The sequence below is a fragment of the Cricetulus griseus genome, chromosome 10 (genome assembly GCF_003668045.3).
Source record: "Cricetulus griseus strain 17A/GY chromosome 10, alternate assembly CriGri-PICRH-1.0, whole genome shotgun sequence".
NCBI lineage: Eukaryota > Metazoa > Chordata > Mammalia > Rodentia > Cricetidae > Cricetulus > Cricetulus griseus.
Genome location: NC_048603.1, coordinates 4704062 through 4848240, shown reverse-complemented (window position 1 = coordinate 4848240; position 144179 = coordinate 4704062). Strand labels below are relative to the sequence as shown.

At 36.7% G+C, this 144179-nt stretch overlaps 1 long non-coding RNA gene across 1 annotated transcript; it reads right to left on the bottom strand.

The window, feature by feature from the left end:
* Positions 1–39199: 39199 nt before the first annotated feature.
* LOC118238677 lies at positions 39200–110917 on the bottom strand. The gene is made up of 3 exons (XR_004771328.1): positions 110750–110917; positions 95963–96030; positions 39200–39828 (listed from the first exon to the last, which is right to left on the bottom strand). It is a non-coding gene; the product is annotated as an uncharacterized LOC118238677 (long non-coding RNA).
* Positions 110918–144179: the final 33262 nt, after the last annotated feature.

Below are 144179 nucleotides of genomic sequence, written 5' to 3'. Positions count from 1 at the left end.
AAGTTTGAGAAGAAACCACCATGTTTATACAGAACATTGGTATAGGATATGTTAGGTCTCTTTGGTTCTTAGATTAAATGACTTTTCCAATTAAACTTATGTATCTTATTTACGTTCTGCCAGCAGAGCCTGTGGAAGTCTGCTAAGATCAGGGATGAAGAATGTGATGCTAGGGAATTACGTAGGCAACTAAGATTGCCTTATACAACTCACCGCCACACTGTAACGGCAACTTCATCCTGGGGAATTCAGGGAATCAGTGTTGAACATGATCACACTTTTCTAGCCAAAGGGTGACAAACTGGAGAATTAATACACCGACCACTCTAGTCGGTACAAGGTAGCTCCCAATAGACATTTATACTGTCTCTTTCTTATTTATAGGGCAGGATTTAGCCACCAGAGAGAGCCCTCGGACAAGAGGAAGTGGCTCAGCATGTTTTCAATGACTCAATCTGGATAGATGTGGCAAAGAGCATCAGCTACCTTGGGTTAGTGTACTTTTTAAAATTCTACCTCTACTGGATAACTTCATTTCATTATATTACCAAAGTGTTTGAGTATGCTAAGGATTTTGATCTTTCTCCTACTGACAGAGCACATTTATCAGTAAAGCTCACCATTTTCAGTTCTCTAACAGGGGAGGAGAGCCTTATCCTCAAAGGCCTGGATGAAATATTTGTTCTATCACTGTGCTTGCTACTGGATTTTACTTTACTTCATCATGTTGTTTTAATGTGTGATGCATAATTCTCTTTTACCAAAATCAATAGTATTTATCCATGATTATAAATTATACTGACCTAAATCATTGCATTTCCCTAAGTGGTTTAAAAGGATTTTTTCACATATTGAATGCCCCATTGTACTGAGTTTAAAAGGATCTATTCCAACAACACAGAAGTCTAATCTTAAAGCTTTCTGAGTTACATGGTCAAGCACCTAAAAACATTAGAAATATTCTCCTTAAACAAATGATTATTGCAGATGTTCTATTTTTCAAAAATTTATGAGTCCTACTTACACATAAAATCATATATGTACTATAATCGAAGTACATTTTTGGTTACATATTGGTGATACAGTTTACGTTTGTTTAATTTGATTTTCAAATATTCTAGAATTTAGAATTTTAGAATTGTCCTCTGAAATTTTAGAGGATGCATATTTTTTCAAAGCCTGAAGGAGACCTAGGAATATATGTTGGATACTGAGAGATAAGCTTTCCACAGTTTTTCAACAAATTTTTAAAGAAAATAACAAACTTGCATTAAAGGAACAATGCTTACTTTGGCCTAGTTCTGTAGTTATTTACTGCGTATATCAAGAATCCTTCAAAGGTAAATAATATCTTATAATTCCTCTTTATCAATCAATACCTTCCTGCAAACATGCTAGCAATTGTGTAAAAAAAATGATCATTAATCTCTTTCAGTATCAGAAAAATTATCTTTGAAACTGAAAACTCTGGGGCTTCTGAATTGTTAACAGCACAGACAGTAAGAGCAACCAAAAGAAATGTATTCTATTTGAAGAAAAAGGTGTTGGACATTGTAGTAGAAGAGAACTTGGTTCACTACAATATTTGCATTTTACAAATAATGAAAATGGTTCCTACATAACTGAAATAGACTGAAATTCAATGACTGTAAAGAAATGAACTTAAATATATCTAATCTTCTGATCACATGTACAATGTAAAAAGGCAATAAGAAACTCCCTCCACCTCATTTCTCAAATTCAGGGACTAAATAAATCAGCAAATGGGATTCAGAATATTATATACTAGATATCACCCAGTAGTTTATTGACCCACTCCTCTACTAGACAAGTAAGAATAAGAGGCAATTATAATCTGCTTCCTTTTGGTACTGCTTGGAAAACAATAACATAAAAAAAATGGAATCACCAAGTCATTACTTAAGGAAGATTTATTTAGTGTCTACATGTATCATAACTCTGTCTATACTGAAGTATATAGTAATCACAACAACCAAAACTCTTTTCTGAGGCTATCTTCCAGTTGCCAAGATAGAGTGACTTGATTATTAAAATTAATCAATTGGGTGAGGATTATAGAATGAGAGAGGAAGAGAGATCAAAAGGAAGGAATGGAAGACAGCAAAGACAGTTGGGAGACAGGAAGAGACTGAGCTCTGTGGGCAGTGGAGAGATTGGAGTGAAAGAGTTGGGAAAGGGGTACGGAGAAAAGTGGGGGATGAGAAAAATAAGAAAATGTAATGAAAGTTACAATGAGTAGTAGGGAGAACAAGAATCTAAAATATTAAGAATGATTTAATAATAAAAGTCTCAAACGAAGACCTGAAAAGAGATAAGAGTTGAGTACATGAATGAGAATAATTTCTAAGGAACTGGTCCTAGGGTGCTGTCATAACTGGAGAAAAACATCGTAACAGCCCAGAGGAAGCAAGAATGAGATGGGTAGGGGTGAGGACAGTGTTGTCATGGAGTTTTCCTTCTTAAATATCATGGTGACCATCTTGACATTTTTGGTGTTTCTCATGAGTGAAGTGAGGAGTTGTCAGAGAGATATGATTGGGGATTTTGAAAAGACATAAATTAATGGTGACATTGACCAGAGACTATAAAGAAGACAACAATAAACTGGGAAAACTGTTGATAGAATAACATAAGACAGGAGGAACAACCATGGCTTGGAGCCAGGTGGAAGCCATGAGGCTGGACAGAGTGTTCACACTCTGGTTTTATGTTCTCTGTGTGCCTCATGATTTTCGCTGAAAGTTTTGATGTGAGGTGTGAAAGATACGGAGGCATAGGCAGTGGAGCATAAGCCTTAGAAATCTTGAAATGATGAGGAAAGAACAGTGGTGAATTCAATGAGGTCAACCTGTACTGAGGTCATATTCCCAAGGAGGATGTTAAGACTGTCGAATGTTTTGAAACAGATGTTGTGGAATATTTGAAGTGAGAATGGCATGAAAATTTATCCACAGCTTCTGAGCTCTCAGCCTTCTCAACACATCAAGTATTAAAACGAACTGATAAGCCCCTTGGCAGAAAGCACAGAATTGCTTCCTAACCTACATGTGGTAAATGGACCAAGCATATCCTTCCCCGATCCCTGCTGTCCATTTCTTCATTAAACTCCTGTGAGGCTACTGCCCTTCACTGACACACACTAAATTCAGTCCTTACATTATGGTTTTGGACTATCTCCCAGAGTATAAGCCTGTTTCTCAAATCGATTCATCATGTTATTAATAGTTCTTTGATAATTTATCAATTCTACAATGTAGAAGTTTCATAAAAAAACAGAGAAAATTCTAAAAAACTACAAATGTTTTAAAACACATTAAAACTAACCAGGCGATGGTAGCCCACACCTTTAATCCCAGTACTGAAGAGCAGAGGCAGGTGGATGGATCTATGTGAGTTCAAGGTCAGCCTGGTTTCAAAGCTACCCAGAGGAACCGTACCTGGAAGCTCCCACACCCCCACCAAAAAAAAAAAAAAAAAAAAAAAAAAAAAAAAAAAAAAAAAACCAAAACCACATTAAGCTTAAACAAGCTATATACCAGATATGATTAACATTTGTTAGGAGTACTAATTTTATGTCTGTTTATATAGTGTGAATTTATGATTTGAAGGTTTTTGTTTGTTTGTTTTAGTTCAAATTAGGAACAAGCTTGTTTCACATGTCAATCCCTTCTCCCACTCCCTCCCCTCCCCTTCCCCCTACCCCTACCTACCCCCCACCCTATTCACCATTCACACTCCACTCCCCAGGCAGGGTAGAGCCCTCGACAGGGGCTCCCCAAAGTCCACCACATCATCCTGGGCCGGCCCTAGGCCCTCCCCTATGTGTCCAGGCCAAGAGTGCATCCATTCAGGTGGGATGGGTTCCCAAAGTCCCTTCTTACACTAGGGAAAAATACTAATCCACTACCAGGGGCCCCCTAGAGTGTGGAGGCCTCCTCATTGACATCCATGTTCAGGGGTCTGGATCAGTCTTGTACTGGCCTCCTAGACAGTAGTCTGGAGTCCATATGCTCCCCCTTGTTCAGGCCAGCTGTTTCTGTGGGCTTCACCAGCCTGGTGAATCTAACCCTTGATTAGAAGTTTTTATGTGGCATTTTTAGCCCTTCAGTTTTAGAGACAAGTATTTATAATTACTATGTGGGAACTTACCATGGAAGTTGCCTGCAAGTATCCTTACACAGCCACCATCTTCAGTCATGATACAGAAAATCCATGATAAGTTCTTTAAAGGAGCAAAGCAATAATAATATTTAAAAATTTAGACAATCTCATCATCCACTACATGTGAAACTTTTTCTGTTTTTTAGTATGAAGACAAAGACAAGAATAGGAAGAAAAACTAACAAATATATTTTAATTTTAAAAAATGAGATGAAAAAGAAGTTTGTTCTCCCAGTTTGTCTAAAAATAAATGTTCAAATCTGTGAATACCATTTTTCTACTTTAACTCCATAATTAAGGCAGATATTTAGCAAAGCTTTTATAGTTCAAAACTTTTGTTAATCACATGTTTATGCTTGGATGTTATAAAACTATCGATTTATGATAAGCATCTTTGAAGGCTATTTTTGAAACTTCAATGACACAATATGTGATTTTAAGTGTATTTAAATATATTTAATATTTATTTTTATTATTTCAGTCATGTATATGTGTTTCTGTCTGTCTCTGTCTTTCTACCTCTCTCACTCTTCTCTCTTGCCCCGCCCCCTCTGTCTGTCATGTGTGTGTGTGTGTGTGTGTTTATATGTGTGTGTGTGTGTGTGTGTGTGTGTGTGTGTGTGTGTGTGTGTGTGTGTGTGTGTGTGTGTTGCACATGAATACAAAGGCATGAGGAGGCAGAGCTTGGAATTTCCTGGAGCTAGCATTATGGGTGGTTGTCAGCAATGTCTTCTTCTAGGCACTAATACAAAACTCATGTTCTCTACAACCACTGTGCCATCTCTCCAGCTCCAAACATGTGTGTTCTTTTAATAACAAGGTGTTTGAACATCTGTTTAATTGAAACTGTCAAATTCTTGGTTGTTTTATTCCTGTCTGAGGCACATGCAGAGACGATGAAAATAAATGGCTGTATTTGTCTTTAAGTGGATATTACTGATGTTAAAATATTAGTGCCATAACAAGGCACAAAGCATCAGACTTTTGAGGATACAATATGAGTTATTTAAGATAGTCTGAAGAGGAATAAACAGTAGCCATCTAAAAAGTGCATAGGAAACATGCTGAAATCACAAAAAAGCAAAGCTCGCATGTGTTAGACTCCAGACAGAGGTCCTCTAAATCAGACGTTTATGGAGTTGAAAGAATTTCCACATGTGCGATTCCAGAAAGAGAACTGCCAAAAATTAGTTCAGACTGGCTGGAGAACGAAGCAGATGCTTATTGTTCAAGTTAATTTCCACTTACACCAGGGAATTAGGACTCTGAAGCCAATGAAACCCATTTAAACGCCAAAGCAGGTTAACTACATTTCTAATGTACATTGCATTTATTGTATTAATTTTTCTTATTTTTTGTATTGTAAGTGAATTATAATATAACGTAGACTACACCTACTTGAGGGATCGTTTTTATTTCCATAATTTTCTTCTCATAATAAACCAGCAGGGGCTCAATTCAGTCTTGTAACCTAGCCACAAAAGTTTTATTCTTTAGTATCTAAGACTTTGTGCTACATAATAGGCCTTCTGTTGAGAATTTAATTTTTCTATTATCTCATTTTCTCTAATTTTTAATAATATGAATGCATCATTTTATAAACATTCAGTTTATTATTTTAAGATATTACACATAAAGATTCTTTTTCAAATTATTAATCCTTCCACCTCTCTTTGCTTAATATTTAGCCGGAGTTTGAGGCAATTTTAATATGTCTTCAAAATCTGTACTGTGTTTCTCAACAGAGCTGTTTTGTGTTTAATTGGAAATGAATAATATTGCTCTTGTTTTTAATTTCAATGTTTTAGAAAGTGTGTATTTTATTTCCATTCTTATGATTGATTCAAATTGTACATGGCAAAATATTTTCAGGTCATTTTTTTTTCTACCCAAGTGGTCTATATTAAACTACTACACCACTTTCTGAATTGATATCATGGTTTTAGGTTTCCTTTTAATGAATCCGTTACTACTCTGAGTCGTATCCTCTATTTCTCAGGCTCACTTGCAAACTTTCTTCCAACAGACTAAGGGTTTGCATTTCTCTCTTCTGAGAATCTTAGATATCTCCCCACAGTCAGACCCACACCAAGTCTCCTAGTGCTGATGCCCAACAGGCTACATCAATGTTCTACGTTATCTTTAAATTCAGCTTGCATTCGGGACATTGGGTAATTGACATCCTTGCTTGGGAATCTGAGGATGCATTCTACAGTAGCTTTTCCGTTATACTTTGAAGATTTGAGTGTGAGCTGGGAGAGGAACGCTTTCACTATCACCATATTCTTCACAAGCAGAAACTTTAAGTCTGAACATAAAATAGTCTCTTTTCTTCATCTACTTCTCCCTTTCTCTCAATCGAATATGAACACAAAACACACAAAACGCCCCCCCCCAGTATTAGCAGCAAGGTATGAAAGAAAATTTTAAGTCTTTGAATATTTGAAAGGACGAAATGTTAATGGTGCTTAGTTAATATTTTGGCAACTGGATTGACTGGAGTGTGAGTAAATGAGCTGGGGGCATCTCTTCAAAGTTTTCATTTGGATGAACTATATTGATCTTGATCAGCATTGGGTGTCTAATTAGAGTATCAAATTGGTCTATACATTATTTCTTTTGTTTTGTTTGTCTTTGGATATATATATATATATATATATATATATATATATATATAATTGAAATTAGAAACAATTTTATTTTACATATCAATCCTACTTTCCTCTCTGTCCCATCCTCCCATACCCCCCTCATTCACTCTCCAGGGAGGATGATGAACGGGGAGGAGAACATGAGGGATCAGGAAGATATAAGTTGGGAGTGGAATATAGGAGAGCAAGAAAAGGGACACATCAATGACCCCAACTAGGACCCTAAGCAATAGTGGAGAGGTTACCTTAAATCCCATTTCCTATAATGAGAATTATGACTACCTTAAACGGCACCTTAGAGCCTTCATCCAGTAGTTGATGGAGAGAGAAGCAGAGATCCACAGCCAAGCACTGAGCCAAAATCCTCAAATCCAGTTTCAGAGAGAGAAGAATGATGCACAAAGCCATCAAGACCATGCTGGGAAAAACCCAGAAACAGCTGACCTGAGAAAGTGGGAGCTCATGGACCCTACATCTGGCAGCTGGAGAACCTGCATAAGACCAAACCAGGCCCCCTGAATGTGTGTGTCAGTTAGGAGCACTGGGAAGTCTATGGGGCCTCTGGCAGTGGAACCAGGAAATATCCCTAGTGCACAAACAAACTTTGGGAGCCCATTTCCAATGGAGGGATACTCTCTTAGCCTAGATACACAGGGGAGGGCCTAGGCCCTGCCCCAAATGACTATACCTTCTTAGATTTTATTCATCCAATGTTGTTTTAACTAAAGAAAACTTGTATATTTCTTTTTATCAATAACAATTAAATGACTGATCATCTACATTTATCTATATATCTGTCAATTGTCTATCATCTAGGCAGTGTTTCGCATTCTTAGAAGATCTCATTGCAATTTATTTGTAATAATAACAAAACTCTTGATAACTTCACAAATCAGTGCAATAGAATAAAAATGTCCTTGAAGGGGAAAAGCACACTATAAATATATGAACAATAATGTTAAAATAATATAGACCATGTATTGACATGAGGTTTGAACAAGAAAACAATGTTCTATCATGTACTTAATTTTTTATTTGAATTTGAATTTACATTTACAAAGTAATGTGAAGATGAAGGAATGAACATTTCCATGATGGTGGCAGAGCAAAGGGATTTAAAAGTCATCTCTACTTCAAAATCTTCCCAGTATATAAATTCCAGGTGTTTTCTAAATGGAATATGGAATACTGAATTACAAGACAACGTACCCTTAGACATTTCTGAAGAGACCTTCTTGAATTTGGTATACACAGGATTTCTTAATGACTAACCATGGTATACCATGTTTAATCAGAAAGTGTGAGATACTGGTATACATTTTGGTCTCTCTTCTTCAAAAATATAACTCATTAAGAGTCTAAAAGAATGCCACAATATAGATGCAGACATTTTCAAAATGCATAGAGATTAAAAATCTATTTATTAAATATGCAATCAAGTGATTGTATCAACCACAGGAAGAAGAGAAACAGATATAAAGCAGAAAATTAAAAAAATGCTAGCATGAATACTTCATAAATAGGAAAATCAAAATTTCTGGGTAAAATGTGTTGTTGTGTTCCAATCACTTTGTCAACAGAGTCACAGAAACTAAAGCAATGTTCTCGTGCTACTATTGACCTAAAAAATGTGTGTAAATAAAGCAGTAAAGTGGCTCTAAGTGGGACCAAATCTCCCTGTGATGGAAGATGGGAGCAGCACAGATTTTTATTGGCAGGAGATCTCCCTTGTCTGTGCTCAAAGCCACTTTGTCATGTGTGTTCTAGAAACAGCCCTTTCGGGATCTCTGTGGGCATTTATTGTCAAAAGGCAAAATAGTAGAAGAAAACTAGTGAAGCAAATTATGGCCCCTGCTGCTGTAGTTGGTTGTCAGAAGGCCATTGATACTCATCGTTAACCTTTTCCACTGCAAATTCTGTGTTTATTTTCCCCAAAGCCACAATCTTGCTCATCAGCAGTGACTTTCCTGGTAATAGAACCCCCAAGGGAGCTGCCAATCTTACTCAGCAGCTGCTGGCAAGCATGTGGAGCCCCAGGAAATCTCTGTCATGCTGATGGGGGATGTAAAATGGTCCAGCCGCTTTTGAGGATGCTATCACGACTTTCATAAACCCAAACGCACACTGCCAAAAGTAGTCAGCGATCCTGTTTCTTAATATTCAGCCAAATGAGTTATAAACTAACACACAGTTAAAATACTGTAGATGGTTGTAAATAGAAATTTTACTTAGTATTTGAGGCCAGTCAAGATATCCTTCGGTAGGTAAATAGGTGGATTATATAATAATACAACCAGATAACTGAGCATGGTCAGTGCTATAATGAAATGAGCTATCAGTGTTATTCAGAATCTGACTGGAGTCCCGCGGCTCTATTTTTGGTATAAATCAGAAATGCGTACAGAATAGTTTTTCAAGCACTGGTAGTCGGGATCCTCCAGGCCAAAGATTTAGCAGCCAAGCTGACTGCTCACTCAGAGGCTTATAGCTCCAAGGCTTGAGAAGGAGAGACTTAGATTCCAAACCTTATGTGCTGGGTACTGACATTAGAGTTTATGGTTCTGGTTTCTCAGTGCCAGTGTCTCAGCGCTTGGCTCTAAGTAACAGCCATCCTCTGCAGCAGTCAGCAGCTTTCGGTGCCAGCTCGCATTACAGCTTCTAAGCTCTGGATGCCAGAACCCTCTGCCTTTATTTAAACCCTGGCAGGGCTTAGGCAGGAGCCTGCAATGTCCTCCCCGCCACCTTCTCCATTCAGTGGTCTTGGCTCTCTGACTTCCTTCACCTTTTCTGTGCTTCCACCGTCTCAGTCTTCCCTCTCTTGGATTTGTTGCTGGCTGTTTCTGCCGTGGGCCACTCAGCACCTTTTCGGCTTCCCTCCCGCAACCACTGCTGTCCTCTGATACTGCATATTTTCTTCTTGTTACCAAGCAGCCTGCTCCACTTAGGATAAAAACCACAGGGAGGCCAAGAAAGTGCCACTTCACAGAAGTCTTTTGTTCAACCAGATGTTGAAGCTCCAGGGGACAGACCTGGAGGATGCTGGCTGGCTGACTCCCAAAAGGAGTTTAACAGCCTCATTATATAACCTTCGAGGGAAGGGCATCCTGGGTGTGAAGGGCCAAAGAAGTATTGTATGTATACCAATACCAACCTATGAATATTGTTTCAGTCCACCAATCAGACACATCTCACGGTGTTACTAAGGGGGTTCTACTCTTCCCTTCTTGAGTGATACTACTGACCGAGTTTTAAGGTCATCTAAAGTTCACTGTGGATTGTCTTGCTTCAAATGTTGGTGTAGGTTACCTGCTGGGATAGGGCCTAAAATAAAGAATCCTAGGACTGCAGTCATGGCTATAGCTGGGATGGTCTTTAAGCTCAAGTGTTGTCTGAGGGTTTATAAAATATCCAAAACAGCTGGGATGCCGTAAAAGCCATTGCCAATGAAGGAGCAATATTGGCTGACAATTCCGGTCTCCAGGCTATTCAAAACAAGGGAATGGTCTGTGCAGCCAGGAAAGCCATAAGCATCCTTTTATTAAAAAGTCAGCTCATTTACACACAAAAATCACATTATAGGATATTTATTTATTTATTGCAAATAGATTTTCAAAACCGTATGCTCTGGTTATGATCCTCTCTCAACTCCCCTCAGATTTTCCTCTTTCTAGTCTTCCCCAAATCACAATTTTTCTTTCTCTCTCTCATTAGAATACAAACAGACAAATAATAATAATAATAATAATAATAATAATAATAATAATAATTCATAAAAACAAACTAGAATATAACAAAAAGAAGAGACACAGAAATAGCTCAAGAAATATACATATGAAAAGAGACATATTGAAACCCCACAAAAACACAAAACCAGAAATATATAGGAAATGATCTGTGAGGGGGAAAAACAGCCCTGACAAAGCATTATGAGAAAAAGATTCTCCAAAAAAAGGCACTGAGTTTGTATTGTTTTGGTTTGGTCCTACAAGTGTTTTGTATGCTCAGTTAGACTCCATTGGAGAGAACTAAGTTTCCTTTGTGAGCAGTTACCAATAGGATACAGCTCCGGGTTAGGGATATGGGCTTCTGGGACCCCACCTGGCTTAGTCCTGTACAAATCTGGGCACACTGTCACAGTCTTTCTGAACTCCTATGTACATTGTTTCTGCTGTCTCTAGAAGGCCTTATTTTGCTGGTGTGCTCCATCCACTCTGGCTCTTGCACTCTTTCTTTATCTCTTCCACAATGTTCCCTGGTACCCAAGGTAGAAGATTTGATAGAGACACCCAATTTAGGACTGCATGCTCTCAGGTCTCTAACTCTCTGTACATCATCCAGCTGTGTGTCTCTGTATTTATTCCCATGCACACTATAAGATACATATAATAAAAACTTAAGGAGAGCTCAACTGAAAACTAACATTCTCAAAGAACTTAGCAGGATTTCACAATGTGCAACAGGGCATAGCATGTTTCCTGAGTACACTAGGAAGATTTGAGTCATTCTAATCCATCAACTAAAAAAAAATGAAAAGACCATGAAAAAAATAAATAAAGTATATTGCTAAGTTTAAGAAACCAGCCAGGATAGTCCATATACTATATAATCCAGCTTACAGGTTAGGAATAAAAACTAGACAAAGAACATTCTGGATTTTAAGAATTAGAAGGGAAAGATGAGTAGCTGTTACATAAGAGCTTTATGGCAATGAAAATAAAAATAGTCAATGTGATGCCATCATGGTAGATTTGTAGCATTTTAGGCTTGTTCAACCTCATAGAGTTTGGCTTGCAAAGACGCTAATGAGCCAATGGAGGTTCATAGAGAACAGCAAACAGCACTTTGTTGGTATGTGATACAGATGGCAGAGAAATCATGAGTTTGCAAAATGTAGCCATGCAGACACTCTCTGTCACTCTGTGCCTTAGCAGTTCTACTGCAAAGCTAAGACTGCTTGAAAACACAGTGTCTTTAATTTTGAAAAATGACTCATTGAAACTGATGCAGAGGCTGCCCTGCCCTGAGCTGGAAGCAAGACACTGCAGAGAATAATATCCCTGCAGAGAAAAAATCCTTCCCTGACAAGCAACTAAATGACAAGTTTGCACAGAAATGGCATTTGTCTTGAAATACGGGGAAAATGTGTGTCAATGTGGATGAAGGAGCAGTTTCAGTACAGTACCACGTGACTGTCATAACTTCACACTGAGGAAAAGATGTCATTCCTGGCCTCCCAAAGAGAAACTATAGAGAGTGATCCTAAATACAGCTCTCCAAAATGAGACACAGGAAATGAACCCAGCTTAGAGTCAACATAGAGTTTATTATTTGACATCACTGATATCTTATTTTAATGTCAATACAGGATAAAGCATTTGATTCTATTGACTATTTATAAGTATTTCTTAGTGTATATAACACTTTAAATAATTTTAAAAGAGACTATGAAATATGGATGTCAACGAGATGATAAAATTGACAGCTATTTTTATATAAAAGCCATATTAAATGAAGGAGATATTGCTCTAACTTCCATTTCTTTGTGTAGTATAAGAATCATGTAATATGAATTAGCCATCTATTGAAATATCCACAAATAATAATATCCAAAAATTAAAGCTATATTTCATGTTCAGGCAGGATTTTACAGGTAAAGAAACTTCTTACAGGTAAGAAACTCAGGAGTACTCTTCTGTTCTTCCCCCAACTCAACCTCCCTGTCAGATAATATAATAGAGGGAGACATTAGAAGTTTAAAGAGAAATCAGGCACTAAGGAAATGTCTGGAGAGCTACAACAATGACACAAACTAACAATCTAAGCAACAGGGGAGAGGCTACCTTAAATGCCCTCTCCTGATAATGAGATTGATGACTAATTCATATGCCATCGCATAGCCCTTATCCAGAAGCTGGTGGAAGTAGAAGCAGATACCCACAGCTAAACCTTAAACTGAACTGAAATCCAGGTTCAGAGAAGGAGGACTGATAAGCAAAGGGGTCCAGACCCCCTGAATGTGGGTGTCAGTGAGGAGACCTTGGAAATCTACGGGGCCTCTTGTAGTGGATCGGTACTTATCGTTACCATAAGAATGGACTTTAGGAACCCATCCAACATGGAGGGATACTCCCTGAGCCTAGACACAAGGGGGTTGGCCTAGGCCTTATCCCAAAGAATATGACAGACTTTGAAGACCCCCCCCCATGGAAGGCCTCACCCTTCCTGGGGAGCATAAAGGGTATGGGATGGGTAGGGCTTTAGTTGCGGGGGCGGGGGGCAAGGGAGGAAGGGAGGGAGAGGGACCTGGGATTGACATGTAAAATAATTTTCTTGCTAATAAAAAAAAGAAAGAAAAAAAAGAAACTCGGGAGTAAAAATAAAATAATTATTCCATGTGAGCAAGCATATTTCAAAGAAAAATCCAGGTGATTTCTCAAAAACTATTTCTATCCACATCACTTGTCTTCATGTGCCTTCAGCCACATGTTAATCATTTTGAGTGGAAAAGTTTGAGAAATCAAAAATTAAATTCGGATGGTCATATTCCCCTAAAATGTGAGAATTATTTGACTATGGAAGAAGATACATACTATTGGTTCAGCCACTGGTCTCTACATTGCAGTGAGAAGTATAAAAAAAATCTACACAGAGAAATCCTGTCTTGAAAAGCCAAAAAAAAAAAAAAAAAGTCATGTGTCAGAATTAAAATTCCCAACAGTGAGCCTTAACAAACCAAATTCACCATAAGGAACTTCAGGGTGACTAGACATGAGATATTCTTGTACCATGTAGAGGAAACTACCCAAAACTGACAATGAAGAAAGAGGCTATGCAGCCAAGGCAAAGTTGTATACCGTTAATGGATCACTACTCTTTTGACAAAACAAAGCAAAAGTCCTTTGCCTGTTGATGGCAAACACTCTGAGTAGTGACTGCCAAAGCTTCAGGAAACACAAAGTAATGAAGAGAAACGTAGGTGGTTTAGCAATTATTACATTCCGTTATTTTAAAATGTTGGAGGTGAGTCAAGAAAGTGTATTTTCATTATAATATAGTATGGTAAAAAAACCATATTCATTGCAATGTTTTTCCTGATTTGCCTCATCCTGAGATAAATAGTATGAAAAATCAAGGGGCTATTCCACATATTTAAGGTAAACCATAGCCATATGCATTGCAATTACATACATGTAAATATGGAGTAGTGAAATCTTATTTCCAAAAAAAAAATCCATTTTGATAAAATTGGACTTGAAGGTCCTCCAATCCAACCCCCCTTCCATGAGTACAATTGTATCATATTTCTCAGAGGCGGTATTCTTGAAAGTGTGGTTTCCTTTGCTAATTCCACATTCCCACTTGTTGGTTATATATCCAACTGCACTTGCCTCATTATGCATTGAATCAACTCGCACAAATTGGCCGTCAAGGAGAAACACTGTCACATACTTTTTACATCCTTCATTATAGACGATAATTACCCAGCATTCAATGTTATTCTATTTGTTCTTCAATCGTGATCTTCTCCCTAAATACTGCTTATATATTCTCCATTTTATTTAATGACAATTCCACAATTTCTTATTTCTCAGACTAAGGTCCCTACAGTTAACTCAAATAGTTTACTTGCTTATAAGGGATGTAAGCCAACAGGAAAGCCCCTATTTCCAGCGTGAGCTGCCAGTACTTTTGCTGTAATGACAAAGACCCATGTTATAATAGCCCCTGCCTAATGTATTATGAAGCCCTCTAATCCATTGTTTCTTTCCATTGAATATTATATTCCACATTCCACATTCAACATACGGCAGATCATTCTACTCCTTAAAAAAATCCTGGGATGATTTCCAATTTCACTGAAGTTCAAGCCAAAGCCTGTGCAATGATCTAGAAGACCTTCCAGGATCTGCCACCTACAGCTCTCATGGCTACTCCAAGCTAACTTCGAAAACACCCTGACCCCAATTTACAGAGGATAAAGAAGTCTGCTTACTATAAATCAAACATTGCTTTTAAAAGAAACATATTAGAAAACATACCTTGATCGCTTATGAGCTTGGCGACCTCCACAAAACCAGAAATACAGCTGGCTTCAGGGATGTTCAGCACAGGTCTTTACTATTCCCTGTGCCCTGGCTTTCTGTTTCTCAAAACTTTTTTTGTTTCTATATTTTTCAGACTGATTTACTTCACCTTATAGGAAACGTTTCTTCCTAGCTTGTCTTACATAATTTTCCAGTTATAGCCCTTCAATGCAAGAAGGACCTTTGCTGTGATTACAGTCTAATAAAAGACTAAATGGAGGAAACAGACATTTTTATTAAAATCCCAGCTCTCAATCTTATTAACCATGTAATTTTAGAAAGTTACTTAATTGCTCTGGACTTTCTTAGTTCTGCTTGTAAAAGGTGATAATAATAGCAGCTATCCGAATCCTAATAAAGGCAAATATGTTAAGCTGTGCTAAGGCTGAGAAATTCTGTCACTCAGCTCAGCTTAATAGAAGAATGGTTTTATTTTTTGTACTTATAAAACTGTATTTGGAATAGATTCAGGGGGTTCCTTCAATTCAACATGTTTTCACATTCCAGATTGGAAGAAATATATACAAAACAGACTTACAAGTATTATGAGAAAATATTTAATATGCATATACAAATTTTCTTCAGGTAGCATGTAAAAATGTAATATGACTAGTTTCCTAGCCTTTTCAATTTTTCAAAGCACAACAGCAGATAACACACATTTAATTGTCAGAGATAAAGTGAGAGCAATAGCTGTAGGATGTTTACATCTTTGCATTTCATTTGAAAACACTAAAAGTTGAATTGCTGACTGCACACAGGAAAACCATACACTACAAGACCATGATGGGACAGAGCTAGAGTGTCTTGGAAAGCTTGAATCTATAGAAACAGATTACTTAACAGATGCCTGTTTGAGTACCTAAATATGTCAGCACAACCGAAGAGAAGAAAGGGATTAATGACTCTTGAGTTGAGAAAATTTATATATTGAAAACTGTAATGATTCAGGAGCTAACTGAACCAGTACATTACCTGGTACACAAATAAGGTACAATCCTACGAATAAAGTTTCCACTCATAAAGCCATGTGATTTACTGAAAATATATCATTACACCTTTGGAATCCAGATATTTATTGCTATCATATATCTTTCTATTTGTAATGGTGAGTTAAAACATGTGTTACTGTGATTAAGTGCAAGATTGGACAAATTTCATTTTCTTTGTAATTCTAGCATGAAAGTTTGTCAACAACACCTTCAACTCAACCCAGAAACCATCAAGAAATTAATCAATTCATTATATATGGAGTTGTGAATTCACAAGATTATAAAAATATGTATTTTAACAATATTTAAAAAGTATGTTCATATGATTGGTACAATGTTGCTAAGGTTTTAAATATGCTAATATTCATAATTTTGTGTATCAAATACACAGAGTAAATAATAAATTGAGATTTTTCTCAAATTTTCAAAGGTAGAAATTTATTATGGTTTTTGTCAGCCCTCTTAAGTTGAAAAGGAAACAAAAGCAAGAAAAGTGGAGTTTTGAGTTCATTAGAAATATGTATGTATTTCTTAACCTAAAGGCTAAGCTGTTTTCTCCTATGACAGAATACAGTTCTGTACACTTTAAGCAAGTTTAGGACACACACCTATCTGTACATATGTGAGACATGAGAATGCTTTCATATTTACACAAATAGTAATTAAGACTTGGGAGGTGCTAATGGCTTTTATTGAATTATACCTAAATTTCAACATGCCAAATCCTTATGACTCATTTATTGTACATATTATCATGAAGATTTCATTCAAATACTTATTATGGAAAACAAAGAAGTTTAGCATAGATATCAAATCTTAAAGCTAGTGTCCTTCTATTTGTCAGCACTTGCAAAATATATTTTATAGATGCTCAATTGAAATAACAATGATATCTCACAAACCCTTTGTGGTGGTATAATTTATTTCCTTAGAGGCATGAATAAAATCTTTTTTCTCTTATGAAATATAAACTGAACAAGGGTACAGAGTCCATATTGAGTTTTTGCCTTACTTTGTCTTGAGATCACAGATAGCAGTTTCTGACTCAATAAATACATGAGAGTTTCATGATGTCCATGATAAGACTTATTAATCTATACATGAAAAATATTGAAGGTTTAGGAAGCTTGACAGTGAGACTTGTATTATGGGTCTGAGTTTCAATTCAAAGAGTACAGATCATAGAATTCATAGTCTCTCCTTTCCCTACACAAGCTTTGAAAAGGCTTTATTGTAGAGAATAGGTAGATAGATGATAGATTATAGATCTATAGATAGATAGATAGATAGATAGATAGATAGATAGATAAGCCACTTAGTTTAAATTTCAGCAGAATTTAAACATTCAGAATATTGTCCAAGTGTGACAAATTGAATTCCTTTCAATTACCATTTCTTCCAAGTCTCAGAAAACAGCTGCTGTGTCTTGAAGCTCAGTGAATCTGTGGATTCTGGCTTTTTCTACTGAATGTTAATGTTAACCATGGAAAGACTATGGATTTGCCTCACCTACCTATATTCCATTCATTCAACCATTCAAGGAGTCAAATGAGGTTCCATCAGGGAAGACACAGTACACTTTTTCTACTCTGTCAGTTCAGGAATATTTTCATTGTTTCTGCATTACCAATTATTTATAGAACCAGGAAAGCCATCCATATACCAAGTTTCAAACAGTTTTTGCATTTCTTTCTTGGTGCATATGCAGACGTGTAATCTCTATGCTTATAATAACTTTTAATCTATGATAAAGCCATCAAGTGGCTTCAATAGCAGTCAAACATATGTAAAATTATCACTTTAGTACAATTGCCAATTTCTGCAATTCTCACCATTATTCATATTTTTGAAAATTATTGTCTCTGTAGCCATCTTGAGGGTGTTGAACAAGAAAGTGTTGATGTGTCTTTCTCACATTTCTTTCATGACTGAAAGCATCCTGAGACTTATTCTGGTCACACAATACATGAACAACTTTGAAATAATGCATAATTAAATATGTTGTACAGTTTGAGTATAGCTTTCAATTATTTAAGTTTGTAAGTTCTTTATATAATTGAAATACATACTCATTTTCATTTAAAATTTAAGAACATGTCATTTCTCTTTCATCCTTGATAATTGCCTTCTTTATTTAAGAATGTAAATGTATTTATGAATGTAAAATATTTATAATTGTAAATATTTAATTTTTTCATTTTTATTTTTTATTTCATTTTACATTCCAACCGCAGTTCTCCCTCCCATGCCCTTTTGCTTCTTCCCACACCCTCTTACCTCCTCCCACCCTCCCCTACCTTATCTATACTCCCACCCCTAGTCCACTCCTCCTCACTGGTTAGGTCTTCCATGAGGAGTCAAGACAGTCTGGCACAATAGGTTGGGGCAGGGCCAGGCCCCTTTCCCATGCATTAAGACTGAGCATGGTATCCCACCCAAGGGAATGGGCTCTAACAAGCCAGCTCATGTACCAAGATTATATTGTGGTCCTACTGCCAGGGGACCCTCAGCTAGTTCAAGCTTCACAACTGTCTCCACATATGGAGGGCCTAGTTTGGTCTTGTGGAGTCTCCACAATGTCTTTATACTGAAAAAGTTTTGATTTTGGTGAAGTCCATCTTTTTCTATTTCCTCTTTTTTTTTATAAAATAGTAATCAAATAATATGTCTGAGATCATTAAATTTTCCTGTTTCCATCTTGTACACATTTCAAGAAATGTACTTTTAGTTTAAGTATGGATATGAGAACTTGCATGAGCTGCAGTTGCTCATAAATGAATTTGCTCCCTTGGAGCTTGAATAATAGGAGGTTGGGAGGCTGCGGATGCAAAGACTGAGCAAACCCTGATCCTCTGCAAAAGCAGTTTGTGCTGTTGATCACGGAGGCATTTTTCAGTCACCTTTTACATATTTTTAAGATTTAGTTGTATTATATATAAAGCTTTGATCCAGTCTTCACTTTTCTACTTTGTGCCATACATAATTATTTTCTCATCTGACAATCCATCAATCTTGCCCTTTCTTTTCCAGCTTTCTACAAAAGCTCTTGGTATATTGACATGGATTGAATTCTATCTGTAGACATTTTGAAGAATATTTTATGATTATCGATGTGAATTTTCCAAATCATGACCATGACAAATCATTCCTCTCCTTACACCATTAACATCCATCCAGCTTTATAGTTTTCAACACAAGTCATGCATCACACATGATAAATTTATTCCTTCCTACGCTGCTATTTTTGTTACTATGTTAAAAAAATTGATGTTTCTCTTCAGAGACCCCTTCAGGTTTCAGGATGATGAGAACTCCAGTTCTTTTTTACTCCAACTCACAAGTGCTGTAATCACAGACACACACCATCTTACTTGCTTAAAACTATTTTGTTTTAATTTACCCTTCAACTGTTTAATTCTTGACTATGCAATAGAGTTGATTTTCTGTGCTGATGTACCTTTACAACTTTGAAAATGATGATATTCTAATGGCCTTCTGTTGTATTTGTAAACCATTAACACACAAAGGCACAATGGCCTTTTCAAAGTTTAGTTACCTTTTGTAAAATTTGAAAGCTTTTTAATTAACTCTTATTTTTGTTTTCCTAGCTCAAATGTCTAGTATAATATTGAAGAGAAATACTGAAGGTACCATGCTGATATTTTTTCCCAGAATTTAGCTAAGGATTCCAGTTTACCAGTTTTGTTAGCATTTACTCAATCGACTTCATTTACGAATGTTTAATATTAACCGTTATGTCTGTCTTAGGCTAGACAAGTACTCTAAAACCAAACCACACTGCCAGCCCTTCATTAACCCTAACTCTGTTTCTCCAAGTAGAGATTAAATTTACCCACAACTTTAAAATATTTCTTCCTTACTGTCTATCTGCATACTGGCCTGACTACACAGTAACAGTTGGTTGGCACAGAATTCTTGAGTACTTGCTGCTCCAAAATTGAAAAGCAAACACACATAAGTTGGAAGAAATTAAAATCAAACAAATATCCACTATATGGTCTTCTTCTATTCCTGAATAGTATTATTGCTATTCTCTTTATCTTGAAAAGGTGTATATGTCATATGATTGAATAACATGCTAAGTTATATAGTAAAATAGATTTTAATCAAATATGATGTATTTATAAATGCCTTTATAAATTATATATAAATGCCTTTCCTAGAGTTAAAATATAAATTATAAGCCTAAATACAAAAATGCAATTATTGTTCATATTTTATTATATATAGTTCTTCTGCGGCAAATGTTGGTTGTTCATGATCTCATAATTTCTATTGCTGGGCTGATAACTTGAAAATGATTCAAAGGACTGACAAGAAATAAAAGGAAATAAAGTTATTGCTTGAAACTGAATTACTCTGTTCATAATCTACTATAACTTATTCAGTCATTAGGTTAACAAGTTGTCTTGATTATTAATGGAATGGCATGAAGTCTCAGACCCTAACTTTTACACAGTAGGTAAACATCACAATAACTGTGCTTAAGAGTTACTGGTATGCGTTGGATATAGACATGAAGATTTTCACACGATAGAAATATAGCATAACTGAAGACATGTGGGCTGTAAGCAACCATACAATTATCAGATTATGGTAGCCTAATATTTGCACTGTCGTTATACTGATAAGAATATTGAATATTGACTTGTATATTGAAGTCATTTATGACAGAAAATGGAATAATTAATGATGACGATGGGGGATAATTTGTGAATAGAAGGGAAATAAGAGGGAATGTCATGTAAAAATGTAAAAAACGAGTGAGGTGGGATCTGCTCAAGCTCAGAAGAGAAGACATAACTAGATAGAAAAAGTGGAGTTCTATTGCAACAGAAATGTTGTGTATGTAAATGTAAATGTATGTAAATGGTGTTAGTTGACTAGATAGATTATCTGAAAACAAATTAGTTCTTAAGTTTTAACTAAATAGCTAAGCATCATTTTCAACAATGAACCAGCCTTAGGTCTATACACTGCTATTCTTGTAATACTGGAGGGAAGATTTAGAAGAATGTAAAGTCTGTATATATGCATAAATTTTTTGAGACCTCAAAAGTTGAGAAGCCAATTTCTGCTCACTAATAAAACTGAAAGTTTTAGTATTGCTAAGCACTACACTATGCTACACCACAATCACACTATACTATTGCACAGCACTGTTCAATACATTGCACTATTGCTATTAACTACATGGGGTGTTGAATATTTCCATGGAAAATGGGAATAGACAGGCCCAGTTATCAGCCCCAAGTCCTACTAAGTTAAATCATCTCCAGATATCCTCTTTTCCGTGTCAGTAGTTTTTGCTAAATGTCCTATTAACATATAGCTATGTAGGAAAGCACATCTGTGCTTCTTATTCCCCAGTGTATCTATGAAATGTGAATGTTAAATAGGTTAATAAAATGAAAAGTGGAAAAATAGAAATAACCAAGAACCTAGGGATAGAAAAGAGGTTTCCATGGTAAGAACAGTACCGTCAAACACAGACAAATATCAACTGACTGTAAATATTGGCCACACTTGAAACAAACCTGTCTGTTAGTGTCTCTCTTACTCATACCTCAAAAGCAAGTCTACATTTTATCAGAACTCCTATCCCAAACCTAATACAAAAATGCAACTGATGCCAAAATCCAGCCAAGGCTCACATTATTACCCAAATAATTTATCCAAGCCGAGAGCATTGTCAGCTGCAAATACTTACTCATAAAACAAATTCAATTATGATTGTAGTTTAGAAAAGTAACTTCCTATGGCCAACTTTGGTCTCGAGGCTGTGATCTGTGCTCACAAAACAGGGGCAAAAATTATAAAACATTTAAAAATTGCAGCAGACTGCCTCCTCCTAAAATACATAACCTCAAAATATCCCATCTCTTCTTGTAGCCAAAGAGATTATAAACCAGAGAAAAGGGAGTGAGCTTGCTGTGTATAGTTTTGTTTATATGGTGAAATTGTATTCAAGGCCTAGAACAGCATTTGGCACCTGGTGGGGATTCAGAAATATCCTTCTCATTCTCTGATTGTGTCCGACACTTCACACATGGATGCTCATCCAATCATACAATGTGCCAGATTTCTCTCTTGGAGTGCTCAAACCTTGTGTGTCTATACAGGGTAAGTCTAGAGAGTTGAAAAAGAGGAGGTTTAAATGAAGAATAGTAAATCTACAGGGTCATCAGCTGGGATTTTCTTGCACAATCTTTCCCATCCTTTTTGTAGCTGTACAGACTGAAAAGTCAGAGATATTAACATCCAAAAAACCTAACTCCAATTTAACTGTAAAATTAATATTAAGGTAAAAGAAACTAGAGAATGAGGAAGCTATGCTAACTCTCAGCATCATTTGCTTTGTAAAATTATATTTTCAATATGATTTTTCTTGGAGTGGTTTGAAAATTATTCTGTACGTTTTGCAATATCCATAAGATAAAAATTCTAATAAAACTACAGTATCCAGGAAATACATTAACATATTGTTTTGATAATGCATGTGTTTAAATGTGTTATATTTTTCTCTGCCAAAATATGCTAGGAATTAAATATTCTCTTATATTTTTTGAGAACGAGGCTAATAAAATGAACATATTAATCAAGCTATATTACATATAAAATTAAGTAAATATGTCTTTCACCCTGATGTATCATGATTAATATACTTCTGTCTCTACATGTGACATGTTACTGTGCAGTTTTTCTATATTCAAGCAACACTGTTCTATTTGGTTGTAGTTGTGAAAGTCTAATTATACAATTTGCACCATATAATTTTCTATGAATTCATTTCATACAAAAAAACTATCTCCCATAAAACAGTTTACATTTTGATCTACAATAAATGCCAATAACAAAGATTATTTTATCATATAAACTACAAAAATATGCTCAAGCTTCTGAAATTTATGTTTCACATTAATGTTCTCATTATCTGCATGTCAAGAGCATCCTAGTTAACTGAATCTTGAAGGCAAAAACATTCTCATTCCCCTGAATGCTGTCACTTTCTTTGATGCAGACATAAACAGAAATTAGTTGCTTCTCCCTTCACCACAGCAATGCTAAACTGACCAGAACTAAGCAAGTCAATGAACTCTCATTACTTTTCTTCAGTGTATGAAAGGTTATTCGATAAAACCACGAGTGTACCTCACAAAAATTACAGTTGGCCAAATACAAATGAAATTATTAAGACTGACTATATAAGAGTGTATAAGATTGATAGAAAACTAAAAGACACTAATAATGTATCGTTGTTGTTAAGGACTGAAATCAATTAAGATGATCCCTTTGGCATCATCTGGACAAGATTTCACCCAGATTTGAATTCTCTACATTACTCTCACTGTTATCTGCCTGTTGAATGAGTCTGAGTCCATGCCTGTTTCATTGCTGTCTTGTGAATCTGCCCCTATGTAAGACCCTATTGCTGGTAACACCACATACCTCAGACACAGGTCTTGCATGCATCCAGCTGGAACACTGATGTGGAAACAACTTCCCTGAGAACTAGCTCTCGCAGTATAATAAACTTCTCTCTACCCTGCCAAGGGAAAGAAGGAACTCAGTCAGTCTCAGCTAGAGTGTAAGTTAGTGCAGCCACTGTGGAGAGCATCATTGAAGCACCTCTACAACGTCAACATACATCTACAATGTCGTCTACCTATTAATCTACTGGAGTGCCATCCAACACATTCAGCCTATTATTTAGGCTTTAAGATGTCCTGAGTAGTAAGATTGTTTTACACTGTAAGTTCTGGTATGACTGGAAATAGTAACAGTAAAATGCTTTGGTGAGGTTTGATTTCTCTTATGAGTTAGGACATTCTAATGGAACACACTTCAGCTGCATTCAAGGAGTTGTTTATGTAAATTGGATGAAAACCTGAAATGCAAGTAACCTTGTGCTTCCAATCTGAGCTAACAATGAGACTTAAGCCATATTTTACGCATTCTTAGAGTGATTAGAAAATATTGAACCCTAATCATCTTGTCATATGTAATAATTTGTGACACATACATGCATTTTTTTACATATACGTATGTAGATATAATTTAAATGTCATCCTCGGGTTTTTTCTAGCAGTGAACACTATCTCATCAGAAACTCCTAGAAAATTTTAGAATTTTATTCTAACCTGTTACCATCATTTTTACCTGTAACATTTTTACAAAGTTCCACACTACCTGTCATGAATAAGCTATGCTGATGTTTAAATATGTTAAATTTGTTGATCTTTGGTATCTTCTTTAAAAAATAAAGACCAAAATCATGACTCACATATTTTTGCTTGGAACACAAAATAAATGTCCAAATTTGACTGACAGCTTGACATTTAAGATGATAGACTAGTCTGAGACAAAAACTTTACTTCGTCTCTCACCACTAATAGTCAATGTGTCCATAAACAATAACTTCCACATTTTTGTAACTGTGTGTCAAAGGCAAAATGATAGGTCAGGACACAGACCCTTGGAACACAGAGATTTCCTGGTTTGCTCTATAAGAACGACACAAAGGGACAAACTCTTATATGGAATGTATAGCTCCTTAGGGTGTTGTAAAAGTAAATAAAAAAACTGAGTACATTTGCCAAATGTACAGATTTATATATTACAAACACAATTTATTTTATTTTATGGATCATAAAAGCCAAAGTTTCCAATGACTTTTTCATAAGAGGTTGGGTTGAAACACATCCCTCATCTCCTTCCAACTTCCCTACCAATCTTGTGGAACAGGTCACTGTCCAGTATTCACTATTCTACATGCTAATCTTATTATATAATACTCTTTCCATCTATCCAATAAAAATCACACACCTCCCATTGGCCAAATTCCAGTTTCCTACCTTCTATACCTACTCATCCCCCATATAGGGTCCCCACGCTCTCCCCACACACAGAGTAATATAAGATGCTCATATTTCTGAACTTTGGTTAAGTCAGTTAATGTAATATTCCCTGATTCTACCCATTTTCCTGCATATTTAATTTGCCTTTCCAGGTCTCACTCTTACAGTTAACGTAATGTCGTCTCGTTCAATCCAGTTTTCAACAAATTAACATTTCATGCTTTCTTATGACTAAATAATAAATAACTTTACACATATCCACTTTTTCTTTGTTCACTCAATCTACGAATGGAGCCTAGAAGGAATCCATGCCTTAGCTCTTGAGATTAGAGCATTAACAAGCCCTTTTCATAAATAGCAGTTTATTGCACTTTGAGAGCTAGTTCTTGGGGAAGATGCTTCTACACCAGTTCCAGCGGGATGCACGTAAGACCTGTGTCTGAGGTCTGTGATTTTCTCAGCAATAGGTTCTTACATTTAAGATCTGGGAGGCAACCAAAGGCAAGAACAATAACCTCTATTATTTTGGTAGTCTTTTAAACTTCTGTATTCAACTGGAATGGAGGCTTCCCATATCTTATGCTTTATTTTTCTGGGGATCATTATCAGCAGCAAGCAGCCTAACATCATTGAGCAGTATATATAAATTTATCTACAGTACGAAAAAGACTGAGACAAATATATGGTTTCTCATACATGGAACTGTTATACAACATACCATTTGAGGAATTTATTTCCTTTCCAGCTACTTGTAGATAAGGAGAGAGATACCAAGTTAAGGTTGAATATTTTTCATGGGCCAGTGTTTTTAGATGCTCCCAGTTTATGGCATAAAAAGAATTCATATTCTTATCAAAATTTTATTTTGAGAATTGACTTTGCTGGAGGAAATGCTATAATATCATACCCTAAACCAGATTTATTAACAATTAAAAGACATTGAGTCTGAAACATTACTCAAGAGGCAAAGTCCAAGCTTCCTTCTGTCTAGACAGTTGTAGATTAAACCGTCAGAGTCATTAGATTACCAAATCTACAGTATGGGAACATAATGTGTTGAGGGAATTCAATAGAAAGGTAAGAAGGAGTATCAGAATGCCAAACTGAAAAGTCCATGAGTCTTACATTTTCTAATGACTTTCAGCCACTTAAAGAGAAAAACAAAAGCATTGGTGGCTTAACGCAGATAAAGAGTGGAGGAAGGTCATTTGTTCCATACTTATACGACAAAAGTGTAAAGCTATGCTCTAATAATGTGTCTGGATTTTCAAAATGCTTACAATCACTGTGAGGGTTTTGTGTTCATAATGCTTTTCCAGTCAGGTATGCAGGTCAATGCCACACATTTCTACCAGCTGTGACAAAGCAAAAGATGGGGCTCCTATAATCATGTGTTTACCAGGAAATTGGTTATCTTACTTTCATTTCTAATTCATTGTCTGTAGGTAGTCATATGATCCCAAGCCACAATGTGAACTGCAAATTGTTTTCCAGTCATTTGACTGGAGGAAGACAACAATAGACATTAAAAGGAAAAATTGGAATCTCTTATAAGCCTGTGCAAACAAAACTGCCAAACACCCCAGGAATGCAAAATGCTATTTGTAACGTGATAATTTGCTTTTACTTATATAATACTTATATAATATTAATACTGATTAATTCATCTGAGAAAAGCAATAGTGATAGGATTTTTACTGAGATGAGATTATTACATATAAAATAGAGAAAATGTGAGGAAAATTGAAACCAAGGCAGAGCATTCTCCAAATTCTGTTCTTTCTCTTGGCAATTACCACATGATCTTTTATTTTCCTTGCTTCACACTTTCCTTGCTCTTAGTTTTTTCCTACTATAATTATATAAGTAATAAAACTATAGAAATAACATCAAAATGGTCATTTACCCTTTAAGAACTAGAAATAATTAATGACTACTGAGAGAGGATAAATTAATTCTTCAAGGGATCAACCCTTGTTTGTTTTCCAATATGAATTGGTAAGCCCTGAAATCATATACACACAAGCCATGCTAATCAGAATCAGCATATTGTATATAGATATTTATAATAGGAGCATGTGGTTGTGGTTCTATAAAAACAGCAATGAAAGAAACAGAGGACATCAGACGGAATAAAAGAAGAACACTGGAGAGGTTTGAGAGATGGAACATTGAAGGAAGATATGGAAAGGAGAAAGAAAAACAATTGAATTTTATTTGAAAATTTTAAAAATGAATGGTAAAAATATCTATGCAGAATGGTATTACCACTAACTCATAGCAATTTGAAAAAATTAAAAGTGTCCAGCATGATGGCTTGCACTGTAAAGATATCCACCGAATGACCTAAACTCAATCCCTGAGTCCCACATGGTGGGAGTTGAAAACAAATTCCCTTAAGTTGTCTTCAGCCCTGTGACCTCCACACATTATCAATGGGATGCATATATATATATATATATATATATATATATATATATATATATACACACACAAACACACACACACACTTCCACTCTAACAATTTTTTTAATTGTCAGATTTTGTGCATTGTTGACAAAAGAATTAGTGAATGTTTTCATGATTTATAACTAAATCAATTTACACGGAACTGTACTGAGGAAAGGGTTCCATTTACTGAGTTCTTTTGTCCTCCTAGAATTACAACACAATCTACAGAGCCATGCTCTACCAAACTGATATATTTTCCATAGTGCTAGTAGTATGGAATGAAGAGTAGCCATGCATATAACTATCAATTATTCACACAGTGTTTTATGACTTTTCTCTGTCTTGTTGGCAGGTCAATTATAAAAGATCTCACTTCTGAGTTTTACTTTCTATACATGGTCAAAAAGACAGATGAAAGATCACAGGTTTCAGATAGTACTTTGTGGAGGATAATCAATGAAGATGAACAGCATAGAGTAGGAAGAATTGCTTAGGAAAGGTACATGTTTGTCACTATAGACATCCTCTCAAAATTTGGTTGTCAAATTATTAATAAATACCTGAAAACACCTTACCAAACCAAACATGTAAAAATGTTTGCTGACTTCTTATTCCCTAAATATAGGTGCAACAATTTTCACTATTGGGTATTATTAGCAAAAAATGTAGGATTCTAGTAACTGAGGAATTTCTGTGAGTTACAGACAATAATGCAATAATGTCATGTTTGTAAGACGGATTTTGATATCCATTGAATTTGGAAAACTTAGAGATTCTAAAACCAAAACCACATACACACACACACACACACACACACACACACACACACACACACACATACACACACACACACACCTAAGCACTCCTTTATCTACAGTCTTTCTTATTTGCAGACACAGTTATTCAGATTTAACCAATGTCTGCAAACACTAAATGAAAATTAAAGAATAAGCAACCATTCTACAGTCTTCTTCATACCAAAACACAAATCCTTTATTTCTAGTGTATTCATACTGTATAAATTACCCTCAACGTCATCACTTATTAGCTATCTCTGCTTTCTAATCAATAGTTCCAGCACTGCAGCACATTTCTTCAGTAAAGTCTTAATGATTCTACCACAAGTGAAATAGTAGTAGTTCTAATTTGCATAATCCAAAGAAAAGCCAAAGAGCTTCTTATTAAACATTCAAGTGAAAGCCTAATAAGAGTGGAAAAATGACCAGAAGTCAAATTTCTACAACTTTTTTACAGTATATTATTATTTTCTTTAATAGGTCTTGTTAATGAAGTACTCTGTTGTATAAACTGTACATTACTATAGTTGTACAGATACAGGACAAGAAACATTATACATTATTTGTAGTATTTGATACTATTTTTGGTTCCAAGTATCCACTAAATGGTTTGTCCTGGTGGTTCAAGTGATAATGACCCCCATAAGCTCAGAAAGAGTGGCATTATTTGAAAAGATTAGGACACTGTGTTCTTGTAGGTATAGTCTTGTTAGGGGAAGTGTGTCACAATGAGTGGGTGTTGAGAATTCAGAATCTCAAACCTAGTCCAGTGCTGCTCTCTCTGACTGCTTCCTGGTGTCTATTCACAGCAATAGAACACTGCATAAGAAAGAGTGTTCCTTGGGCTGGAGAGATCGCTCAGCCATTAAAGGCTAGGCTCACAACCAAAAATAAAAGGAAGACTAACTTTCATAAATAAATGGAGAGTACTGTGGATGTTTATAGATACATTGTTGTGCTTTCTCAAAAGTATACCTCTAAAGTCACATCATGTGACAATAAAAGTCATGAAATTCCTGCCTAGGATTAATTTTGATAATGAATACAGAAATTGGTACATTGATATATTGTTCACCTTCATCAGTAAAGATACTAATACCAAGTTCTGAAAAAAATGGAATCCACATATCAACAAAATAAAAACAATCAGCCTATCACCTCTAGATTATAACACTGATCTGTTGACTGTAATTATAAACAGGAAAAGCAAGTTCTACAGAATCTTATGAGTACATGTTTAGTTTTACTAGGTACTTTTGGAAAATTAATAAAGGAAGGGGTTTAGCTTAGGAAAGAATAAGCCAGTTTATAAGCAAATATTAAAGATCACAGGCATTTTCACTTGGGTAGGGTTGGAGAAACCAATTATCTTTTAGACCTTCAATATTAAGAAATGCAACTTTAGAAAACTTTTAAAAATTAAAGCTATGTAAATTACCTTGTCTGAATAAAGTAATAATTGTCTCAGGAAAGAGATAAGGTGCAGGGTGTGGACTCCCAAATTATTGGAGAGAAAGCCTCCAGGTAGCTGCTATTAACTTCAAAGGGAGGGAATGGGAGTAGAAGGAAAAAAAGGTCTGGATTTAGAGTCTTGGAAGGTCTAAAAACAAAACTCGGGTGTGGTAATCAGAACAAGGCTAGGGCTAAAAGAAAACACAACAGAAGCCAAGTAATTTTGAATGAATCCTATTAAAGAAAAATATTGGGTCTGGATTAATAAAGGCTTATATTTTCTAGTTTGAAAATCCCTTTAGGCCAACAAGTTTCCAAGGCTTTGAATATTCCACGGATCTAAGTTAAGATTAGCCACCAAGAAAAACACACATGCCATCAATGACCAAAGAAAATGAACAAGTGGAAGCCCATCAGAAGGCATTTCAGGGAGGTCTAAACATGTGGACATGTACAGGTGCAACATAGCAACATCCAGCATGTATTCTCCATTCTATTTCATATTCCTCATGGGATAATGTTTATAATAAATTGCCCTGTTATGATAACTGCACAAAGGAATTAGTAATAGCAAATACCTAGTAGTAGATCACAAGGCAGTGTGGAGAATGCTAGTTGTAATCATTTGTTTATATTATTTAAAATAAGAGAAACATGTTTAAAATTCAGTGAAGTTCTTGAGAAGTTTTTCAATGTTAGTCTCTAGATTCAATTCCTCACATGACAAAACGTATCAAAAATACTTTGAGTGACTTAGCTTTATATCTATTGCTCTGAAGGGATACTACAACCAAGGCAACTTATAGAACAAAGAGGTAGGGGGAGGAGGGCTACAGTTAAAGATGGTGAGTCCAAGGCAAACATGCAATGATCATGGCAGCAGACAGGCAAGCATGGTACTAGGGCAGTATCTGAGATCATTCATCTGCTCTACAATCTCAGAGAGAAAAGAAACCTGAAATAGTATGAGCTTTTGGAACCTCAAATCTTGCCCCCAGTGGCATATCTCCCCCAATAAGGCCACACCTCCTTATCCTTCCCAAAGAGTTTGGCCAACTAGGCTCCATACATTTAACTTATGAAACTAAGGTGGCCATCCTCACCCAAACCTCCATGTTAGCCGAACAAACGTTTGTTGAGCCAAGTTGTAAGCTATAGAAAGTTATTGGAACAAGTGAAATTGCAATGAGTCATGAAGAACAAAAGCCATGCCTCCATATGGATTAAGGGATGACTAAACTACAGGATGTAAAAGTTAATGTAATAGGAAAAAAAGATGAAAGAGGATTTAAAGCTGGAAATTTCAGGTTTCATGAATCTTAAAGGCATGATACGATAATTTAAATGACTTTATACAAAAAATCGTGGATAAGATGATATGAGAGCAAAAGTTTAGGACCAAAATATAGCAGTGTAGATTTAAGAATTTTCTGTGGACCTTACTGTTTGTTTGTTTGTTTTTCCTAATTGAGATGTAAACACATTGGTGGGTTCAAAGGATGAAGGTAACTTGGTCTCAATTGATTACATCAAGAATTAATCAGGACCATAGTAAGAAGTAACCTTGGGAACTATCGGTTTAATTTTCTAAATCAGCTAGAAGATATTTTCATTAATCCAGGAAGACACTGGGGCTTGAATGATGGGAGCTGAAGGAGCTAAGCAGGAGCCAGGATCAGATATACTTTTGAGGTGAATCCCATGAAAACTGTCACTCTTCTTAATGTCCTGGGATATTTGATTAACCAAAAATATAGTAAGAAAAAAACAAAGCAGATACATAAACAAACAGAAGAATAAACGTGGCAAAGTTTTTTGGGGAAAGACCATGAACTCTCAACACTACACAGAAAACTGCAGTCAACTAAGGGATATCCAAAGTGGGAGAAATAGTTTTCCCCATGAAAGAGGACACCACTTAGTTGTCCAATACAAAATGGTCAGCCCTAAAAACATATATACAAGTAATGATAATTAAGGAAGGAGGGGCTATGAATTTGAAAGACAGAATGAAGTGGTTTTATTGGAAGTTTCGGGGGTAGGCAATAGAGGAAGGGAAATGACATAGTATTAAAATCTCAAAAAGAAAAGAAAAAAAGATAGATCTGTTTCTTCTGATGGATAAACCAGAGCAGGGAGGTTATTTCCAAACAAATTGAATTTAGATTGCTAGTAAACACACATTGAAATATCATTTGCAAATACATTTCAGAAACTTTAATTAAGAGTTAAACCTTAAGTAGCTCATGAAATCACATAATAGGACAAGGTAGGTGGAGAAGAAATGATGTAAGAGATGAGATGGATTTTATGCTCCTAAACATTTAAAGGCTGATTAAGAGGTCAGGAAGTAGCATGCTTAATGAGACTGAGTATAAAGAAGAGAGAGAAGTAACTCCTGTGCTAGCTAAAAGGTTATATGAGGTCAACTGAAGTCTTCATTTTGCTACTCTGGAAATGTCATGTCGGGCATCTACACTGATAGCAATTAATGAGAGAAGAAAGAAATAGAAAAAATGAAAAAATAGATGGAAATGATGAAGCAATGCTTCTAAGAGGGAAAAAATGAAAAGTTTGTGAAGATGAAATTAAGATTTTGGACTTAGATAAGAATATAAATAATTCATCAGAGGAATAGTAGGGCCATAATTGCATGTTTTAAGTGACTGGCTAACAAGCAGTGTAGAGGCTAGTGGCAGTGCTTTTTGGTAAGGTCATTTGTAGACAAGATTTTTCAGATACATCTTTGGGTTGGCAAGCATATAATTAAGAAAGTGGTCCCAAGAGAAAGATGATGAGAATTAGGAAGGTAGACAAGTGCTCACTGCTGGCAGAGCTCCCAAAACCACTTCAGGGTGATCCAACAGGGGAATGCTAGTGGGTAGATTTTACTTCACAATTTCTGATGGTGTAAGCATAATGCGTCTGCTCTTTATACTGCTTTTATATTTTCTTTCTGTTGTTTCTATTGGCAAAATTGCATGGGCTTTTTTATTTTTTTTAGCAATGTTAGCAAAATACAAAGGTTAGCACTTAGTAGCTCTGTGTATAGCCAAAGGCAGAAAACAAGCCATTCATTTGGCTGATGCTGATGCCGATGGTTCCAGAAGTAATCTGGGGCTGATCTGGCAGATGAAATGGCAGCTCCCCAGACATGAGGCAGCAGCAGCTCTTCTGTTCTCCTAAAAGCTAAAGTTGGACTCTGCCTCCCAAGCCCATCCAGTGGCAGTATAAGACTTTAGGAAAAGAATCCACCTGCACCTATCTTGATTGAAATGGAACTCCATTTCTTAACTGATAAAATATTATCAAGATCCTAAGGCAAATCCACTGTACTAGAAGGTACAAAAACAAAAGCTGAGTTTCTCAGATCACATGTATACTTGTTATATTGACGAGAAAAATCTTTAGGGACTGTAACATGAGGAAACTAGAATGCGTTTTGACCACACGGATTGTAGACGAGCAGCAGAACAGCTAGTTATATGCTAGGTATTCAACCTTTGATCAAGACTGAAGATTAAACTCAAGAAGTGACCATGGTGATATAAGTGACTCAGAAGTTCTGTGCTAGAAAACAAGGTGAAAGTGTGTAGAGGAAACAAACAGAAATTTTGAGGTGAAAGAATCAATCAAATAATTAAAATAAAAAACCCCAATGGACAGTAGTATAAATATACAACACCACACATTTCGGGGGAAAAAAATCAAATTTACCTCAGTCACAATTGTTAAGCTTCGAAGAACAAATGATAACAAATACTGGTGTGAGTACAGGGAAAGAACAATGATTCACTATTGGATAGAACCTCTAACTGGTGTAGCCACTGTGTAAATTGGTGTAGAAGTTTTTCAAGAACCTAAAATACATATATTCTATAAGCTAACCACACCTCTATTGTGCATATTCTTAAGAAATGCTATTATCTACTATAGAGACACTTCTTTTTGACATTCATTACTCCCCTCGTCACAATAGCTAGTAAATGGAAACATTCTAGATGCCTTTCATCATCCATTTATAAATGGATGATGAAAATGTGATTCTTATACAGAATTGAATATTATTCAGCAGTAAAAATTAAAAAAAATGAAATTCACAGGAAAATGGTTGGAATTGGAAATCATCATCTTGAGTTGGTAACTCTGAGACAGACCTGTAGAGTTCTCTCTCTCATATTTAGATGCTAGCTTTGAATCTTTAGGCATGGGTGCTCAAATTGGTGTATCCAGGAAAGGGAGGAAACTAGTAAGGGGATCATGGGGGGATTTCATGGAAAATGGGATAAAACACTCAGAGTGTGAAGGGAGAAGAGGAATAATGAAATATAACAATTAAATAATGAAGATTTAAAATGGATGGGGATGGGAGCACACTTCACTGGTAAAGAGACAAACAAACAAGAAATCAGAGAACAGAAACCATCTTATTAAGCAAAAGGGGAAAGACAGCAGCCAATTTTGAAGGTGTTACAGTTGTCACTTAAGAAAAAACTGTGCACAAAGCAAAGACACCAAGCAATAGGGTTCAAGCAGAGGTATTATTATTATTATTATTATTATTATTATTATTATTAGGGAAAGGGTTTATAAACGGGGAAAGGGAAGGGGGAGTCAGGCATCCAGAGACAGGAGCAGCAGGAGAGAGGACGGAGGGGGAGAAAGAGGAGAGACGGGTGACAGAGATGGAAACAGAGGGGGAGAGAGAAACAGACAGAATGAGGAAGAGAAAGAAGAAAAGAGAGAAAGATAGGAGGTGGGCAGGGCCCTTTTAAAAGGAAACATAGTGAATGTGCACAGGTGGTGCTCTTAGTGTCTGCAACTGAGGTTGTATCCTGTTAGAATCCCAATTACAGGCCAGTACAGATGCCTGAATACATACAGTTACAAGAAGTGGTATCCAGTTGTTGTATAGAGCCAAGGAATCAAATACAGCATGGATCCAGGATGGAGGTTGTTGTTGATTAATGAGAAAACCAAGAAGGTACTCCATGCAAAGGAAGACACATAATTTTTGACAAAGGTGCCAAAAGCATGCAATAGATGGTTTTTGAAAACCTGAATGTCTAACTGTAGAAGAACTGAATTAGTTCTACCTCTCTCACACTGCATGGCAACCAATTTTTATGAATCAAGGACTTAAAAGTTAGGTCTTACACTTTGAAACAAATTCATGAAAACAAGGAAAATGTTTCATGTAACTGTTTTTAAAGACTGTTTTAAAAGACTCTGATAATGAAAAAAAATAGTATCAAGAATTAACAAAAGGGATTCCATAAAATTTCTAAAATATTTCTGTGCAGTTCATGGAAATCTGTATGGACATTTCTCATGAAAACTGGAAGTAGGAGCCCACCAGTGGTTATCACACACCTTGATTTACAACTGAAGGTCTCTAGTGAACTTGGGTTAGACATCCTTCAGATGCATCTGTGTCATTGTCCTATTCAAAGACATCAGCAAATGATGGTTAGCCTTGATATCCATCAGCAGATGAATAAATAATGAGAGGTTATTCTGTTGCCAACAAAAATGATGTACTTTTATGCATGCAAAAATGACTATGCTGGCTACTCACTATCACAAGCAATATAAACAAGCCTCAGAAGTAAAAATACTGTATTACCTTTCATATAGAATATCTAGATTTTAATTCATAGGTGAATGAGTAGGTATGTCATAATCTTAGACATAGGAAAAAAGGAAGAATTGGAAGAGTGGAAAGCAGGGCTAATTGAATGGACGTGACATTAAAGCATAAAGGGTATAACGTGATGGGGAGGGCTCCTCCTGAATGCTGTGAATATGTCTTTCTCTTACTGGTCGATGGATAAAGCTGTTTTGCCCAATACTCTGTCAGGATCTAGCCAGGCAGGAGCTACCAGACTAGGAGAATTCTTGGAAGAGAAAAGCAGAGAGTCACTAGAGAGACGCCATGTAGCCGCCAAAGGATTATGGGTAAGCCACAGACTCCTGGCAATATATAGTATAATAGAAAAGGGTTAATAGTTAAGAGAGAGCTAGCCAATAACAAGTTTGAGCCACCAGCCCGTTTTTACTTAATATAAGCCTCTGTGTGTTTATTTGGGACTAAGGGGCTAGGGGACCAGGTGGGACAAAATCCTCCATCTATAGAAAAGTAAGGTAGGGTCATAAATAGAAAAGGACAATAGGAAAACAAGATGAATAAAGAACAAGGTGTGAATAAAAATGACCAAAAGAATCCTGCATGTATGTGTGCTATGTTTTTTAAGTTAGTACATAAATACAATAAAATTCATCTGTACGAGGTGGTGTAACTGAGTCAATTGTCATGCTACTTTTATTTATGAAAGGCTTTGTGTTATAAACTAATGAATGGAATAGTGGTACCTACAATTGACACTATTGATACCTGTATAGAAAATACAGTTACTTGCACAACTATTATTATGCCATGATGTATGTCATCAAGGTTCAGTTAATATTTTTACTTTATCATAGGAAATAGCAGTGGAAACTCTATATGATTTAATTTTAGATTGTTTAAGATTAACTGTCAAACTTTACCAGATTTGATAGCTCTTTTTTAATCAATTTTGTGCCTTTGAAATGCAAATTAAATTGAAAGATTTTATGAATAGTCCTACAATAGGAGACACAGTGACTCATGTGTTATTTTCATTAATTTTCTCAAAATAAAAAAGTGATACTATCTCATTGCATGAAAAGGTATTTGTGTTTTTTCTTAAAGTAGAATGCAATAGGATTGGGATCCCTCAAGGAGGTGCAAGCCTCTAAAGAAAGTAGGCAAATTTCTATGGAAACAAGCTTTAGCTGCAGGGAAAGTCATAAATTAGAATGCTTGTATAGAGAAACTTGGATTTTTGCAACACACAGCTGTCAGATTACCTTGCTAGCTGATTTTTTGAAGTTTATTATTTCTGTTAGAATTACCCCACACTTTCTGTTTATTTGCCATGTTTTAGGTACCTGTTCTCTAGATAATTCTTTTCAGCAATGAGGAATTTTATTTTAAAACACAGAATGTCTGTTTGCATCAAAAATTTTAATACTGTCTACCCTCAGTTTTCCTTCAATTGTTCAGTGATTGCAAATTACTTTTAAAATCTTTAACAGCTCACTTTATTTAAATGTACAATGCCACAGACAATCCAACCTGAAAGTGGCAAATCATACAAAAATTTTAGTATTAAAAAATTATCTTCAGAAGTGGCTATACCTTATAGATAGTTTACATCTACCTGTCATTTTTTTAAAATTTAAATTAGAAACAAGATTTTTTTATATACCAATCCCCATTCCCTCTCCCTCCCCTCCTCCCCTGCCCCCCTCAACACCCTATATATCTAATACCATCTCTGCACCCCAGGGAGAGTGAGGCCTTCCCTGGGGTTCTTCAGAGTCTGTCATATCTTTTGGGACAGGGCCTAGGCCCTCCCCCATGTGTCTAGGCTGAGAGAGTATCCCTCTATGTGAAATGGGCTCCCAAAGTCCATTCCTACGCTAGGGATAAGTACTGATCTACTACAAGAGGTCCCATAGATTCCCCAGGCCTCCACATTGACACCCACATTCATGAGGTCTGGATCAGTTCCATGCTGGTTTCCCAGTGATCAGTCTGGGGACCAAGAGCTCCCTCTTGTTCAGCTCAGCTGTTTCTGTGGGTTTCACCAATGTGGTCTTGACCCCTTTGCTCATCACTCCTCCTTCTCTGTAACTGGATTTCAGTTCAGTTCAGTGTTTAGCTGTGGGTGTCTGCTTCATCAGCTGCCGGATGAAGGCTCCAGGATGGTATATAAAACTTGTATCGGCCTATCATTTTATGATGTGTTTATATTACCAAAATAGCTTATGAATAAATGATCATATTCATTATAAAAGTAACAGAACACTTTCTTCATTTGTGATGGGCATATTTTTGATAAACGTCAGATACTGGGGATCACAGTTGCAACTAGGACTAGTATCCAACAGTATCAGAGTCACTTAGTTTGTCTTATAAAAGGCATGAGTCATATAGATCAGGATTCCATCATCCTGTTTGGTTAAATTTTCTGAGGAAATGCTTGCCTGGCTTTTGAACGGCTACAATGTTTATTTATAACTAATTGACTGAATTTTGTTTTGGTAGAACTACTGTTTTGTTTTCTTTTTGTGTAGTTTGCATTGGCCAACTCCTAATGAGATACTACATATCTAGAATTATTTAAAAAATTTCAAGGGATGCTTAAAATTCAAGTCAAAGTAAAAGGAAGTTCTCTATTTCTAACAAGAAGGATGTCACACATTACTACAACATTAGTTTCTAATCCAAAACCTCTGAAATAGTAAATTTTTATCCTGCCCAACCACAGCAATGGGCAGTGTTGCAAAGCATCTTAGCATGTATGAACCTCCTCAGCTCCATCCATCTCTGTTTGTTGTAGTTGCAAATGTCCCCTTAACTAATATCCAGGTCTCTAAGGTCCTCATTTTTTCATTATGACAGAAACTTAAGGGAACAAAATAGTAACGCTGTTGAATATTAAAACTAAAACTAAGGAAATTGAAAGTTCAAGTGCAGAGGAATAGTGGCAAAACAAATGTATAATTCAAAAGCAAACATTTTGCTGTCTAGGATAAAGAGGCTAAGCTAGTAAAGCCAGGTCTGAGTGAAGGAATGTTAGAGTCAAAGGAGAGAAAAGCTAATAGAGAAGTGACGGAGGCAGAGGCCTCAGAGAAAGGGTGGAGATTAAAATAAGAACCTGGTCCTTTAATGCCATGTGTTTAGAAACACATTCCCTATAACTTCCCAGTAGTTGTCTACCACCTGAAGCATCTCTTAAAGTTGCTACTGTTCTTCACCCTTCCTTGTAAGAAGTACAGAGATAACAGGAAGTCTTGATCCATTATTTGACCTCCAATGATATCCGAATAAGAAATAATGGTTTTGCCACATCCAGCATGGCCTTGTGTCACCTGAAACTCCCCAGACCCAGATCTCTATCATTCACTTTATTCAAGTGCTTTGCTTTTTCTCCTCTCCCAACAATGGTTTAATTGGTTCACATCAGTATCAGTATATAGTAATTTTTGTGTGTATTATTTCTACCTAGCTTTCTTCTGCCCCTACTCTCACATAGCCTGCCTTACCCTAAATTTTCCTTGTATGTAAGATTAATGATATTTTCCTGAAGGTTCTATTTTTTGCTAAAATACTACGACCATCGTATTTAGCATTTCCATAACAAACTCAGAGCTTCGCTGTACATGGTAACACAGGCCTTTAATGCCAGCACTTAGGAGTCAGAGGCTGGTGGATCTTTATAAGATGAAGGTCAGCCTGGACTACAGAGGGAATTCCAGGACAGGTAAAGCTATACAGAGAAACCCTGTCTGGAGAAAAAAGTGAAGAAAAGAAAAAAAGCAAACCAACAAAACCAAATTCAGTTTTTTTGTATTTGGAATTTTATATCAGTTAATTAAGTTATATCTAAGATTTTAAGGCATTATCATTTAATCTAAAACAGAAATTTTATATAGAAAGATATATAGACAGAAAGATATAGATAGATAGATAGATAGATAGATAGATAGATAGATAGATAGATATAGATATGGGTAAATAAATACCATCGTAAACAATATAATAAGAACAAGTGACATTCTTTTTGCTTAATATAACTTTCTTAATATATAACTCACTAAATACCTCACTCTGTAATTTGTTGTAAATGTCTGTTCTCAAATATTACGTTAAGAATGAAATAAAAGCCAATAAGACCCTATCTTTCATCTCATCTTCAAATTTAATTCCAATTTTTTATTACCTACTTATAAAATGTGAACATAATTCTTAGTATACATGCCATGTGTGTTGTTGTGTTAGCCATGCAAAGTGAGCTTGTATAAACAGCAGTAAGATTCAGGTGATGCCAATGGATTTACTTTAGAGAATCCAGTATCTTCACATGTTGACAAGTCTGAAATGAGCAGACTTCCACCATATAAGGAAACCCAAGTTAATGTTATTTTCTTTGCTTGTCTGCTGAGTTTCATCATAAGCTTGTGGTCGCTCACTGTTCATGCTGCCCCTTGTGTAAACGTTCATTTGTCAACAGTTTCTCTTTTGACGGACATTATGTAGACGAGGCTGTGGTGGTAAACAGTTACCTTTGTGAAAAAGAGAATGTCACTGGTTCCAGATTTGTAAAACTTAAAAGTATACAGATACTACAATAGTGTTCCAGCTTTCTTAGCACTTGACAGATCTGGTACATCTGTGACCTCTATTCACTCTGAGATCTATTCTTAAGTCTTCATTTGCATGAGGATTTAGAAGTCTACATCAAGGGATTCTGAAAAAAAAAGCAGATAAAGTTAATCTGATTCCATGCAGTTTAGATAAAAGAAAGGTCTTAGAAAACAGACTGCACAGGTGCTGAGCCATCCAACACACAGGTGACAATGCAAAAGAAAAGAAAAAAATTTCAAATGGTTACATACCCATTGACTGACCATAAGCCCCACTGAATACACTGTGAGCGTTCTACAACTCTCTCCCCACAATGAAGCAATGTCCTGTGTTTAACATTGTCAAGAAACCATGAACAAGGAAGAGAAGTGAAATACGTGGCAATGTTAACTTTAAAATGTTCTTTGGTATGAAAAGACAGAAGCATAGCTCATACTTACGATGAACACATTTAGAATAGTTCTACTGGTTGAAATATTAAAATGTTCTGTCTTATTAAAATATGTCCCACAATATTCAAACCCTGTACATTCTTTTTCCTATTCATCAAATAAGACTGTAATTTAACAGCAGGGAAATTCTTGTATTGAATTATAGTGGCTTTGCTGGTATCTTCACAGTGTATAATGACATTTGTAAATCATCTTAATTCTTACTTAGGTATATAATACAAATAGGTATATATTGGAAGATAATGCCTTCTGCCTATGATTCAATTTCTTTTGCAACAATTTTTGCTTTTCCTCAGTAGTATTTATGAAAATATAGCAATATTTTATGACATCTTTTATTCTTTTAAAGAAAATGAGATGCATGCAAAGAGCCAATTCCACTGATTAAAAATGTACATTTTGCAAATTTAATGTAAGATGGGTATAGTATGCCCAAAGCAAGAACTGCTTTTCAAACAATATGCTTGTGTTTTTCATCATGCAGAGAAAAGATGCAGAACAGCAGCTGGCTTACACTTCTGGAGTCGGAGATCCTGCCTTGCATTCTGAATGACTCTTTCCAGACGAGTAGACCTGAACAAGATAGTTCCCTAAATTACTATGTCTGCTAATATGCTTATGGTAATTACAGCTACTTTCTGGTTACTTTTAAAGTGAAAAGAGCATCATACTCTTTAAAGCACAAAGCTTGGTACAGGTCTTAGCTCTTTATAATGCTTCTCATGTGCTGGATATCTGAAAAATCCCAAATTCCACCAAGATATTCAACAGTGATAGCCTTGCCATTTCTAAAGGTTGCTGCCATGAGGGTAGGAAGCAGAAATTATTGTTGGTGTTTTTATGTCAACTAAGAAATTTTATTCCCCTGAGGGTAACTGAGACATATAATCTGGCCTTATCATTGGTAAAGGTTTTCAATGACTCTTTAGAGATTTGCAAAGGTCTCCCTTTTATTAGGAAAATTGATCTTGGATTATGAAGGTCAGCAAAGTCTGGACTTTGGTTCCTGTGAACACTACACAGTCAGCTGCACAGGAGCTACCTACTTTGTGAGTTAACCCCATCTCTGTTTGCATCTGTGGCCTTTGGAAGAATGCACACTCAAAGTGCTCAGCACTTACCTTCAACTGTGTAAAACAGAGTTTTAAAACGACATGACATGATGTGTGTGTTGTGAAATTTGTTTTCTAGGCCAACAGGTCTAAGGACTGGGGAGAATCAAAATGGCTAAGGTGAACGTATAGGCAAATAGGAGACTTTATGGCTGCCACTAAAAATTGCTGTTCCCCTCAACTGAAGAGGACACAAATGCATCTTGCAGGCTTGCTTCTAGCCATGATCAAGAGCACTACCTTGTCATATGACCTTTCCTCAACCAGCTAAGGCTCATTTGTCTAACACTTTACACATGTCAAAATTTAACTTTTAGTGTGGGTGCCAGTTAGGAGGCCTGGGCAGTCTATGTGACCTCTAACAATGGAAACACTATTTATTTCTAGTGCACAAATGGACATTGGGAGCCCATTCCCTATGGAGGGATACTATTTCACCACAGATACATGAAGGAGGACCTAAGCCCTCCCCCAAATGATGTGGCAGACTTTGCTGGTCCCCCTTGAAGGCCTCACCTTCCTTGGGGGGGTGAGTTGGAGGGGTTGGTAGGGGGCATGGGAAGATGAGAGGGAGAGGGAATGGGGGGTTATATGTAAAATGATTGTAAATTATTAAATAAAACAGTAGATAAAAAAAGAATGACTGACAGCCACAATGAACAGGACAGAATTGTTGTTATGAAATTGAAGCATTAAAATATTTTGTAATAAAAAATTTAACTTTTAGAATTCTATGAAGGATGTCAAGGAAATTCATATTTTCTTAACCTCCTTGCTCAAAACCTATGGAAATGAACAGAAAATAATAGAAATAAAAACACTCTCTATGCTGAGAAAGTGTTCTAACATGACACAGAAGAATAATAGTCCATTTCAAAGTAATTAGAAACGAAGTGAAATATTCCAAACATCTGCAGACACCTTTCCAGTTGGGAAAACAATATATTGCAGCAACTAAGAAAGAGGGTTATGTGGGTACTGTTAAGAAACATTACCAAGAAAGATGACAGGGAGACGTTCCTTGGGTGAGAGACAAATTGATCTTGTGGAATATGCCTTTCCCCAATAAAATAAAAAAAAAAACACAGCACAAGGATATGTAATATATGGATTTACTGAGTAAGACATTTTTTTTCTGTTACCTCTTTTCTTATAAGGAAATCCTAAACTGGAAGGAATTATACAATGACACTTCAAAGCATATGATATTAACAAAAACTGTAACATATCGCTCCAGATAGGACTTTAATGTGATAGCCAGTATCAACAAGATAAGAGAGAAAGGTGGAAGAAATCTGTGGAGTCCATGTAGCAGTAAGTTTAAAGGGAAATTTCTCCATTAGAAAAGCTCCCACTACCTCTACCCTTCCTTATTCTTCTCCATCAAATAAAGCCTAAACCATTACAGAAATTAGCATCCCCAAGATCTACAGCTTAATTTTTAATAGACTAACACGCCTCTGATGGAGGTGAAGAACATGTAAAGAGAAATGGGTCAATTTCGGCAATTAAAAAATAATGATGTATGTTTGGTGTCTTGCCTCAATATATGTGTATACACAACATGAATGCAATATTCACAGAGACCAAAGAATATTGTGGATCCCTTGGATCAGCAGCCATAGGGAGCAGCCACATGGATGCTGGGAATTTTTCCTAGAAGTACAGAATTTGACATTTTGATATTTATTCCAAAACAAATAGAAGACGGGACAATACTGCATGTAAGAAACCAGCTAGAGAAAAATAAATGGCTAGAGGTATACAGTGATGTATTTATTGAAGACAAATACAGTGACAGCCAATGTTTATCAGTACTTACTGGAGCAGATTTGGAGGATCCTCCTATTTGCACAATGTATGTATGTATGTATGTATGTATGTATGTATGTATGTGTAGTATTTATGTATGTGTATGTATGTAGCATTATGTAGTATGTATGTATGTATGTATGTGCATGCAGTATGTATGTGTATGCATGTATGTATATATGTATGTATGTATGTATGTATATATGTATGTATGTATGTATGGCCATTTCTGGCAAAACAAAGTTTTCCAAAGTTACAAAAAATTGAGAGAGGGATATGTTTGTGACTACAGGGGTGGAGCTAAATGGGAGATATGACGATGGATATAATCATACTTCATTGGATATGTGTATAAAATTCCCAAGATTAAAAAAACTATAATTAAATATTATACATGCCCTAAGTTTTCTACTGCTATCAACATCAAAAATGTTTTGAGGAGACAGCGGTAGAGACTCCAGGAGACTGAACTAGACACTACATATGTGGGAGACAGTTCTGAAGCTTGAACTATCAGATGGGCTCCTGGCATTAGGACCAAGATACAAACCTAGTACATGAGCCAGCTTGTTGGAGCCCATTCTTGGGCGGGATTCCATTCCCAGCCTTAATTCATGGGAGAGAGACTTGACCCTGAACCAACCTGTTTGGTCAGACATTGTTGACTCCTCATGGGAGCCCTTACCAGGGAGGAGGAGTGGACTGGGGGTAAGATGCAGGGGAGGCAAGCAAGGGGTGAGAAGAGGGTTGGGAGGGAGAACTGTGGTTGCAATGTCAAATGAAATTTAAAAGAATAAACTGGAGAAGGGGGAAGGGACAAGATCTCCTAAGCTAATTGGGAGCATGGGGGGGGGAGAGGAGAGGGAGTTAGAAGAAAAAGAAGGGGAGAGAAGGAGGGAGAGGAAGACATGAGGGAACAGGAGAAGCTAGAGATCTAGTCAGGAGACGAATAGAGAACAAGAAAAGAGATACCATAATAGATGGAGCCATTATAGGTTTAAAGAAAATTCTGACACTAGGGAAATGTCCAGAGATCTACAAGGTTGACCCCAACTAACAATCTAAGCAAAGACTACCTTAAATGCCATTCTCTGATAATAAGATTGATAACTACCTTATATGCCATCCTAGAACCTTCATCCAGTAGCTGATGGAAGCAGAAGCAGATACCCATAGCTAGACACTGAGCTGAACTCTGGAATCCAGTTGCAAAGAGGGAGGAGTGATGAGCAAAGGGGTCAAGACCAGGCTGGAGAAACCCACAGAAACAGCTGACCTGAACAAGGGGGAGCTCATGGTCCCCAGACTGATAGCTGGGAAAACAGCATAGGACTGTTCCAGACCCCCTGAACGAGGAGCTCAGTTTGGAAGTCTGAGCAATCTATGGGGCCTCTGGCAGTGGATCACTATTTATCCCTAGCATACGAATGGACTTTGGGATCCCAGTCCACATTGAGGGGTACTCCCTCAGCCTAGACACATGTGGGAGGGTCTCAGCCCTGCTCCAAGTGATATGACAGACTTTTAAGATCCCCCATGGAAGGCCTCTCCTCCCTGGGGAGCAGAAAGGGGTTGGGATGGGGGCTGGTGGGGGTCAGGGGAGGCTGGGAGGGAGAGGAAACTGGGATCGCCATGTTAAATAAACTTGTTTCTAATTTAAATAAAAATGTTTAGGGGAATAAATGGATTTTTTTGTCTTAAATGAGTCTGTTGCATTAGACACAGAGAATTAGACTTGACACTATTATCATGGGAAATCAGGGCAGGAACTCAAGGCAGGTGCCTTAACGCAGGAGCAGAAGCAAAGACTATTAGATACACTATTTACTTGTTTTGTGTCCATGGCCTTTCAATCCTGATTCCTTATATAACCTAAGACCATCTGGCCAGAGGTGACACTGTGGAATGCCCACCAAAATTAATTGAGAAAATGCCCTATTTTCTTAAATGTGAATCTTAATGAAATATTCTTTTAAAGTGAGGTTATTCTAGAAGACCCTAGCTATGAAAGAAGCAAACAGAAAACCAAGAACATTGAAAAGCCACCAGGAAAGAAATAAGCTCAGCATGCATGAGGCTTTGAATTTCATGTGTAGTATCAAACAAGTCTTTATCCTCTACCCGTGTGCGTGTGTGCGTGTGTGCGTGTGTGTGTGTGTGTGTGTGTGTGTGTGTGTGTGTGTGTGTGTGTAAACTTACAGCTATATATAACCACATATCAACTTTTAAAAATAGATATTCAAAATTCCCACTGGACATACTCTTTTTGTTTCATTTTCTAATGACAATCAATGCTCTAGTGTTTACTAAATATAGGACATGGTTTGGAGTCACAGAACCATGGTTCTGGTGCTAATTAAACCAGCAAATGATGTAGGAAAAAAATCTTTACTCTGTGTAGCCGGAAGCTTCCTAAACTGGATTATATTGACTGACTTCAACTGAACTGCATAATCTACATTACTTGATATTTCCCTAAAGAGAGTGCATGGGTGTTTTATCTTTGACTCCCAAGGCTGGTAAACTTCAAAGATGAATCTGTTGGTTTTCTCACAAATTCTCAATTACTGTGCTAAGAAATTAAAAAGAGATTCCCAAATTGTCAAATAAGCATTTCTATATACCCATCTTTGCCATCATAGGCTTGACCCCAAATAAAACCCTAAGTAGATTCGTAGCTATGCTTTGACAAATACAATGGAGTGTTTGTTTGATAGTAGAATTACTAGAGAAGCAGAAAAATTGAAACTGTAGTGTTTCAAGCACCAGAGTTGGTGTGGATATACTGTGGATTTGTATCCTGTCTTCTGTAACTTGCCATATGGTGGGAAGGTTGCCATTCATCAAGTTTCATTAAAAATGTGTTATATATGATAGCAATTTATATTTTGTGATAGTGTTAACACTAAATCATGTGAATGATATGATTACAGTAAGTTCAATCATGAAAACTGCAACGAAAACACTCCTATCTCCTCATCTCTTAATTCGGACTCTATTAGTCTTGCATTATGTGCAGTTAGGAATTAGCAATCACTTATGCTTTCTGCTTTACAATGTATTTTTTACTTAAATTCTTTAATTACTACTCATATTTACATATCCATCCCTCCATTTCCCTCACCCTCCCATTCTCCCATGTTCCCCACCAACCCCCCCCAACCCATCACCCAACTCCTCCCCACGGTTAGTGAGGCCCTCAACCAGGGACCATTAAAGTCTGTCATATTGTTTAGGGGAGGGCCTAGGCTCTCCTTGCTGTATCTGGGCTGCAATAGTATCCATTGGAAATGGTCTCCCAAAGTCCATTTGTACTCTAGGGTTAAAGACTGGCTCCAGTGTTAGAGGTCCCATAGACTGTCTTGGCCTCCTAGCTGCCACCCACATTCAGAGGGCTTGGTTCAGTCCAAAGCTGGCTCCCCAGCTTTATGACTGTGGTCTCTGTGTTCTCACTAGGTCAGGGCAACTGTTTCTGCGGGTTTCTGCAGCAAAGTTTTGGCTCCTTTGCTCATCCCTCCTCCTTCCCCACAACTGGATTCCAGGAGTATGGTTCAATGCTTAGCTGTGGGTGCCTGTTTCTGCTCTGATCAGCTACTAGATGAAGGCTCCTGTTTATCATTTTGTTTCCTCACTCAGGATGGTTTCTTCTAGTTCCATCCATTTGGCTGTGAATTTCAAGATTCCATTGTTTTTTTTCTGCTGAGTAGTACTCCATTGTGTAAATGTACCACATTTTCTCTATCCATTCTTTGTCATAACCAGAACCTGGAAGCAACCTAGATGCCCCTCAAATGAAGAATTGATAGAGAAAAGGTGGTACATTTAAAAATGTATTTTAATAATTTGAATTATGTGTATGTTTGTATGCCTGTGTGTCTGTGTGTATATATGTATTCCACATATAGACATTAAGGGTGTTGGATCTCCTGAAGATCAAGTCATTCTAAACCTCCTTGCAAAGACGGGACCTGACAGGAATGAGACATGCTTTTGAAACAACTGTGGATTTAATTTTTTAATCACTGGTTTATATGTGCATCATGAAAGTGATTTATCAAAAATGTGGCAAAACAATCTGAAGATACAGCTATTTAACAGGTATGCAAATGAAGTTTATTCTCTGTAAAACGCATTTAGTAGACCTGTGCATGTCTTAGATTTTCTGATGCATAAAGATGCTCTTTAAAAATGCCACCAAGATAGAACACTCATTTTTGTTGTCAATGGAACATCCAGTTAGTAACCCCTGAGGAAATCACAAAGCGCCCACATTGAGTCATGAAGGTCACCCTGCATAAATCTGTCTACATTCATGAGCTGCTACAGCTGACTGCCACAAAGACAGTTGTGATCTCCAGGTTCACCTTGTTCTGCTGAAATGGCAGAAGTCACTGGATAGGGCCCCAGCCTCTGCATCCAGAGTTGGCAATACCGTTAGTGCAAAGTGGCCTGGATTCAGAAACATGTCCCTAAGCATCTGCATGTCTGGAACAGTATTTCTTAATTCTTTAAGCCTTGACAAAGAAGCTTTTTATTGCTTTGTACAAATTTCAAAGCTAAAATAACAGTGAAAAGTTTCCATAGACTATGATGAAGCACTTTGTTAGTCTCTGGCAACAGTGACAAATTGAAATAGCCTTTAAACGATTTAAAATTCTAAGTGTTGACAATACAGATGTTAATTGTTATGTCAAAAAAATAGTCACAGAACATAATGATATGCTTTGTATATTGAGCAGATAAAACTTTTTGTGAGCTTCTTACTTTCAAAACACTATACTTGGCTGGCACATTTTCAGTTTATATGAACAATAATTCATTCAGAAAGGCATGATAATCAACACACCCAGTTAGGATATTCTTATATAATCTAATAAAAATGCAATGTGTTGTAAATTTTGATTCTTTGTTTTTTCATGATTATAAATGCTTTATTTAATCACATAGTAAGAAAGTAATTATCTGTATTTAGAACTTTTTATCTTGTCTAGATAAAATAAAGTTTAATAGTGCAATGTTTCAAAACATGCAACTTATTCTTTAATATTATTTCCCACTATATTCATCTATAGGACAATGAATCTTCTGATATATTATAACTGAAAATCGGCATAATATAATGTTTAAGTATTAATGAATATCCAAGCCTATGCCATGATATAAATTAGTACCATGTGAGTAGTTTAACATTCATGCATGAATACTCCAGGCTGAAAACAAATTAATGTCATCTAGCGATGCACAGGAAAATAATAATGATCATAGTTCTAGAATGTAAAAGAAAAAATAATGAAAGAAGTAAAGGCCAAAGAGAAACCAAATGTGTAAATAATTATTGCTGCTCAATAAAGTGGCAAATAAAACCTGCCAAAATATCCAAAGATGCAATGAAAATGAAAGGACAGACTGAAAGGCATGACAATGCAGATTAAAGGGGAGTTAATAAAAGATAATGGCTAGAAAAGAGGTATTATGAGAAAGAGATACAATGCTGAGTCCCACATATTTAACAAATATGGGCTGTGAAAGTTATTGAATTCCCCAAAGTTTCATGTTTTCCAGTGCTTATTGGGTGAGCCTGAGGAACAATACATTTATTGTCGATTGGCCTAGATTGGATATGTTGAAGGTATTTCACCATGTTTACTTATCATTCTTGCCTTTTGATATCTGCTCTGTCTGCAATTTTAGATCTCACAGTCTGAAGAAACCAGGCTACCTGGACCTTGCCACTCCCTCTTTGCTAACTTAAAATAAAACTTTTCTGGGTGCATTCTATGGTCATTGCAGTACCTCCTTCAACCATAGTCTTTGTTATATAGGCTATAGTGAATTAAGTCAAGTTATATGGAACTTCTCACTGATCCCTTAAAGGATATAAAAATATATATTTCGTTTGTTTGGAGCCTTTCTCTCCTCACACCCATCATCTTGCCAACAACTGTTAGCTTTTAGTTTAAGCTATTCTTCCTAATGAAACTCTTCTCCAGGTTTGAAAGGGATAAGCCAATAACAACAGGAGAAATAAAAAAAGAGCAACCTCATTTGTAAGTCAATAATAAAAATACATGTTAAAATAAAGTTACTTTGTTACCTGTCAAATTTATAAAGTTTAAAACATATTTAATGGGGTACAGAACTAAATAGAGAATTCTCAGTAGAGGAATCTGAAATGGCTGAAAGAAAGTGCTCAAAATCCTTAGTCATCAGGAAAACGCAACTCAAAACAACTCTGAGATACCATCTTACACTGGCCAGATTGGCTACATTTTAATGTTTTTTAAAACACCAATGACAGTCTATGCTGGAGAGGATGTGGAGAAAGAAGACACTCCTCCATTACTGGTGGGAGTGCAAACTTTTTCGTCCACTTTGGAAATCAGTATGGCCGTTCCTCAGGAAAAGGGAATCAGTCTACCACAAGATCCAGCAATTCCACTCATGGGCTTATACCCAAAGAATGCTCATTCATACAACAAGGATATAAGTTCAGCTATATTCATAGCAGCGTTGTTTGTAAAGCCAGAACCTGGAAGCAACCTAGATGTCTCTCAACTGAAGAATGGACGGAGAATATGTGGTACATTTACACAATGCAGCATTACTCAGCAGGAAACAAAAATCAAAACACAATGAAATCTTGAAATTTTCAGGCAAATGGATATAACTGGAAGAAAACATCCTGAGTGAGGTAACCCAGTCTAAAAAGACAAGCATGATACAGTAGATGAATGAAGCAGAAACAGGCACCCACAGCTAAGTACTGAGCCATACTAGTGGAATCCTGTTGTAGAGAGGGAGAACGGATGAGCAGAGGAGCCAAGACCATGCTGGAAAGACACACAGAAACAGTTGCCCTGACCTAGTGAGAGCACAGAGACCACAGTTGTAAATCTGGGTAAGCAGCATTGGACCAAACCAAGCCCTCTGAATGTGGGTACCAGCTAGGAGGCCAGGGCAGTCTATGGGACCTCTAACAGTGAAGCCAGTGTTTATCCCTAGAGCACAAATGAACTTTGGGAGCCCATTCCCTATGGAGGGATACTATTGCAGCCCAGATACAGCAAGGAGGGCCTAGGCCCTCTCCTAAGAGATGTGACAGACTTTGATGATTCCCCATGGAGGGCCTCACATGGGGAGTATTTGGAGAGTAGGTTGGGGTTGGGGAGAGCATGGGAGGATGGGATAGCTAGGGAATGAGGGCATTGATTTAGAAACAAATAAGACTGTTTCTAAAATAAAAAAATTTAGAATAAAAAAGTATTTCATATAAAAATGTGTCCTAAAATATTATATTTCCATTTAAATAAAATTACTTTTAGAGGTGTGTGTGTGTGTGTGTGTGTGTGTGTGTGTGTGTGTGTGTGTGTGTGTGTGTGTGTGTGTGTGTGCCTGAGACATTGTGTCAAAGTATGGAAAGTTCCCCTGTGCATTGTAGTCCTTGCCTATGGTCTCCCTAAATACTAATATTCTTCAAGAGTGGTAAATTTGTACCAACCGAAGGATAAAATGGACAATATCCATATTACATATTAAGTGTCACTCTTGTTTTAAATTCTGTGGGTTATAATCAAATTCATCATGAAGTTATTCTTCATTACTGGTTAATAGAGAGTAGTTTCATTATTAAAAATCCTTTTGCTCTGTCTATGAAACCTTCTGCTCCTTGGCTCCTTGTTACAGCAAACATTGATCTTATTAGTGTACCTGCTATTTTGCTTTTTAGAGCATCATATATTTGGAGTCCCATAACTTGTAGCCTGATCAACCATGTTTCCTTTCTTTCATGTCTTCCAAGAAGACATGAAATCATGTTTCTTTATAGAACGAGGCAATATTCATTATGTGGATGTCCATCCACGTGTTCACTTGTCTACTGAAGAGCATGTTGGTTAAGTCCCAGGTTGACAGCCACAAATAAAACTTCTCCAAGAATCTCCATGAAGATTTTGTCTTCATGGACTTTTTTTCGATGTGGACAAAGGATGACAGTGGCTGAATCATGGAAGTCTAAGAGTTAATAATTAATTATGACACAACTACCAGTTTTGCAAAGTCAACACCTCATTTCCCATTCACAAAAGTAACAACTGAACTTTCCTTGTCTTTATATGCTCACTAGCCTTTAGTGCTACAACAATTGAGGGTTTTGACTATTCAAAAAAAAAGCTGTACAATTTTATTTCATTGATGTCTAAATTTTTACTTCTGTTAAAAAAGCAAAACAAAAAAAAAAAAACATAGGGCATCTCCTTTAGTTTTTTTGTCTTCTTTGGAAAAATATCTATTGAGGACTTAACAATATTTAATGAGATACTATTTTCTTTTTGTTGAATTTTAAGGGTTCTTTATATTATGATTTATAGTTCATTTTCTGTGTCAGAGTTTTACAGACAATATTTAATGAGATACTATTTTCTCGTTGAGTTTTAAGGGTTCTTTATATATTGTGATTAATAGTTCATTGTCTGTGTCTTTTGAAAATATTTGATCCTACTTCTTTCATGCTCTTAGTCATGCCTTTCTTAGAACAAAAAATTTTTGAATAAAGTTTAGCTCACAAATTCAATCATGTCTTGAATTTAAAGGTTGTCTGTAAAATGGTAAAACTTTTCTTCTATGTGTGTCACAGGGTTACATTTTCCAATGTAGTTTTTGATCCATTTTGAACTACTTTTCTTAACATTTTAAGATTAAAATAACACATTTTAGTTCTGTTTTGCTTTGTTGTTTATAAGCTTATGTGTAAAAAAAGAGGTATCCCATAATCATTTCTTGAAAATTTTATTCTAATACATATTCCTTATATTGCTTTTTCAAAGATGAATTGGGTATATTTATGTGTGTCTATGTCTGTGGTCTACTTTTTATTTCATTGACCTATTGTCTTATTCTAACATCAACTAGAAAATATTGAATTAAGGAAAGGAAAGTAGTCTGATTATGTTTTCTCCTTCAATATTCTATTGCTTCCTTTTGAATTTTATTCCTCAGAGTAAAGTAGGAGCGGCTAAAGGCAATGATGAGCCACACTTTTGGAATTGACAGCAAAAGAGAAATAGAAAGAGGGAAAAATGGATATAAAGTTAAAAAAATAGAGAAGGAATAAAGAGCTTAGTGGGGGGAAGGGGAGGAAGAAGAAGAGGAGGAGGAAGAGAAAAAATACTTTATAATTGAAATAAAAGCATGTAAAACACATCAGAAATGGAAAAAAGGATATTTTACTGGAATATGAAAGTAGCTTGCAATAAAAGCCAGACCAAAGTTTCAAAATAAGATGATAAGCAACAGGTTCCTAAAGCCTATAAGTTGTGTTAGAGAAACTGACTCTGTAAGATTATGTAACCAAATATTAAGTATTTAGAAGTTAAGTTCTCAGAGGTTACAGCTCCAAACACACCCTTTTCTGGTATCCACAAACATCTACACACACATCCATGTACCCACAGAAAGACAAAAAGACAGACAGGTACGTCCACACCGAGACCCTTGCAGGCAAAACTGTCTATGAACAAAAGCAACAGATAGCAAAACCATCCAAACTTTCTAAATTTAAAGTTAAAATAATATTGATACTCTAATGTTGTTGCTATAAAGATGATTCGGATTTCATTAAATTACTATGCTTAATGAGAGGATCTCATCATTCACTTAACAAATTCTACAAAATTTTGCATAACTGTGTATCAAATGCATTAAAATTCATGAATTTTGATCACAATAGCAACAATTTTGACAATTTTAACTTCACCTCCATGTCAGTCACCAAAATCATTCCATATGCCATGTGCCAGCAATAACAGCTTAGAGCCTCATAGTATATTTTCATTTAAAACTCTACACAATGCCATGTCACAGCCTGTTGAATATCAACAAAAGCATTGAAACAAACAATATGTTTGATCTCCTTGGCATAAGCCTGTGTTGTTAAGTTATTTCCCTGTGCTAGATATACTTGAGCAACTTTATACAACCATGAATTCAAAATAACAATTTTTGTTAATTTATATAACAAATATTATTTTCCATTAGAGGATTATACTTATTGTGCACTCCACCCTTCAAGCTCTTATAGTAGATTATAATTCTATATTTTTGTGCATCCGATAATGAAGATTAATGATGAGGAATATTACTATTATACTTAACTTCTAGTTTTATGCATCCAAGGATTTTCATAAATTGCAAGAAATACAGTCAATAGCTACGGAATAAATAAGTTTCAAATGTAAGTATATTGGACCTAATATAATAAACACTTTAATTTTACAAAATATTCTTTGGTTTTTCAAGACAGGGTTTCTCTGTGTAGCTTTGGAGCCTATCCTGGCACTCACTCTGGAGACCAGGCTGGCCTCAAACTCACAGAGATGCTCCTGCCTCTGCCTCCTGAGTGCACCACCAACGCCCAGCCTTAATTTTACAAAATACTTATAACATATATTAAGATTGAAATCCATTTACTAGATAAACATTGAAGACACAGCTGATAGGTTTTATACATAAGTAAATCTAACACCACTCATGAAATAATTTCATCAAGGTCACACAGCGAAAGTGAATTCTAAGATTAAATGAGCTTTGTTCAAATGTTTGTATATGTGCAGGCATCATGATACACCCTTAGAACCTAGTACACAGGAAATTGCAGTGGGTTATCACAAGTTCAACAGCCTGGGCAGCATAGTGAGGTCAATGTCAGACTGGGTTACATAGTAGAGACTTCTATGTGTCAAAAAGGTGGAGAGAGGAAGAGAGGGACAAGATGAGAAGGAGATACACCACAATGCTTTAATGGCAAACCTACTTACTCTACACCTAATTCATTGTTTCAGCTATATCCTTAATGCTTTGCTGAAATTAGTTGCATAAAATCTCTCAGGAACAGCAATTTTAAAGAAATAAAAAATAGTTATTATCTTAAAACAAACCATGGCTCTCCAGGTTTCAATGTTAATTTCTGGTAACAATCTGTTCAAATCATTTATCCAAGACTACCTGTATGCATTAATACAATCCTGTTATATACAGCATAATGAAGTAATGTACGACTCAGTAGGTTAACCAAAGAGCTGATGGCCAAAACACAAGAATTCTACAGTTTGAACACCATCTGCAGTTAAATTCCCTTCATGTAATGCAGATAATCACTGGAGTGATAATGTTCAATGAATGTTCTTCCTCCATCTCTACTCTCTTGACAACCCCTAACTTATTGATGACCTAAGATGCCTCTAATGAGAGACCATTGTTTGTAAAATTCCCTGATAGGTTTGTTATATAAATAAGGGTTATGTGTGACAGAGTGGCCTATATCTCCAGCATATGTCCTATAGTAAGAGTATATTGTAGATTTAATTGATTCCCATCTGATTCTGTGGGGGGGGGAAATGCTTTCATTGTCTGTATTGCCTTGTCTACCAACCCTGTAAACTAAATAAAGATAATGTGCCCAGCAGGTTCATATCCCCCCAAGAAACTACTACTGTCCCAAATGAGGCAGCTCCCTTCCTGTTCTTCTCCAGGGCATGAAACACAGAAACATACCTCTTCATTTTTTTTTCATTGAAATAAATCACAAAATATCAGAGAGCTTAGTGTGGAAGGCTAGTATGATCTTATGGAGGAACTTCACAGAAGACCTATGGAAAGTCAGATTTGGAGATAGGCCCCATATAAAGGGAAAGGAAGGAAGTTAAATGTAATAATTAGTTCTCAGTGATTCAGCAGCCAGAAAACACAGAAGAGGTAGAGTAAGAAAATGAGAGCTGCAATGAGATGCTGAACGAGCTTGGATGGAGAGAGATCAATGTGAATTGCTCTTCCCCTTCCCTCTGTCTTTCAGTCAAAATAAATCAGGGTAAACAAGATCTAACATCTCAGAAGGTATCCAATATGAGTCAGTGTATGTGTCTTATGGGATGCTGCCTTCTTTCTGAAATTGCTTAATTATAAAGAAGTTGCAGTCTAAGAGACTTGTTTATTCGAAACAAAGGAAATCAATAATGGCTGTGCATATTTTTTCATATCATAGATTTTAATCTGTGCAATGCTTCTTCAGTTTTTCAAAATAAAAGTAGTTTATGTGTGAGAAACCAGAACAACTTATTTAGTGTCAGCAATCACCAGAAGTAATTAAGTTTCTCTCTCTGTCTCTCTTTTTATTTCACCCATTCTCTGTTTCAACATTGACTCTTTCTTTGGCATTCAAGATGCAAGTCTTGTGGCCCAATGTATCAGTGTCATATTTGAATATAAGATCTAATTTTCCTGTTTAACAGTTTTATTCATGAAAATTAAAGAACACATCAAGAACAATGATGAGTTAGTCCACACAGGCCGCTGCCACAAAAATACAGAAGAGGATGTATCTAAACAAAAACCACTTCTCATAGTTCTGAACACCAAGGTGTGTATGATGGCAGAGTAGTCAGAAGCACTATATAACAAAGACCAACTTTTGGGGTCACAGTGTTTACATTCTGGCTAGGCTACTTTTTAAGGACATTAATCATACTTAACAATGGTCACATGAAATATGTGTAAATAGTTTAAATGTTCTAAAGAATGCAATTGTATAAATACCTCAAATAGAAAATTGATCATATACAAATAGTAAAATCATTTCTATATAAACTGTGTGCTGAGGTTTATTGGGAATATTGGTAATTAAATTGCCAGCCTCAATATCTGTAAGAATTAGTCACTTGTACTTATGGAAAAAGAATACAAGCATTGAAGATGACCCATTAATAATGGAGAAAATGCTTATTTAAATATCCTCATAAAAGAGATCCCTATAATTGAAGAATTCTAAGACTTATACAAAAGAATTTAAACAGAGAAGATGCTAATTTACAGACCTTGCAAGTCACACTGAGTCCCCACATTCTAAAACTTTGCCACTATGTTTCTGTGATAATAAGAAAATACTAGCATCATGCACATATCTTAAAGATAGTGCTATCTTCAGCATATGTAAGATAACTTCTCATTATGAACATGTTATAGTCAAAAGTAATAATTGCAACAATTGCTTGTTCTCACTCTTTCTCTCCTCTTACAGAGAGAGAGGGAGAGAGAGAGAGAGAGAGAGAGAGAGAGAGAGAGAGAGAGAGAGAGAGAGAGAGAGAGAGAGTGTTTTGTACTAGTAATATCATACTTGGTAATGGAGAGAAATGTTGAGAACCAGGAATATTTGGCAATATCTGAAGGTACAGTCTGAAGTTCTAGATTGGAAAGAGAAAGTTGTTTCTGGCCATTGGTTCAAAGCCAAAGACCTCGGTAAACATTTTTCACAACACATGCATTACAGCCAGAAGTGTCAACAGTACTATGTTTGAAAAGCTATTGTTAACCACCAGAGCCAGCTTTGCACTACATCCTCCTCTATAAATGTTCTATGGTATTCAAAGGACCAGCTGAACCCGCGGTGGAGAGCACTTTGCATTTTTCCAAGGTGATGGATTCACAGATATGCAATGCAAAGCAATTTTCTGCTTGAATCAGTTATGCTGTTCAGTCTTAATCAAAACGTTCATCAAAATAGCTAATGACAAGCACTAGCATATAAAACAGTCAATCCCCTGCTTGTATGAAGCAAGGAAGCAAAAATAACCTAGAGCCCAGAAACCTAGAGAGTACTTGGACTGCCTACACAAAATTAGATAATGCTTGGCCAGCCTTGTTATGATGACATTGTCATGTTGATGACTAGAGACTATATTTGTCACTTGGATAAAAATGCTTAGATATATATATATGTGAAGTACTATAAAGGCAATACTTTGTGAAATTCTAATACAGCCTTTAACATAAACAAACACACACACACACACACACACACACACACACACATATATATATACATATATATATATATATATATATATATATATATATGGCACTGTGTACACAATATTTTTAATTTATAATAATTTTGAAGTGAAATACTCTGTCACCTGTTCAGGTCTTAGTCACATGAAATGCAATTCATATTGCAAAATTCCCCTCAGTACTAGAGAAAATGAGTACTACATCCAAGGAATCAAAAGGTCCTTCATAGGACATTAAAACACCATTGTAGGGGTAGCAACTCAAAACAAGTTATCCTTGAAGCATTTACATAACAACAAGATATATGAAGAGGAGTAATGAGTAAAGACACTTACATATCAGAATTTAGAACCAGTTACTTTAAACACCATAAAAGTCCAACCCAAATAGCAAATTCCGATGGCTTGGAAACTGAAAACTTTTGAGTGGAAATTAGAATTCTGTTTTAGAAAATAACTCATCTCTGGACTTAGGGGAAAATAATCAATTTTTGTTCAGCTCTTTACCATGAAAACATCTCGACACACACGCAATTGGACTTTGTATTTTATAAGTCAACATTGATTGAAATAACTGATGGGAACTAAAATGCAATAACAGTACTGACTGGAAAACAAACAACTGACATTCTCCTCCAAATGATTTTAGAAGTAACATAATGACTCTTATTAAATCCTTGGTACCATGTTAAATTACCATAGAAAGCATGCTTTTGTAGTTTGATTAGCCAGTGGGCATTTTAAAGGTATATAGCAAAAAGGGTAAACACCAAACTTTAAATGTAACATACACATATGTATTAACAAATCAGTATTTTTATATATTCGGTATGTAGAGATGTATTTAATAGTTCTTACATGGTAACAACTTTTTGTCCTGCCTATCCATAGGTTGGCCATTCTTTGGAAGAGGGTATAACTGCATCCGACAGCCTAACTAGTAGAATAAGTGGTTAATATTAGCCAATACCTTTCCATCTTTCGCATATATTTAGCTTTGCCTTTCCACATAAGTTTCTGCAGTGTAATAAAACAGGTATCCATGAAGTATATCTGTAAGCAAATTTCATTCTTGCCTTTATTTGAGTAGTAGGAAATGAGAGCAGGAAACACTGGAGGCAAAAAAGAATAGGAGTGGGAAGTTATTTCTTCCTCTTATTTATCTCAAGAAAGATGTTTTTTGTTCTTTTTTTAATAGAGATTTTGTTTCTGGGATTTAGATCCATTTCCTCCCTTTCAAGTTGACTCTGACATGAAGAACTAAAAGTAACTACCAAATGCTGAGAGGAGGAGATAAATATTATCAATGAAGAACACTCGAATCTGTTATCAAGTATCAAATGATCATCCTGAAAGCATACACGGAACATTATACAGGCTGGAGAGGCTATATTTATATATTTAGAAATATATATGTATACATATATACGTATATATAGTGTGTGTCTGTGTGCCTATATAATAACAATTAAGGAAAACAATTTGAATAATAAACCCTGTTCATCACTTCCTGTCTGAGACATGATTAGGAATGAAAACATTTGATTACAGCTTTACATTTGCCTACACTACAAAGGAGAAAAATAAAAATTGTAGAACTAGATCATCATATTAAGACCTTTTTGACTTCCCAAATAGCCTTGAATATTTCTGATTAATGTCTTCCCACTAAGAAATTTCTCCTCTGTGTAAGGAAAGAAAAGATGGATGTGGTTCAAGAATTATCTTGATCTTCCTGATCCAGGAAGATTGGGGTGAGGGAAAAATAGAGAAAGAGAACAAGAAAAGATATACTTGAATAGAGGTAGCTATTATAGGTTTAAAGAGAAATCTGGCACAAGGGAAATGTTCAGGGATTCACAAGGATGAACCCAACTAAGAATTTAAGCAATAGAGTTGCTACCTTAAATGCCCGTCTCCGATAATGAGATTGATGACTACCTTATATTCCATCCTAGAGCCTTCATCCAGTAGCTGATGGAAGCAGAAGCAGAGATCCACAGCTAAGCACTGAGTTGAACTCTAAGAATCCAGTTGTAGAGAGGAAGTGACAAAGGGGTCAAGACCATGCTAGGGAAATCCACAGAAACAACTGACCTGAGCAAGTGGGAGATCATGGACTCCAGCCAGACAGCTGGGGAAATAGCATAAGACGGAACCAGGCACCCTGAACATGAATGACAGTTAGGAGTCCTGGGCAGTCTATGGTGTCTCTGACAGTGGATCTAGTATTTATCCCTATTGCAAAAAATGGACTTTGGCAGCCCATTGCCTATGGAGAGATACTCTCTCAGCTTAGATACACGGAAGAGGGGTCAAAGAGATTCTGCTCCAAATGATGTGACAGACTTTAATGATCCCTATGGAAGGCCTCACCCTCCCTGGAGAGTGGATTAGGGTGAGATGGAGGGTTGGTTGGGGGCATGGGAGGATGGGAGGGAGAGGGAACTGGCATCAGTATGTAAAATAAGATTGTTTTTAATTTAAATAAAAAACAGTAAAAAAAAGAATTATCTAGAAAATATAGGCAATTTTTTCAGAGCAGTTACTGGCATAAACAAATAATTCAGACAATGACCACATCGTAATTGCTATTGCCTGCTTCTGTATGAGTTTCTGCGCATGCTGCTAGGCAGCTGAACTTTGTCCTGGAATGGCACTCCCTCCCTTTTTAAAAACATAGCCTTCCTTCATCTACAGACTGTAAGCCCAAGCAAATGGCAAATAAAAGAAAATCAAGGATACTTTGTAAAACATTCTAGAGGAATCCTCCACTGACCTTTCACTGACTCATAGATTCCAGGCACTGTTTACAAACTCCAGGTTTTTTTGCTTTTGACTAGCCTTTCAGCCTTCTTGGGTCCCCAACTTCGTCCCAAAGTCAGCAGGAAGTAGCATGGGAAAGAATATGTCGCCCATTTTCCCTGGTTAAAATGCTAAGTCAGGAGGGACTCCTTTGCATGGGGATGCCAATATCTCTCACTCCCTGATGAGGACGTCAGAGAGACAGCAATTCCATGACTGGAATCTCCAAAAAAAAAAAAAAAATGGAAGGGACCAGCTCCACATTTTGGCAGCCATGACAGCCGAACACGTGCTTGTCTGACCTTGTCTTAGTCACTAGGAGGTTAGATGCCTGTCTCGTGGCAAGGAACCAATCAGAAGTTAGCTGGTGGTGCTATGCTTTACGGCTCTGGGTGTGCTTTATGGACAAGTGCACAGCAATGACGAGAAGAGCATAGCAACCACCCTGGGAGGACCTATGGGCCATAACAATCAGTTGACCAATCAACACAGGGCAAGCCCTCCAAGCCTGGAGGCACACCAATCCTGAGTCTGTGCGTACCCCTAGACACGCCCCTTACGCTGCCCTATAAGACCTCTATGAAGACACTTTGATCTGTCTTTCTTAGCCATCTGCCTTGGTGGATGGATGAAAGGCCCAAGCTAACATGGGATTAGCTCGTTAAACAACTACAATAAAGCCTCGTGCTGTTTGCATAAAAAAAAAAAAACTCCAGGTTTCCTGTGGGTACCCACCTTCAGGTTGAAAAGAAACATGAAGCTTCTGTATTCTGAGAGGTCCAAAGTGGAAATACATTGATTTTTAGAGTGTAAACAGGAGATTAAAATGCAGGGGGAAACAAAACCGGAGTTTAGAAGAGCAAGATAAGCAAAAATCCAGAGAATTTTGAAAGATGAAGGGATGACTGGAATATGCAAATAGTTGACAAGAGCCTGGCCCTGAGTCTGCCACTTGGGAACCCTAAAGAATTCCCAGTTTATATGCGGCACTCTTTAAGCCTCAGAAACCAGTGGCAGCAAGTCCCTATGGATGCTATGATAAAGAGAGAATAAGAGATGGCGGGTTTACTGAAACCCTGAAAATAGAGTGAGGTTTCCTCACTAACTCTTCAGGGGCTCAATCCTTGCAGACCCTAAAGTGAACCTTCTCTGGCCTCAGGAGATGGAAAACTAAGTCTCCAACAACAGAATTGAATATATCGGCCAGTTCTATATGGGGACTTCTAAGGTCCTTGCACGGTTAATCTTTGGGGATGTGGGCAGGCAAGTACTCTGAGAGATGGCACATTCCTTCATGGGCAATCTGATCAGTTTGAGGACGTTGCCCAGCTGAGGGAAGTTGCAGAGTGTTCTAAAGGCATAGAAAAAGTAAAAAAAAAAAAAAAAAAAAAAAAAAAAAAAAAGTATAGGAAAATAACGGTACTGATACCTTGACTTTCATACTATCAGCACGTTATCTTGATTAAGTGTAGCTTAACATAAATATTATTTAATATGCTGTTTTCACAACTACTCCAAAAGATAAAAAAGTAAAATCTTCTATCCTCATAAGACAGGACTGGCTAGGCCCAGAACTCCACTGGGGAGGGGTTTGCAAATTTCTCAAAACCGTTCTGGTTCTGCTGTGTTATTCAAAATAGCTTAAAATTAGCAGGCCGGCAGTGGTGGCACAGCCAGGCGGTGGTGGTGCACGCCCTTAATCCCAGCACACGCGAGGCAGAGACAGGCAAATCTCTTTGAGTTCGAGGCCAGCCTGGTCTACAGAGTTACTTCCAGGACAGGCTCCAAATCTACAGAGAAACCCTGTCTCAGAAAACAAAACCAAACAAAAATTAGGTTGACAGTTTTCTGAAGATTTTCTTTTTCATTTTTCAAGTCCCTTGTCCCTATATTGATATTGATTCAAACACGGATTCTTAAGGCTGATAAGGAAATCATCTCCCACTGACCTATGTAAACAACACAAGTGGTTCCTTTTCCTCCAAAGAAATAGAATAACCTTTTGTTTCGTTTTTGCAGTTTCAACAGTTTCCAGTAAGTATACAATTAACTAAATTAAATTAAATGCACTTAAATCACAACACAATTCTTTTTCTTTAAAAAATATTCTCTTCAGTGATCTGGTGAAACTCAATATACTGGAAGGTATATTGATACCTTCCAGCCTAGGAAAAGACTTAAGTTAGTACAAATGGACTTTTTATTTCATTCAATATACCCCTTAACCAAATTGAAATATTACATTATCTAATGAAGTATATTTCCTTTGCCTTAGGCTTTCATATAGTCTCACTACAACATGTTTTCAAAGTATTATGATTATAATGACCAGAAGTGAAAACAAGTTTGTCAGTTACTCATTTTTAAAAAGAAAATAAACATTAACTCATAGTGACTTACTACCTGGCTGGAGGACAATAATAATATGAAACCTAAATACCAGACTGTCTGGTTCTCAACTAGGGTTTGACCACACAAGTGGAGGCCAGTGGTGAGAAACTCTGTTATCACAGTAATAAGAAAAAAAAAGTATCAGTAGATAATTGAGTACAAAAAATGGGGCATGATGTCACAGAATGTGCCTATTAATTAAATGAGAGTACATGTTCATTTATTTGTCTCAGAAATCATTAAAAACATAGCTATTTCACTGAAGCAGGTAATGAAATTGATAAAGACATTAAGCAAGTTGCTCAAGATCACAAAACCAAAAATGAATGTTAAGAGAATTTTACAAACCTGAATTCAAGGTCCATGGGGTTTTCAACCCTCTATACCCATGCTTGTTTTATACTCCCCTTTGGATACTGCTGAATTCCAAAATAGTTTAAGTTACAAAACTATTAACCTGATTTCCTTCTCTTACAAACAGTATACTTCATCCAAGTTAATTTAATAATATATATATATATATATATATATATATACTCAGAATATTAATTCTACTTGGAATGTCTCCATCCATCATTTCTGTTTCACACCAAGGGAAATGTCCCTTGATGCAGCAAATGTGCTTTGACCATCAGAACAACCATATTCTCACCTGGCTATACACAAGCTATATGTATTTGTCGCTTTTAGCCATGTATTGACTCGTTTGGTTATTTATTAATGGCTCTTAATTATAACAATGGAACACACAACAGCAGCGACATTTGGGTACTTACTGCAAATGTAAATTTTTAGACACTACCTTTGCCCATAAAGGTAGAAATTCTTACTGTGTTGCCCAGAAAATTTAGCAATTGTGCTGTAAGACAAAATATAGCAATCTCTAAACTACATAAGGAAATCATTCTTTTCCAACCGTGTACTAGACCTATAGCTGCAGGTATGTGTTTTGTGTTATGTTCGTACATGGCTATCCTCTTTTGCTAAATTTATGGAGTAGAAATGTTGATATAAAAATCCCCGAGGGCTCTTTGAAGACTGGTTCTATCTGAATATTGAGGTATGCAGAAAAATGAACACTGAGAGGGAATCCAATCACCCTGGCGTCAATAGAAGGTGTGGGTGTAATGATTTCACTAGACTCAAAATAAATGATAAAAGGGTGTTTTATTGGGGAACAACTTACACAGAACAATAAGGCCTGTCTCTGCCCTTCCAATTCAATCTGCCACCCAAGAGAGAGAGAGAGAGAGAGACCATGCCTCACACTTTCCTCTTTCAGCTTCCCTCTTTACCTGAAGCCACGCCCAAATGGGTGTGGCCACTAAGACAAATATACTGGCAAGACTAGATGCCATTAATCCTTGTCTCAAGAAGACAACTGGCCAAGCTACACACTGCTTACCTAGAAAGACTAAATATGAAACCAACTGGCACCTTCTACCTTTATATAACATAATTTTGCTGCTCCTAGAAAAGTGGAATTTCCCAAGACTAGAAACCACCTTTCTATGGATTGGTTGGAGAAGCAATACATATGCTTCCCAATCGTAAGGATGGCACAGCAAACTGCAGCTTCTCCCCATGAAGGCCTCCCAATAAAACTGCAATTGCCACTTGTCTCCATTATGTTAGCTTTGAGGCCCTAGTAATGAATTGTTTAGAAAGAACAAAGGGAATTGACCTATAATTACAGTAAATCTGTGTTCCCACACTTGGCAGTTCTGTCATTTTCCAGACTAGTGATTTGGGAGTAAACCACACGAAGCCAAAAAGACTCGGAACAATGAAAATATGGTCTCTGTGTTGCTTGGCTTTAATAAAGAGTAAAAATATGGTGACTCTTCTAGTAACCATGTAAAACATGATCATGGTATGCTGTTCTTTTACTCTAAATTATATGATGTATCAAAATATTTTAATGTAGCACAAGGAAACAATAACCGGATACCAGTATTAGTCTATGGACACAGTTCTGTGTTTTCAATGTATTATTTCATGGCATTCCATTTTTCTCTACTGTGTCCTTGGGGAAGGTATATTGCTCATGGTCCAACCGACTCTAGGCAGTAGTTTCAGGAAAGAGAAAACAGTGGTAGCAAAGGTAAAATTCCTGTACCAGATTTATGAGAATGCTTGAAATGCCCTATTTCCTTGACATAAATCATATGGTTTATATCTAGATAGAAAAAATGCTAAAAATGACATCATCTTTCTATTTTAATTGTAGGTACAGATAACAGAAATCCAACAAAAGAAAACAGATATTAGAGATGGACATTAACATATGCTATAAGCTCTAAGTGTGTCAGGGGACATTAACATATGCTATAAGCTCTAAGTGTGTCAGGAGAAATGACAGCAACTTATGAAGAAATGATTTACTTTATATCACAAAAGTCAATTGGAAGCCAGGTGTTGGTGGCGCACGCCTTTAATCCCAGCACTCGGGAGGCAGAGGCAGGTGGATCTCTGTGAGTTCAAGACCAGCCTGGTCTACAAGAGCTAGTTCCAGGACAGCCTCCAAAGCCACAGAGAAACCCTGTCTCGAAAAACCAAAAAACACCAAAAAGAAAAAAAAAGTCAATTGGTATCATTCCTTGCAAATTAACTTACCGGGGCATGTTAAAAAGACAAGATGAAGATTTCCAAAATCATCCAGTAATGCAACTAAGATGTACAGCTCAGGGGATGCTAAGCAAACTTTCTCTATGACACAAAGGGATATAATTGAAGTTATAATAGTCAGAACATTCATTTTTTTCACATATTAACATCAAAACACGGAACTTAAACATGATAAATAGCTTGAACTTTTATATGAATTTTTATAGTAACAACAAAATACCAGAATTTTAATGTTCTATAATACTAAGTGTTTGGATCTACCTGGAATTGTAAACCAGAATAAAATGCGTAAGATCCATGGATGCTTGGCACACTCCTAAAAATAACAGGGGCTTGTTTCTTTGCACGTGTTCAGCACAGCTTTTGGTGCTATTATGATGAAGTATTATCAAAACACATGATGTAATTCTACTCTCCAGGAGAGAAGTAAGGGAAGTGCTGTATGCCTTGTGGGACACTGTTAATAGAAAAGCACATTGCAGAATATTTTAGCCTGAGTGTCCAAGCACACTGGTAAATGAGAAAGATAAATGATCAGAATTTAACCAAGTGGGGAAATGTCACATTCTCTAACACACAGTACAGGAAAAAAGGGTGCCAGGGGAAACCGTGGAAACCACTATGAAAACAAAGAATTCTAGTTACTAAGGTTGGATGCTTCAGATACCATTCTTAAGGAAACAGATACTGCTTAGACCGTGAGTATATTAGTTAATCATTTCCACAAATAATTGAGCTTAGGAAAAGCATCTTCAAAATAAGTTGTGAAATTAACATTTGCTCGGACACCTTTGAAGAGTGGGTGATTCACAAATTGTTGATTGTCATTTGTGTACTTCAGTTAGTTTGGCTTTCAAATTTCTCTCCTCTCAAACTGAAATTTCATTTTTTTGTCTTCCAAAATACTCACATGAATGAACAACCCCACTCAGATATTTCTTCATGGAGCAATTAGTGTCCAGATTATTCTCTATTGACCCTGAGATTTTTTTCCATTTTGTATTTTCTGGAAAAAATGAAATAAAAGTTGTATGCAACGCATGAATAGGTTTCTTTCTTCAATGAAGACACACAAAGTTTACAATATGAATGTAAATGAGTTTTCATAAATCATTCAAATTCTTCATTACTTTTGAAGATATATGGGATCTGAATTCGAGAAACATGCTATCTATCACCAGTGGAGAATATGCAGAATAAAATACTGGTAGAAAATATGAAGGAAAATTGATCACAAGGAGAGTGTGTGTGTGTGTGTGTGTGTGTGTGTGTGTGTGTGCGCGCGTGTGTGTGTGTGTGTGTGTGTGTGTGTTTATACTTATATGTCATTGTTCTATGTATTTGTATATGTATAACGAGGATTATACTTTCCAAGTTTTGGACATTCCTTGAGTATATACTATGGAAAAAAATCAATTACATGTATGTAGTTAAAACTGTGTGATTAATACTACTGATAACATTTAAGTGTTGTTTAATGTGAATTGAAGAATAATAAAGTATTTAAGAAATGGAGTTACATAACATAGTATCTCAACACATTTATTATCTTTTGCTTTTAATTATCCAGGTTTTCAAAAAAGTAAGTCAATGATAAATTTGGACCAACAGCGTGTGAGCCACAGTGGAAAGAAAATGAATATACCTAGACTCCTGCCAAAAACACCTTAAACTAGTATTGCTGGAAGTTCTGGGGAGCTAGTAAGGAAAGCAGATAACCAAGCATACCAAGATAAATATTCTGGTGTGGTGGTGATCTGTGCAATGTGATACTGAAGCTGAGTCACACTGGGGAAATAGATATGAAACATTCTACAGAAACTGGGGGTCTGGTCATACATTCCAAAAGATTTGCCTAATGGTCACAAAGATGTTAGGTTTTATCCAGAGGAGGGCAATAAATGACTATTAAGGAGGCACAAGATGCCATGAGAAAATTTAGCTCTGGCCTTGCCACATTCCTTCCTCTCTATGTCACAGAGCTTTTAATAAGTTCCTTGGCCTTGAGGAAGCTTCTGCAGAAGATACAGTTCTTTCCAAACTCTTGGGTAGTCATGGAGTTCTTTAATCTTGTGTTATGTATTTTCATCTATATTTCATTGGAGTGATTTTTTTTGACATGGTATAAGTTTCTAGGTTCTTTCTCTTTTTTAAAATTTGGAAATCCTATACACTTTAGATGTTAAAGACACAAGGACTATTGGAATTGAGTATAATTCACCACATTTGGCTTTGTATCTGTATATTTCCCCAATAATAACCATTTCTTCCTCTTTCCTCTGAACCACCTCTCTTCTACGTTTGTCATCCCCTTACTGACCCTGTCATTTGCATGGGACTCATGGGGTGGTAATGACACACACCTTTAATCCAAGCACTCAGGAGGCAGAGGCAGGCAGATCATTGTGAGTTTGAGGCCAGCCTGGTCTACAAAGCTACACAGAAGAGTGAGGACTCATTATGTTTGGACATTTTGTGGGATTCAATGATCTATTCAATCTTAGTTAAATCTTCCATGTTTTTCCCTCTGAACCATGTGGCACTTCTTCCCACATCTTATTCACGTAGTAAATCCTCAGTTATCCTTCAAGTTAAAGCTCAGAGAAAAATCCAAATTCACAGAAATCTAAAGATGTGAATGTACTTCTCCTTAAAGAAGATATACAGATTGTAAAGAAACATTAGAATGGGATGCTCAATATGGTAGGTCAGTGGAGAAATGGAAATGAAAACCACAATGGCATATCAATATGTGCTTTTATAATACTTCAAATAGACGAATAACTAAGAAAGCCTTCAATAGGTGGGGAAGACACAGAAGAACAATTGTTCAATCACTTTAGTCATTAATAATGGACTAGACTAGGTATTGGAAAAGACTGAACACACTTGATCAGTACTTTCTTATGAAGGCTGAAGATATGAAAAGCAGATCAAGTAAAATTAGTGGCATGTATTGAAAAAATAACATAGCCATGCCTTTATCTATCCAATCATGAGATCTAAGATTGAAAGCACACATAGTTAATCACATAGTTAATCTAATCAAGAGAAACACACACACACTTACACACTTACACACACACACACACGCAGAGAGAGAGAGAGAGAGAGAGAGAGAGAGAGAGAGAGAGAGAGAGAGAGAGAGAATATTAAAATAGAGGCTTAAGTAGAGCAAAGAATGGGAAGGAAGCCTTCTGTGCTTCCTTGAGCAGGAGCTTCTGCAAACAGCTCTTGAAGGTCTTGAAGCAAACTCAATTCACAGCAGCTCTTTCTCCTCAGATATTTTCAAGCTACGCTTTTTGGATTTTTATTTATTAAAAGCAAATGAAAGTAAAAGACAGGGAGATTTGAGTATCTATGCCTTTGTTTACTGCTACTACACGTTTCCACATCATAGCATAATTATTGTAATAGCATCATACAGTTTTTGGTCTATTAAGATCTTATTTTTTAGTAGTGGAGTAATTCATTGATGTCTGATTTTAAAGAGTCATGATGATTTCTGAGACCTTGATGTCATGTCAGTTACTGGTGTTGTTGAATATTCCATAGTCTATTTGATTATATTTTCTCACCCACTATGGTCAAAACTGCTTTCATCCAAATTTGATCTTTCCCTGTCTCTGTCTCTATCTCTATCTCCATATCTATTATCTCTCTCTGTCCCTCTCTTTCTATATATATATATATATATATGTGTGTGTGTGTGTGTGTGTGTGTGTGTGTGTGTGTGTGTGTGTGTGTGTCTGTGTCTGTGTCTGTGTCTGTGTCTGTGTTTATGAGCCTATCATGTATCTTTACCTCTAGTTCATCTATAATCTCCTTCTCTGTGCTTTCATCTCTGAGGATTTCACAGGGCTACTAAGTCCTTATGAGTTTTGCCTCTCCCTCCACAGTGAAAGAAAATAAAGCTGAAAAAATCTACATCTCTCTCTATTTGTATTTTGTATAAATGTCCAGTCTGATATAGAATAATTAAAATTTGTGATTTCATTGTAATGTGAGGTTTTCTTAGCCTGATTAGGTCCCGCCACACTTCTCTGCCCCAAAGAAACACAGAGATGCTAATTAATTGTGGAACTAATGGCCATGGCTAAGGTTTCTTATTTGCTAGCTCTATCTTAATTATTCATCCATTTTCTAATAATCCATGAAATTCCTCATGGCCTTATCTTACCAGAGAAGGTTCCAAGTACCTCTTACTCCTCTGGTGTCCTACATGTCAACTGTTCAGCATGTCCGCAGAGAAGAGAAGATAGCAATTTCCTGTTTGTCCCTGTTAATATTCTGATTCTGCCCAGTTACATCACTTCCTGTCTGGCCAATCAGCAATCAGTGTTTTATTCATTAACCAATTAGAGAAATATATACACAGAAGGACTTCCCCATCATCTCCTCTTTTCTGTCTAAATTTAAAGAAGGGTTTTAACTTTAACATAATAAAGAAAACATGTATATAACAAAACAGTTATTAAATAAGAACTATAATCACAATATTTAGCCCATTAACATTTAGCAAGATTTAAAGAAAATATTCCATCATCTATCCTGTCTTTGAGAGTCTAAAGTCTTCTTTGTAACTATTCTTTAATCGTAACTAAGGAAAACTATAACCATAACTATCTGTTTTCAACTCCATCAAAGACCACAGAAGGATATTATATAAACTATAGAATTGACAGAGACATCTCTCTGCCTAGACAGTCACCTAAAGTTCCTCTGTAATGCTGGGGCATTCATCTTTAGCCCATAGGCAGACTTCTCAGCAAAGCAGGAAATTTGAAACTGTCTACCTGCATTGGCAATTTGTCAGTCATTTTCCTCTGTGTCCTGAAGAATGTCTGGCAAACTATTCCATGAAGCAGAAACCCCTCAGGAATTTCCATCATGTTTTGCAAGTTCAGCAGTCATTTACTGTGGGCCCTGAATGTCCAATTTATACAGCAACAGTCAAACAGTCTAGGCAAGAGGGGTTTCTTGCCCAAATTGTTAGTCCCACCATATTGAAAGCAAACTCCATAATGATTTTCTTCAATGCCTATCTTCATCTCAGACATAATTGGTGTTTCCAGGAGCAGTTGTGTCTCACTGTCTTGAAAAATTCTAAACCATTTTAAATGCCATAATCTGTAAGTCTTTGAAAATTTCCCCATCATTGCATCTTACTTTTACATTTTAGTTTCAATATTTACAAGTGACATCAGTAAATATTCATAATATGGAGGACATACCTACAGATAGAAAATGAGCCTTACAAAACAACAGGATATTAAATGAACATTGTTTCATACTTTATTCCAGATTTGACATGTGTTCCAAATTCAACTCTTAAATAACCACATTAACTGATAATTTTGAGTGTGGAGCTGATAGAGTAGACTGTATTGGGTCTGCATCATTTGGGGTCCAAGGTTCTCACAAAATGCTGACACTTTCATGGAATTGAGCAGATAAGATAAAGAGATATAATTCTTCCCAACTATACAATTTCCACGTGAATAACAGTAACAGGAATTTTACTTTTTTCAGTGTGATACTTTGCTTCACTTCCATCACTTATTAAACAATTGTGAAATCTATGTAATTGACAATAGAACAAAAATACTATGACATGAACAAAAAATAAGGAGAATGAGGCTCATCACTGTGGTAGATAAAACTTTGCTATTAAACAAACTTTGGTAAATAGAACTTAAGCAGTGGGGAGGGGGTCTAAACCAACAAGCTTTTATTTATACATGGTTTGTGGGTACTGAAATGCACCTGGAGGTATGTTTTCATGACCATTTCCATAAACTTTGTAAGTGACCTAATTCTTGGTTTTGTAGTTATACACTTAGTTAACTATGTTGGTCAATGAAGGCAGCTTTACATTTACATTGGGTTAGAAAGTGATGGGATGACCCAACTTGCCAAGTGTTCTTAATTTATGGAGAGTTTGGCAGCAGAGAAGCAAAAGAAGTTTTTAAACTGAAAATCTCCACCTTTGCAAATTCAGATTGATGGTTGAGTATGTAAACAACATTGCCAACATCGGAGAAGCTTTTTAGCAATAGGACCTGGGAGAAGCATGGAGGTGAAGACTTTTTCCTGCCTTTCCTGTTTTCTCAACTAGATCTGCTGAGATTCCAAGACTCCCAGGGAAAAGTATATGTATGGAAGAGCAATTTTGAGAAGAAGAGTACTAAATATTAGTCCATGGAAAATGTGTGTAGGAAGTATTCATCCAGTAGGCCAAGCAGTTTCCTCTTTTAATAGTATTTGGAAATCTCCTTTTGGAAATTCGGGCCAAGAAAGAAAATGGTACATAGATTAAGTATAAATTCGCATGGCTTGTGAACTGCAGAATTAGAGCAACACAGCGTGTGCAGATGTACACACACACACACACACACACAGAGTCAGAGACAAGTACAAGCATAGGCACATAAACAACTCTTCTCAGGGTAGCTCTATACATTTAACATCTTTGAATGAAACTGCAAAAATTATGCCTAGAAAAACATTGATGTGCTTCATTGTGAGTGATATTAAAGAGACTGATGCTTGGGTTAGGCTGTCAAGGGAAGGAGAGTTGGAAATGGCAGAGATGGTATAAGAGGAGATTTCTACAATAAAAGGATTTTCTATAAAATGCTCAACCAGGATGTTCTGGTTTTCAAGATGAAATGGTGAAAGACAAATGAACTTCCTTATAATGATAAGACATATCTGTTGTAAAAAAAGTAAGAACATAAAATACCAAACTGGCCTAAGTTGCCTGAAAAATGATATTTCCATTATAAACCACATAAACATATACATTTAGGTATATAGACTTGGTAAAGTTTTTTCTCCTAAGAACACAAACAAATAAACAACAAACTGAGAAGTTAGAATTGGGAAGAAAAAAAAAAGAAAACCAGCAATTACTAGGCAATTCATGCAGGATATGTTTGCTATTGTGTAAAACTATTTAGACTTCTATGGCCAAAGAAGAGTTGGAAGTTTGCTAATCCTGTAAAAATCAAATGGCCTTCTTTGAACTTTCCACGTTGGCAATATTATAAATTTTTAGGAGTCTAGAAGGTTCTTATTTGCTTCTAATGAAAAAAGTGAGAAGTATGTTTCTTGCACTGACACAGAGAATTTGAGAATCTGAAAGAAAGGTGGTTAGACTTGTGTGTGGTATGGAATCTACAACCGGAGTAAATTAATGGGAATTTAGCATTACCCAGCTTACATACATGTAAATATACACTCAAACAAAAATACATATACACATAATGCATAAACATGTACACAGATACACATTTATACACTTACATATATATTCATATCTTCATACACATATTCATATCCCCATACACATATGCACTTACATGCACACTGGCAGACACACACAGTGGAGAGATTCAGAAGCAACTATGGACTCCAGCATATAAAATTATATATATGTAATTATATATTATATCCAATGCATATATATAATAATATATATAACTCATTATATAATATACATATTATACACACACACACACATATATATATATATATATATATATATATATATATCACAGTACTGCATACCTAAACTACAAGTGTCTGAATAGTCAAAGATGTGATAATTTGAATAGCGAATCATATTAATTGGAGTATAGCATCAAATATCAAATTAACATATGCGTATTTATTGTGAATTATCATGTCTATAAAAAATAAATTGAATAGGAAATAGAAAAGACTTCCATAAATATCCAACAAGTATAGAATTTGTTTCCTTAGTTCTTGAGTATGATACCTACATAGGCATTTCATTGCAAAAAGTAAGGAAGGATGTAGCTTTATGAAGAATTAAACCGATTTGAACTGTCTTACCCAGGTAACAATCAGTGTTGTTAGAAGGAATGAAACCGGCATCCTCCAGTTGGAAAGCATCCAATAAGTCAGGATGCTGAAGTTCTTCATGAAATCAGGAACAAACTGCAAACCATTGAATAGGAAGATGTGAAAATTAAATGAAGACTGATTTTATTGGTAGGATCCTGGAGGAAAAATATGGCCTGAATGTGAAAGTTAAATTAAGCAGCATCTTGACTTCAGTTAACAGCAAGGCAGTCCTGTGAAACACTTGGCTTTGACATATGACATGAAATGGTTAGGTAAAGCAGGTGGAGAAAGTATTCAAACTCTTCAGAACACTTTTGCAATTTTTTGTGTAAACTTAACATTTTCCAATAAGATAGTCATGAGAAAAATAACATGGTGATTTAGGAGGGAGTTTGGCAGTTTCGTATCCTTACTAGGTTTACAGTTAAATAAATTTATATCCATGGGAAGATATTACTGAATTATTCTTCATATAGAGGTACAAATGGGAAGGTGCATTATTCCTTGGGAGGCAGAGGTTTTTGACCTAAGACAAAGATGGCAAAGGCAGTCGGACCATCACTGTGCACAAAAACACTTGCAAGCAAGAACTTGAGACTTGTCGATTCTCAGAGGAGCCACTCAGAATAGCTAGAGGAAGACTGAGATTTGTACAGTTGATAGGGAAATTAACGCAGGAACAATTATCAGCCTCTCAGAATGAGACGCCTCACAGTAGCACGTCACAGACCTTGGAAATAGCAGCATTGGATCAGAATATAACAGTGGTTTTCAATTGAAACTTGCTTTAAAAACCATTTCTCATTTGTGTCTATTCACCACAGGTTTTGTTATATGGTTAGAAACATAATGTATAACTGTCCCAGGGAGTATGCTCACCTAGCTAGGAACATTTATTCTAAATGTAGATGATGAACAACATGATCAAGTCGTATTTCCAAATGACTGGATTTTTTTCTAAATAAGTCCATGAGTTCTTTAACGACTTCTTATGTGAATTATTCTACAAGATAAATGGGTTGTCAGCCCCCCTGTAGTGGTAATTAGGAGCTGATATGTCAGACTGTAGATTTTTACTTTGAGGGTAAAAGTTGGGGAGTTTCTAGATTATATAATACTGAGCCCCCCAATTCCAATCTGGGAGTGTTATACAGGAAACACAAGTTAGCTTCTGGGAGTGCTGGTTAACACCAAGCACCGTGTTAGGTTCATCTGGGGAAACGTAGTATAGTTCTTCCACCAAGATTCTAGTGCAGCCAGCAAAAAACCACCACTTATGTTCCACTGGCCACTGGCTCCTCTGTAAAGGACAATACTGCGATGACATCTTGTCAGTTCTGGGTGTCTACTAATTATCAGTCGAAGCCACACCAAAGCAAATGGGAGAACAAAACATTATTTAACAACAAAGAAGTTGAGTTACCCAGGAAACTGCATAGAGAAGTCCTTGAAATATCTCAATAGGTTAGACCCCTATTTATTCATTTATGTACTTATGCTTGCATCATATTAAAATGGCACTCTACTCCAACCCCAGATGTAGATCTCTCTAGTCAATGAGCATGGCTAAGGCCATGGGATCTCTGCAGGATAAACAGCCCTAAAGGGGATGACACTGAAATATTTTCAAGGGTTGTTCTCATTAGCATGGTATTATATAGATACTTTATCAAAAAGATAAGTTGAATTTTGCGTAAAGTTTTAGAACAGCATTCTAAGGGTGTTCGCAAAAAAATAGGTTCTCAATAAAGATTTGTTTTAAGGCAAGAAATCAAGGAGTTCTAGCCAATTTATACTAGCATGTACAAGAATGGTGGTAGCCCATTCTAGCACTAGAATTGCTATTCTATCTTCTTTAAGGACCTGGATTATCTTCATAAAGCAATTTGAAGGTCATTTGCTTGTGCTTCAGGTGTGTTGGGTTGCTCAGGTCTTGCTGTAGGATAGCTGGGTAATGGTGAAGCCATGTTGCCTTTTCTGTTATTGGCTGCCTTCTTACACTGCTGTTTGGACATCAAGATTTGGAATGGTTTTAGGTCTAGGTGTTGAGTCCTGCATTTGTCTTCGATGGACGGATGTTTTGTTCCTTGGTTTCTCTTTTCTCTTTGGTCTTCTGGCCTAAATATCCAAGTGTTCTGGAGAATAGTGTGTCTTCGTGGTCAGTAGGTTGTCCCCTCTGGGTTTTGGGGGGCATCTGGGAGTCCCTAGATCTGGCTTGGCCTTTGCTAAGTCTGAAGTCCTCTTCTGAAATTGTAGACCAGGAGAGGGGAAGAAGACTGGGATCTCCACATCTGGTCTGAGCTCCGGGTCTCTAGAATCTGCCTGGTGTCTAGTAGAGCTGATGGCACTAGTGTCCCTAGATCTGTACTGTAAGATTGAATCTTCGAAAGTTGTAGACCCGAGGTTCCTATATACAGGCTGGCCTCTGGGTTCCTAGGAGCTGCCTGGCCTCATGTGATATTGGCAGGGCTGTGAGCACAGGGAGGAGGTGCAGTCTGGTGTTGCTGGGTGGGCTTTAAGGAGTGTTAGCTGACAATGGGCACAGTGCATCGCCTGGGGTGCCTTGATCCTGCCAGGTCTCCAGTAATTCCAAAGACTTCTCCCAAAGGTGAGGATATGGTGTCCAAGTGTGGGGGTGCAGCCTGCAGTTGTTGGTCAGGCTTAAAGGTGTTTAGCGGGCAGTGGACAGAGTCTTCCTGGGTTCCTAGAACTACTGTAGCCTCTTATACAGGTCCTGGGGGCTTTAAGCCCTAGTGCTAGAATTGCTATTTTAAAACAATTCTCTCTTCAACCAGTAACAATCTCTGTATTATTCCCAGGAAGTCGTGTACCTCATTTTAACAATCTTCATGGTTACTTAATCTTAATCATTGGATCAGACACTTGGCTACTGCTTGCTGTTGGTTTGCCGTCATAAACACGCCATGTCAATGCAGTGTGGCAGGCTCCTACCTCTCCAGGGCTTATTAAAGTGCAAGAAACTCAGGAGCCCTTACAGATTGCAAAACAACAAAATGAACATGATTAAAATTTTGGGAAAAAAATTCAGATTGTGGGTTGTAAGTGGCAAACTTTTGTTATTGTTGCTTGAATACTTTCACTTATTAGGCACTAAATAATTACCTTTTATGTTTACTGTGCCGAGAACGCTCTGTCAAAATTATACCTGTTCTCGAGAATCCTCTAACTTAAGGTTAAGAGATATTTATGCTTTAGTTCATGTAACAACTAAAACTTTTTAAAATAGTGAAATATAGAAAACAAAGAAATTGGAAGTCATTTTTCCCAGTGCAGTAGAAACCAGGGTCCTAAGGGGAACAATACCACTTTTTGACTATTGGATCACAATGCCTCCTCGTACACACTACTCCATATTTGACCTGCAATGGTGGCCATTTTGATCAACACATTTATACTTGACTTTATAAGTCAAGTATAAGAAAAAATGTGTATAAATTGAATCATTTATTTAAAATAAATCATTAAGTACCCTGAAATGTCAGAGGCAGGTGAATATCTATGAGTTCCACTCTACCCTAATCTACATTAGCAATCTCCACACCAGCCAAGGGACACAGTTAGACCCTGTCTCAATTCTTTCATTCTTTTTGTGTTTTTTGGTTTTTTTTTTTTTTTTTTGATAAATGAATTTAGTTTAGGTGCTGAGACCTTCCCAGCCATGGACAAAGCCTCTGGATTAATTCACACATAGACATACACATACTACTACTACTACTACTACTAATAATAATAATAATGTTAAGAGCTTGCCATATAAACCAGACAATCACTAAGTTCCTAGTGTTAAAGTAATGTAGAACGCAGTAAACTTTTACTATATGAGTGACTGACACCCTCATTAAAAAATGAGAGAATAGTAGATTAGTAAAATACACAGAATGATAGGTAAATTGGATAGACACAACATCTAATAAGAAAACTACTAGGTAGGGCAGATGCACATAAAAATGCAAATAGAGCAATAAACAAATAAAATTCTATTTTAATACAAATTTTAAAGTTATGAAAAAATAAAAATTTGATCTATAGTGGCTCTCTAACTAGAAGAATCTAAAGAGAGGGAAAAAATTTCTATAATAGCTATAAAGTCTTGAATTAATTAATATCTCATTTCTATGACAAAACACAACAAAAGCAACCGAGGAGAGAAGGGTTTATTTGGGCTCATGGTTCACAGGAATATAGACATCAAGGTGGGAAAGGCATGGGGTGCCTGGTTAAATTGTTAATTGTATTCAGGAAACAGAATAGTGAATCCTTCTACTAAACTGGCTTCTTCTTTTTCTCTCTTTTTTTATACAATATAGAGCCACAGGCCATGGTATGATACATACGCAAGTTATATCTAGACATTCAGAAGCATGGGCCTTAAGTTCTTCAAATCCAGTCACATTCACAATGAAGAGGAGCCACTGCAAGTTTAATGACCATATAGGACAGTATTATTCTGGTTGTAATTCTTGGTAAATTTTTTATTGGAAGAAAATATTTCAAAGAGGTGTAATGGCTATTATTCAAGGAAATGTAAACAATAGCCACATAAGCCATTTATTCAATAAATTAATAAACAGAAATATTTTATATTTTGTTTTTAAATTTAAATTAGTTTACCCAATATGTAAAAATAATTCTATTATCAAGGTGTCCTGTTACATGTTAACATTCTTTAAACCTTACATGAGATTATAAATATCTAAAATCTGGTTATGAGCTACATATTACATTATAAATTGCCTAATTATGATGTTAGTTTTGTGTAATCTTCTTCAGCCTGTCTCATATTGGATACTTAGTGATTCAGTTATCTTAGTACCTGAGATTAAAAGGAATTGTTACCTTTCTACCATTACGTCCACAATTTCTAGTTAATTATTGTTTTAAGCTCTCAATGTAATTTGGGGTAATAATATGCACCATACATCTCTGCCTAATAAAGCATATAACTTTAAATAGACAGTTTTGTCTATTTTGCAGTTGTAGATAGATCTGCAATTATCTAACTAAAAATTTTCAACTTTAAATTATGAAAACTGGGGCACATTCAATAGATGTCAGCAAGACCATTCCATGTTAACATGATCTGAATGATTGTGTCATTTGGTTTAAAAGAATAGCAACCTTTCAGTTTCATGAATTCAATGTAATACTATTTTCACATCAAAGTCTACCTTCTTGAACCTTAAAATTGTGACATTATTACAAGTCTTATATTATTAATGGACTTTGCTATAAAAATACAAATTTTGTTTCAAATAGCAAGTGGTATAAAAATAGATGGTGCATAATGAGGCCTGCTTTTCTTATTGACTCCATCTATAAATCCTAGCAAGAATGAGTGGATGAGAAATTTGAGAACTCTAAAAATATATGGTAACAGCAAGAAGGAAGACAGAGACTAAAAGTTCAAGTCCCCTCTAGTTGAAGCTTATAGAACTCAAGACTTCTATAAAATCAGGAGTGTACACTGTGTACAATTAAAAGAGATTCAAGGGAATTTCTGCTTCTTATAGACCAGGGAAGACAAGAGACATTACAGCTTGTATATATCTTCCTCTTTGCTTCCTCCTAGTTAAGGGGTTCGCATATGAAATGCCTCACACAGTCTCATATATTGTGATAAATCTTTCCACCAAAAGCTGCCCTATCCCTACTGCCACATGGGCAGTCTCCGCCAGCCTCCTGAGTTCTGTCTGCTGAGTTGGGGCACCAATTAATGCATAGAGACTTATATTAGGTACAAATGTTGATTGGTCAATGACTAGGATTCTCATCTGTTAGCTCAGCCTTAATTATCATAAATCTATATATTTTATAAGGCTTATCTTATTGGACACCTTCCATTGGGGTCCTCATCCTGGGGATCACATGGTGACTCTGGAGGAAGAGAGAGCCCACTTCCTTCTTCCTTGTTTATGTATGAGTCTCCCTACTATGTCATTTCCTGCCTGGATCATCACTTCTTTACTACAGTTCCCAGAATCCTCTTTGACTCCTAGTCCTGTCTAACTTGCTGCCTCATTGGCCAAAAATTACTTTATTCAACAATCAATAAGATGAACATATACAGAAGTACATTCCACATCAGTCATATGTTCATATGCCTAATTCCCCAATGGTGGCGGTATTTGAGAAACTTAAGAGAACCATGGAAGATAGACACTTACTAGTTAACTTGAGCAACTTGGGTGGAACTTGGGATTTTACAGGCCCCACTTCCTGTTTGCTCTCTTGTTCCTGAATATGTGTGGCCTTTACTTTTTTATTTTACTTTTTTGTGTGTTGCCGTGTCTTAGGGTAATGATGCATTCCATCCCTCTGGGAATGTAAATCAAAATAAGCACCCACTTCAGTTGCTTTTCCCAGAGTGTTTTATCACTCTATGTCCAGGTAATAATATAGTATCAGTGTTAGGAAAAGCATGAGGTGATTGCCTAAAATTCTAACAGGGAGTGGCCCTTTTTGTTGGACCATGGATCTGTGGTACATTGACGATGAAAGAAATCCCTGTGCATTTCTGTCTCCAGCTTCATTTCTACTCTGGAGTAACTAAAGGAGAGGGACAGGGAAAGACATTTCAAATTTTAAGCTAAAATAGACTGCCAACTAAAACGCATTCAACACAAAAGTGTTGACAGCAGAAAATTAATAATAGGATACAGGAACAGTGTTGTGTGTTGCCATAAACAAATAATTAAAAGTTAAGAGTTAACAGAAGGTATGGGAAATTACAATATGACCAAGATAGATGTAGCAAGTTGGACTTATGAAATCTCAATTGCATATAGCCTACAACAATCATCTGAGACATCAATGGCATATGAATGTTTGTTACCACAGTTCTAGGTCAGAACCTTGACTCTAGGGATTCTAACAGATAAGGCTTTTCCATCCACCATCTAAATAATCCAGACATAAATGTGAAAGGGAGTGAATCAATAAAGGGATTCGTTCAGTACAGTCATACTCTGGAATAGGAGAGTGACTTGAATTCATGGCCCCATGTTAAGAACATTGGCAAGGGCTCCAGGATGATGAGTTAAGAACAGAACCAGAGTCCAAAGAAATATACAGGATAAAGCATCTTCAAAGCTGAGGTGTTGTTGACTTTTATGTGTGCTCTGGTTCTGAGGTGCCTGCCTACTCTAGAAAAGCTGTAAACCCATGCTTAGACGCTATCATGAAAGGTTTTTTTCCACTCAAAAGGGTAGCCTCATTTCCTCTCATGGAGCTATTGACAGTACTGTTCAGTTAGCTGCTAGGGAACTCTTAGAAATGTTTGCTCTTTCTCTGCTATCTTTAACCTGAGAACAAATGGGAAAAACTTTGGAAGATTTAGGGCCAATCAACCTGCTGGTTCCAATTTGGGAGCAGGTCCAGCTTAAAGCATGTATGTGCACAAGTGAGAAGGAAATTTATTCAAGGTTTTAGTTGGCAAAGGAGAAAATTACCAGCCCAAATGAAAAATTAGCACCTCTAGCAAAATGAGCCATTAAGCTTCTCCTTCTGCCTGGCTCCATGACTATCAGACAAAGCAGGCCTCAGAGGAAAGAGGATGACCATTCCAGCAGAGGAATATTAAACATGATTAAAATGATCATTTTCCTCAGAGTATTTAACAGTTTAAGTATGTATAGTAACCAACACATGTTTTAAGTTGTTATGAAGCAAGATGACTAAAACTGTAAAGAACTTTAGAAAATATCACAATTATAAATTTGAAATAAAGGACTTTTTAATAACCAACATAGCCAGAAAGCAATTATCAAAAACAGAAAAAAACTGAGCCAATCAAAACCACCAGGTAATGGAACAAAATGGAATTTATGAATATGATAAAAATATGAAAATTATACCTGTTTCAAGTACACATACTCAAAAAGAGAGAAAGTAAATGTTCATCACATCTGATAATAAAGACAACTGCCATGGGCATATGATGTATAAAAATGCAAAGGCTGCTTTATCTTCTCATGGGATATTTAAAAAAATCAATAATGAAAAATAGAAATCAATTAAGCAAACATTGAAACATCATTGCTTCATTAAGGAAGCTAGGATGTATCTTAAACTGAAGTAAAATGGAAAACTAACAAACATTTAACATATGGTTACTTCAACATGTACTGAAAAATGTCAGAACATTAAGCATGAAATATATTTAGATGAGAAAAATTTCAAATGAACAACATGAGTGTTTGCCTCAATAAACTAGGTAAAGAAATACAAAACATTGAAGGATACAAAGTAACATAAATTGGTTCACTTAAAATACACACACATACACACACACACACACACACACACACACACACACACGCACACGCACACGCACACGCACGCACGCGCACGCGCACGCGCACGCGCACGCGCACGCACACGCGCACGCACACGCACACAGAAAGACAGAGACAGAGACTCGGAGAGAGAGACAGATACAGAGACACTGATAATAATGAAGTTGATTTTGTCTTTTTATAAAATTATTTCTTTTAGTTTTTGAGAATATAATACAGTGGCATGAATTTGTGAATACAATATAATTACACAGAGAGATAGACTGAAAGACACAATAACAGAGAATTTGATTTAGTTTCTTTTACAAAATTAATTCTTTTAGTTAGGAGAATGTAAGTACATGACTAATTTCCCCCCTTTCTTCCTTCCAATTCCCCATATATCATCCTCCTTGTTCTCCTTCAAATTCATGGCCTATTATTTTTCTTAATTGTTGTTACGTGTGTGTGTGTGTGTGTGTGTGTGTGTGTGTGTCTAAATGTGTAAGTACAACTTGCTCAGCCTGGACAGTGTTACTTGCATGTTTTCAGGGTGACCATTTGGTAGTGGGGTGTTCTTCCCTGGGGAAGATTACTTCTCCCTTTTTTCTGCATTCCTTAGTTGCCTGTAGTTCTTGTGTGGGGCTGAGGACTCAGGAGCTTTCCTCATCTACATTAACATATCTTTTTGCTGTTGTTCCGCTCATGTTTATGTAGTCATGCTGGTAAGACTTCCTTGGCATAGCTTCTGACATTCCTGAGAGATGCATGCTCTCTCTTCCTCTGCTCTCCTTCATAGACTTCATAGAACAGACAGCTTTTTAGCCACGCTGACCACAGCACTATTAGGACCAAAGGAAGAACTAACTATCTGGGAAGTATAGATCTTCAAATTAAGGATAGGCAGTGAACACTACAGACAGCTGTCGGATAACCTTGTACATTCGGTAACTAAAAGACAGTACGTGCTCCAAAGTAACAAACTACCAAACATCATTTAAAAACAAATAAGTAACTGAAATTGTCATCTATTCATTAGTAAAATATAATTTATAACTAGAATACTTCAGAAAGAAGCAATCTTTGGGAATAAATGATTTACTGTATGTTCACTTTTTTTTTTTTCTGTTACCATTGGAATAAAAATGTCAGTTGCAATGCAAGGGAGAAAAAAGTCTGTTTGCAGGACAGTTCAAGTGAACACTCCGTCACCAGGCACCAGGAGCCAGAGATCAGCTGGTATGTATACTCAGAAAGCAGGGAGGAGTCAATGCTTCCAGCTGCTCACATCCCTTTCTCCATTTGTACAGCAGAGGATCCCAGCCAGGGAGTCCTGCCACTCACAGTGTGAGGATTTTTCCACTTAAGTGAATTAAATCAAGATAATCACACACAGGCGTGTCTAGAGGACCTTGTCCTTGAGTCTACACTCTGTTAAACTGCTAGTTACACTAAACTGCTGGTTCACTGTATCAAACATGAAGAGAGCAGCATGGTTTCAAAATAATGAATATACATCTCTCAGCCATGCAGAGAGTAAAACTGGAAATAGATTATGCAAGAACAACTATATATATAAAAAGCCTTTATAGAAATAGATGTAGAAACCCTCTAAATAGTAAGCGTGTTTTCACATGAATTCAGTTTCGTGTCTGTTCATCATTATCTCCAGTGACAAAGTTGTAATAGTTCTAATGACACTAGGCTCAGGAAATAATCATTATCAATTCTCCATCAATTATCACAGGTTGCAATCAAGATACATATGCCTCACTCTCTTGATGTCTTCAATGGTAAAAATACAGATTACGATAGGACAATAATCAGACATTACATATTTAAATGCCACAAACTCATATATGCTACAAATTAAATCTGCTGTAAATTACCGTTGAGCTCTATTTTGCTGAAAATATTCAAACTGTATGAAGCATATATATCATTAACTGGAATTTTTAATAAGAGTTTCTCACTATTCTACATTAGTCTATATGTTCCCACATTTAATATATCAAATGTAAAATGTGCGATAGTACAAACTTATTCAATTTCTGTCACTTATGCAGATGAATATCATAAGGAAAAGGAAAATATTGTTCATGAAGACTAAAAACCCTGTTTTCAAGTTTAATGTTGCAAACTCCACTCATCAAATTTCCCACAGGTGTTTCAACATTATACAGATTTCCAGCACATTTCTCTCTTGTGGAGTAATAGTATCATGATGATTATTATAATGTCTTGCAAAGATGATGCTTATAATTTGGCAAATATACATACAAGTTTTAAGGGAAATTTGATGAACACAGTACTCTTACAGATGCTTAAAAGTAAAAGGATGAGGTTTTACAAAGTTAGTTAATCTGAGAAGCTTGCACCAGTGGTAAGAAAGGTTAAAAATAATAATAATAATTTCTTCACTTTCATTCATTGATTACACCATTTTAGAAAAATATGATGAGAAGGCAAAAGCTATTTGAAATTTGACTGTGTAGCAATGAACTCCCAAGGATTTTTAAATTTAATTTTAAGATAGCCTACGTTAGATTATTTCATTCTTGTTTGCAAAAATTGGCTGAAAATAGATGAAAATGGAGGAAACTTTCCCTGTGCCTAATTTAAAAATAATTATGGGGGATCTTCTTTACCATATCATTGCTGCACAAAGGAATGATGAATTTCATGAATCATCGCTGAGCAAAATCATTTCTAGGCATCTGGCAAAAGAGAACCCAATGCCTTCTGAGTTCATAGTTTATTTTCTGAAATTACCAAGCCTGAAAATCTGGGTCTGTTCCCCTGTTTATACATGGTGGGAGTAGATCAGAGACATCCATTAATTAGTTTCTGATCTGTGCGCAAGTATCATGGTTTTTCCTAGGCATACAACACACAGACACACACACACACACACACACACACACACACACACACACACACACACAAATAAATAAATACCATGATCATGATTCTAACACTCATAAATTAGAGTTCTGCATCCCTCCTTTAATTCTAGTTCAGGCATTATATGTTCAATTGCCTAGAAATTAATTTATTTAAAATATTATTCTATTTATTAATTTATTCAGGATAGCTAAAAGGTACTAAAATTATAATAAGAATTATTTCAGCTGAGAGAATTGTCAAAGATATTTATTTAGTAATAAGGCCCAAATTGCATCATTTAAAAATATACATATTAGTTAAAACCATTTTTGTTACTAGGATAGTTTATTTTTCCACACATATGAACTGTATTATATTCTGAATTACATTCTATAATCAATAGTCATCCTTAGTTTAGCAAATACTTAAATTATTTATAAATACATATTGAGTTTGGTTATAGTCAATACATTTTAAACATTAGAGGTATTTGATTTTTCATTCAGCTAGTTTCGAAGACATTACATACTTGTTGGTAGCATACTTCTTTCATGTTTAAAAATAATATTTTAGTTTATTTTTAGTTTTTCAATGATAGTTTATCCTAATGAGTTCAGATTGATTTGTCCTTTAGCATTTGATATACTTAAAATTTTATTATATTATTCTAACTTAGTTTTCATAATTTATCAGGAGTTCAATTTACACTGGAACTATGAACAATGTATTATAAATCATTTTATTTTACCAATTACTCCTTGATCCTTGTTCTACGGCTGGGATGCATTGACTACTGTATTTCACAATGACAATTTACCATCTGCAATTCCAACCTCATTAATCTTTCTTTGAAATCACTAACATTATTTTCTCAGTCATTTCATTTCAATGGTATGTATATGTAATCTTAAAAGGATATTTTATTATCTTTTTTGACTTTTGTAATGTGTACATTTGTGTGTGTGTGTGTGTGTGTGTGTGTGTGTGTCTTTGGTATGTGTGGGCGTGCCTGAGCCACGGGAATATGTGTAGCTATCAGAGGGTAGCTTACGATTGTCTCCCTCTCGTGTGTTCAGACACGGAATTCTGATCACCCAGCTTGAGTTGAAAGAAATTCTATCCCCTGAACCATTCCTTCAGCTCTAAAAATGATATTTTACTGGGAGATACAATATCACAGGAAACACCCTGATGTTCTGGCTCTTAAAATCTTTCTATCCCCTCCTCTGTAACTAGAGTGTTTGGTAGAGGTATCCATTGAGACTGGGTTCCACAAGATTGCATTCTAATGGGTTGTGGTTTTCCATAGCAGTGTCAGTCTGATGCAAAGAGAAATTTTCTTGATGATGGGTGAAGAATGCATTTATCTCTGGGTATAAAGACAATTGTTATTAGGGATATACTTCCCCCGGAAACAGGACACCATCTGATTTTCCAGTGCCAGTCAGCCCTGAAAACATAACAAGCAGAATCCCAAAGACTAAACATTTTATATTTAGGAATTTATATTTATATTTATATTTATATATTATAAATATATTTAGGAATATATTTATATTTAGGAATATATATATTTAGGAATATATATTATATTTAGGAATATATATAATATATAATTATAAAATTTACATATACATATAGGCATGGAATAACAACTAGTAAAAACAGAGGCTGTGAATTGGAAAGAAAACAGCGAGATATATGGAAATATTGGGAGGGAAGAAAGAGAATAAAAAAACATAATTAAAGTATAAACTCATGTTTTAAAATGATGAAAAACAGAAATATTGCAATTCCTTATAAGACTAAGCATCTCTTTATATACCATCTATATAGCCATATATCAATCTTTCTATATGTCATCCATCATTGTTCTAACTATGCACACACACACACACACACACACACACACACACACACACACACACACACACACTCTCACACACACACACTCTCACACACACACATCTGTAAATACACAGATATGTGTAGATACTCCCTTTAAATTGAAACCTTTGGTCCTGGGATGAGGAAATGGGATTCTGAGAAAACTAAGGACATTTCAAGCCTCAGGAAACTTGGAAAATTCCAAGATTAATAAGATCCAGCCCCACCCCACTCAAAGACCATCAAAATTGTAAATAATTTGCCATAGTGCTTCAGGGACACAGCTTTTGTGAGTTGTCACCCATGCTATGAGGGGGTCTTTCTGTGTCAAACCTGCCTTTAAGTCTCCTATATTTCTTTCTTTCTTTCTTTCTTTCTTTCTTTCTTTCTTTCTTTCTTTTTGGAGATTCTTTTTATTTGAATTAGAAACAAGATTGTTTTACATGACAATCCCAGTGCCCTTGTCCCTCCCATCCTCCCCTCCCACCCCCACCCCCAACTGAAACCCTATCACATATCCTTTCTGCTCCCCCTGGATGGTGAGGCCTTCCCTAGGGTGTCATCAGAGTCTAACGTATCCTTTGGGATAGGGCCTAGGCTCACCCCCTTGTGTCTTGGCTCAGGGAGTATTCCTCTATGTGGAATGGGCTCCCAAAGTCCACACCTATGCTAGGGATAAATACTGAACAGGAGGTCTCATAGATTTCCAAGGTCTCACAGGAACCCATGTTCCTGGGGTCTGGACAAGTCCCATTCTGGTATCCCAGCTATCAGTCTGGGGAGCAAGAGTTCCCAGATGTTCAAGTCAGCTTTCTGTGGGTTTCATCAGCCTGGTCTGGACCCCTTTGCTCTTCACTTGTCCTTCTCTGTATCTGGATTCCAGTTCAGTTCAGTGATTAGCTGTGGGTTTCTGCTTCTACTTCCACCAGCTGCTGGATGAGGGCTATCGGGTGGCATATAAGTCAGTCATCAATCTCATTATCAGGGGAGGGCATTTAAGGTAGCCTCTCCTCTGTTGCTTAGATTGTTAGCTGGTGTCATCTTTATAGATCTCCAGACATTTCCCTAGTGCCTGATTTCTCTTTAAACCTAAAATGTCTCCCTCTATTATGGTATCTCCTTTCTTGTTTTCTTCTATTCTTCCCCTGACTCAACCTTTCCAACATCCTTAGCCATCAGAGAAATGCAAACAAAACAACTCTGAGATACCATCTTACTCCTCTCAGAATGGCCAAAATCAAAAACACCAATGACAGTTTATGCTGGAGAGGATGTGGAGAAAGGGGAACACTCCTCCACTGCTGGTGGGAGTGCCAACTTGTACAGCCACTTTAAAAATCAGTATCCAACTCCTCAAGAAAATGGGAATGAGTCTACCACAAGATCCAGCAATTCCACTCTTAGGCATATACCCAAAAGAAGCACATTCATACAACAAGGACATCTGTTCAAACATGTTCATAGCAGCACTATTTGTAATAGCCAGAAAATGGAAACAGCCTAGATGCCTCTCAACTAAAGAATGGATAGTGAAAATGTGGTACATTTACACTACTCAGCAGGAAAAAAAACAAAAACAAAAAACAATGGATTCTTGAAATTTGCAGGAAAATGGATGGAACTAGAAGAAACTATTGTGATTGAGGTAACCCAATCACAAAAAGACAAACGTGGTATGTACTCACTCATATGTGGATTTTAGACATAGTGTAAAGGATTACCAGACTACAAGCCACACTGCCAGAAAAGCTAGTAAACAAGGAGGACCCTAAGAGAGACATACATGGTCCCCTGGAGAAGGGGAAAGGGTCAAGATCCCCTGAGCAAATTGGGAGCACGGGAAGAGGGGGGAGGGAGCCAGGAGAATGAGAAGGGGAGAAGAGGAGGGATGCAGAGTCACCTATATTTCTGTATGCATTACCTTGCATGTTCCCTTTAAAATTAAAGTCATAGAGCCAGGATAGTCTTAGGTATATTTGTCTCTTTGATCTCTCGTTACTGCCTATTGAAGCCAGTAGTCATTTGTTTGCCTTTCAGTAGATAAAGCCACACAATAGGTTTCAAGTAGCTCTTGTTGGTGCCAAAAACTTGTGCCAAGTACACACTGACAATATTCATTCGTGTAATCCATCCAAGAATATTGAATATATTTTAAATACGATAATTTAACTATCTCAAGGCTGTGTAAAAATATTTCCTACTTGAAAGTTGATTAAAGACTGGCTTAGCTCTTGGAAAAGTTGAAATACTAGATGTAAAATAAGTAATAACATTTTGAAATAAAACAATAAGTGATCCGGGCACTGGTGGCACACGCCTTTAATCCCAGCACTTGAGAGGCAGAGGCAGGCGGATCTCTGTGAGTTCGAGGCCAGCCTGGTCTTCAGAGCGAGTGCCAGGATAGGCTCCAAAGCTACACAGAGAAACCCTGTCTGGGGAAAAAAAAAAACCCAATGAGTGTTAACTACACAAAACATGTTCTACTGAAGACCAAAGAATTTGATGAGTAGAAAGGGTGAGAATAGATGCATAAAGAAGACTCTGCTAACAATGTCATCTTCTCAAACAAGACAACCTCCAGCTTCAAGACAGACCTCACTAGGAACTTCAAGAGAGTATACATAGGAACAAAGAGGACCTTCTGAGAACTCAATCTGAGGACGGAGGCTTTGCATGCAGTTTCTATTGTCTATCAGGAGTGTCCCCTAATTTCCCTTACTCGAGTTAATCCTGCACGTGCATTCATAAACAGAATCACCTCCAACAAAGTAACCAATATAAAATATCTAGATGATGAGTAGAAAGATTTAGCATATAGCCATTGACCTGTATGTGGCTGCCATATAAAGACACATTTATATTATTTTCAAGGGAAACATCCATTTGGCCATTGCAAATTCATTCGTTCAATGACTGGCATAAATGCTAATAGGGGCTTGGGCCCCCTTTACACTCATCATCTGCTTTTCATCCCTGCACATTTATGGAACTCGGTGAATAATGGAAAGGAATCATGGGAACCATGGTTTCAGCACCATTACACCATATCTTGCCTTATTTAGTTAAATTCTCCTTCCAGATACCAATCTCCCTGGCCATAAAAGATACAGACTCAACGTCCTTTATTACCCCTCCATGGCAGCCCTCGGGAGAAGAAATCCTTAGCTTACTACACCAAGATGCCCCCATAATGAGCAGCAGCTTTGTCCAGGGACTGAAGGTTGTTCCTGCTGCATCAAATCTTCTGTCAGCTTTCTTCACAGACACCAACTAAAAGCCCCACGATGGCGTTTTTAAAGCAGTAAAGTGCTCCGTCAATGATTAGCGCAACCATGATTGTCCCCAGGGGAGATGTCCCTCTGAACTAGAAAGCAGACTGAATTGGTCCATTAACGTTCATTCGAGAAGGAGGTGTTTTTGTCACTTCGTATAAACAGCATGGCAGGATTGGAAGGGAATTCAAAGTTTCAGATAGTAAATGCAAAAAGCTAACCACTGCACAGTCATCTTAGCGACTACATAGTAAATAAAACAACAGGACTGAATAGAACAGCATATATCTCAGATAGCAGTACAAGTCCTCCCTTATGCGGGTATTATGAGGCATCTCCATATGCAAAGATACTGGCAATATTTTCTTCCTCCTGTGTTCACAGGTTTATCAAAAGCCCAAATAGTCATGCAAGGTCGTGCCTTGCGGGTATGATTAAGGGTGTGGGAGACACCAGAGAACTGTGTTGTTGTTTTCAAAATCACATGGTAGTGTCATTTGAATACTACTTTTTGATTAGAAAATATCATTTAAAACTTATTTACTTCAGACATAAAAATATCTTCATCAGTACTATCATGAAAGAAGTTGCATTTGGAAGTAGGTCCTTTGTGTGTGAAATGGAAAGCCTTCCTTACAATTCTCCCTCTATTTTGGTTTCCAAAATTCAGAGAGGAAACAGAGAATTGTTTTTTGTTTTGTTTTTTTCAGGTTACTAAATAAAGTATATTTTCTTGATCATATTAAAAAATAAAGATATTTTTTATTTTAAAATTTGTAGAGATGCTTTCTGGCTATGGAAGCATGACTTCAATTGGCCTGGAGTTTTTATTTAACTTTCCAGTCTTAAATTATCCTGTCTAAGATTATTGTATAAATCTAACCATAACTCACAAGTTGTATTGGTTAGTGTGATCTGGAGAGAGAAACTGGGATGTAGATATAGATATATAAGATGAGATGTAGAGATAAATTACACAAATGCCATAGATAATAATGGCACATATAGAGATATAAATACAAATTACACAGTTACAGTTTTGAAGACATAAATAATAGAGACACAGAAACATATACACATATATTGAGGAAGGTTCACTAGAGTCATTGGCTGGTTTGATTATGAAGAGAGACTCAGATGATAAATTTTCTATATGCTAGAGACAGAGGGAATCCCATCTGAATGGCTCCAGGTTACAGCTCAAAGCCTTAAGACTAAGGAAAATGTTGGCTAAGTAATTCTTTATCAATGATCTGAGAAAATGGCCCATCTGTAAAAGTAAATGAATGTCCCTGGAAGACTGATATTTTTTCATGTCACTTGATTTATCTATCTATCTATCTATCTATCTATCTATCTATTTATCTATCTATTTATTCATTCATTTATTTTTTGGCCTGGACCCTCAACCACTGGATGCTAATGTCCTACACTGATATAGACAAATCTCTGTAAGAATTCTAACTCAGTGGCAGTCTACCTTGTAAGTACCCTGTATCACAATATCTGGAAATAATACTTGCTCTAGTTTGCTTCTCTGTTGCTTTATCCAACTCCGACTGCCTTGGTTACCATTCTATTGCCATAAGAAAGCGCCATGACCAAGACAACTTATAAAAATAAACATCTAACAGGGAGCTTGCTTTCAGTTTCAGAGGGCTAGTTGGTCAACATATACCAGGAGCACAGATGTAGGCAAGTAGCCATTGTGCTAAGTGGCTACATCTTAATCTGGATTCAGCTAGCAGACAGAATGAGACTAGGATTTTGAGGCAGGGGCATTTAGAACGCCAATGACACACCTCCAACAAGTCCAGGGTTACCCCAATAAGGTAAAATAAGTTAGTACATAGGGTTAGGGGTTGCAGGAGATGTTGGGATGTCTAACTATTCGTTATTCTCTTTGCTCCCTCTCCACTTTTCCCTACATCTCACCTACCTTTACTCTGCTTTGCTGTCAGAATCTAGTCTGCAGTTTCTTTCTACTACATATTCTTTCTCTGACTGACTGTACAATATGGCTGTTGTGGCCCGGCCTGTCTCAGCACCAAGCCACGGTAGCCATGTGGTTCAGCCTGAGTGGGGGAGTATGGACTTGAAAGATCCCAGCAACCCAACACAGACCAAAGACCAAACACAGGCATCTTGTCATCTTTAGAGAGCTCTCAGTTCCATGTTGTAAAACTAGAGTCTCTTGTTTATTTAGCATCTTCTTGGCTGTTTCTTAACCATGCTTCCATGGCCACGAGGAGGCCATTTCTCTCTTCCTGACCCCTCTCTGCTCCATGGCTCCTAACCCTCTGTCCTCCCTTGTAACTTACACACCTAACCTCCTGCCCAGGTGCAGGCCTATTCAAATGCTTAGTCCTGTAGAGACGCAAACTAGGAGGCATTCTACACTGAGGCCATGCTATACAATAACCGACCTGCTCGCATTAGCAATACAATAGTGGGCCAGACATTCCATAATGGAACTATTTCAGTCCTGGACATATGGCAAAAGACTATGGAATCAAACCTACAAAGCTGCAATACAAATGAACTCTTTCCTTCTTATAAATTATTTCATGAAGTTTGTCCCAGTGACAAGGCACTAAGGGAACATGGTAGTGTTAGATATATCTCTTCAGCATGCTGATGTCAGTAATTTTGGGTAAGTACCCTTCAGTGAGGTTATTAATTATATGGTGTTTCTAGCGTTTTGACAACCTTCTATTTTTCTGTAATGACTTCACTATCTTATCCCCACCAATAACATTCAAGTTTTCTACTTTCTCCATGTTCTCCTGCATTTTTTAAATGATAGCAAGCAATATGACCAGTATGAGCCAATATACCATAGCCTTTTGGTTCCCATTTACCTGAATAATAGCAATATCAACAACAGGGATATATACCTACTGGCCAGCCATATGCTTTTGTTCTGTGTTGTGTTGATGGAAAATCTGTTCAAATTCTTAAAACTCATTTTTGAATTATTCTTATGTATCTTGGATAACAGTCATCTGTCAGACAAATGGTTTGAACTCATTTTATTTCGCTCTGTATATGATCTTTTAACCCCATTGATTGTTTCCTTGGTGGTGAAGCAACTTTGAGGCTGGTGTATCCTTACTTGTCTAATATGTTCCCCTGTACTTTGGTCTTGTACCAATGAAACTATTGACTCGATGAATGAGAAGAATCATTCCTGTTTTCCTTCAGGAACTTTATAGTTTAGGATCGTGTGGTTTCAAGCCATTTTATGTTGGTTTTCTGTATGAAACGGGGTCAAACTTCATTCTTTGGCAAGTGAATATCCAGTTTCAAAACATTATTTCCAAGAAACTCTTTTATCCCTACTGTGCATTCCTGGCACCACTATTAAAAAATCAGATCACCTAATTTGCCTGTATTTACTACTGAGGTCTGTAGTCCTATTGAGCTTCTCTAGAGCCATCATTTCAAGCCAGATCACACTGCTTCAGTTATTACCAGTTCGGGTAGAAAATTAAGAAATGCAGCAGTTTAAGCCTGTTCAGTCTGATGATCACTATGGCTATTCTTTGTTTTAAAGGGAAGGCAAAGACGAGAAAATTGTTAAAACTTTTTATTTTTGGAATTTTTGAAGTTTTACTCAGATCAGTTTATAGATATGCTGCATTTGCTTTATGGAAAGTATCTATATTTAAAATGTGAGGTACGATTAGATTTTCACATAGATATTTTTGAGTGTGTGTGTGTGTGTGTGTGTGTGTGTGTGTGTGTGTGTGTGTTGGGATTGTATTCTGGAAAGAAAAAAAGAATACAGGGAAGACAAAAGGGTAGAGGAGAGGAAAGAGGGAAAGAAATAAAGAAAATGAAGGAGGTAAAAAGGAGAAGTAAATACAATAAATGTTTTTATTAATGGCAGACACTCATGCTGGTGATGATGATTGTGACGTTATCACAAATGTATGATCACATCTAAATTGTCTATATTGTAATGACCAATCTCGTTTACATCAAAAATAATTAAAGATTTCCTTAAAACTAAAAGTTTGGGGCCATAAAGATGGTTCGATGGCTGAGTGCACACTGTTCTTGCAGAGGACATAAATTCTAATGTGAGCATCCACATTAGGCAGCAGCTTACAACTGTTGAAATATGCTGTTCCAGGTGATCATAGGCTAGACTAACTCTTCCTCAGGCACCTGTACAGCACACATAGTGTGTGCACGTGGGCACACACACCAACACACACACACACACACACACACACACACACACACACACACACACACACACACAAACACACACAGAAATATTGAAGTCCATGAGCTCCCCCTTGTTCAGGTCAGCTGTTTCTGTGGCTCTCTCCACCTGGTCTTGACCCCTTTGCTTATCACTCCTCCCTCTCTGCAACTGGATTCAAGGTGTTCAGCTCAGTATTTAGCTGTAGGTGTCTGCTTCTGCTTCCATCAGCTACTGCATGAAGGCTCTAAGATGGCATATAAGATAGTCATCAATCTCATTATTAGACAAGGGCATTTAAAGTAGCCTCTCTACTGTTGCTTAAATTGTCAGCTGGGGGACCCCAGACTGATAGCTGGGAAACCAGCATAGGACTCATCCAGACCCCCTGAATGTGTCAGTTTGGAGGTCTGGGCAATCAATGGGGCCTCTGGTAGTGGATCAGTATTTATCCCTAGTATAGGAATGAACTTTGGGGGTCCACTCCACATAGAAGGACACGCTCTCAGCCTAGACACATGGGGGAGGGTCTAGGCTCTGCTTCAAATGATATGACTTCGAAGATCCCCCATGGAAGGTATCACCCTCCCTGAGTAGCAGAAAGGGGATGGGGTAGCCGGTTGGTGGGGGGCAGGGGAGGAGAGGAGAGAGAGGGATTGATGTTCCATGGGATTGACATGTAAAACAAGCTTGTTTCTAATTTAAATAAAAAAGAAAAGAATTTTAAAAAGAGAAATATTGAAACGATCTTTAAAAATAAATCAATAAAGCCCAGCAATGGATCATCTGCTTAGCGAATGGAAAACTGTAGATTCAAGTGCTATTACTACACCTCAAAAATACATAAGGTAAAGGTTATTAAAACTCTTCCACAGTCAGTTTCAGTGAAATACAATCTATTGTTGCCATAAATTTCAATGAATCTTCCAGTTTGTTTTGTGAAAGCTTTTGCTTGGCATTGAGAAGAAACTCAACTACTGATAATTTTCCATTAGTCATAAAATTTGAAATAATTTTTAAATGGAAGATTGGGTGATTTAAAAAGATGCACATTCATACAATAAGGACATCTGTTCAACTCTGTTCGTGGCAGCTTTATTTGTAATAGCCAGAACCTGGAAGCAGCCTAGATGTCCCTCAACTGAAGAATGGATAGAGAAAATGTGGTACATTTACACAATGGAGTACTACTCAGAAGAAAAAAAAAAAAACAATGGAGTCTTGAAATTCACAGGCAAATAGATGGCACTAGAAGAAACCATTCTGAGTGCAGTAACCTAGTCACAAAAAGACAAACATGGTATGTACTCACTCTATATGAATTTTATGCATAAAGCAAGGGATTGCCAGCCTATAATCCTACCACCAGAGAGTCTGGGAAACAGGGAGGACCTTAATATAGAGATATGCATGTTACCCAGGAGAAGGAAATCTGACAGGATCTCCTGAGCAAATTGGGAGCATGTGGGGAGGGGAGAGGGAGATGGGAGTGAGGGGGAGAAGGGGGAAGAGGAGGTCATGGGGGAGCAGGAAGGTTGAGTCAGGGGAAGTATAGAGGAGAGCAAGATAAGAGATATCTTAATAGAGGGAGCCATTATAGGTTTAAAGAGAAATCTGGCACTAGAGAGATTTCCAGAGACCTACAAGGATGACACCAACTGGCAATCTAAGCAATAGTGGAGAGGCTGCCTTAAATACCCTTCCTTGATAATGAGATTGATGACTACCTTATATGCCATCCTAGAGCCTTCATCCAGTGGTTGATGGAAGCAGAAGCAGAGAAGCTAAACATTGAACTGAGCTCCTGAAACCCAGTTGCAGAGAGGGACAAGTGATGAGCAATGGGGACATGACCGTGCTGGTGAAACTCACAGAAACAGCTGGCCTGAACAAGGGGGAGCTCAGGAACCCCAGACTGATGGCTGAGAGGCCAGCATGGGACTGATCCAGACCCCTTGAACATGGGTGTCAGTGAGGAGGCCTCGGTAATCTATGGGGCCTTGGGTAGTAGACCAGTATTTATCCCTGACTCACAAATGGACTTTGGGAGCTCACTCCACACAGAAAGATGCTCTCTCAGTCTGGACACATGGGGTAGGGCATAGTCCCTACCTGGGATGATATGACAGACTTTTGAGAACCCCATGGAGGGCCTCGCCCTCCCTGGGGATCAGAGTGGGGATTGGGTGAAGGCTTAGGAGGGATTGGTGGGGACAGGGGAGGAGGGGAGGAATAGGGAGCTAGGACTGACATGTGAAGCAAGCTTGAGACTAATTTAAAATAAATAAATAAATAAAACAAACAAGCCCGGCGTTGGTGGCGCACGCCTTTAATCCCAACACTAGGGAGGCAGAGGCAGGCAGATCTCTGTGGGCTCCAGGCCAGCCTGGTCTCCAGAGCGAGTTCCAGGATAGCCTCTAAAGCTACACAGAGAAACCCTGTCTCTAAAAACCAAAAATAAATAAATAAATAAATAAATAAATAAATAAATAAAACAAAAAGAAGAGTGGGTCATTCATAGACTATACTGTGATGGACTTCTTGGCAACAAAGGGTTCTACATACAATGTCCATTTTAACTCTTTTGTTTGATTGATTTTTTTTAAAGACAGATAGTGGCACAGTGGTTAGGGATATACAAGGAATAGTACCGTATGAAAATGAAAAATAATATTTTTTGTCTATGAAAAATACACACAGAGACATGCATGCATGCACATAGTATTCATTGTAAAGGATAAAGCAACATTATAGGATCGAAGAAGAATTTCTACTTACAAAACAAAATGAGGGATTCCATAAAGCTGGTGGACTTGAGACATTCCATTGGCCAACCATGCTCTAATCTGTGAAGAAAACTTGTGATTACTTACTGCACCATCCACAACACAAGATGTAAGATTGCTTGCCACTAATAAACTCTATAAACCATTTATCACAAGCTCCACTAAGAATACAGACTACATTCTGTACAAGCTTGGTACAGCAAGTTTCTCACTAGCCTTGGGACCCCTGTGTCATTGTATTAATACGAAATGAGACATCGAGCATTTTCATATTGCCTCTGTTGCATTAGAACAAGATAATACCCAATAGTTAATACCTCTGGACAGAAACCAATATACCACAACCTTTAAAGTATGACAATATTAAGGACCCACAGCCTATTGTACCCCAAGTATCTCACAGATTTTTATTATTTATGTGTTTCTCTAATTGTATAGAAATACTACTGACAAGTTCATGGCAAAATGAAAAAAATCTAGTATCATAAGGTCAGCAGGACATCAAGCTTTCATTTTCATGAAACAATTTCACCACAGTTAAATTTCAGCATACTTTAAAAATTTTTTTTTCTAATATTCAGTATAGCACATGGGCTGTATTCTTAAGTCTCGTGATGATTTGCTTGTCAAAAAATGAAACACTTAGCATATCTTCCTAAGTTTTTTTCTTGCCTCCTTCCTTCCTTTCTTCCTTTCTTCCTTTCTTCCTTCCTTCCTTCCTTCCTTCCTTCCTTCCTTCCTTCCTTCCTTCTCCCTTCTCTCCTTGTCTGACTCTATTCTTCCTTTGACATTCTCTCATTCTTCCTCCATATTCCATTTTAATAAATTCAGTATCTCTATATATGAAACCCATATATATGAAACCCATTGATTCTAGTGCATGTACACCATTGTAGAGTTCAATTCACACATAGGAAACAGCAATTGTACTCTGTAATTCCAGCATTGGTCTGACCTTTCTGTAGCACTATTCCCAAGAGAGAAATAGACGTCCAGCTGGCAAAAGCAAACACATGATTTTCAGTATACACTACTAATTTTGAGCAATTACTATGATTAATGCTTTTAAAACAAAATTGTGAGGTTTCCCCAATGACTGGATCTGAAATATTTATCTTGTAATAATGCTGTGGTATTGTATTAATAGTAAGAGGAACAAGAAAACTAAAGGAGCATAGAAAGCCAAACCATAAGAACACCAAATTTGAAATTTATTACCCCTCTACAGCAAAATTTACTATCTTGAAATGTAGAAAGGCTATTTGAGAATTTATATTTATACATGGTTTCCTGGGGCTTAATTTCTATTTTCATTGTTTAAAACTGTGTGAAAGGAAAAATCTGTATTGCATTGTAAAAGTGTGTATTTATACAGCTAGAATAGTGTCATTATAATACATCTGTGATAATTGCAGACATTAAAGAGTGGGGGGCTGCTTTTTCTGTGATGTATTTTCCATTAATGAAAGTCAAGAGAGTTGAACTTAAATATAAGTTTTAGTCCTTTGAAAATTAATTAAATATTCTAAATCGTGGACTTCAAATGCAAATTCCTGCATTTGTGTGAAGAATTTCCAAAAGTGTGAATTGCTTTAGGAATTTGAGGACAAATTTTCAGAACATCAAATATGTAAAAGCAAACAAACAAACAAAGAAAAACAATCTGTCTAGAAATACAAGCAAGGTTCCCATGGAAGATATTCTCATTTACTCTATCATATGGACCATAGTTTTGCTTGATAATTTAAGGAGAAAAGTTTATCTGGGCCAAATCACTTTATGGAAAATTACCCGGAAGTTTAAAAATATTTTTTGACCAAATAAATGCTCTTGTTGGTGATACCCCTTGATGTATGTTTCTTGAAAACCAAACTATTAGCGAAAAATGGTAGCATCTGCTGGCTAGCCCAGCACTTGAAAGGCTGAGACAAGAAGATACTGATTTATGTCTTGGACTTTTATTATATATTTATTAATGCCAAAATGCCAATAGTAATATTTTAAAGTGTTTTTTGTTTTATATAAGGTTTGAAATCAGAAGATAAGGTGTGAATAAGATAAATACCTCTTACAGGGTTGTGAAAGAAGAATAATACCTTTTTGCAGTCTTGACTACTTCACACTCTGATTTTTATCAAAGAATACCTTAAGTCTCAGGTAGAATTCCACCAGAGAAAAGGAAGCATTGGACAAAGTGACCATCTCTAGCACACAGATTATGGCCTTAATGAGACATATCTCCTCAACCATAAAAGAAATAAAAACATAAAGAAAAAATGAAAACAGGACTTCTTGAGGAAAAAGAGCCTTTGTTGCATACAAAGTCTTTGTTGGGGCTTACAGAATGAATGGTGTACTCAATTTCTTCAAGAAACACCTTTCTTTAATATATATTTGATATATCTCTGAGAATTTCAAACAAGAATGTTTTTATTCCTTCTTCTCCCCAATCCTCCTGTATCAATTTCATTCTCCCTTTCCCCTTTTAACTTTCTGTTCTTATTTATATACATGTGTGCATATGTGTGTGCATATTTTAATTGAAATATATTTATACCACTTCCCCTTTTCTTCGTCTAGCCTTTCTCAGAAATCTCCCTCCAAGTCTCTCTCTCAATGCTCCCTGACTCTCAAATGACCGTCTCTTTCTCTTTGTTATTGTTATATTATTTGCACAAATATACAAATATAACCCAGTGAGTTGTGTGTGTGTGTGTGTGTGTGTGTGTGTGTGTGTGTGTGTGTGTGTGTGTGTGTGTGTGTGTATTTGATTTCAGGGCTGATCACATGGATTGTATACCCCATTATGGGATCTCATCACTGGGAGAGGCGATTGCTTTCTCTCCTGGCAGTCATTAGCTGCTGTTGTTCATTGTGTAGGTTGGGCCCCCCTTCAAAATTACATGCATATTGACGTTGCTGTTATTCTGGTTTGTTCAGATAGCATTTCTAGGGGTGGACTGCCTAACAGACATCCTGGTTTTCTGGTTCTTCTATCAGAAAACGTCAATGTTTGTATTGACACTTCAATATTTCATTGTAAAAATAGACCAACTGATAAATGAGTACATATATAAATTTTTCTCAAATTGGTATTCTGATATATGTCAAGAAAGAATGCTAATAAATGACTTAAAAAATAGTCAAATACAGTAATGGTTGATACTTATTAAAGTTACCAACATTTTCACAAATTATATTGACTATAATGACAGATGTCCTCCATATATTCCAGGGTTTGAAATCTTAGTCCACAGTTGGCATCTTTTCAAACATTTAGGTAGGTTGGCAGGAGTGAGTATGTGACCAGAGATCATCTGTCACTCTGCTATGAGCTTGGGGCTCAAGGTGTGAGCATTCTGCATCCAGTTCCACCCATTATTCTTTTATCTCCTACTCCTGCCTTGTCATTAGAGACTGTCAGCATCTGGAATTCTACGTCAAAAGAAGCTCATTAATTGCTTTTATCATGGTATTTTATCACACCAGCAAATAGTAACTAATTCAATTGATATCAGTAAAGTTTAACCAATTTGCTTCTAAGTAAAAGAGTACTAGGCATGCTATCAGTGATAAGCACATATTAGTAAATTATTTTAGTATTCTTCCAAACACTGGAAAATGCTTTACCATAATGATGGGGGAAAGACAAGTTTTCAGACATTATAGAATATTATATTGACTGTGCATAAAATTACAGAAGCACTTTGCAAGTTAATAATGTAAAAGTCTCCTGTATTATGTCCTTAACCTACTGAGGGACATTAATGTTACAAATTTCATTCTATTTTAGATATATATTTATATTTTTAAAAAGCTCATTTTCTAATGCTATAAAAATAATTTAAGTTAGAATTCATGCTAGATTCTGTAGAATTTCAACAAAGTATATAATTCACCCATAAATATTCTAATTAATTTGTTTAATATTTTTCATCCTTATGTATCTTTTCTAGAGTAAAAGTCTGTTTTGTAATTATCAAAATATTAATATTTGTATTAATTTGTTTTTATATAAATGCAACTCTTAAAATGAAAACTACAGGGATATTTTGAATCTTATGGGCAACTTTTAATTATAAAAATAAAAATTTCAATTTATCTTTATATACATTGCTTGCATTAGAGAAGCACAATGATGGAATTAATGAAGTATCACCAAGTTATAAAATCTAATTAGTGCAATATTCTATGAGGAGATTTGGATATCAAGTCAGCATCACAGGGGAAAGCCACAATAAAACCCTTTCACAGTTATAGCAAAAAATTTCAACAGAAATGAAACATAAAATTGTTATTATGTTTATATGACATTATATACATTTTAAAAATAAGTAATGTTTCTTTGAAAATGAAGTGCTTGCAGTATACTGGAAAGCCACGCAGACTTCTAATAAAAACATTATGGATGTCAAGATGAACAAAAACTAAGTTGTTTTTTGCCAATTAGTGTAAGGGAATATTTTCCAGAATTGTCCCATATGCTAATTTACTTGGTTTCTCTTGCATATACTGGAGGGTAATAAAATTACACTTTCTTTATGAAACCATTGTTCAGAATAACTGTACACTGACTGTAAATATACACCCAAATTCCTGACACATCATATGTCATCTATTAATATTATCCAATGATTTTTACAAGGGATGAAAATTAATATCAGTTTTTTATGCTTTCCTATTCCATCATACTGTTCACTTCAAAGAAAAAATGGATGGAAATCTACTTAGCATTTTCATCTCAATGAAAAATAATGAACAGTAAGACTTTAAAGGGAAATTAGACTTATTCATTGACTTCATGGCATATCTTTGTTCCCAAAGAAGCATCCTCATAAATTCCTCTGAAAGAAATTCATGACCCCAAAATATTTGACTCCATCAATCTATACTACTCTGCACTACTATCTTACTAGTATTAAATATGATGAATATCTACCACATTCTTGTCAAGGTCTGTCTTAATTCAATTAAATTAATTACCAAAACTCAATGCAAAGATGGAAAGTGTCAGTTAATTTTAACCCCTAATAAGCCTGCATTAAGTTCACTGTAATGTTGGAAAGCTTGCTTTCCCTCCTCCTGTTATAAACAAAGGAAGGATCCACAGAGTCCTACCTCAGAATGAAAGTAGCTTGAGAATGCAGAGATAACGTTCCTGCAATTCTCTTTTCATGAGTTTCACCAGTTAAGACAAAATAACCCCTGGTGCTTGTGACTCCAAACACCCACATCAAATATGAAGGCAATTGCAGTATAAGTTTTGTTTAATGGCCCTGTAAGACCATTGCTGTACACTGGGAAAATGTGTTGCTCTCATTGTTAATAAAAATGCTGATTGGCCTATAGCTAGACAGGATTTTTGGGACAGTGAGCACACTGGGAAGAAGGGCAGATTCAGAAAAGTGGAGGAGACTCAGAGGGTGCGATACATGCTGGAGAACAGGTAAATCCACAAACCACATGGCAATACATAGATGAATGAAAATAACTTAAATAACTTAGTTGAAAGAGCTAGTTAGTAATGAGTCTGAGCTATTGGCCACACTTCTTTATGTTACGATAAATCTTTCTGCCAAAAGCCGCTGAGCCCCACTGCCAAGTGCGAGCTTTACACCAGCCGCCTGCCCAAGTTAGGCCCAAATGAATACACAGAAACTTGTATTAGGTACAAATACTGCTTGGCCAATGACTAGGACTTCTCACCTGCTAACTCAGTCTTAACTATCATAAACCTATATATTTTATAAGACTTATCTTATCGGACACCTTATTGGCGTCCCTCCTTGCTGGGATCACATCTTGCCGCTGGAGCAGGAGGGGAAAAAAAAGGGCGCTTCCTGTTTCTCCTTCGCTTAAATATGAGTCTCCTTGCTATGTCACTTCCTGCCTGGATCACACTTCTCTACTACATTTCCCAGAATCCTCTTTGACTCCTAGTCCCGTCTACTCACTGTCTCATTGGCCAAACAGTATTTTATTTAACAGTCAATAAGATAAATATACACAGAAGTACTTCCCCATCATCTCTAATTAATATTAGGTCTCCATTTTGGTTATTTGGGAACTGGCAGGAGGGAAAGAAAAGTCTGCCTACATATGACACCCAACATGGGGCTGGAATTTCTACATATGGTCTAACAATAATTGGCAGGGGATGGAGGGTGAAGGGGTGAAGGGGTGAAGCAGCGATGGGAGATGGGAGGAAGGGTAGGAGGGTTGGGATGTAAAATGAAATCAAACAATTAAAAAATGGAGAGACAAAGCATGAGAAAAGCTATTTGAATTGTTTGTAATTGCTTTTCCATAATCTTGTAAATAAACACCTAAAAGCAACTGTTTTACTCTACAAAAGTGACAGTTTCAAAGATATTAAATAACATCATCCAAAAGCATAGCATTTATCCTTGCTTTATGTTTGTACATGTTTTTTTTTCCTGTTTGAAACTGTGTTTGGTGCAGTTTCTCTTAGTGATAACGCTCCCAGTTAACAAAAGCTGTCTTCCATTTTGCTTTTCTTCTTCAAGCATCAAACATATCCTATTTCTGATATTTTAGAGGTTTCAGTGTTGTCAACACCATGTCAATTGCTCATGTTCTCTGGGTATTGCTGCCATATTAATTATGGGATAATTAAGAATAATGTTCACTTAGGTTAGAGGAAAAACAATAAGGAAGCATTGTGACATTTAAGCTCTCACTCAATAAAATCAGTCTTCCCATGTCTACAGGCAAACTGAATAGACATGACTCTTCCACTGCAGAGTCCCCTCACTTTACAGTGGGATTCTGATTCTATGAGCCCAGCTTAAGTTGAAAACATTTAAGTAAAAGAATCGGATAATAAACACAAACTAAGAACATCACAACTTATCCAACACGCTCAGCACACCTTGTAGCCTGAAGTGGACAATATCATCCAGAATAAAGGTTACAGTTTGAATAATTGACAATCATTTGTCTTTTTGGTTTTGCATGAACAGAATAAAAGAAATCTTCTTGTTAAATTGGTGTGCTTTTCTACAAAGATGGAGTGCAGGAATAATGTCTTCAAGCAAGATTAACATACACAAACCAGTGCAGCAAATCATCTTATAGAGAAGTATTCAGTGTCTCAGGTAATTAAACAAGGGCTTGGCAGCACGATACACTATATGGTATTAGCTGTTTATCCAGGTGAGGCTGGCTGGGAGTTTCCCGTAACCCATCATCATCATATCATATATTTGTATGTGGAAAAGTATCAAAACCCCAAACTTGGAGAATGAAATCTACTAAATGAATATTCCTTTTACATTATCTTAATGTAAAAGGGGAAAAAACATTTCTCTGATAAATCATGGGCCCTCTGTATTTAATAAACTGTGTGATTGAAATAAAACACACAGTGATTTTGATAATACTATTACATATGTTTTGTGATTTTTTTATTTTGAAGACCTGCTTTAAATACAGAAAACTAGAGACACTGACTTCTCTGAGCAAAAGAGTTTCTTGTTCAAATATAAGTGTCTGCTCTCTCATTCCGTGCAAATTTTAGGTATAATCCAAGAAACAACTCTACAGTAAAAGGATATATCTACAAAACAAGTGTTTAATATCTGTTTCATGGTCCATGTGAATTCAATTAGTGACTGGTAATACCGTGCTATGTTCAATAATCTATGATGTTATAGAAAACCACATTTTAAATTGAAGAGAGTATATACGGGTTTGCAGGAATATTTTAGTGCTATACGGTGCTTGTTCCTCAGCAAAACTTAACAGCAAAGTTGTATGTTGGAGATCTTTTCTAAAAGCAATCTCAAAAATCACTCTTGGAGATAGAAATTATGAAGCCAGATTCCTAAAACATTATGCACTGGTCACTTTTGAGTAAATATATTTAGAGCAATGGCCCCAGGCATATGGTCAGTCACAGATGGCTTTACAAGCCTCCTTATATATCACTCAGTATCACTCATATTTGAAAGTCTTCTAATCTCACCCATTATTAGCCATTTTGAAGTATTATATATTATGGAAAACTGTGTAAAACACAATAATAGGAAATAAATAATGGCAAATATTTTCAATAATTATGTGGACCTTTTTTCTTTTTGTTGTTTTCTGGATGCAACTGAGATCAGAATATTGCAAACACAGGAGGACAATGATTACAACATATTTTATGATGCTACTGAAAGAAAGATTATAAATATGGAGAATAATTTTCTTCCTTTCTTCTCCTCTCCACCCTGTCCTTTCCAGAGAACCTTAGAAAGTGGAGAGGAGAGAGAATAATTAATTTGCACATACCAAGTTATAGTGAAGTAATAGTAGGAAGATTTGACCCACTGTGTTCATAGTAACTTGACCATTGATCACTTTAATATGTATTCCAAAAGCTGGAAGATTTTTCAATGTTTTAACTAGAATGATGAATTTTTGATGAAATATCATGTTAACTTGATGTAAATATTGAAACCCTTAATGCTATTTGGTTAATGTATGTTCATGTTTTTCATTTTCTAGATCAATTTAAAAATTACCTTAGATATATAGATATGCACATAGAAAAATAGATGATGAATAAAGGGTAGGTAATCATAGATTAGATAGACTGATATGTATATTGTAGATAGATGATTGATAGATAAATAGATAGATAGATAGATAGATGGATGGATAGATAGATTAAAGATGCTCAAATGCTTACATCCATACCTATATATGTAGATGATAATTAGATAAGAGTAGTCTGTAAAATACATATTCATCAGTCATTCATTAATCAAGTACATGGGCTCTGCTTTCACCAATATATTTAAAATTTATGAGTAAAATAAATATCTTTACAAACCTCTGTGAAGGTTTCATGGTTGTCTTCTGAAAGTAAGATATGACAGGCTTGAGTTCCTGTCTCATTAGGAATAATGGGGAAGGAGGTTGATGGCACTTAATAGTTATAGACCAAGTATGCAAATTTACTGTAGGGAAGAGGAATGGAAAGCTAATCAGTGTTTTGGCCTTAACAATTAGTACAAAATGGTAAATTGAGCAGAGACCAAGAAAGGAGAGATGAGAACAAAACAAAGATGATGCTTAACATATGTAATCAGGAAAATTGAAGCTATGATAAAAAGTACAGCTTGATTAGCGATAATGAAACTATAGCATCTTATCTATGTTGTTTCCCAGAATTTGTTGGAATGAAAAGACATATGAATCATTTTGAGCTTGGACTTTGCAAAAAAAAAAATAACGATTAGTTTTCTGGTTAGTCTGCCAGCTGTTTAAAAATGTGTTAAGCAGAGAAACCATTTCCTGGGAAAAGGACAACACCGAAATTAAAAGTGATTCAGCATTTCCAGAGGTACCGACTGGCAGACTTCTGTCTCTTGTGGCACTGGTTTTTAAACTAAAGAAAAATCAGAGTGTTCTTGACATGTGATGTTAATCTTACTCAGAAAATTACATAATCCCACTACATAAGTTCAGAAATGGAAATCAGTATCAGTTTGATTTCATGCAGCAACCCATGCCTTTTAACCCTTCGGGTTAAATCCAGTCTCTTTTGGATCACCATGTAGACTGGAAACAAAACTAACCCAACAACATACAGAACATCAGTAGTTTATCATACTTTTTATTCTTCTATCTAGATAGACAAATGTACAGTTTCTCTTTGGGCGTAATCTTCTGTAGCATATTGTTGAATCATAAACTGTCTTCAATTTCAAGATAGGATAGTGAGAGGGTCCAGGACCATCAGAGGGGTAAGAGAACAAAATTCTCAACTTTTATCCATATCATTCCACTGATGAACACAAAGGTGTGGGACGAACTTCTGGAGCTTGGTCAATGTATGAGACAACTGAGATCTACAAGGATGACACCAAATGACAATCTAGGCAATGGTGGGGAGGCTACCCTAAATGCCCTTCCCCTATAATGAGACTGATGACTGCTTTATATGCCATCCTAGAGCCCTCATCCAGTGGCTGATGGAAGCAGAGGCAGACACCCACAGTTATACACTGGACTGAACTCTGGAACCCAGTTGCAGAGAGGGAGAAATGAAGAGCAAAGTAGTCGGGAGCAGGCTGGTGAAACCCACAGAAACAGCTGACCTGAACAAGGGCGAGCACATGGACCCCAGAATGATGTCTGGGAGGCCAGCATGGGACTGATCCAGACCCCTGAACGTGGATGTCAATGGGGAGGACTCTGCACTCTAGTAGTGAATTCACCCTAGTAGTGAATCAGTATTTTTCTCTGGTGTAAGAAGGGACTTTGGGAGCCCATCCCACATGGAGGGATGCTCTCTAGGCCGGACACACGGGTGAGGGCCTAGGCCCGGCCCAGGATGATATGACAGACTTTGGAAAACCCTCCCTGAGAGGCAGAGGGGGCGATGAGGTGAGGGTTGGGGGGGGGGAAGAGGGAGAAGGGATTGACATGTGAAGCAGCCTTGTTTCTAATTTGAACTAATAAAAAATAATCTATTGGGAAAAAAACAATATGAGACAAAATGTCTACAAAATAAAGAAACTTGACTCCCTGTTTCCCAGAAGCCATCAACTGTCAAAAACCACCTCATTTAGAGGGATAAGCTCCTGAATTCTATTCCATGTCCATACTAGAATGCTAGATTCCTTTATTCTGTGAAAGTTTTGTGCAGACAATCACAACTGTTGTGAGTTCACAAAAACAGTAGTTCTGTTTTGTCTAGAAAATAATGTTTCACTGCAAACCTTCCTGTCCAATGGGTCTTGGGTTTTCATCCCTCTGTTACTACTTCTGCATGGCCCCTGAGCTGATGGGAACACACACACACACACACACACACACACACACACACACACACACACACACACACACGCGTCACTTAATCTCTGGTTATTGATCAGTTGTGAGTTCCTGTGTTAACCACTTTAAACCACACAAATAAACTTCTCTGATGAGGTCTGCTGGCTACATGCATGGAGATACAAACTTAGGGGAAGTTTGATATCATGTCCAATTAACAGATTGTAGCTGTACTATTAATCCCAGCAGTCTATGATCTACCAACCCTTGAGGCATCCTCAGATTTATAGCTCTTATAAATGACATTCTTTTTTCATCTATATGATTGGAAAGTGTCTTTTTTTTCATTCCTATTAATGATTGCTTAAATTATTGTTTCTTTCATCACCTTGTATCTTATAGGTAATCTCATCCTTATCAATATTAAATATTTTTAAATACTGGGACTCTAATTGGTATCTACAAAATATTTTTCATCTTAAACATTTTTGTTTTTATGATTATAATTTTATTATAATATAATTTATATAATATAATTTATATTGAAATTATACATGTGTTTTGTTTAGGTGTTATTAAATATTATAAAATATAGAGCTCAGTGCTTCATTAATTAATATATACTCACTTTAATGTAAAGTTATGTAATACGTTCATTAGATGAGCTTATAGTTTTTGATGTGTGCTATTTCAAGAATATTTTCTAATTTTCTTGGATTTCTTTCTTAGATGCACATAATTTTAGAAGGTTTTTGTAAATTTCCAAATATTAGATTTAATTATGGCATTCATTTCACTTAGTTTCAGTTATTTGTATTGTATTTAAATTCATCTTGTATTACAAAGGAATAAAAGAATGGGAAAAATTCATCCACACCTAATTGTGTGGCCAATTAGGAGTCAATAATATTTTCTTGGAATTTGCATTATATACAAAAGCAAAACAGGGTTTTTAAATTCATATTAATGTGGAATATGATGATGAGTTATTCCATAGCAATAATATAGATGAGTAAGGAAATTATTGTGGTAATTCTGTTTCTTTTGTTTTATTCAGTTATTGCGTGTGTGTGTGTGTGTGTGTGTGTGTGTGTGTGTGTGTGTGTGTGTGTCACAGGTGCATTAGAGGACAGATTACTCCATGTTTCTATCATGTGACTGCACAGAATCAAACACATGGTTTCAGGCATAGATCTGAGTTTCTTTACCCTCTCAGACAAATCATTAGTCCCTTCTATTATCATAAAGCAGTGGTTCTCAAGCTTTCTAATGCTGACACCATTAGCACAGTTCCTCATGTTGTGGTGCCTCCTCCAACATAAAATTATTTTCATGGCTATTTTATAACTGTAATTTTGCTACTCTTAAGAATCATAATGTAAATATCTGTTTTTCCCATAGTCTTGGGCAACTTCTAGAAAGAGTTGTTCAACTCCCAAATGGGTCATAACTCACAGGTTGAGAACCACGATTCTAAAGGCTGGAAAGGAGGTAGATTAGAAAATATGTATTCTTGTTAGTTTTGAGGGTTTGCATTCATGAGTCAAATCATGATTCATGCCTAGTAGGCACCAAGTGTCCAGCATTTACAACTGTATATTTGTGTCATATATAAGAATTTAGATCAAAGAATCATAATCACCTTCTTCTTGGTTATTTGGATCTACCAAGACAGAGATATGATTTGAAAATGGCCCAAAATATTATGTTGTTTAGTATTTAACTGTACATATATCTTAAGCTTTCCTTGGTCAAAAAATAACACAGTATATATTTTTCTCTTCAAATTAATTTAAATTTTAATATAGAATTTCAGTGTGTGAAGAAAACTCAATCATAGTAGAAATTATTAATTATTTATATGGTACATAATTTTAAATAATATTTAAAATAATACAATCATCATTCATATTTTTTGCAAAGATTTACATCACTTAGTCAGGAATAAGTAAGACAATTCACAAATGCATTTGTTTAATTTCTGAATATGAGTAGTTTGTCAAATTAAGAACAAATCATATAAAGAAAAATATTAATTTCTTATAACCCTTATTATAATTTAAACTGGTAGAAAAAAGTAACTTTAAAAAATAAATGCATTTGATCATCATTATTCCATCTATCTATGTCTACAAATACTCACAAAATGCATTTTTAGCTTAAAGAGCAACAGCCACAATGATATAACTGTCTTCTTGCCATGTACAAAGTGACAAATCTCTTTAGTAACCTTGAGAGTACAGAAGAGTGCACTGTGACTTCTCATCTAAGTACTCACACTGTGAACAAGTATCTTCTTGTGTTTACTTAATGTCCTAGGCTTTGGTTTTTTGCTCTTATTTTGCTTGTTTTGTGTGTGGGTTTATGATTTGTTATCAATTTTTGATGGCCAAATGGTCCATAAAGAACAATGCTAGCAAGTCTTTTTACAAAGGAAACTTGTGATACATACTGTTACAAAACCACCTGGGTTAGGTAAGCCCATAAGGGAAGCAGTTAGCATTGTGACCTTGACTTCAATGTCAATAAATACCTCTATAGAGAGATAGGGACACTACACACACACACACACACACACACACACACAAATGCACAAAACCAATGCATATGCTCAGTAGTTAACAAAAGCAGACCACAGGCTGCTATATTTCCCTAGGAGCAATTGTTCAATACTGGCTAATTACAGAGACATTGTAGAAAATAACTACTGTGAAGAATAGGAATTAGCTGTACTCTGGTGAAAGAGAAGAAGATAAAAAGTTTTATAAGCATCTGACAAACTGTGCATGACACTATTTAGAAACATATAATTCTAGCTAAATTTTTTTCCTGTGCTCAAAGCAAAGAAATTGAATCAAAAGAGGCCCTAAGATAGAGAATAAAAATATGAAGCAAGAATATGTTTCTCTGGGGAAACAAGGAGATGAGGAAAAGAGATTCCGAGTCATATAACTCAGTAAATAACTTTGGAAAATAGTGCAAAGTTTTCAACATCAATAAAATTCCCTGGGAGTTTCCAAAAGAGCATCTCGTTCTCACAGGATTCAGCATTAGCTTATCATGTACTTTAAGATAATGAAATTAGAATATTTCCTTATGTACAAAAATACATTTACTTTTCACAGGAGTATATATTTTTTTCTGATTTTTACAAACAATAACTCAAGATGTCAGTAATAGTCAAAAATCATTTAGTGTCTGATATCAACTTGAAGACTGCATGCTGTAGATTCTTTATACGTGTCTGGTGAGTGGTATGTATTCACTTATATGTGGGCATTAGCTGTTAAGTAAATGATAACCAAGCTACAATATGTAGACACAGAGAGGTTAGGTAGAGGGGAGAGTTCTATGGGAAATGCGTGGATATCCCTGGGAAACAGAAATATAATAGAATTTGTAGGTAGATAGGGTGGACTGGAGGCTGGTGGGCATGGGAGAGGATCATATGGAGGGAGATGGCTAGAAATGGGGTAATCTGGAAGTGATGTAGAAAGCTAGGGCAGTCAAATCTTCCTTGGATTTATTAGGGTGACTCTAATGAGGTCTCCTAGTAATGGGGGCTATGGAATCTGAACCGGCCATCAACTGTAGTCAAGCAAGGCACCCACTGGTGCAACAGTTGAGCTGTTTTCTAATGGGAGTGTCCCATGAAGATTCTCAAACAACCTAGGCTGATACTAGGATAGATGTTTGATCTCTGAAAACTCATAGTGCATTCATGCACACAGCCTCATCGAAAATGGAAAGGTTGAGCTGCTCTCTGTATAGAGCTTTTAAGCAATGTTCTAGTCTCTTTGGTGTGGAAAGGTACCCAGTGGGCGACCAAAAGAGAAACATGGACACCAACACAACCACGGAACCATTTACCTACAATCTGCCTTGCCTGCGGGACACGCTGGGGTAACGACGTCATAGAGCATATGGAGGAGTGGCCAAACCATGTGTGATTTAACTTGAGACCCACTTTAGGAGATGAAGAACATACCTGGCACTGCCTGGATGGCCAAGAACCAGTCATTGGATAGTCCAGAGACCTAAGATAGAGTCAAATATTACTGTTCTAAAAAACAGAAAACAAACCAATGTAATGATTCCTAATGATATTTTGCTATACTCATATTTTGGCGCCTTGTACAGTTATCATCAGAGAGGGTTCACCCACAGCAGATGGGAAGAGATACACAGACCCACAGCCAGACATTATGTGGAGAGAGAAAGAGTCTAACTTGGAGGTCTCCAGGAGTCATGCAGAATAGGGTGGCAGAAGAATTATAGGAGTTAGAGGAGATGGAGAACACCAGGAAAACACAGTCAACTGTATCAACTAAGCAGGATGCATCCGGGCTCACAGAAAGTTAAGCAGCAAGCACAGGGCTTGCATGAGTTTGTCAAGTCCTCCCTGTATATGTTGTGACTGTATAGTGTTTTGGTGGGACTCCTAACTGTGGGAGAGGGTATGACTATGACTTTTGCCTGCTCTTGCCACTCTTTACCTCCCGCTGGGTTGCCTTGTCCGCCCTTGGTGTGAGGAATTTTTGCCTCGTCTCAATGTATTTTGTTTTATCATGTTTGGTAGTTGTCTCTTGTAGGCTTGCTCTTTTCTGAAGCCATGGGGAAGGTAACAGAGGGAAGCATGGAGGGAGGAAAACTGTGGTCAGGACCTGTGGTATAACAGAAGAATCTGTTTCCAATTTTTTTTAAATTATTGATTATTAAGAAATGATTTTTTGTTGTTTGGATTCAGGGATAAGGATAGATACATGTAACAATGCAAAGACAAAGTGTAAAATAAGAATGCTACCTGTTACGATAAATCTTTCTGCAGCCCACTTGAGTTTTGCCCATCACGTGGATGGACAAAATAATACAGAGACTTGGGTACAAATGCTGCTTGGCCAATGACTAGGATTTTTCTTCTGATAGCTCAGTCTTAATTATCCTAAATCTATATATTTTATAAGACTTATTTTATCGATGCCTTCTGTTGGCATCCTCTTCCTGGGATCACATAGTGGCTCTGAGCAGGGAAGAGCGAAGGGGGAAAAGGCCACTTCCTGCTTGTCCTTGCTTAAATATGAGTCTCCCTGCTATGTCACTTCCTGCCTGGATCAAAACACTTCTTTACTACATTTCCCAGAATCCTCCTTGACACCTAGTCCCATCTAACTTGCTGCCTCATTGGCCAAACAGTACTTTATTCAACAATCAATAAGATGAACATACACAGAAGTACATTCCCCATGTACATTTCCTGATGTAGTCCACTGGCAAGATCATTTAAGGCTGATCTGTTATGCAAAGAAACTACCAACCAATGTGTAATACTTGCAGCTACTCTGAATATACATATATTAATTACAAATATCAAAACACCTCTAATGTCAAATCAAAAATATCTTAGGTGACATTATCTGTTTCTTCCCTAAACCAAGTTAGGAAGAAAATCAAATGCATCCCAAAAATTACAATCACCTGCAAAAAGAACTGTTTTGCTTTTGAATAAAACACATTATTGTCCTGACATTTTCATTCTCTTAAAACCACAAATAGTTTGGCAAATGATCAAAGATGACTTCTCTTAAAACTCTGGTTATGAAGAAGAAAATAAGACTCTCAATATACCAATCTCGAGATTCAAAGTAAGGGTAGGGCTTGATGGGAAATTAAAAATCGGAGATATCAGAACTGGGGTTCATTATAAGGTAAAAACAGAGAGATTCAGAATGGTCTTTATGCATAAGAGAACGGTGGTAGATATTCACTCCACTCTGGGTTGGACTAATTCTCTTTGGGGCTACATTCAGCTTTTATTCGGTAGTTGTATGGAAAGCTTTATTGAGACATAGCCGTGGTTGTTCATGGAGGTGTTGCTGAAAGGCTATTTGGAACACAAAGGCACATATATAATACAGGAACTTTTTTAACAAAATTGTGTACTGCTACTGTCTACACCAAAGTTTCCTGTCAAATTTGACATGACTGTCACATAATCTGCTTGGCATGCGTGGCCTGGGAAGGTGTCTTCCCCATTTTCATAGCATTTAGTAAAACTTATGAAGCAAAATACCCATGTGATTACTGTTGAAGAGCTTCCTTGGTTCTTTACTCATACATAAGATTACTGTGCATTTCATTTTGTTCTCTCTCTCAATTAATAAGCTGTATTTTTTACTAAGACAAATATTTCTGATATTAACCAGTGAAAATCAGATTGACAAAACAGAAAAAGTTAACCTGTAAATAACAGGCAATATAATTACATAATTTAACTGACTTTCTTATATTTTACTAGTCTAATAAGATGTTAGAAGATATTTAGAAGTTTAAAATGACAATCTTAAGACAGCCTCAGGCCTAAGATTGTAGTTTGTCCTGGATTAATTTTGCTTTGGCTTCTGTCTGTTGTTTACAATATCAAATGTTACTTTCATGAAATATTATTTCACCTTGTTCGGGTTGGTTTGATGGATGTTCTACTTTCACTTTTAGGGCTTTTATTTCCTTTGAACTAAAGAATTATTATATAAAATATCAGCTTTCAGGGCATTAAACTGTTATACCTTTTATGAAGAAATACCATGTCCTTCTTAGAAATAAATCAGGCTTTGTGTGAAATGCCATTAAATTACATAATTCAGGAACAAAACAAAAATACAACTTAATAGAATGATATTTTGCTAAACATGATATTATACTGACACATAAAAATTAATATAACATATTTAAAAAATCACGGGCCTACAGAGTCTGTTGTGGAGTCTGTAGCTCTAAACCACTGCTAATATTATTTTATTAGTGACAAGAATTACAGACAAAACCGTGATCCTACTTTATGTTTGCTTGCTTTGTGTTGTCTTTTTGAAATGAAATGAAGACTATGACAATGACGGTCACATTTTTCAAAAGATGTTGCATAATTATTTGTAATTGTGTATCTGACTAAAAAACTTGCTGTTGTCTCATTATTGTGGCATATGACTAAGACAGAATGCAGACTAAGAAAAAATGCAAGGTAAATGATTTTCCATATTCTAAAGTGGGAATAATGAATCGTAGGAGTTGTTAGGATTTTGGCAGATCTTTTCTCTCTTCCACTCCTATTTCTTTCTGGGTGAGTAAGAAAAAGGCTCAGAGGCCAGAGAGATGGCTCAGCGGTTAAGAGCACTGACCGTTTTTCTAGAGGTCCTGAGTTCAATTCCTGGCAACCACATGGTGGCTCACAACCACCTTGAATGAGATCTGGTGCTCTCTGCTGGAGTGTGGGCAGAAGACTGTATACATAATAAATAAATAAAATCTTTAAAACAGAGAGAGAAAAAGGCTCAGATTCATGTGAGAGGGTGATCCTTGTGCCACATAGAGGGAGTCTCTGTCTAAGACAGAGAAAATTGGATTTAGAAGGATCGTGAAATAGTGGGCACCTACTGTGCTGTGTAGTTTTATGTAAATTCGACATGAGCTAACTTCATCTGAAAGGACAGAACAGAGCCTCACTTAAGAAAATAGCTCCATAAGACTGTGTTGTAGGGGAGCCTGTAGACCATTTGTTTTGTTTTGTTTTTCAAGACAGGATGTCTCTTTAGCTTTTGAGCCTGTCCTGGAACTCGAATTTTCTTAACCATGATTGAAGTTGACGGGGCAGTGCCCAGCCCACTGTGGGTAGCACCATCCCTGGGATAAATCCTGGATTCTATAAGAAAACTGGCTGAACCAACAATGAGGAGCAAGCCGATAATCAGCACTCCTTCATGCCCTCTGCATCTGCCCCTGCCTTGAGGCTCCTACCCTGTTGAGTTCCTGTCCTGACTTCCTTTGATGATCACCAGTGATGTGGAAGCATACACCAAATATACCCTTCCTCTTCAGCATGATTTAGTCATGGTGTTTGATCACAGGAATACTATCCCTAAGACACCTACCAAAATTTAGACCTTTCTGCATAGTTCACCACAGTCTCTTGAGTGCACTTTCTGCTGAGATTAGCTTTGCTAACTATAATTTTGCTTATACTGTACCTTTCTGTGGAATTCTTCTTTACAGAAGGCAAGAACCAGGACAATGGGATGGCTCAGCTGATAAGGTTTCTTCTGCCAAGCCTTAGTCTTATCTCCAGGACCCACATGTCAGAAGGAGAAATACAACTTGTATTAGTTGTTGTCTGACCCTGACATTTACACTATGGCATGTTGACACCCGAGAGAGAAAGACAGACAGACAGAGAGAGAGAGAGAGAGAGAGAGAGAGAGAGAGAGAGAGAGAGAGAGAGAGAGAACAGAGGCAGACAGAAAGAAATACATGCAATAAAATGAGAACAAAACCAATAAGAAACCGTGATTTTACAGTAGTCTTAGTACACCCATTAGAGTTCACTTACGTATCAATGGCTAGAACTCAGCCATATAAAATTCAAGGAAAGGTGAGAGACAAAGATGTGCTCTCAGAAATGGAATAGCACACCTAGCTAGTCTATAAAATGCTGCTTTACACCCATGGAAGGAATAGCAGTGAGAGAGAGTAGTACATACTCCCATATGGAAAGGATGTGGGGACAATTGAAGCATGTCTGACTAAACACTGTCATTTCCTATGTCACTAAGTCCTGTAAGTCTCCAAGCATACAAGCACATTCTAAAAGAAAGTCAGTATTTCTCCAGTTCCAAAAGCACCATCCCAAACGTTTTACCTTTCTTCCTAGTGTCCTGTGATGGTTGATATGAACTTTTGATGTCATGGAACCTTGAATCACCTGCGAGATGCACCCCTGGACAACCCAGAGACAAGCACATTAAGTAAAGTGATTTGGTAAAATGCATCTTAACCAAGGGTATTAGTCCAGGTTGCTTTCGTTAAGTTCTTCTCCTTAATGAGACCTATTTGTGAATCAGGAGAATGGAAAGAATTCTGACATAGATAGACATCACATGGAAAAAAGGAAGATGAAGAAAGAGGAAAACATAAGCCAAAAGATAACATAACAGAAGTCAAGAAGATACCTTCATTGATGGAGAAATGTATTAATTACATGAAGTGTCCCATGAGATGACCGTGGAGAAATGCTCAATGAGCTCAGAGAGTCAATGTTTGACAAAGTTTTATTGTCATCCCTTACTATTATTATTAATTAGTGTTATCATCATGTCAGCACATGTGGAGGGGCACACATGCACAGAATTTAGTAGGCTAAGTTCTTTCCTTCCACAGTGGGATCCACGTATCAAGCTCAAGTCATCAGTAGGCTTGGCAGCAAGTGATTTTACATCCTAAACCATCTGACAGGTCAAGAAATTTTTAAAAACATAATAACTTATATGTAAACAGCTCCAAACCAACAAGTTGAAGACTATAACAAATAGAATAAAATATTGAATGAAATTGCAAGATACAAGATAATCATAAAATAATCTATTATACTCGCCATTAACAAATAATATTTAGAGAATTAATTTTGGCCAAAAATAATATTTACAGTAAAGCATAGAATAGAACACATAACTAAGGGATAAAATATCTTTCATTTTAAAAATTATGAAACAGTGTAAGAAATGGATATTTATTATATAATTATAATGAAATGAATATATTATTTCCATCTAACTTAAAGCAAAATATTATGAGAAAGTCTGCATCAAAACTGTCTCTGAAATCAATGCGATTCATAGAAAAATTTCATTCAGTTCTTATATACACAGAAGGCAAACCTTTAAATTCATATTAAACAGCCAACATATTAAACAAACCTCTATAACAAGGGTTTGCAACTTGTGAGTTTCGTCCCCACTGGGTCCTTTCACAGGGTCACCTAAGACTATGTGAAAGCAGAGATATTTACATTACAGTTTGTAATAACAGCAACATTACAGTTCTGCAGCAGTGATGAAAATAATTTGATGCTTGGCGATCACCACAACATGAGGAACTTTATAAAATGGTTGAAGCATTAGCAATATTGAAAATGACCGACTTAAAGTAAAAAGCTAATCTGACTTCTGGTTGAATGCATTTTAAGTTACATCTATTAAAACAGAGAAATACAGGCAAATGAAGCAGAGAGCTGATACATGCATTGAAATATGGTGAATTTATTGATCCATAATGGTTACCAAGAATGCGCCAGAGAGAAAAGATAGTCTTTTAGAGAAATGATGGTAGCCAGTGAGACAAACATTTATGTTTCCTGGCAAGTATGGATCCTCGTATCAAAACTTCAGGTGTGGATGTATTAACTGGAGTAACTTCAGAAACCAGAAAAATGGAAGGTATGAAAGGGAACAGAATAACAAGGTATCAAGGATGTATGGGGGAAATTGGAAAGATGGAGGGAGACCCTTATTAGGAAGGAGGTAAATACAGAGGGAAGAAGGTAAATTAACATAGGATGTCTGAAAAAAGTGACCAATCATCACAGTAATCTCTAGCTATGATATATATATATATCCATGCTTCTTACTAGAACTTATCTAACTGCTCAGGGCCAGAGAAGTCACAGATCTTGGAGGTGAACAAACAACTGTCACATTACTAGACCAGAATAATTCCCGACCACATTCTAAATATTTAGCATAGTGATGGGGAAATCATGCATGTCGGAAGAAACGAATAATTTTGAGAATATTTTGGGTAAGTGAAAGAATCTCCTTTAATCCCAGCACTTGGGAGGCAGACACAGGGAGAGATCTGCAAGTCCGAGGTCAGCCTGGTCTACAGTGTGAGTTCTGGGATATCCTGGGCTACACAAAGAAACTGTGTCTTAAAAAAAAAAAGACCAAACAAAGAAAAAAGAAAACAAGCATCTACCTACAGGCAGTTATTACATGATTCCACTTAACTGTGATATTTCAAATAATAAACTCATAGAACCAAGGTATGGAAGAGTTGTTGCCGGGTTCTGGAACTGCCAGCAAATGAAGATATAATCAAGAGGTATAAAATGTCAGTTATGGAAAACGAAAAGGTTCTTGGGATCTGCAATACAACATTGCACCTACATACATACAACCATTTATATTTATGAACTTATTTGGAGACAAATCGGGGAGGCTAGCCTTAAAGTCCTTACACGGGTGAGAGTGAGGTTAATGTTGAAGTCTATTGCCTCCATTCCCTGTCTACGTGGTGCTGGCAGGTGGGATGGTACTCATATAATCTTTTAAGACATTTAGGCTGTGCTGTTTTAAACATCGGAATTCAAATTTAAAGTAATAATCCTCTATTTCATTCTATATTTCATCCTACTGTTTCCATCTCCCTTGTTTAAGATTCTAAATCAAAAGTGAGCACCTTACCTGTCTATTTTATGTTACTTTCCTCATTGCCCCATTTCTACCACTTTAGGGCCCTATAGACCTGAGCATACGAATCATGTCCCATAGACCAAAGGGCAAGGACTGAGATTGGACCAAGTTACATCACTGCTAAGTCTTCTTTGACTCACTTGACACCTTCAAATATGGGTCTATGTCCCTCAGGCACCCCAACAGATTTGTTTCGCTAGCCCCATAATTTGCAAGTTGGACCTCTGAAATAAAATAAAATTAATGTTAAGTTTTATATCTGTATATGTATGTTTTATGTGTGTGTTTACATATGTGTGTATGTGTTGTCTTAACTAGTTGTACTCAAGTGACAAACTTTATTAATATGTTAAATCAACCATTGATGTTTCTTTTATCCTTTTTTTTTTTTTGAGGCAAATTTTGATGCTTAAAAACTTGAATACAGCAACTAACGAGCATCAGGTATCATTCTTTTTCTCCTGAACCAAAATTTTAATACTGATACTATTAAGAAATTACCTTAAATAATTATTTTATTAACATTACCATTACTTAAACATAGATTTACATATTCTATATTTACTGTGTGTAGTCCAGTTAAATTTAGAGGCAGTAACTCTTGAAACATTGCACCCAGACTACTTTGTGGCTGGAATGGTACCTGACAGCCACTCACACAAACTTCATATCAACTGCTCAATCAGATTGCTTTAGCCAGGTGTAACTGATATAACAGAAATTTGAACGAGATACAGGTGAGGTAGGTTACTCTGCTCAAACGCCATAACCTCTCAGGCAGCTGAAATCAACAGGATGGGAAGGCAGTTAGTGAACGACTCTGAGAAAGGCCAACTATTCCTATTAAGTATTTCTGTCAATGGGTCAAAAACATGACTCATAATGGGTTTTGGCAGCTGCTGGGACAGAGAGAGATGGTTAGATTTTCCAAATGAGACCTTGGAGAGTTGCAACTGGCGAGCAAGCAGCCTTTTAAAATAGCCCCTGAGATTTAAAGAGGATAAGTTAAGAGAAGCATGCTAATTAAAAACTGAAATAAAGAAAAGCAAGGAAGTCGGGAAAATGACACAGATGAAAAGGGAAAAAATGACGAGGACTTGATTTTCTTCAAATAACAGTCCTGCGCCGCAAACAGGAAGGCATCCAGTCTGTGGGGTTTTCGGGTAGTGACTCAAGAGTGGCATGATTAGTTGTAGCTCAGACAGGGACATGGTTTGCAAGCCAAGTAGGGTCCTTCTCTAGACAGGGAGGGAGAACTGTGGAGAACTGACAGCCCAGTGGCCTTGCGACTGAAGGAGGAAGGGTGTAACGTGTTTACACTTTTCGCCTTTCATCAGTTCACTTGAGATGTTTTCACTCACTTAAAAAAAATGATGACGTGATGCCCAATGGGTGTGCTTCCCTCCTCTGCACAATAAAGATGTCTGTTTGTTCGTTCTTTTCATGGAACCGGGGTGTGGATGCTGGGAAAGCCAAATTTCACCAACCACTTTTTCCACATTACACGAAGAGAGTATTCAATATCTGAGTGGGTGGCTCCCTCCAAAGGACCAATTTTGGAAAACCCTCATCTAGAAAAACATCTGAGACTTTTATAGCTCTCTTGGTCTGAAGACTTCAAGGGATTACCAAGCAAAACACGAGAATCCTAATAGCATTTCAACGTGGGAGCAGACAGGACTGGCTGACATCTATTAGCACATGAAAAATCAGTGGTCAAAGGGAAGCTCCCATGAAATAAAAAGAATAGCAGAAGCTTTTAGCATCACATGCCACGCTCCCTGAAGAGTCTCACCCACATGTGTCGTAACAGATTATCATGATTTTACAGAAACCTTCATTAAAATTCCACCATTCATTCTGTGTAGGCATGTATCATAACTTCCTGAATAGGGCCCACATTTTCAGGGTCAAAGGCAAATTTTATTACATATGATTCATAATTCTGAATATTTAAATTTTCTCACTAATGATCATAAGATACCTTTTAGCTGACAGTTTATTTAAGTGATGTACAGTAAATTTGGGGCCTAATTATGCAGGTGAGAATTATTAGGTTTTTGTCTCTCGCTATAAATTTTATTTCCAATAGAAAAGGTCATTTGGCTTGACTTTACTACTGGTTTATTTAAGTCTGTCATGTGGGAGGGTATTAGCAAATACCGTTTTTTTTAATATGCTTGAAAGAGCTGTTCTCTATTTTTTAAATAAATTTTGTCTTCATTTCCAAATATTTTTCTTTATTTCATCAAATTTTGCTAAGCTTATGTTGACTAAAGGCTGAGAGTTGTCCCAGACAGAGGTAAAACCAATTAGAGTTGATCTTATCCAGCCACTAGATACACAAAACAAATTTCTAAAACATTAAATACATTTCCTTTAGGTTCCAGGATTCATACTCAATATGTGTCTCTCTTGACCTAAAGAGTGTATAATGAAATAAGCAACAGGAAAAGTCCCTTTAATATGATATTAATAAAGTTTTTGCCAAGTCATCTTTGTCCAAAACTTCAGAAAAAAAACCTTCATATACACATTTCAATGTATTTAAAACATTGAATCTAGAATTGGAAACCAGTCACTAGTTCATACTTATTCTTTTGAATTTTAAAATGTGGCCAGTGCCAAAGAGCCTCTGGGTGTATGTACAAAATTTGTAAAAATACATAAAAACCCACTGAACCAAAACCACAGTAGAACTCACAGTAACTTTCCAGACAGCGTAATTTACCACTTAGTCACTGGGGAATGCCAATCTCAGAAGATGTATTTTATACCAGGCCAACAAGATCAACAAAAATAAATGCTTCTTGGATGAGGAACAAAAGAAGTGACCAGTGTGTTGTAGGTCTTCAAACAATCCTAACCTGAATGAGGACAATAAAAATAAATTCACTTTCTATTTTAGCCTGTCAGCATCTGAGAGATTTCTTTTGTAAAAAGCATCGTGCCATACGGAAATGGCAGGGACAACTAAGACTAGGACAATATTCCCAGATACCGTGTTTGGTTATCAATCATTGAGTCACATTTTCCTTCTGTCAGAGTCAATGAGAGTGGAGACTCTCTGTTGAAGGTATCTCATCAGGTAAATAAATGCAACTGGACTGTCTCCAGAGTGGATGCTTCTACATCCCTCTGCTACTTCTGCTCTTGTTTGTTCTCCCTCAGCCCCTAATTAACAAGTCACCAGGTTGACCTCTCCTCCCCTCAGCAGCTTGACTTATCTTTTCAAGAAAAAAAAAGTCATCTCATCAGAGAAAAAGAAAACGGAGCAGTGGCGACTAGAGTGTAGGAAAGTGTGGGAGGAGAGGGACCTGGGATGGGTAACAGACATTGAACTTGAAGTGATAAATTCTAACAAAAGTAGGGCTGGCAACACTTACATCTCATATGAACTAGAAGAAAGCCTCCAAATACATCAAATTCATTGTTTGAGGAGAAGAAATGTTTATTATCCCAAGTTAATTATGGGATATACTCTCACATGACCCTTAGCATTCAACTCCCTAATAATTTATGGAGTTATATATTGGATTTATTTTGAAATATATGAATAAATAAACAAAGTAAGATCCCTTTAGATAATAGAAATCATTACCTTTCTCTACCTTAAACTTTAAAGCTCTCATTATATTGAGTGGAATGCTCTAATCTCCTTAACATATGCATAATATGTGGCTCTTTCTTTATTGCATGTAGATACAAATCCCAGAGTGATGAGGAGATGATGAAGGAACATTGGGGTCATCTGATTTCGATTGTGTAATGGTTCTGTTGAAGTCCGCACTAGCCTTTAAATGTAAAGAATTCCATCAGGGATGTAAGTTGAGCTATCTTTGTTACCTTTGAGAGAGGGGTGTGTGTGTCGGACATGTTATGATGGTTGGCACCAATTCGTCTGCTGTATCATCCACTTGCTGTTTTTCCTGCAGAGCAGCGACAAACTATTCATGAAAGAATGTGTGGATCTATTCTTAGAAAGTATAAGACATCTGAAATGAAATAGGGGAATAAGGACAGTGAGGGAGTACTCTGTGCTCCACTAAACAAAATCAAGGTGCTAGCTTGTTTTGGCCAGCTGTTTAATCTTAGGTTAAAATTACGTCTTAGACAGGACTTTTTCATGTGTTTGATGAGTGTAGTGACTGTACAGTTTCCAATGTCTGAAAAAACAAGTTATTAATAACCATGAATAAAAGAGGCTCGTGAGTCCATAATGAATAGCAGTTGATTTTAAGTTCTCTCTTTGCTCAATATTTCTATCAATTGCTCTTTGATGATAAAGTGGGAAGAATATCAGCCTACAGATTAAAGTGGAGCATGCAAATAAATCTAGGATAAAACCACTTCGCCCAATAGTTACATGGATTTTGTAAATCATAAACAACCACTCTGCATACAAGCCAAAGTATTTTCTTATGCAGGAGTTCATACAAGCATTATGGAAATGACTTCAGTTGTGTTTTTTTTCAAGTTTGTATCTTTTAAAAAAAATAGAATATAATCACAAATTGTATCCCTCTCCTATTTCCAATTTCCATTCTCTTGAATGTCTCCTCCCTTCTAACTCTCTGAAGTATCTAAAGGTGATATGGATGCTTCCAAGGAAAGAAAGCATCCAGTAGTCCCATTCAGCTTCGGTGATGCCTATGATCCATACCAATGGCAGCATGTCAAGACATGTCTAAGGGTGCAACAGTGGCATTCATATTTCGGTGGTAACCAATAGCTCTCTGTTGGATTTAAGTCTTGCTAAACTTAAGAGAAATCATGCCTGGTACTGACACCTACCAAACTTCCTGTGGCTAGTGAGGTCATGGATCTTAGCAATTGTGCCAAGAGGAAAAGGGAGAATTGGAGGAAGAGAAATAGAGAAAATTGGGTGAAAGACAAAGAGAAGGAGGAAGAGAAGGAGGAGAGGAAATAAAATATAGCCTTCTAGAAGGTAAAAGATAATAAACACAGATAAAATGGCTGAGTAATGAATGACAATGATAACTTAAGGGGAGGTTTCCTGCTCTACAACAAATAAATGAGCACACACGCGCGCGCGTGCACAAACACACACCCCTGGACAGACAAAATTAGCTATAAATCAATAATGCAAAGTTCAAATATTTCCCTGAAAGAAAACCAATATCCCAGGCTTTCAAATCTTGAATTGGGAACTAGGGGCACAAAAATGAGATAGAAACATCAGGAAGAATTTCCAAAGTTCCAGAGTTTTCTATCTTACACATATAAAAAATAGAATTTATATTTTAGTTCAAGGGTACATAATAGGAAAGCATCAATTTTCCCTATTGGAGACTATACAGACCTGCTGGGCAGAGGCCACAAACATCAAAGGGCTGTTTTTATGCCTCATCTAAAATGAAGCTTTGCCAAGTTCAACAGGACATATGGTGGCAGAGAGAGTAATGCTTCCTTGGCAGAGAGGCCACACACTACGAAAAGTCCTTGTGTTAAGTGGACTGTGCCTTTACATTGAGTGGAGCTGGACAAAGATTTTTCAAATAGAAGCTAATACAGAAGATACTTCAGCACTAGTCTAGGAATAAAAAAGTCGAAACCACAGCAAAAAGGCAGCTGCTCTCCCTGACATAGTTTCAGATCACACTGTTGTCCATTACAGATTCTTGAGCCTCTTTTCTTCATAAAGTTACAAAATAGCATGTTTGTGAGGGCTTTGGAAACCGTGTAGTCACTGCACTCATAACACACATGAAAAAAAGAGTGTCTTCTAAGACATTATTTAAGCCTAAAATCACACATCTGGAAAAACAAGGCTACAAAGTAGATCCTGAGCTTCATGGAACTCTTCCTCACTCTCCTTGATTCTGCTATTTTGTTTTAGCTGTCTTAATCTTCTGAGAATAGTTGTCATATTTCTTTCATGAATATTCTGTCCTAGATGTTCTTTACATAAGAAAGACAGTTAGTGAATGATAGAGTAGATAAAATGTAGGCACCCAGCATAGAAAATACATAACATGTCCAACACAGGCTTTCTTGTCTTCTTACCTTTCTGACTAAGATATCTCAACTTATACCCTCAGTGGAGTTCTTTAGATTTAAATGTTAATGCAGAGTTAAATAAAACACAATTCCAAATCAAATGCCCTAATGTTCCTTTTCATGTTTTCATTGCTGTGTGATAGCTTTCTCCATACAATAAAGAAAGAAACAGAAGCTTTATAAATATCACATGTGTAGCAGAGATTAGAGGAAAATCTCACAAATAAATTTTACCCAGGGTAGTGAGAAGTGGTTAGAAATATTGGGGCAGTGAAAGAAGTGATCTAATTATCTTGATTCTTATTTGGAAGGGAATTATAATTACAGCATTTCTCCCTTCCATTTCCTTCCCAGAAATCCTTGTATATACCCCATTGTTCTCCTTCAAATTCATGGTCCTTTTTTCATTACTTGTTATTGCATGTCTACATATCTATCTCCTAAATACAACTTGTTCTGTCTGTATAATGCTACTTGTGTGTTTCTTTGCTTGCCTTTCTTGTCCCTGTACCGCCAAGTGGTGTCCTCTTCCCCAGGGAATGTCATCCATCCAGCTCCCAGCTTTCCTCATCTCCCTGTAATTTATTTTTTTATATTGGGTTGAAGCCTCACATATTTTTCCCCATATAGTTTTGTATATGTCTTGTTGCCACACTTGTCCATCTCACATTGGGCAGTCATGTTGGTGGTATTTATAAGTTTGGCTACTGAAATAACTAGGAGACACAATCTAATGGCAAACTCCCTCATCCTCTGTCTCTTACAATCATTCTGTCCCTTCTGCCACAGTGTTCCCTAGGCCTTACCTGTGGGATTGTTTGTCAGTGTAACCACTGAAACAGGGCTCCACAACTATGCATTTTGATTGATGATGGTTTGATATAGTAGTCTCCATTTGTTGCAAAAAGAAGTTTCCTTAATGAGAGGTGGAGAATATATTTATCTATGGGAATAACTAAAAAATAATTTTAAGCTAAAATTCAATAGTTAACTGTTTCTATTAGTTGGGTGTAGTTTGCTAAGAGAGTTTATTATAATCAACCAAGGAAGTAAACATTTATTCTCCTCAAACAATTATTTTTATGTGTGTATTTGGAGGCTTCCAAGTCCTTTTATAACTCTTAAGAAGTATTTAATAAATTGTTTCAATTTAAATTGAAGAACAAATGACATTATAGAGTTTTGGAAGCAAAAATAGTAAGTATAAAATAAATATGGCAAATAATTTCATGAATCATAAACAAATGTTAAATTTTCAATTATTTTTGAGTTTTGCATGACTTAACTTCTTATGACAAAAAGAAGAGTTTACCAAAGCCCAAAAGAGTAATAGTAGCTAATTTTTTATATTAAGATATTGAGGGCCATTGAGATGGCTGAAGGTATGTTAACACACTTGCTGTCAAGATTTAAGGCTTGAGTTCAGTCCCTACAACCCACATAATGGAAGGAGAAAACCAACTACTGCAAGTTGTCCTTTGCTCTCAAAATATTTTCTCTGGCAGCAAGTGCTCATTGCATATAGATACACAGAAATGAATAATAATAAATAGTAAAGCTTTTAAAGCAATGCTGAATCCACAATTACCCACAAACTTAAGCTCGTTAAGCATTTAATGATGTGTATATTCACCTGCTATTGTATTTCTCAGTCACAGAGAGGAGAACTATTAACTTCAGAACTCCTAAGCTTAGGACGACTCACTTTAGGTGCCAGAAAATATCACTCAGTTTTCCTGCCAGCCATGTGCAAAGCAGAGGAGAACAAAACAGAAAATTATATCTCTTGATTCTTTGCCAAATATAGGATTGCCAGGATTAGATAAAGAAAAAAAAAGCAGTATCTCTGTCTGTTACAAATGGTTGAGAAATTGTTGTATTGAAGAGAATGTACTTTGATAAGAAATGTAAAAATGCATTAAATGTCCAGAAAACAGAGCCAATAGCTAAAAATTTTCATCCCTCTGCAAATATGTCTTAAATATTCTGTCAACATGTTTTGATTGCCAAGTCTTATACAAACATGTCTTTCTTATTTTAAGGAACTCTTGAAAAAAACTATGCTTAGTAAAACCTTATTTATCTGACTAAAAATAGGGTGATCATTCAGAATAGAGAGCAGTTTGAAGAACTATTTCTCTTCAGCTGCATGTGTAGAATTTTCGGAGGTTTTTTTGTTTGTTCATTTGTTTTAAATAAAAATTTGAGGTTGCAGAAATACATTTATAGAGATCCAGACAGATGGACAGATGGTCAAATATCTCTTTTGGAATAAGCAAAATCCTCTGAAAAGGATTTTGTGCTCTTACTAGGATCACATCCTAATTTGTCCTTCCAATTTAAATGTCTTGACAGGAAATCTCAACCTCATGAGTAAAATGATCACTAGGTTGTCTACCTTGTTTCTAAGCTCGGGATTATGTGGGCATATTAGGAGCACACTGCTATCAAAAAAGAGGTTATCTGTCTTTGGTGCCATTTGCAAAAGCAAATGCATTGTTCAACAGTTATATAAATTATACTCCATGATCTGTAAGAACTGCTCTAAACACTTGACTGATACTCATATTTAAATCATTTTCTGTGTTTTAGGAGTTGAGGCATTTGATATTGCCATGAAACTATCATTTTTTGTCCCACAGAAAATAAAGTGAACCAGATTCATGAGAGCACATTCATTCAGTTCACAATATTGAGAAACAGACTATTTTCCATAATTGGATGTTAGCTGTATGAAATTTGATAACTCTTTATGAAAATCAGTGTGCTGTTTATTATGAAACTATAAATCTGAGATTGATTTGTGTAGTGTCTTCAAAGAACTCATAATTTAGTTTGAAGGACAAAGAACATATACATACATATATATATATATATATATATATATATATATATTATAAACCATACCTAAGAAATATGAGTGGTCAAAATAATTTCTTACCTAATGATAATACATTTATTGAAAGAGAAAACTATAGAAACAAGTAAACAAAGTGAAATAAAGCCAGAAGCAAAACGTAGGTTGTAGGAAGCCGGTTCCTGCATTATCCATTACAATAATAGGTGCCGGAAGACACCAAGTTGTAAACGGCCCCTTACAGTAGGTGACTAAGAATTTTTCAGTACAAACAGTCATAGTGATTGATGCCAAGTGTATTGTGGCTGTCCTCATGGCACCTCCTGAGAAATCCCTCTTGCACCTGACATGCTGTGGAAGAAACCATATTTTCGTCTCAGGAATTTGATACTCCAGGTACAAATTTATCTTCACATCAGTACTTGTGCCAAAACATTCATAGAAATACAGACTACAGTACCCACTACGGAGTGTTTCATGTGGCATTGTTTATCTTTTAATTGACCTACATTTCTACATATTTGTGAAGTATGATAGTATGATTCGTGGGGGTATAAACATTGCCTGTGTTCAAGGGTCTTCACAGTGAATGAAGTCCAGGAATGAGTGTGAGTACATATGGATGGAATACTCTGGTCTTGCATATTTTACACTTGCTGAAGCAGCTGGCTTAATGGCATGTTGAATATACCTTTGGAAAAGACCATTGTAGAGCCAGCTAGGTTGCAATATTACAGGGCTGAAGAAAAGTTCTTTAGCCTGTGCATGACTGTGCAACTCATGGTCTTGTTTTGTATCTAGGATTCACAGATTTCTAGGTCAAAGGGTAGAAATAAGTGGCTGTGAACACCAATACCCAGTGTTTTAGCTACTACTCTATTGCTGTAGACAGATGCTGTGACCAAGGAAACTTGAATAAAAATAAGCATTTCTTGGGGGCTTGCTTACAGTTTTAAAGTGTGAGCCAGTGAGCCAGTGGGAAGCGAACAGACCTGACACTGGAGCAGTAGCCGAGAACTTTAATTTCTGATCCACAAGCAGCAGTCAGAGAGAGACTGGACCTGCAAATTGTGGGCTTGTGAAACCTCAAGGTCTATCCCAGTGACACAGGTCTCCTTCAGCAAGGCCGTGACTTCTAATCATTCTCAATGAGTTCCCCAACTGGGGTCCACACACATATGAATATATGAATCTGTGAAGGCCATTTTCATTCAAAACACAAAACATTCAGTAATCCAGGAAAAGAAATGTAATACCTTATAACTCTGATAGCACGGGTGTTGGAAGAGAATTTTTAGTTCCAAAGAGGAAATACTTCTGCTAGTGGATATAATCTACTGTACTAGAGTCTAAACAGCCACCCAGTTGACTGGGCTCTTCACACCTTTGGATCAACAAGCAAATTTGAACAATGCTATATTGTCTAGGCTGTCAAGAAGAAGTCAATACAATTCTGTATAATGAAGAATGTATCTGTAGTCAGGAGATGCTTTTTGGAGTCTTCTCCTATAACCACCTCCTGTGAAGATGGTGATTTGAGAAGTATGACAATGAAATGCACAGAAAATCATTCTCTCTGTATTCACATATGTGCATTTGTACAGATGTACTTTTCTCAATGCACTTTTCAATTGTTTATTATTTCCCTGGAACAGTGGTTCTCGACCTTCCTAATCCTGCCACCCTTTAATACAGTTCTTCATGTGGTGGTGAACCCCAACCATAAAATGATTTTCATTGCTACTTCATAGCTGTAATTATTTTGCTACTGTTAGGAATTGTAATGTAAATATTTGCTATGCTGGCTATTTGATGTGTGATCCCCCAAAGGGGTTGGAACCCACAGTTAAGAACCACTGACCTAGAGAATCAAGATACACTTCACTCCAGTAAATATGTCCATTTTTTCTAGTTATTTCCTGCCAACGTCATATAGGCTGAGGTCATCTAAAAAGAGGGAGCCTCAACTGAGAATATAGTTGCTGTAGAGTTGTTCACTATTACCATTAATGGTTTGTGTGAAAGGGCCTACCCATTGGGTGTGATACCTGCCGAGGCAGGTGGATTTGGGTTCCATAAGAAAATAAGCTAAGGAAGCTATGGAAAACAAGTCACTAAGCAGCATCCATCTGTGTCCCCTGCTTCAGTTTCTGCCTCTGGCTTCTTGGTCTTCTTGACTGCCTTCCTTGGCTTCCCTCAATAGGGCTCGTGATCAGGATGTGTAAGCCAAATAAACTCTTCCTTACCAAGTTGGTTTTGGTTCTGGTATGTTTCTCAGCAATACAAAGCAAACCTGAATGCAGTTTTATTTTTGTCTCTTCACCCACTATCCTGTGCGCCCTATTGCTGGCCTAGCATGGTCTCTTACCTCTTGTAGCTTGCTAGGACTTTAGTTTAATTACGGCTCTAGACATCAAGAAGAGTGGCCATGGCTACCCTGAGGACAGCCAACAGTGTTTTCTCTAATCAATGGCTTCTCAAGGGTGCTTCTGAAAAATGAGGGATAACTTTCTGAGATGTGAACATTTTACTTCCTGTTTCAACATCTGTCTTTCTTATCATACCTAGATGCATACACACTATCTTATAAGGTAGCCTCTTCCACACATTTCTGGGTACCACATGCCTTACTCCAAAATGAAGTTTTCATGGATAATTGTTAAGTAATTTCTGCATGTTTTTCACAAGACATATTGTTGTGTAATACTAAAAATGAAGAAAGGAAAAAGAAAAATAGAAGGATTTGCAGGGAGAGATATCGATACCTGTATAGATAACCATGCCCAGCAGGGCATGATCACAGGTAAGTAAAGGTTACAGTAAAGGGCAAGGAAGAGCTGAGCTCTCTCTCTCTCTCTCTCTCTCTCTCTCTCTCTCTCTCTCTCTCTCTCTCTTTTCTCACTCTCTCTCTCTCTCTCTCTCTCTCTCTCGGTTTAGACAGCTTTGGGAAGCATCTGAGTCTGGCCTTCTCAGAGTGCCAAATCTGGCTACTGATTCCTTGTTTGAGTATATATTTCCCAATAAATTACCAGTTAATAACCTAACTCAGGTTCCATGAGGCTATCATCATCCCATTTCAGCAGGAAGTAACTCTGAGAATACTATGCTCCCTTTCTCCACTGTTGACACTAAGTATAATATACACCTAGTTAGGGCTAGTTCCCTATTGTTTAGGGTTGGGTTTGGAAGGAGGTGTTCAAGCTTGAACATCTCTTTCAGATGACTTTAGATTTTAGATGGAATAGATATGGTTAGGATGAGATATAGGTAAATTATTATATCTTCTTGTGATTCACATTTATGATTATTAACTATAGACAATTTACACTGTTATAGATCCTTGTATGATGCAACTTACATATAATTTGTAGGTCACAAGTCTTCTTACTATGTAAACTCTTCTCTCTACTTAAGATGATATATGCTCTTACATATGTTAAGACATTTTGTACACAATTTAGTTTTGCATCAAACTTAAACCCTTTTTAGACTAAAAGGGGAATTGTAAGGAAAAAACTCACTACCTGTATCAATGACTGCACCCAGCTGGGCGTGGTCACAAGTACACAAAATTTAGGATAAAGGGTGAGGAGGAGCTAGGCACTCTCTCTGTCCTCAAGGTTCAGTCAGCTTTGGGAATCATCTGGGGCTGGACTTCTTGGAGTGCCAAATCTGGTTACTGATTCCTCCTGTGAGTATATATTTCCCAATAAATAACCATTCTTGTTCCTCTTTAAGGATCAGATGGGGATTAAGAAACCTGCTTTACACAGGAGTCCACATCCAGCAGAAGAAGGCAGAGCATCTCAGGTTGCTCATTTTTGCTCCTTATATTTGCATTTGTCTTTTCTGTATCTGCATCAGTGGTTCCCTTTCCTTTCTCTCTCTAAAACCATCACCCTCTTCACAACCCTTTGGTTTTCTGATATACCAGGATCTGACAAATGATTTCTGCATGTACTTTTTCTTGTTTGGTTTTTCACTACTTCATCTTATTGTCTTAATCAGGTCTCTCTCTCTCTCTCTCTCTCTCTCTCTCTCTCTCTCTCTCTCTCTCTCTGTGTGTGTGTGTGTGTGTGTGTGTGTGTGTCTGTGTGTGTGTCTGTGTGTGTGTTTGATCCAAGCTCATATACATCTTATGATAACAATTTTATATCCATATAAAATACATGATACTATAATGTCTTTATTATAGAAAGTGAGGTGAGCACCCTTCTGTGAAACCATGCAGTATCTACATGAAAAATAACCTTACTTCAGCACTGTAATTGTCATTATTGGGAAAGATAAGTGTATAAGTGTATACTGATGAGGAAAATCCATCATTAAAACACAGCTATGAATATATAGTTCTGGTTGGTAAAGTAGGCATAGCTCTAAACCCAGGTCCACACTACCCATGTTTTACTACATATGCCCAGGGCAAACCTTCACCTTAAGTCTTAGCAAGATTGTAAATAAGATGAGATGTGACAGTAGTGATAATGTTTCATTGCAAAGCTGATGGAGTTTTGCAGATGTAATTAAATTTCCACACCAACTGAGTCGAGGTTGACCCAAAAAGAGAACAAAGGATTCTGAGCTCATCAGAGCATCAGCCTCCTTCACAAGCTGAGAACGTTGGTTCCACAACCATAAGGAACTTGAGTCCGCCAAGAAGTAAACGAACTCAGACAACTCAAACACCAAATGGAATCGAAGGTCTGCCCACACATTGAGTTCAGTATTGACACAGACTCTTTGGCATAGAACAGCGAATTTAGCTACAATATTTCTGGCCTTGTAACTTTCATGAAGTATGAAATAACTACATTAAGTATGTGATAATCTGCAATGTTACAATCGAAGTTACTACACACCTTGCAAAGGCAAAGGCAGTAATTCAAGTTGTGTTCATTAATGCTTCATTCTAAGATAACTTCCAAATAGTTCAGAGAAATCCCCTAAGTGATTTCTCCTTCGACCCCACAGACTATAACTCTATTGTTAAACCCTTTCTGTCCTCCCCCCAACCAAAAAAAAAAAAAAAACTGTTGGTAAGCATACCACTGGATAAATATGAGGGCAGCTAATTCACAGAGAAAAGGGGGGGTCTCAACTACAGGGAAATCTACCAGCGGAAGAGAGGTGGCAGCCAGATCTGAATATTATTACCACAGGTTTACCTCTCTGACACTTGAGCCCCGGTCCTAACCAGACTCCTGCTCTTTCACTGTCATCAGAGAAATTTCAGAATTCAATAAGGCAATGGTCTTGAAAAATGTTGGGCAGAGCTGGGCATTAGTGGCCCACACCTTTAATCCCAGCACCTAAGAGGCAGAGGTGAGGCAGGTGGATCTCTGTGAGTTCGAGGCCAGCCTGGTCTCCAGAGCAAGTGCCAGGATAGGCTCCAAAGCTATACAGAGAAACCCTGTCTCAAAAAACCAAAAAAAAAAAAAAAAAAAAAGTTGGACAGATAATTGCACTTATTGGAAAATATTTCTCATTTCCAGTAATTCCTTTCTTTAAGTGAGAATCATTGCTTCCTAATATGGCCTTTCAATTCCAAATGCGAATGACTAATCTCCTTGTGTTACCTGCACAGTTAAGCTATGTACAGCTAGCTGGTAATTTCTCTATCGTGCTAAAACAGATTAGAAATGTGTTTTTATACTTTTGTTTGCCCAAGTCCAGTGGACTTACTCAAAGACCTAAACATGACTTCAAGTAAACACATGCGAAGATCTTCAATTTTGAGTAGATCAATTCTAGATTCCTGTTTCATAAGAATTTTTAGCATTTCAGTTCTTGTTGGTGTCCCTTATTTTAAGTCTAATCCTTCACTTCCATGGCTGGTAATCTTTCAGTATTTTCCATCACTCCAACAGAACTTGCCAATAAGGCAATGACTCGGCACATATTTAAATCTAAACTTAAATTGAGCAAAGCAAATATTTACTGCCCCAGTCTTGCTGTCTGTATTTCAAATGTTCATTTACTATATATGGCTCTAGATTATAGAGCAGTCCATCATTGCATTGCATTGGTCAATGGTGAATTAGTTAGATTCTCAAGAATTTTATTATTAAAGCCTTTCCTAATTTTACTTCTTGGGATTTTTTAAAAAATCTAAATTCATTCTTTCTGCCACATTTGACTGGTGTTTCAAAAATTTTAAATGACTTGCTTCTATAAGCTTGATATTATGAAATAAATATAAATATGTATTATGAATGTGTGTGTGTGTGTGTGTGTGTGTGTGTGTGTGTGTGTGTGTGTGTGTGTTTAGATAAACATGTGCCTTTTATACATAGTTCTGCAGTTCCTGTCTCTCACATAGAGTGGTCAGAAGTCAGAAAATTCAAAAAGCTGTAAGATTTCCTGGACAATTTGGCAGGAGGTGCGGTGAGGACAGGGGAAGAAGCTGCTTTTTTGCATTTTAATCATGGCACAAATAACTGACATGAACTCACAATTTATTTACTTGGACATTTTCTTCACTCGGTTTACAAAATTCCCCATCGTGTCATTCTCATTCCAGAAGGTGGTTAATCTGGACAAGGGTGAAAATCCATAAACTGTTATCCCAACAGGCTGTGCTTGTAGTTATGAATAAAAATAGTGTTGCGCGATTTAGATATGACTTGTAGTTTTTGTTTGTTTTGGTGGTCTTTAAGAAAGGCTGTGGCAGCTTTCTCTGGCACACAGAGTGGCTGTACCGGTTGTCATCTTGCTGTCTGCCGTCGGTCAGGGACCTGGAAAGGCCTTCCAGCACACAAGACCATCTGAGAGAGCAGGCGTCCTGCTCAAGGCTCTTGGGACACACAGGCACTTGGCTGCTGTCAAATGTTTCTGCAGGAAAGGAATCCTCCAGTTCAATAGACCAGAGGGTCTCTGGTTATGCCAAGAAGAGCGAGAGAGGCTATAAAACTGTCTGTTCTCTCCCTCTGCTCGGTGTCTTGCCAGGAATCCCAGGCTGGGAGCTGTTGAAAATACAACCGCTGCTATTTCAAGCTGCCTCGTTCAAGAGATGCTGCTGCCTTCTCTCTGGCGCCATCTACTGGAGATGACTCAAAACACTGATTCACTTAAGGCACCTTGAGAAATTTCATTCCAGGTAGAGAGGAACACCTTCCCACCACCATCACCACCTCAAACACACACACACACACACACACACACGCGCGCACACACACACACACACACACGCACACGCACACGCACACGCACACGCACACACACGCACGCACGCACGCACGCACACACACACACGCACACGCACACGCACACACACGCACGCACTCACTCACACACACCCTTTTAGAATTTGCCTTTGTCTGAGAGTTGACAATTTGAACTTTTTTCCAAAATATTTTGACAAAAGCAGACATAAATGGAGATAAAAATAAATCAAATTTCATTGTGAACACTGTGTGCACTTTTAAATTCCCACCCTCAAAATTCATGTTTGAACCATTTTCCCCCCAAATTATTGCTCTTTTTCTGACTTGGCCTTGTAATGCCAATGATTATTCTCAGTCACTTTTATTTGATTTGAAGATATTAGATTTGAAGTCAGGTGAGAATTTCAATCACAAGTTGTATTTGTTAATATCAGAGGTTTTGCAGCTTTATAAAAATGCCTGGCTGAAGGACAGGCATAGTGGCTAAAGAATACGAGGAAGGAGTGTCAGATCCTGGTCTGCGTGGTCTACATCGTGTGTACCAGGACAGCCAGGGCCACACAAAATAACACTATCTCAGAAAACTAAAGGCAAACAAAGACACCATACGACTGGAGCAGATACTCCTAAGGAATTTTCTTTAAAATTTTACCACGATAAAAGAAGCCCTCATGATGCAAATGGGGTTGAGAAAATGGATGGTTGCTTCCATAGAACACCTCCCAATATTTTGAAGTGTACACCTTACATGTTTAATTTTTTTCACATTAAAAATATAACTTTTAAAAACTTTCTTTCAAATACCATGTATCTTGAATACTGCTTGCTGACTAGGCTTCTATCTCCTTACATTGCTCATGAAAATCATAGATCCAAGTACAAGGTAAATTCCAAAATTATTTAAATAGGAAATTATACTTGTACTATTGAATAAGTTCAATGTTTTTTTCTTGCTTTTATTCCATAAAAAGGGATTCCTAACTCACAATTCATTTTTTATCCAAGAAATACCAGTATCACTCAGGTATATAAATGTGTAAAATAGAAACTCAAACTAAATGATTACTGGAAAGGATCATAAAGAAATTTATTTCAAAATAATTCTTTGGTATTTATATGAATTTACCATCTTTTAGAGACCACAGAAAATCTGCATATATTCAGAAAATGCACTTTTGTGTTTTTGCATATATAATGAAATCTTGGTAGAATATTTGATTTTAGGCAGAGTTCATCAGTATTGCCAGTGTGATGGTATGCCCAGAGCACCACATGCTAACTATAGGTTTAGAATGAAGACTGAAAAAGAGTTTCATAATGCAACGATGTTGAGTCACCAGGATACATAACATCTTCATGTTTTTGATATTGAGTTAATTAATATTTGATTACATAGCCAATATCAATAGCTCTAGTCCATATACATGCATATTTTCAAAGAGCAGAAATATTTTTAGGAACATTTCAGAAACTTGGGAGTGCTGTCCTATCCCAAGTCAAAACTCTCATAAAGATTTTTATGATACTCTAGTTCACAATCAAATCATCACACTTTTAAATCAAGTATGCTAACACAATGAAATCCAGAGATCCAATCATATGACAGATATTAAGGAAGAATGAAAATAGGAAACTACTAAAAGACTTTATGGTCTGTAAGCAACTAGTATGTTTCAATTAAAACTAGCAATTGTTGTATGCATGGTCAAAGCTCCTCACTTGATCACATTCTATAATGTTTGTTTTTCTTTATCTGAACTGGGGTGTTTATGCAAGGATCATCAGTATTGGAGGTTTAATGACATGGGCAGTGCAATGCATGTATATTTTGTGTTAAGAATCAATCCTGCAGCAGGGTTACCTAATACAACAGGCTTCAGTGCCATCAGAAATACGACTCATTCACTATGCCTTGGCTTTTGTTTGATTTTTGCAAATTGCGCCTTCATAAAATAGTTAGCATTGCTATTTTCTCACAATCCACATGTTCAGTTACATGATCACAGATTTTAAAGTCATAACCCCAGATTAAGAAGCTTGGCCTGAAACAATGTAGCATAACAATGCTCATTACAGTGTTTATTGGTATTTAGTCCAAAGATGAGTTGATTTACACAGGAAGATATACATCGATTCTGTACAAACAACCCACTGTCAGGAACCTGAGCATCTGAGGACTTGGGTACCTGTAGAGATATGGATAGCAAATTCTCAAACCAATACTTAGCAGACACCAAAGGAAGCCTGCATCTGTATTGTCACTAATTACAACCCTATCTGTTCATTCTGATCTTTGGTCCTTTTCCCAAATTTCCTCTTGAAATTGCCTATGAAATTCTTACTTCTAGTCTTAGTAGATTTCATTGTTAGTGTAACCTTATATTTTTAGAATGTAACTAGAAATGAAAAGTACAAGAAGTTCTCATGGATATTGCTTAGAGTTGATGAATGGGTGTTGTCTCATTATTAACTAAATCAGTCATTCACTAAAGCCCAGTTTTGGTTTTGATGATTTGTTGACTTTGAAAAACACATAATGCCATATCCCTATCCCAGCTGTGGCATACAGAAAAGTCACAGTGTCTTACAATTCCTTTCTGCTCCATCTTGTCATTCTCTACCTCAGCACATATTATCCTACCTCCATGGCCTAAACCATGATCCCAGAGATTGACTTTCTTATATTGCCTCTTCCAGAATATCAGATACTTTGAAGCATATAAGTACCTTCTTCAGACTGATTTTTCATAAGACAATATGCATGTAAGTTTCTATTTTCTTTTTGTGATTTAATAGCTCATTTAAAAAATAATTGAATATGTATTATGTTGTATGCATATTTTACTCTTTTTTTATACACTTGCCTATGGGAATAGGAGTTCCCCAAGCTTCTTCCAGTTAGGGAACAAGTAAAAATGAAATAGAAATGCATGGCATGCTTTTGTTTGAGGATGAATTTTTACTTATCCAGACCAATATCTAGAAGTATTGCTACTGAATTATATGAAGACAGCATTTTTCTTCATTAGAACATTCCGATTTTCTTTCAGTGTAGCTATTCTACCAGCAGCAAATGTAAGTATCTTGAGGTCTAGGTCCCTGTCAGCATGGGTATTGGCAATGTGTTGGATTTTAATAAGTGTATATGAATTTATTTTCACTTCTCTTTCTGATGTTTCTCAGAGCTTGAGTGTGCTGTCTTTTTCATAACTAAAGACCCTGTTCTACAAACATTTCAGTGAACATGTCCGTATTTGTTCCTTTTATGTATTTCTAGTGACTGCAACTGAGTGTCTAGAAATCCTTACTCATAAAAAATACATGTCAATCCAGCGGCCCTCTTCTCAGTATCTTTTGGGTCAATCTCTGTTAGCTATACTGTGCTCGGCACAATGCACTGTGATCATATGACTGGGGGCTAGCCGCATATCTGTCTATCTTACTGTGGAATAATCCTCTTGTTTGCTCTAAAGGTTTGTAACTCAAATCAGTTTAATAAAACACTGATTGGTGGCCAGGCAGGAAGTATAGGCACAGTGTCCAAACTAAGGATGCTGGGCTGAAGGAGGACAGTATCAGTAGAGACTCCAGCCAGCCTCCAAGGAAACAAGAAGTATAGAAAATGAGGCAATAAGCCATCAGTCACATGGCAAAGCATAGAAAAGAAATATGGGTTCATTTAAATGTAAGGGTTAGGTAGTAACAAGCCTGAGGTATCCACTGAGCATTTATAATTTATATTAAGTCTCCCAGTCTGTTATTTGGGAAGCAGCGGGTCAGGATAGGAAAACTCCACCTACATTATTTACTCTCTCTAACAACCATAAAGGTATCAGTGAAGATGGAAATGAAGGAATATATATCTACTTTATATAATACAAATCACTATACAAATATCATTCCCGATGTCCTCAAATATATTACAGAACAATACATAAACATACACATAACTGATGCATTCATTGAATTAAAAGGACAAGCAAAGTAATATTTGGAATTCTCTCCTGCAATAAACGGCCTTGCATGGTGAACATGCATGTCTAGATGTAGTTACTTAAAGATAACTCTTTGTTAAAGGAATTAAGTGCATTGCTTACTTGTAATAATAAATCTTTACATCAAAGCTGCCTGAGCCCTGCCTCCACGTGGGTGCTTTTTACCAGCTGACCTAATTCTGCCCAAGTTCTGCCTGCTGTGTTAGTGCCCCAAATAATACACAGAGACTTATATTAGGTACAATGCTGTTGGCCAATGACCAGGATTTCATATCTGGTAGCTCAGTCTTAATTATAAACCATAATATAAGACTTATCTTATGGAGGACGCCAGCCTTTTGTCCTGTCTTCCTGGTGGTTACATCGCGACTCCACAGAGAGGAGGAGGAAGAGCAAAAGGACGACTTCCTGCTTGTCCCTGCTTATATTCTGAGTCTACCTGCCTGGATCACAAGACTTCTAACTACATTTCCCAGAATCCTCCTGGAATCCTAGTCCCACCTATCTTTCTGCCTCATTGGCCGAACAGTGCTTTATTCAACAACCAATACACAGAAGGACCTTCCCCATCACTTACCTTTTCAGTTGTCATTGTGTCAGATGTTTTTCAAATATGTGATTATAATTAAGAAGTTCATGATGGTGTGGAGTTTGAGGAACATAGTAACAATAAAATAACAATGCTAAACCAAGTGAAATCTTGCTTCCTATTTTCCATAGCGATCTACATAGCATGATTCCAAGCTATTTTGTTTGCTGCTCTAGTTAGTTTTAAGAATATTCACTTTGTCTTTGAAAGTCTCTCTCAATGCTCTTAAATTTGGAGTGGATTTTATCCTAATCTTCTTTGAGTTCCATTGGGATTCTTGAGTCTGTTTCTTTCATCAATTCAGACTTCATGCGAAAAGCAATGAATAAAATCCTCATGGATCATGTCTTCCGTGCTCACTACAGCTCTTTCTGGAACATGAATTAAACATGTTCAGAATTCATAGCTTTATTTTCTTTGTCTCTGAACCTACTCCACATTTTTTTTCCTGTTTGAGTTTCTATATACTAACTTATAAAAAAATTCCTTCTGACAAGATCCTCCTCACCCTTTATTCTTATTGATTTTTCTTCGAAAATAATTCAAATTAAAATTTTATTTGTTATAATTTTATTTCCTTAGCTCTCATTCACTGTTTCATTAATTTTTGCTGAGTTTTGCATTTTTCTTCACATGAAGGTTTTAACTCTATTTCTTCAACTTAATTGAGTATATTTTTTGTCTATCTCTGAATTACTTAATATCAATATCCCTCTTGGGCATGTTTGTTATATAGTGTTTTCACTAATTTTGGCTTACTGTGCCCTGAAACTTCATTTTATTTTTTAATTTGTTTTGAGAATAATCTAAATGAATATTTTGAAGTTTAGCATAGAAGGACTTCCCCCTTAGCATTTGCATAGACTTCTTGAAAGTACCTCCGGCTCTATTGCTTTGAAATTTATTTACAGCTCAGAGTTTCTGCTTGGTTTATCAGTTGCTTGGATTTGTTGGTTTGTTTGGTTTGGTTTTTCCCCCTTTGATCTTGTGTTTTCATATCTCACATACAATATTAATTTAGCTATTGATTTGCTATCAGACCTAGTTCTGATTAAAAATATATTTGTGCTTCTTCCCTTCTCTAAGAAGCTCCAAGACAAGGGACCTGATATTCAGGTCATAGGATGGAGAAGTGGTTGAATGCATTAGTAGCATGGCTCTGAGATGGGTTGGTTTCATGTAGGAAGCATTTTTTCATCCCACTGCACCTCACACATGGTTGTTACCACTGGGGTTCACTTCTGTCTCCCTGCAGATAGAAGTGCCATCACGTCACAAGAGTCTTCTGAGGCGAAATACCTGTCCTCTGAATCCCTTGAGTTCCATGCTCCGTCATCATCCTTTGGACAGTTTTCTAAGTCTTTTTTAATTATTAATAGTTGATGCTAGTTTTAATGAGAGAACTGTTGTGAATCCAAAGGCTTAAAACTCCTGAGTCAGAATGAACCATGAATCATTTTCTAAGAAATTTGATGAACTGAATTTGAATTTAAGTCTAGTTAAATTTGAAACATTTAAGAAAATAAATGTGGCCAGAAAAACAGATACGGGTACCCAGCCTGAGATCTCCAGTATAATGATGTCCTTATTCCATAGCAAGGATATGTTTGCCAGATCTTTGTCTGTGCCTTTTAGAAAAACAAAGTGGTGGTGCATGTATAAAACCATAGAAGAGTGATTTTTATCAGTAGCCTGTAAAGAACAGATGATACCAAGTAACGTGAAGAATTTTCTTTGAAAGCAGTAGCAGCCTAGATTTGAAATGGTGTTAGAATAAGGTAAAGCAAGAAGAATGATATGAATCACTCCAAATAACAGAGACTGTGGAGAACAGGAAAATAAGCCTGCCAGAGAGCTTGACTCTCCCACCACAAGTCTTAACAATGGTCTTCTCATCAAAGGCATGATAGTGAACATTTCAGCTTTCCTCTGTACCATACATAACTCATTGCTGGGGGGATTCTGCCTGTGTTTTGACATAGACTTTGTTCATTGCCTTAGTTTTGTTGGAATTCAGTGATTTCTTTTTACCTCTTCTTTTAGATTCTACAACAGCTTTCCAGAATGAAAAGATGTATCTGAATACAATCTAGATTCCCATGCTCACTAAAAATGCTTCCATTCTTCTTAGTGCTCCTGAGCTAGACTTATTTCTGGCTTATTTACCAAAAACAAACAAACAAACAAACAAAAACGAAAAACCTATGTAAAGAAAAAATGCATTTACTTGTGTCTTTGTTTCTATTTTGTCTTTTGCTTACACCAAGAGTGTGGAAAACTGATTCTTCAGCAGAAAAAAAAATACTGGTACTTTGGAAGCTCTCTAATTATGTAACACACAGGATGCTCTTTGCTGATTTTATAATGAAAAACATAAACCTGTTATTTAAAAATTGATGTCCAAAAGACTCCAGATTTCAATGCTCAATCATAACATTTGAAGGTAAAATGGCTTTTTATGGGAACCTTCATCACACAAATGCCTTTATCGTCTTACTTTCTTGATCAAGCTAGGCAGTATCCTGAACTGCAGCCAAATTTATCCTGGGAGTAGCTTTCATCTGATCGATGGAGGGGCAGAGTGGGATGCCGCCTGGTAAGGTGTGGGCGGATAATTTTATGTGACAACCACATTATGAATGAAGCAATATGGGGACAAAGTAGCACACAGCATCCATTTGCTTCTATCCGGTGATGATGATAATAAAAGAAAGCCCTTGTGTGGCTCCAACACTAAGTGAAGTGCCGATCGTGTTCTTATAACTCAGGGTGTGTATGTCTGTGGATTCGCCACGGGTGCCGAGAAGGAAGCAATGTCATCACTGGCATGGAAACTGCCAGCACTGGCCACAGTTGCGTTGGCTGAGCTTCCAGTGCCGCAAGAAGGATGGAACTGACACATATAGTACTATGAAGCACCATCTATTAAAATTCTGAGTGTCACATGCTGCGGTGTAGAGCAGCGGTGAGCTTTATCCACAAGCCCAGAAACGGGCATCAGTTCCACATTTCGGGCTCTGAAAGGATCTTTTGTAATGCTGTATAACAAACTCTGTTGTCATCAGCAGCGGTGGATCTTCTGGGAGTCTGCACTCTGTCCAGGCTCTTGGCAGACATTCAGATGGAGAAACATTTACTTTAAGATGATTAATGATCCCCAACTTGGTTTTTGCCAAGGACCATGCTTTCTGTCCTCACATTTTGAGGCATTGATCCTGGGACACGTCTGCAACTTACTCAGCTTTCAAATTAACATGCGAACTTTGAAAAATCCACACATGTAATTAAATCTTTCTTCTCCCTGGAAACTGACCACACCAGACTGCTGGAAAGCCCAGTGTTAACATCGATTTCATTGCTATTAGTATTTGAGTGGCATAAGTTAATTAGTCCGTTTCTAAACCATATTTATGGGCCAGCTGGTAAAGCCAGTATTGTGAGACATGACCTTGATTTGATAGTCTTAATAATGCAGTTACTTTAACAGTATGGAGCACTATATATTACACAATGTTTAAGACTGGACTTTTTCTAACACTTGGTACATGAGACTAACAAGGCAAAATCATTGTTGGTTATAAATTGTACAACAGTTCACTTATACTGCTAATCAGTTATTATTAAAATTTTTAAGGCAAGTGAAAAATCTACAAAGTCAAAAAAAGGAACAAAAGCCTCATGGTTTGGGTTGTTTATAGTGTGTGTGTGTGTGTGTGTGTGTGTGTGTGTGTGTGTGTGTGTGATCTAAAATAACCAGTTAGTGAAATAATGCATTTTAGTCACAAAATTTTCTTTCATTAAGATACATATTTAGGCTTTAGGCTTCAGGATTTAAGATAGTCGACATTGCATTGGAAATGAACAGAAAAGATCAGTATACAGTAGGAGAGCATTCAGGTGCATATAATGTCCTAACCTACTGAGGGAAATCCTGTGTTAGTGAGAGTTGTCTAGGGGAAGAAAACAAATAGAGCAGGGCAGGGCTTAAGTGGTTTGGGGGGCTGGATGGTCTACACTCTGAAAAGTGGGTGGCTTGTTTGGATTCCAAAGCAGGTAGACTGCTGAGAGCCAGGAAGAGTTGACCTCCAGTTCCTCTGAATTATCAGAAACAAGAATTCTCTATCAAAAGAAAAGTCTATCTATTTTTTCTATTCAGGCCTTAAACTGATTGAAAAAGCCTCACCTACCTTAGTGAGACTATCTGCTTGATGCTGTCTATCAAGAAAATAGAATGAATTACTTCATTGAAAAAAGGCATCATCATGGGCCTTTCCAGAAAACTATATATAAATACAGCCTGTTGAGTTCTGTTGAGTTCTGTAGAAGGAGATTTTCTAAATCTATCTCTGTCCCACTGAGGCCCACAGCACTGAGACTTAATATCAGTAACAATTGTTTGGCCAATGGTTTAGAATTATTGCTGGCTAGCTCTCTCTTAATTATTAATTCATTTCTTTCTTTTTTGGCATCCTTTTCTATTACTCTGTGCATCTCCATGTAGCCTTTGCTTACTGGTGATGCCAGGGCCTCTTGACTCCCAGGCTGCTACTACGAGGCATCTCTACATGGTGTCTATTCTTTGTCTTTTTTCCCATGCCTCTTTGGAATTTCCACCCAGTTAAATTCTGCCTGTCCATTGGCCAAAAGAGCTTTACTCATCAACCAATAAGAGGGATATATAGTCACAGCATACAGAAGGACATCCCCATTGGAGTCCATTTAGTGTTGCTAGTATGTATACATATTTAGAACTAAAGATTTGTCATTATCTAATCTATTAGGGTCTCATCATTTGGGAAGATTATTTCTCCCACTCTCCGCAGACATTGATTGCCCATAGCTCTTAGTCTAGAGTTCGGTACTCATGAGTTTACCCATTCTACATTGACATGTCCCTTGATGTTGTCATTACTGGGGTCTTCTTGGCACCTCATGGTCTGTGATTCTCTGCATTTTGAACAATGTGGCATTTTGTAATGGCCTCTGTCTTTGGAAAAATGGTGCGTCTTTGATAAGGGCCAAGACCTCACTTATATTTTCAGATGTTGAGCTAAAGATCACAGATTGGAGAGAACATAGTGTTTGCCTGTTGAAATTTGTGTTACATCACTCAGTAAAACATTTTATAAAAAAATGTTATATACTTTTCATAATTTAATTTTTTGCATCTAAATTCTATTTGTGTGTGTGTCAGAGAGAGAGAGTGTGTGTGTGTAAGTTTGAGTGTGTATATTTTCACTATCCATTCATCAGGTGAAGGACATGAGCAGGTTTCCATTTTGTAGCTATTGAGTACAGAGCAGTAATGAACACAGTTGGACAAGTATCTGTGAGGTGCAATGGAGAGTTCTCGGGGCAGAAGCTGAGAAGTGGCATGGCTGGCTTATAATGGGCTTATAATGTATTTTTAGCTTGTTGAGAACCCTTCAAGTTGATTCCCAATGTTAAGATAGCAGATTCCAGTCACACCAACACTATATGAAGGTTCACCCTTCCCAC